Source organism: Lipophrys pholis (genome assembly GCF_963383615.2).
Source record: "Lipophrys pholis genome assembly, chromosome: 21".
Classification (NCBI taxonomy): domain Eukaryota; kingdom Metazoa; phylum Chordata; class Actinopteri; order Blenniiformes; family Blenniidae; genus Lipophrys; species Lipophrys pholis.
The window spans coordinates 5,645,431-5,780,430 of record NC_137649.1 but is presented as its reverse complement, the minus strand read 5'-3'; the positions used below and the strand labels follow the sequence as shown (position 1 = coordinate 5,780,430).

General features: G+C 42.1%; 6 protein-coding genes across 8 annotated transcripts in view; 1 reads left to right on the top strand and 5 right to left on the bottom strand.

Annotated features, from left to right (window-relative positions):
* Positions 1 to 14,039, bottom strand: part of slc35d3 (solute carrier family 35 member D3) — a 15,603-nt gene extending 1,564 nt beyond the window's left edge. The window contains exons 1-4 of the mRNA XM_080490331.1: positions 13,222 to 14,039; positions 9,287 to 9,497; positions 739 to 896; positions 1 to 658 (exon numbers count right to left, since the gene is read on the bottom strand). The exon at positions 1 to 658 is cut by the window's left edge and continues 1,564 nt beyond it. Coding sequence (XP_080346457.1) covers positions 1 to 658; positions 739 to 896; positions 9,287 to 9,497; positions 13,222 to 13,446 — 1,252 coding nt within the window. The 5' untranslated portion in view covers positions 13,447 to 14,039. The remainder of the gene's footprint in view (positions 659 to 738; positions 897 to 9,286; positions 9,498 to 13,221) is intronic.
* A 4,433-nt stretch (positions 14,040 to 18,472) lies between these two features.
* Positions 18,473 to 72,983, bottom strand: pex7 (peroxisomal biogenesis factor 7). Of its 2 annotated transcripts, none has more exons than XM_080491155.1 (11): positions 72,848 to 72,983; positions 71,796 to 71,962; positions 70,686 to 70,743; positions 70,407 to 70,557; positions 69,787 to 69,864; positions 69,590 to 69,698; positions 51,335 to 51,441; positions 50,716 to 50,829; positions 47,811 to 47,866; positions 34,104 to 34,203; positions 18,473 to 20,427 (listed from the first exon to the last, which is right to left on the bottom strand). In XM_080491155.1, the coding sequence occupies exons 2-11, from the start codon at positions 71,899 to 71,901 to the stop codon at positions 20,344 to 20,346; spliced, it is 963 nt and encodes a 320-aa protein (XP_080347281.1). In that variant the 5' UTR covers positions 71,902 to 71,962; positions 72,848 to 72,983; the 3' UTR covers positions 18,473 to 20,343. The 2 variants fall into 2 exon arrangements, with proteins under 2 accessions (XP_080347281.1, XP_080347280.1); XM_080491154.1 differs by having other exon boundaries at positions 72,861 to 72,983.
* A 1,226-nt stretch (positions 72,984 to 74,209) lies between these two features.
* On the bottom strand, positions 74,210 to 79,472 carry LOC308126799 (uncharacterized protein). The gene is made up of 3 exons (XM_080491425.1): positions 79,253 to 79,472; positions 75,674 to 75,949; positions 74,210 to 75,003 (listed from the first exon to the last, which is right to left on the bottom strand). Exons 1-3 carry the CDS (start codon positions 79,386 to 79,388, stop codon positions 74,372 to 74,374), a joined length of 1,044 nt encoding a protein of 347 aa, XP_080347551.1. The 5' UTR covers positions 79,389 to 79,472; the 3' UTR covers positions 74,210 to 74,371.
* Positions 79,473 to 106,760: 27,288 nt separating this feature from the next.
* hey2 (hes-related family bHLH transcription factor with YRPW motif 2) lies at positions 106,761 to 114,628 on the top strand (the record flags this gene model as incomplete). Its single annotated transcript, XM_080491495.1, has 5 exons — positions 106,761 to 106,846; positions 109,631 to 109,709; positions 109,800 to 109,883; positions 110,512 to 110,593; positions 112,394 to 114,628. The coding sequence occupies 5 exons, from the start codon at positions 106,761 to 106,763 to the stop codon at positions 113,083 to 113,085; spliced, it is 1,023 nt and encodes a 340-aa protein (XP_080347621.1). The 3' UTR covers positions 113,086 to 114,628.
* Positions 114,629 to 115,957: 1,329 nt separating this feature from the next.
* LOC308126633 (lactoylglutathione lyase-like) lies at positions 115,958 to 120,333 on the bottom strand. Its single transcript, XM_080491164.1, has 6 exons — positions 120,196 to 120,333; positions 119,681 to 119,763; positions 119,450 to 119,587; positions 118,513 to 118,580; positions 118,334 to 118,423; positions 115,958 to 117,728 (listed from the first exon to the last, which is right to left on the bottom strand). The coding sequence occupies exons 1-6, from the start codon at positions 120,262 to 120,264 to the stop codon at positions 117,586 to 117,588; spliced, it is 591 nt and encodes a 196-aa protein (XP_080347290.1). The 5' UTR covers positions 120,265 to 120,333; the 3' UTR covers positions 115,958 to 117,585.
* A 481-nt stretch (positions 120,334 to 120,814) lies between these two features.
* Positions 120,815 to 135,000, bottom strand: part of bub1 (BUB1 mitotic checkpoint serine/threonine kinase) — a 14,592-nt gene continuing 406 nt past the window's right edge. The window contains exons 3-24 of one of the 2 annotated variants that reach the window (XM_080491157.1): positions 134,529 to 134,670; positions 134,235 to 134,431; positions 132,822 to 132,862; positions 132,653 to 132,714; positions 132,524 to 132,573; positions 132,167 to 132,354; positions 131,981 to 132,081; positions 130,806 to 131,173; positions 129,308 to 129,354; positions 129,108 to 129,227; positions 128,918 to 129,022; positions 128,629 to 128,710; positions 128,318 to 128,411; positions 127,631 to 127,805; positions 126,831 to 126,897; positions 125,961 to 126,715; positions 125,538 to 125,638; positions 124,554 to 124,715; positions 124,313 to 124,470; positions 123,754 to 123,931; positions 122,890 to 122,996; positions 120,815 to 122,767 (exon numbers count right to left, since the gene is read on the bottom strand). In XM_080491157.1, the coding sequence (XP_080347283.1) occupies positions 122,569 to 122,767; positions 122,890 to 122,996; positions 123,754 to 123,931; positions 124,313 to 124,470; positions 124,554 to 124,715; positions 125,538 to 125,638; positions 125,961 to 126,715; positions 126,831 to 126,897; positions 127,631 to 127,805; positions 128,318 to 128,411; positions 128,629 to 128,710; positions 128,918 to 129,022; positions 129,108 to 129,227; positions 129,308 to 129,354; positions 130,806 to 131,173; positions 131,981 to 132,081; positions 132,167 to 132,354; positions 132,524 to 132,573; positions 132,653 to 132,714; positions 132,822 to 132,862; positions 134,235 to 134,431; positions 134,529 to 134,670 (3,499 nt within the window). In that variant the 3' untranslated portion in view covers positions 120,815 to 122,568. The remainder of the gene's footprint in view (positions 122,768 to 122,889; positions 122,997 to 123,753; positions 123,932 to 124,312; positions 124,471 to 124,553; positions 124,716 to 125,537; positions 125,639 to 125,960; positions 126,716 to 126,830; positions 126,898 to 127,630; positions 127,806 to 128,317; positions 128,412 to 128,628; positions 128,711 to 128,917; positions 129,023 to 129,107; positions 129,228 to 129,307; positions 129,355 to 130,805; positions 131,174 to 131,980; positions 132,082 to 132,166; positions 132,355 to 132,523; positions 132,574 to 132,652; positions 132,715 to 132,821; positions 132,863 to 134,234; positions 134,432 to 134,528; positions 134,671 to 135,000) is intronic. The other variant, XM_080491158.1, reaches the window with a different exon arrangement.

The following is a 135,000-nucleotide window of genomic DNA, read 5'->3' as shown; positions in this document are numbered from 1 at the left end:
AGCTGTCACTGGCCGACTGGCCAGCGGGGGCGCCCTCTTTGTGGAGGTGCTCCCTTTGCATCTCCATCGCCTCCTTTTCCGTCATGACGCAGGAATTCACTTCTCCCTCTACGTCTCCCTGCCCGCCGTCTCCCGTCCACAACCCACCGTTAGTCAATTTAGACGCCTCCAGATCCTCCCGCGTCTCTTCAGCCGACCGTCCATCGATCTCCGATAGTCCCGAATCGTTTCCGGCGCCGGGTCCGCTCCCGTTCAGCGGAGGCTTCTCCCGGTACGGCTCCCCGGGCAGCCCGCCGTCTTTTCCCGCCTCCTCCAGATCCTCGTACGTGCTCTTCTTCTTGGTCTCAAAGTACTTGACGACGCAGTAGGTTATAGAGCCGACGGTGTTCACCACCACCCCGCCGATGAACAGCCCCGTCGGCGCGACGTCGCTGAACGCCAGCATGCCCACCGTGATGGTGGCGATGCTCTTGACCACGCCCACAAAGCTGGTGGTGACGGCCGAGTTGATGTAGGTGCAGTGCAACGTGGTGAAGTTCATGGCGCAGCCGATGAAGATGCAGAGGACGAAGATGACGGTGATGTGGGGGTCCTTCCAGCCCTCGTACGACCACATGTTGATGGTGTCCATGGAGATGAGGGAGCACACGAGCAGCACCTGGACGGGGAGGAAACATCAAGTCAAAGCCCGAAACAGGTGAAAGAACCAAATACGAGGTGGAAGAACAGAGTCCAGACCGGTGTGGCCATGATGGCGATGGCGTACTGCGCTGTGAGCGGCCCGTACTCGCTGTCATGGCTGGTTTTCTGGATTATAACCAGGTAGGAGGCGTGGATGATCACCGCCAGGACACCAGTGACGTAACCGAAGGGATCGCCTGTGAGATCTCCCGCACCTGAAGGCGACATGAAAGAGGGAAGACGTCTGAGGAGCATTTTTCATGTAACTGTCACTCATGTTTGTACAGCTCTGCATTGATTCATCCAGAGTTTTTAAGATTTTTTTTCAGTTCTTGTCGACAACCTAAAGAAGAACCTCATGAATCTAAACTAATCTTCTTTAACTCAACTAAGCTGTTTGTTTGTGACTAGTCTCTTTAAACTACACTGGTCAAAACAGAGCAACTCTCCCTACAATATACTTGAATTTGTTACTTTGCACCCACTTTACAACCCTCTTTATGCCATCCATCCATCCATACATCCATACATCCATCCATCAAGATCTGAGGACTCTATCTAACATAGACTCTTTAAACTGAGCGCCCTTTTTTACAGCAGAACCAGAATCTGCCTGTTGGCTGGAGTCCGATTGAATAGTGCTCAGAATAAAACCATCTTGATTGTGTAAATGTCAATGTTATTTATTCTTTCCTTGGCGGGTGAATTTGCCTCCGAGTCGGCCGTAAAGCTCCAGAAAAATGATGGTGCCTTAAAATATGGATATGTTGATTTAAATCGGGTCCAAATCAAACCGAGATCCGTCATTTTAACGACAACTCAAACAGCAGCCGTGAAATCAGTCACATTAAAAATGTCCTCACGATGAAGACGGTGGCCGTCAATGAAACTCTGGCCGCTGCAGGATTTATGGCCATGGTAACTCACACATGGAAGACTTACATGCAGTAACTGGACAGAGAGCTTGATAGGTCATAACCTTCCAATTTTAGTCAAGTTTGTCTTGTAGAGGAAATTACTTCTAAAGTTGGATTATTCGAGGTCATCCATAACATTAAGACCATCTGTCTAAGGCTGTGTAGCTCATGACCTATCAAGGACTTCGGCACAGCCTCTCCCTTCTTTCCTTATCACCTACTTTGTTCGGTTATAATCAACTAAGGGTCACCTCATACATGCATGAGTGACTTTTGCAGCCCAATAAATTCCTTCCTATAAAAGTCTTTCATATCGACATGACTTGCTGATCCAAGAGATTTTCCAAATTAAATGATATCGATGCATTTGGTCGCTCAGGGACCTTCGGGGTCACGAGTGAAATCAGGATCATGTCCACATTAAAATGCATTATTAAGAGAATAGTTGCATTTGGTACTCGGTTCAAATGTGGTTAAACGACTCTTCTTTGCATTTCCATTTTTGTAAAGTATTTGTATTGGCCCATAGACCCCAGTTGCCAATGTTTGATATAGACTGATGGATGGACGTGTAAGACCATGACTGAATCAGACAATCCCCAAACCTGCAGCTGCAGTGGTCAATACTCATGGAAAGTGGAAGGAAAATCAGTGAATAGAGCCTTGTTTACGCAACATTTCAAGAGAAAATGCATTATTTTTGCATTTTCCTTTTCCAAAAGTTCCACATTTACACGGCCATGTTGTGAAAAGGTCTATATTGTCATTGTAACACAAAGTACGACATTGAAAGCTGTCATCTGATCTGTACATCCATTAAAAGCACTTTAAAACCCAATGTATATCATACATTAAAAAAAAAACACTAAAATCACTATATAAATCCCGTAAAACACTATAAGAACTCCTAAAAGCCCAGAGAAAAAGTATGGAAACACAAGTAAAAGCATGCATTCTGTCATTCTGGCATTGCACTGATCCCTTAGAAAACAAATTCAAATGTGTTTTTCTGTGTTCGGTTTGGTTAAGAACTGTTCTGAAATCTGGTTGTCTTAGTTTTTGATGCTCTGTATTTTCTGCCCGACGGCAGCAGTTTACATTGAGCACGACCAGGGTGTGTCTTGTCCTGAATGACCTTGTGCGCCTTATTTGAGGCTGTGCAGTTCTACCAGTGATCGGAGTTACTGGACCGAACAAATAAACAATGTGTCAGGAACACTGAAAACAATGCAGTTTTAATGGAAGGCCACGAGTTGGCGCTGTTGGTTGTTTATGTAATGAAACCAGACACACACGCAGCAGAGAACAATACGCTCTAAACAATAACAATGGGAGTACAGAGACATTTTAGTGGACAGACAACCAAGTTAGATTGTTATTACGGTGACTGTCAAAATAAAACTACCAAGTGCCAGGAGAATCTGGACTGGGAGTCATGACACTCTGGAGGAAACCATTTCCAACTGCAATGTAATGAGATGCTTGCTGCTCTATCGGAGGCTGCATACGATAGAATATGTCATATTTGAATCTGTTTAGTCGTTTCAGTGTGAAAAAGTATGTGATACTGCAAAGCTGCGTGCTTTTAGCTGACTCATCCTCCACACCGGCTCCCGACGAGAAGTTCCGAGGTCAGAGTTTGGCGTCTCTCGCTGCTGCAGACGGCGGAGAGCAAGCTCTCATCATCACAGCAGCTGTTTGCAGAATTTGCATATGTAAAAGCTTCAGTGTCATGGTATTTAATTCTGTGGGGAGTCGTTTTAATATTACCTGCTCAGATCAGTGATTTTAATCCAGCGATTTTTCACACCCTCCTTACCGAGCTGGAGAAAACAGCTTTTTTTTAAAAAATCCTATCAGGATCTATGTCCTCAGATTGAAAGTGTTTGTTTGTTTGTTTGTTTTTTTTTACTTCATCGTCTTCTGCATATCATCAACTCGCTGTGAAATCCTGCTTTTGTGCGAAAATGAAGTGTTTTTGCCAATCTGATGGAAACACGTTGTATTCGGCAAACCAGCGAAGGTGTAAAATTAAAATAAAATCAGGGGAGCTGCACCCAGTAAGCTTATTAATGTGCTTGATAGCCTCGGTGGAGGAACATTTAGTCGGATTGGAGCCACTGACAGCAGCAGAATTTTCTATCAGCACCTCCAGCTCGTAATGAGCCCATGAATATGTGGACGGTTAGCTCTGGATTACCGTGAAGCTCAAGAAAGACAAAAACGCCATGTTTCCCGAGCCGCATCCGAACTGTCTCTACAAAGACTTCAAGGCTACTTAAAGTCGATTACCTCTGGTAATTTCATTAAAACTGAAATCCAGACTATATTATGAAGTTAAATTACCGGAAACAGCAGGAAACAGATGATCCTCACCTCCACTGGAAAGCATCCAAATGGGAGCAAATAGGTTTTTCTTTGTCATCTCACTCACAAGCCACCTTTTTGAGCATTTAGAATACTGACAGAGCAGCATTATCGCAGATGATTAATCTGACAGACGCCTGGAAGATACAAATATTCCCTCTTTAACGGGAGAGGTGGCAATCATTATTATCAGACCCGGAATGATGAATCTGTCCATTAAACGTCTCGCTGGCCGTCCCACAATGGTGGTTTCCCACAAACTCTTGAGCAGGAACTAAATCATCTCGAGTATTTATTCCTCTATTTAGCTGTTTATGACTTCGGGATCATTAAACACAATAAAACTGTTAAATGTACTGCAGAGAAAGAAGATTGAAGAAATTAATGTCGTACTTAAAATCTTCCGAATGTTTGTTCTCGTAGTTTTATTGTGCTTCAACCCGACGCTGAAGGCAAAGGCAGGAATTTCATTTCATTCTCTGGGGCTTAATAAAGAAATTCCTTACAAAGACCAGTTTGATCCATTTTCCTGCCTGTGGATCAGTGGAAGTGCAGTGAGTTTCAGCAAACCATATTTGTAAAACAAGAGACATTAAATTCTGTCATTAACTTCTTCCTTTTTCGGGGATTAAAACACATAAACACAGAACCAGACGATTCATGATACACAGGGTTGTCAAGAACATTTGCGTTCAGGGGCCACATTCAATCCGATTTTATCTTGAGTGGGTCAGACCGGTAAACTAGTGCCATAATAACCTTTAAATTCAAATTCAAAAGTTTTTCTTAGTTGCGGGGCAGAGTAAATGGGATGAAAATGCCTACAATCTCAACATAAAGCCAATTTTGACGATAGATTCTGGTGCACAATACAGTGAAATGTCCAATAGACCTTCTCCTACAGCTGTTGCATTATGGGTATTTTTACAAACTCACCCTGACAGCATGGCTTTGAGGCCAGTTTGATAACAATGAGGTCACCAGGTTTCATGGCAGCATCACTGATATCTCAGCTGAGGTCTCAGTGTTCTGTTGTCTCTGATACTTTTATGGAATTTTTGGAGAAAAAAAAAATCTGTGTTTTCTTTGCGATTTAAATATTTTTCATTTTGTTTGGTGATTTTTGGCCGACAGGCCTCATGTTTGACTCCGGTGTTCTAAAGTCACATAACTTGTGTATGAGCGGCAGACGTGGCCACAGGCTGTAATTGGTAAATCCAGGGTTTCCTCATCAAAAGATTCAGATTGTGGAGTTTGTCAAAGTATAATGGAGAGTGATGACAATTCTCTTGCCTCACAGAGAGAAGGTTGTGGGTTCAAATCCAACTGGAGGTGTGTGTGTGGAGTTTGCTTGTGTGTGCATGTGTTTCCTCTGGCTTCTCTGGTTTCCTCCCACATTCCAAGAAAATCATAATAATAGTAATCCAAGTGTATTCTTTAGAAAAAGTCCTTCAAAGTCTTGAACGTGTCTCTTGTTTTAAGTGAACTTTTGTGGATTCTTTCAAGCGATTACTGAAACTGAAGCACTGATACTGAATGACACTGTGTATTTCACCAAGTTTCATGTGTGATCAGGTAACTGACACTTCCACTGATCCACAGGCAGGAACATGGACCAAAAAAAAAAGTGATGCACTTTACTGAAAAGGATCATTCTGTCTTTTTCCATAAAAGTGTAGTCTAAACCAGGAAATGCATATTGGACGAAAGCCACTACTTCCATTGATTTTTTATTTTAAGAGATTCGGACCATAAACATTTTTACTTGCCGTCAAGCAGTCACTTATCGTTAAAGGCAATATTCCTGAACATGTGACTCAATATAGTTTAATTGAATGAGGAAAAGAATGCTGTCATAAAGTAATTGAATCTCCAGCCTCTCGGCTCTGGTGTTTTCTTTTCCTCTGAAGTGAGTGACGACCTCCCGTCGAGACCTGAGGAGCTCCCTGAAGCCGTTTGGGAGGGAAGGTTGTGGACGCCCTACTCAGAGCCACTGAAAACGCAACTTTTTGAAAACGCTAGGACCCCGTCTCCATGGAAACAGGAGGAAAAGACATCTCTTCTGACACTGTGCTACTGTACATGTGCACCACGGCCTTAGTAAACACTTGTTCTGCACATGCTCAGTAGATTGACAATAAGAATAATGATTTCCTCCAGAGTGCCGTGACTCCCAGTCCATGTTCTCCTGGACTTGGTAGTTTTATTTTGACAGTCACTGAAATGATAATCCAACTTTATTGTCTGTCCACTAGAATGTATGAATTTTCACGTACACCCATTGTTAATGATTAAAGCATATTGTTCTCTGAGTGTGTCTGTGGTTTCATTACAAAATCAAACAACAGCACCTACTAGTGGCCGCACATGCTAACTGCATTGTTTTCCGATTGAAGTCACACATGTTCACATTCACACGTACGGGCAATTTCGACTCACCAATTTGTCTCAAGCACATGTTTTTAGACTGTGGGGGGAATTTGCGGTACCTTGAAAAAAAACCAAGGATCTTCTCAAACAAGAAAACTTTGCATCAAAATGTGTGAACTAGAACTCAGGACTTTGAGTCGAGGGGGTTAACCACTATTCCACAATGCTTCTGAACTTTGCAGTGTTTTTACCTGTTCTACGAACTCGTGCCGGAGCGTTCTTGTGTGTCATGATGTTTTTAATCATACTGAGAAAGAGCCAACGCAAGAACAAGGATAGTGGACGTGATGAACTCGAGGAAAGTCCTTCAATCCTCAAGCCTCTGTAATCTGTGTAATATGGTTGATAACAAGTTGCTGAAAAGTCTTTTCCCCTTCCCGACTCATTAGTCTTCTGCTCTGCAGGTGAAACCTGGTTCTCACCTTCATTACCTCCAGAATCCACTGCAGCAGCATCTGTTCCGGCTCATCAACCCAAGTCCCCAATAAACTTTAAACACATACAGGGATTTAGCTGCTTGTCCACTCAGCTGTTCCCATTCTTAAGATCGCATGGAGCCTGTCCTGCAGAACGTCCCCGGGCTCCCTGTCCCACACGTTTACTACCCACAATGCATTGCACAACCGCTCTGATCTCCTCCATCTGTACGCCTGTTCCCACTGCCTCTGCTGAGCTGATCCCCTCGCCTCCCTGCAGGACCGACCAGATGTCTTTTTGTTGCCCCCTTCCTTCCTGCGGCTGCATGGCGGTGTAGCGGTGTTTAGATACTTGCACATGAGCAAGAAGACCCCCAGTTCGAGTCTGGATTGGCGCTGTTTGTGTTGAGTTCTGGTTCTTTCTCTGGTTTCCTCACACAGTCCATAAACGTAAAGGGATTTCATGTATGAATATTCTTATATTACACTGATTTAACAGCGTCCAAAGCGCTTTTACGCTGTTAATCACATTCACCCACTCACACACCAAAGGTGGCGGCTGCCATGCAAAGCGCTCAGTGCATCCACCAGGTGCACTTTGAGGCTCGGTGTCTTGCTCAAGGACACTTCAACATGTGGACAGGGTGTGATTGGGAATTGAACCACCAGCCTGCGACCACACAGCCACCCACAAACATGCATTCAAGGCAAACTGATCCTCTGAGTGCGAAGTGCTGGATAATTGGATGGATGGACCTTCCTTCCCTCAAACTTTCTTCACAAACCCGTCATGTCCTAAACCGACTGGCTTTTCAGCTATGAGCTTGTTTGTTTGGTCATAAACACTTAGAAAATGTGCTATTTTTACGTGCTCCTCCGGTAGGTCGGACGTCTGCAACCTTAATGACCAAAAAAAGCCGTTTTTCCACCACATAAACTGGTTGATAAAACATGTTTAAGCTTTAAAACTAGGATACAGTTGCATAGTTGCGCTTTGTGTAAATTTCCTATAAGTTGTATCTACAATTTGAATCAATCTATATTTTGTAGCTGTCTTTAAATCGATGCTACCTTTGTAAGTATTTTCATTTCAGCTAATGGCTTAATAGTTTTATCTTCCGCTTCTCGAGTAGTAGGCTACTAGTAGTTTTCTTGTAGTAGTAATACTTCTGCACTACAAGCTATTTTTGAGCAATTTTCGTAACTTCAGCCAATTTGAGCTATTTTAACTTTTAAGATTTAAGATTTAAGATTTAAGAAGCTTGATTGTCATTGTGCAAATACAACGAAATTCCGTTTGTTGCATCACTAATAGCAGCAGCAGCATGTCACATTCACATTTAAATAAAGAAATAGTCTTTGGTAAGGTGCGGTATTATGCAGTTTTTTTCCTATTTTTGTCAAAACCTTTTTAGCTGCTGTTCCTCTTAGGTCCCGTTTAAACGACGTTTCAAGTGAAAATGTTTCGTTTTTCTGTTCCTGTTCCAGGAAAAAGTGTTGCCTTTTACGCAGCAACATTTAGAAAACAATATCTGTGGAGTGGCAGAAATACTGAAAATGATGTAGTTTTCATGTTGGACCACTAGTGGGTGCTGTTGTTTGTTTTTGTAATGAATCCAGACACATGTATGCAGAGAACAAAACGTTATAAACATTAACAATGAGAGAACACAGACATTTGTATGGACAGACGACCAAGTAGGATTGTTATTACAGTGACTGTCAAAATAAATCTACCAGGTCCCTGGAGAACATAGACTGGGAGTCATGACACTCTAAAAGAAATGTTGTTGTCTATTTACTATGGCTGTGGTGTGCATACGCACGAGCAGCATTTCAGAAAAGTTAGGAATTCTTCATTAAACATGAAGCTGCGGCTCATTGAGAAAGTTGTTTTCTCCTCCATTTCCTCAGAAAGTTAGAGAGTTTTCATAAAGATGCATTCCCAGTGGCTCCGAGCACCGTTGTCGTGTAAACATGGCCTTAGAAAAAAGATGTTTCTATTAGAAATATCTATTTTCACATAATTGTGTGAAAGCTTCAGGGAGCCACTCCAGAGAAGCTGAAGAGAGCCTTCTGTCTTAAGACAATTTAAAATCCAACCACACGAATGACCAAATCCCAAAATCCATAGAATGTCAGTTTATCAGCCCACTTGCCTCTTTTAGGACACTTATCGCTCTGCAACTTTATGCCACAGACACGAATTACAGATTGTTCGCTCAGATTGGACTCATCTGACTTCATACTAAAGTTCGACATCGGTTCATGGAAGCCATATTGATTTGAGTCAGACAGGAAGTCCCTACAAGGCTTGTTCACATTTACCTTCACACTTTTTACATCAGGCACCAACACACAGTTATTTTAGAAATGTGTTAAACATGCTGAATCTCATAGGCATAAAGAAGTTTGAGGGATATATTTAAATTATTAAGCCTTCATGTCAGATACTTAATTAATGATGATGTTTACCAGCCAGTGCGGCTCCTCCGGTGGTGATGACCACGGCGATGACCACGCCGATGGACGGCACGCCGTTCCTGAGCACGCACACGCCGATGCTGAGCGTGAAGAGCGGCAGGCAGCGCTTGAACACCACGTACATGGGCAGGCTGAGGCCGCGCAGGGACCACAGGGTGAGGGTGGACTGCAGCGTGGAGAGGATGCACACCGACGCAAACTCCTGCACGGACACAGAAACACGCCGTCATTTGATTCGTCCCTCAAAATGATGTCAAGTCAAAGCAAATCTCAACATGTAGAGTCGCCATCCCAACAGCCTTCAAACTGCTGCAGCACTTTTCGCCACATCAAGAAGAGAACAGGATGGAGTGGGTGGAGACACGTGTCAGGGCTGATGTGTGGCAGAACAATAGCAGCAAGGTTTACAAGACAATAGTAGGACCTGCTATGATGTTTGGTGACAGGAGGCTGAGCTGCGGGAGGAAAAGATGCTGAGATTCTCACTAGGAGGAAGCAGGATGTGCAGGATTGACAGATCGAGCTGGAGAGGTGGCGATGGTTTGGACGCGTGCTGAAGAGAGACGGTGGACATACTGGACAAAAGATGTTTCCAGGAGAGGAGGAAATCAGAGACTCATGAATGTCGTGATGGAGGACATGGAGATGGTTGGTGAAATAGCAGCGGACGCACAGAAGAAGAATGGGCTTTGAGAGAGATTTCAGCACAACGGAACAGCCACAGAGTTATAGGAAACTTCAACAAGATGCCAAATGAGCTGAGGGATGCAAAACAATCACAAAGAAACTTGTTGAATCCAAAGAGAAAAGCAACAAGCGAAGATAAAAAATAAAAAATGTAAAGGCACAAAGCAGTTTGAAACAAAGGAGGAGGGAACAAAAGTATATCACTGCAAGAAGGTATAAAATTAAAAATGCAAAGACAAAACCAAAGGACCGTAACAACATGTGAAATAATAAAAACGAACCTGCTGGATGGAAATAAAGACGCTACTGAAGTCCACAAAACAATGAGAGGGAAAGTCAAAATGACTTCATACACATGCAAAATGACCAATAAAGACTAAATAAAATCACATTTGAAAACCAGCTTGTGGAGTGTGTTCAAAACACAATATGCAGCAGGCTGCTTGATGAATTAGAAGCAACAGAAAAATTATAAATCAACTTAAAAGCAAAGAAACAGGCACAAAACCATTGCACATACTGCAGATGTCAAGCAACCTCAAAATAAAAACAGACCTAAGAGTAGGAAAGAAAGACTTAAACTGATTCCATTAAAAAAAAAAAAAAAAAAACCAGAGTAATGCCCCGTTTCCACTGGGTTTCAAGTGAAAACGCATATTTTTGTGTTTTTGTTTCAGAAAAGTTTCATGTTTATGCGACAATGTTTTGAAAACGACGTCTGTTTACATAGAAACAGCAGAAATGCTAAAAACAATGTAGTTTAATGTTGGGCCACTAGTGGGTGCTGTTGTTTTTTTTTGGAATAAAACCACACATAAATGGGCACAGAGAACAAAAATGCTATAAACATTAAGAATGGGAGCACGTGGACATTCTTGTAGACAGACGACCAAGTTGGATTATTATTACAGTGACTGTCAAAATAAAACTACCAAATCCCAGGAGAATCTGGACTGAGAGTCAAGATACTCTGGAGGAAACAGTGTTCTCATTGTCCAGCTACTCACACAGCGTACAGAGTAGCAACGTTTCCAAAAAGTTGTATTTTTTCAACATTTCCATGGAGTCAGAGCGTTTTTGAAAAGTTCCGCCTTTGGCAAACTTTTCAAAAAGCTGCGTTTTCAGAGGCTCCAAACCCCGTCGTCGTGTAAACGGACCCCCAAAACTAAAAAAAAAAAGTTTCTTCGCACTTGAAATCATTTTCATATACACACCTTTGGGGCAATTAGACTGCAGCTGTTTCACTGGATGTTTGGTTGATTGAACCGCCCACACAAACACTTGCACCCAATCAGAATACAGCTTCTCCTTTCTACCAATAAGACATTAGAGACATTAAAGAAATGCAGAATGAGACTTCCAGGTTGTTGTTTTTTTTTTATTGGGGCCGCAGTGATTTTGACAAACAGTCCTGCCAATACTGTTAATGATCCCATCAGTCAGTCAGCTGCTCGATCTGCGGCTCGCTCAATTATCCAGTCAGTCAATCAGTCAGTCAATCAGCCCATCATCCAGCCAGAAAACAGCAGGAGGAAGCCTCAGCTGTATTGTGGGGGAAGGGGGGGGGGGGGGGGGGGGTCATGGTACTCGTGCCAAAATAACTACTTTAAAGCACTCTTTCAATTAAAATCATTAACTATGGAGCCTCGTCAGGAGAAAAACTTTCAACAGTAATCTGAAATCTCAACTCTGACTACATTTGCTGCCCAATTTCACGACTGAAGAAAGAAAGAATATAACGTTAAAAAAAAACCATTAAATATGATATAGGTCACTTTTACTCTTATTCACCATGAAGTCTTCCAGTCTGGATCCATACAGAGTCTCAGCATCATTAATGCACTATTGTGTGCATGTGGTTTTTATTGTTACGTGGCTTTAAATGACGACGTCCCCTGAACCCTTCGACAACACGTGACCAGATTTCAACCAGAATTAAATGGCTGATGCCATTTCTGAAACTTGTGAAACTTTTGATAGGCACTGCACTTTTGCTTTGCACACAAACAACTTTGACTGCCTTTAGGGTTTTTTTTTTCTTTTCAACAATATAACATGTCATTTAATGGACTGTTTTTAACCCACAATACACTTTCACACCAACGTCATGTTGAACGGATCAGACAGGTAAAATAGTGCCATGATAACGTTTACATTAAAAAGTTTTTCTTTAGTGTGGTGCAGAATATAAGTGATGGAAATGTCTATACTTTCATAAAAAAACGGACCAATGCTGCCAGAAATTGCGACACGTTCAACATAAAGACAATTTTACTGAAACCTTCAGTTGCAAAATACAATGGAATGTCCAAAAATGCTAATGCTACTTTGCTATCTTTCATGGCAGCATCACTGACATCTCAGCTCAGGTCTCAGTGTTGTGTCGCTACTCTCAAGAAATCTGTTTAAAAATTCAATGTTTTCTTAGAATTTTGTACAATTTTGTTGGTCTGGCCGGATTGGAGCCTCTTGCAGACTGGTTTTGGCCCACGGGCTTTATGTTTGACACCCCTGCCTTCGGCTTAAGACTTCCTTATTTCCCTCAAAAGAGTTCAACCAAATATTTGAAAGGAAAAATTCAAATGTCGTCAGGTAGAAAGGTAAAAAAGTAAGTTCTATGTTATTGATACACAATGATTTTATTGTGCATCCATTTTTAAAAAATAAATTATTTCCCCATTTTTCAGTCAGCATGAGTATAGACCAGCTAAAAAAATATTTTTTAACAATAATCCTAATTGTTTCATAGTTTTGATTCAAAAAGGTTATTTTCAAATCAAAATAGAAAGCAGGTAAGAACTTGACTGTACTTTATATGAACCACTGAATTTCCAGTTCGTATTGTGCGGATTTACTCTGGATCCCATTTAAAACTTTCATTTTGGAACAGAAAAGCATGGCCATTACCGATGTGCCTTGATCACTTTTAAATGCATTTCAATCAGCAGATTTAGTATTTTCTGAATCTTTGCCAGGAAAGTGAAATGAAAAAGGTTGATCTGGAGATTACGCATGAGGAAGTGCAAGTCTTAACTTCAAATATGGGTCATGAGAAAAATTTATACAAAAACAGAGTAATGAAGCATACATACTTTTCCCAATAATCATGTAATATTTTCACTTTAAGAGCCTTCACTAGAACACGTGCCTATTTCAGTGTTGGAAAATATCAAGATTTCAAGAGAGAGAAAAAACACAGATTAGAACTACTGAATCTGTAATTTGTTCTTTCTGTGTACCTTGGAGAGCTGGACACTGAAGGGGGGGATGTTGACCTTCCCCAGCCTCCGGAGCGTCTCCAGCGTGAGCGCCGCGGTGCTGCTGGTCAGGAACTGGATGAGCGTCAGGAAGCCGAAGTGGTAGCTGGTGATGAGGAACTTCAGCAGGATGTTGAGGGATCCGGAGAACACGCCGTGCGCCACGGCCACGGTGATCCCCAGCAGGCGGGTCTTGAACACGTCCATGCTGAAGAAGGGACGGCGGGGTCAGGCTGAGGCTCGTGCTCCGGTGCGCACCGCACAATGCGCCGTTTGGGGGGGTTTTACGCACAGCCGCGACGCACTGCCGCCGTGAGGGAGACGCTGGGGGACGCGAGGCTGTGAGGAGCCCACCGTGACAAGCCCACTGTGCCGCGGAGAGGAATCTGCATTCAGGAGAATCTTTCTTTCTAATTAAAATCAATGCAAAAGTAGTGAGAGGAGATGCGAGGACGCGAATCTTCAGTTTCCTTTTTAGTTTAAACAGCAGCTCAGGATCATTCTTCTCTCCTCAAAGCTTCTAAAACACTTTCAAAGTCAGTCGTTTGTGGCTTTACTCCGCTCTCGGTCATATTTCAGAGGATCTGCACAAGTTTTGTTGTTTTTTTTTTTCCTCTGTGCGCTTCTGCACCTGCAAAAAGAATGAAAACTATATACATCAGTGGGGCGCAGGAGGAGGAGCAGTGGATCCCAGGATGGATGGACGGATGGAGGCTGCAGTGGAGGACAGGAGGAGCGGATGTGCAGGAGGTGTACAGTAGAGGGGAGCTCGTCCTCTGAGAGCGCAGCCGGTGAAATATGACATTTTGCCGCAGAGCCTCTTGGCACCGGGGGGGAGAGAGAGAGAGAGAGAGAGAGAGAGAGAGAGAGAGAGAGAGAGAGAGAGAGAGAGAGAGAGAGAGAGAGAGAGAGAGAGAGAGAGAGAGAAAAGGCAAAATGGACATATGTGAACAAAGTGAAAAAGAAAGAGAAATAAATGAATAAATGAAGAGATGAAGAGAAAAGGAGAGAGGGGTTGGGAGAGTGAGAGAGAAAGAGAAGAAAAAAAGAAGAGATAGAGATGAGGATAGAGGGAGTGAGGAAAATGGTGGCGAGAGAGAGACAGAGACAGAGAGAGAGAGATATACCTGAAGAGAGCGAGTGGATGATAGAGGAGTGGAAAGGCTCTATCTGCCTTTTCTTTGGAATCATTCATGTGATTCTGCAGAGTTGTGTGTTTGTTGTTTTGTTTTGTTTGTCTGATGATGTTTTGCAGCCCGTGCAGTTGTCACGTTTCGCTGCGTTTTGTTTTGCGTCTTGTTGTGGTTGTTTTCTATTTGACATTTTTCTTTCTGGTTTCAATTCAACTGAACTCAATTCATTGTTGTTTGCACAGAACCAAATCCATCCCAGTCATCTCGCCGCACTTCTGAGAAAACAACAAACAAACTCACACGAGCGAGTATATCAGACGGCGGAAAGGAAAAACTCCCTTTTAGCAGGAAGAAACCTGCAGAACCAGGTTCAGAAACGTTCTGCTGTTCGGTCAGAGGACGGAGAGCAACAGGTTTAGCTTCTGTAGGTGAATAAAAGCAAGACATCCACTGACTTCTGCAATCACAAAAAGACACAAGGACTGAGAGAGGAAAACAACCACAACAGATACAACAATGACTGTAAAGAAATGGAAAACTCAGAAAAACAAACAAAAAAGCCACAAAGTGTTTCTTAATAATAATAAATTCAAGCAAAAAGACACAAAACAACCACAACTAGCTGCATACCAATGGATAAAACCCTGAAAGTAACTATAAATAATGAAAAAATGATCATTAAATCACACTGCAGGTTGATGAAAAAGCAGGAAGAAATAAATAAACACCCACAAAAAATGTCAAAAAATAAATAAAACCACACAAACACTCCAAAAAGATAAACTTAAAAGAACTTTGAAATGCTTCTAATGAACACGGCAGGATGAAAGACAACTGCAGAGAGTAGTGAAATAACGGCACACAGAAGGACAATTACCTCAGAAAGGATCCACAAAAAAAACAAAAAAACACAATCAGATGAAAAATGACCACATAAAGACATGCAGAACCAAAACAACTACAAAAATATAGAACATAAAGACGTTTAACATCTTCAAAGACAGAATCACCATAAAGACAAGCAAACTAAATAAAAGGTTCAACCACAAGAAAACACAAAACAACTCAAAGGCGAAAAGAAACCAAGTTGGAATTCTGCGAGGGGACAAATGCAAAAGTAGATTTAAGGCCCCGTTTACATGACAACGTTGAAAATGCATCGTTTTTTGTGTCTTCGTTCCAGATTAGCTTCACCGTTACACGGTGTGTTTACACAGACGCAGTGGAGGAAACGTTGTTCTTGTTGTTCACCTACTGAGCGTGTGCAGAAGAACTACTTACTACGGCCGCGGTGTTTCAGAAAAGTCGCATTTTGCTCCGTTTCCACGGCGGCAAAGCCTCAGCGCTTTCAAAAAGTTCCAGCTTGGGAGCCGTTTTCAAACAGTTCCATTTTCAGTGGCTCCGGGGCCGCGTTGTCGTGTAAACGGGCGCCAAATGCGCAACACAAGTTTTGTGTTTTTTCACTTAAAAACACAAGAAATTGCAGAGATTATTCTGGAGCAGGTGGAGTGTCAGCGGCAGATTATTCAGTCTGTTAAGAGGAGCTCCTCCTCTTCTTCTCTGATTCTCAGTTTGTTCCAGTTTAAATCGTCTTCATCAGTGTGACGGAGGAAAGACGTCCGTGTTTAGAAAACCTCCACACACACACACACACACACACACACACACACACACACACACACACACACACACACACACACACACACACTGTTAAGCACGTTAACGAGATGAAGCGTTATTAATCTGCAGAGTTTTAACATTTGAATCATTAATCTTTAAAATGCCAGAAATAGAACCATGGTTATTTTCACAAGTGTTTCCAAACAGTGTAAATTCCCACAAAATAAATGAGAAAAGCATCCTGGAGGTCGATATACTTTGGTGATATTTTAAATGTTTCCTCACACGAGATGCACATTGTTTTTGACCTGTTTAATGAGCTGCGGCGGGTAAAAATAGAGGAATTTGATGAATTCGTGTTATTGGGATGAATGTACTGAGATGCAATCAGTCTGAAAAGATTAAAGGATGCAAACAACTATAAAGAAATAATAATAATAATAATAATAATAATAATAATAATAATAATAATAATAATAATAAACTCCTAAATAAATAAAGTTGCAACAAAAGGAAACGTTTGACTTCAGAAAGACACAAAATAACAACGCATGGATTCAAAAAGACATTAAATAAAGAAAGAAAGAACGACAACAACAAAGTAGGAGGTGAAGATCAGCAGCAGGTAAACAAGAAGAGACGAGCGACATCACCGGTTTGGAGATTCTTTAATATTATCGAGAATAAAAAAATCTTCTCTGCCTCAGAGGCCAAGAGCTCCTCTTGCAGTCTCGTGTCCTCATCAACAAACAACTGAAACGTACGATCGTCCAGATTGAACTTGGGGCAGTGCAAGGCCATCGGTCTGCGCTAAACAACTGACGGGAGTCGGTCAGACACTAGGCCACTGTGAATAAACACGTTTGGAGAATAAAAATCATTTTGGAGAGTTATTCTCAAATTATGAGTGAAATGTAAAATGCTGAACTGAAGATAAAGGATAAAACATGTCAGTTGCCCCCTTTCCCCCCTCACCCCACTGAAGGGAAAACTAATTACCCAAAGACAAGGCGCCATTTCGCTTGGGAGGGGCCTCGAGGGGGCCAATCAGATTACAGTACAGGCCCGGGTAGCCCCGCCCCTTCCTTTTGGCTAGTTGTGAAAACAGAAGCTGAAGAAACTTGGTCACCAGTTAACAGGGAAGCCAGTTGATCCGTAACACCAGTCTAAAAAAAAGTCCTTTTCTTGCAAATGCTTGAAAACTGAAAAGTTACCTAATTGTGCCAAGAGGGCAGTTTTGAGGAAGGTCCAGAGGAAGAGCTTATATTTGTCAATAAGATCCTGTTTACACCACAACGTTCCAAGTGGCAACGCCTCCTTTGTTTCAGAAAACTTTTTCAATTACGTGGTAAAGGCAGAGACGGCTGCAGTGGATCGGAGCGCCGCTGTCGTAGAAACGGATCCCCTGAACACGACAAAAGTTTGGAGGCTACACAACGTTGCAATGCGCACACACACACACACACACACACACACACACACACACACACACACACACACACACACACACACACACACACACACACACACACACACACACACACACACACACACACACACACACACACACCAGCTCAAAATGAAAATTCCTGCAGCCTCTGTTGATTAAAAAAAAAAAAAAAAAAAAAAGAAGAAATATCTGGATGTTTGCCAGCAGAAGACATCTGTGTATTTATATTTCTGTATGCCTCCTCCTCCTCTTCCTCCTCCTCCTTTTCCTCCTTATCAAAAACACAGAGACATCATCATCAGCCCTAACAAGCGTGGAAATGACTGGGACAATATTTTAATTGAAATATTTCATCGTGAAATCAGTTTCCAGGCCAAGAGGGAGGGGGACCCGGCCTTATCGAGCACAGGCCATTAGCTTCCAATTAACACGCAGCGACTGAAGGAGGAGACGCTCCAGTGTGGGCGGATTAGGACCAGGAGGAGGATTTAGACCAGGACCCTCCCTGCAGGGTGGACGGGAGGGGCATGCCGCCATTGTTACACTAACTATAGGTAATATAGATTAGGCCGAGTAATTTGACTCAGAATTACGTCTTTCCAAATGAATGTTCAGCACACAATAACTGGATGGACGAGTGCAATTAGCTGCCATCTCCGCTCGTGTGTCGTGCGTCAAGCGTGACCCTTCATTGAGTTTGTGTTGGTTCATAAACTGCAAAAGATAAATGATATTCACAGGTCTGCACGTCGGAAGGAAAAGTAGGGATGTAACAGCGTGAAGACGTGGGATTGAGGTATTATTATTAAACGAGAATTGATAAATATATACATTATATTTAGATTTCTATCATTTATTATTTGATATATTAAATTAGATAACTGGTGCATTTATTTTTATCTAATCTATACTTAAATACATACAATTTATTTTGACTAACCTACACGGATTCAAGTAATAAATGCGACATATATGTAGTTTAGTCTTTTTTCTATTCTTCGGGCATAAATCATGTCTTTTTTATTTTTTTCATATTTATTGTGAGGCTTTCAAATTAATGGTTTAAAAAAGTTTGAAAATATGTGAAGTTTTCTTTCTGTGGTTTTTATTACTGTAAAGAGATCGATAAAATTTTATTGTAATAATCATCTTAAACATAAAATCGAGGTGAATTTTAAACTGTTTTAAAAAAAAAAGGCAATTTATTTTTTAACTTCACTGAATTAAATTTTTTTTTTTTTAGCAAGAAAATCCTTTATTTTGAAGCAGGACTTTGTGCTCGGGGCTAAAACGAGAGTGCAGTGTTACAGTGATACTCGCTGCTTTTATTAAAGGCACTGCATCATCATCACCATCATCATCATCATCATCGACCAGTACATTCACACTGGTGACATTTAAAAACAACTAAAATTAGTCACAGCTGACATTTCCATTCAAGATGAAGTGAATGTCACAGAGATAACGGAGAAACACATCAAATCACATGAATGTTGGACTCACTGGGCATCACCTCAGACACACACACACACATACACTCACACACAAAAAAATAATTTAACTGATGAGATTGATGTCCTGAAGGCATCACAACTGAAATATCCAGCTCTCACACTGACTCCATTCATCGGTTCTTCCCATTTATGAGAATCTAACAGAACATCATACCAGGAAAATGGAAGATTCCAAACTTGGTCTGACCTTTGTCCTACAGAAACGCACACAAGCTGACTTTTATCGCTTCCTGGGAAACATGTGTTTGGGTTCTCAGGGCGCCACGTCGGAGGGCTGGAATCCTTTTAACGTTGAATAAAAAAGCTGCTGATCCTCGGGACTCAAGAGCAAATGAATATGTATGCTGTTTGTTCTCCGGGGTACTTTTTGGAGAGTGGATAGTAAAAATCGAACCAAAAGGAGCAGAAAAGAGCCAAAAATGTCTATTTTAATATCCAACTTCACCTATCAATGAGCTGAAAGATTTGCAAACTCAAGGTATTCTCAATTTAGAGTCAAAAACAAAAGAATCAAAGAGAACATGCAAATTCAACATGGTCCTAATTAACAGACCTAAAAGAAACATGTGGGGCTCTGAACCAATCATCTGACTCTCATCACATACAACCTCTGGATCATTTCATTTAGGCAGACGTAGAAGATGTAGACTCTGCAGAACATAAATGTCACCGAATACATTTGGTTGCTTTGGTCTGAGAAGTAGAATATTGAATCCAGGCTTGGTGTTGGACCCTTTCTAGGTGCTTTGCATGTCTTCCCTGTGCTACCTTGGGTTTTTCTGCCCAGAGTACTTAGACGTCCTCGCATTGGACGTTAATTGGTTAATTGGTGACCCTGAATTGCCCTTAGGCGTGAATGTGTGTGTGTGGTCTGTCTCTGTGTTCTGATTGGCTCCAGCGCCCTGCGACCCTACAGGAGATACAGGATATAAGCGGTCCAGAAGATTGACGGACCAATTCACACACTTACTGGTCGATGCTGAGCGCCATCAGGCAGGGCACTCAATCCACCCGTTGGGCACAATTTGAAGTTCATCGTCTTGCGCAAGGACACTCAGGCATATGGACAGGGGGCGATGGGGAATCAAACCTGCAACACTGATTGACTCTACCAATGGAGACAACGCTGCCCATAGAGGAGAAATGGTTGGATGGATGAAAGAGTGACCAAAAGAGCATTAGTGTGTCACGTTTCTTCAGTAGTATCAATAAAGTTATTGTGTCTTTATTTCCATTCTTCTTCATTAATTAAAGGTCAGTGGCTGAGCAGTGGAAGCTCTGCAGCAACCATCAACCATCCGTACTCCACAGTCGGAGGCGATCCGTCACGGCTTCAGAGGGACTGTGGGATCCTCGGAGGCGCAGCAGTGTGAGTTCCCATGTGTTTTCACGGCGTTGCACTGTGAGGTCCAGCGGTCAGACAGGCGGGCGTGTAGATCTTCACCGTCTCGTCCCAGGAACAGTCGACGACCTGCAGACGACACGGACACACAAGGAAAGCTTCATGGTCCATCTTCACATTACAGTGTAATACTGTTTTACAATAGCATGGGAACATGTATTATGCATTCTGCTTCAGTAAACTCAAGACAGAAAACCGAGCGACCTTCATTTGGCGTTTCTTTTTCTTCACTTTCATGCTTCAGTTCAGGCCAGGTTTTCTTTTTTTCAGAGGAAAAAAATGTAAATGTCCCACGTTATTCTGTGAGACCGCATTGAAAAACATGTTTTTCTTCATTTAAAATGATCGGCTCTCCTGGAGCCAGAGGATAGAGTCATTCATCTTCACCTTTTCCCGTAAAAGTTTGAGGGGATTCGTGCGTCACAAAGATGAACCCAGAGGAGTAAACCCCTGAACCACAACAGGTATTTATTTTTTAACTTTATCTTCCCTAGTGGGGTTCGCCGACTCAGACTGGGTGCTCTCAGCTGGAGGAGAACACGAAGTAAAAACGCACTCTGTGATCACGAAGAGAAGCGAGAATCACCACAACTAATCTGTTGTCTGCAGCGAGAGACCGAAAAGACGGGAAATCAGCCCATGGTGTCCTATCGGGATCGCTTGAACCAGTAGTTGTAGCTGAATTAGCTTTTATCCGCCTGTCAGGGATGAAGGCGCTCAGAGAAACGCTCCGCTGCTTGCAGGTTTCCTCTATAGAGTGAAATCTGTCTTTCTCCCACCAGCAACCACACATAAAGAAGATCCCCCTCATCCCTCCATTACCTCTAATCCATCCTGCTGCTTTCATCAGTATCCACTTATTTGACTTAAATGAAACCTTTAATCCAGTTCTTATTGATGCATTCATTTGGTCTGGATCAACAAATACACATGAAAAAACCCTCAAGTAATTCAGGTTGTGTGTTTCTGCGGTGCACTTGTGAGGGATCCGGCCTGTTTTCCACCGCAGATTGTTTTTGTGTCGCCAGCAGGGAACATTCAGTCCACATGTTGCTGAAAGCTTTTTTTTTGTTTTACCTCTAATTGCTGAGCGTTAAAGCTTCCCCACGAGCCACAATCAGTCCACGGACACAGAGGAAGACAAAGGTTTGCGTCAACGGCTCGGGGAAAAAAAAATAATGGGTTTGGGCTTCGGTTTGTTCTGGCAGACATACAAACGACCCCCAATAAGGAAGGGAAATGATCACGAGACGCACTCTGACGTCTGGAATTGATCTCTTAAGAGGTAAACTTCAGTTTACCCCGGCTGATTTCCATTGTAGGTACTTAATAAGGAAAATGATTCAGCCCGTGAAGTCGGATCCCGTCACCGCTGACAGGATTCGGTATCTAAACCATAACGTCAAGACCAGTGGTTCGCCAGTTATTTTCAAATTAGGTGGAAGTTTAAACTCCATATGGAATAGTAAATAGTTCACAAAGATAATGCTGATACCAATATAATGGGGAAGAAATTCAGAAAAACACCACATCCCTACATTTTATTAGTGAAAAATAAGTGTGAACATCGGCAAGTTCTGGCCAATTAACAATAATTCTCTAATCGCTACAACCGACCAATTAAATCGGCGGGCCGAATAAAGCTCTACAAGAATAAATCTTTAAAACATGCTTCCCATAAAAGGCATCACTTCTGCACCGAGAATAAACCAAAACACCAAAACAAGACCATCACCACTCATCGCAAATAATTTCCATCCAAAATTTGAGATGTTTACAAAAAAACTGAATTTGTAGAAATCAAACTCTGGGAATGTTTCTCTAACTGACGTGATCTTGGGAAACCTGCCGCAAGGCATTCTGGGATATCAAAGAGGGCGTAGCTGCAGCTCAGGCCCGAAAAACAAACATTTCAACGATTCAGCCCGAGAAAAAAAAGCCAGACTTTCTCAAAGAAAGAGTCATGAAGCCAAGAGGACAGTCGGAAATGTTGTGAAACTGACTGTTAATCGCTTAAATGCCGTTAAATGCTGGAGATACGAGAGACGAATCTCCTTCAGAAAGGTATTGACAAGGTATTTGAGATGTATATCAACAACTAAAACCGGCTCCTGAGGTGGTTTTAGTAAACAAAGAGAAGTACCTTTACTTAGATGGATTGATGATTAAAGTTTGACGGCACAAGGTGATAAAACCGATACATTAAGTTGAAAAAACGATGTAAAACCTCCCAGGTAAGGATGTTAAAATGAACCTTCCTGATCGTGTAGAAGTCAGGATTTGAGGTTGTGGCTGTTCCTGCAGTGGAGGCGAACGTCCAGCTGTATCTTTAATGGTTTGGGACGCCGCTATCAGCTGGACGGCACGCCTCTGTGCGAAATGACACGGTTCCTCTCTGTCATCTCTCCTGGCTGCAGAACACAAACCGGCTGATGAGTTTCCAGTTTCAAAGTGGTTCTGCTTCACTTTCAACCGTCCACTTCACAAGTGGCTCCGCATTTGATTAAACAGAGAAGAGAAGCTGCAGCCTGCTCAGCGAGGAGAGGAACTATTACATTGATGATTGATAAAAAAAAGTGACCATGGACACTCAACGGCATCCACCCAACCCTCAAACATCCAACTGGGGAAAGTAACTCCAGCTCATCCCGGCTCACTACGGGCACAAGTCGGGTAAATGTGAGCAGGAATCCAAGGCAAACTGGACTGAACAGCGGATTGCAGCGATGCTTACAGCCAACTAACCCCCAACTAACAGCGAAACTAGTTGGCCTGGACTCAGAAATAAAAAAACTGATGTAAAACTAAGAGATTCAAGGATAGCAATCTTTGTGCCGTGCCTCTTAAAGAGACAGGCACACAGAATTAATAGTATGAGGGTGAGTCTTTGAGTGAGACGATGGGTGCAAAAGGTTTTTGGCCCAAAAAGAAACACTGCTGCAGATCTACTTTCAGATAACCTCTCATTGTCTGAAGGAAATTCAGGTTATATATAAAAGATTTATAAAGGCATTAAATGTGTCAAGTTCAACTCACGTTGTTGAAAAAACATTGTAGATGTTGGTACTTAGAGGTTACCGTGCATTTCCTTTTACCATCTGTTTGACCAAAGAGACGGCCAGAAAGAGAAGCTCTCACCACCTTTGCAGGGTTGGAAAACCTCGCAGTGAGTTAATAACCTGGGCGTTCTCTTTGACTCTGAGCTGGATTTTTCCCCCCGCCCAAATTAAGAATATAACAAAACCGGATTTTATCACTTAAAGAACAGAGCCAGGGTGCGCTCGTTTCAGCCTCTGGCCAGCACGGAGGTGCTGATGCACGTTGTTTAGAGTCGTTTAGATTATTGCAATGCCCTGCTTTCTGGTCTTAACAAGGAAACCATCTGCAGCCTTCAGCCGCTCCAGAATTCAACAACACGAGTGACGATGACCAGAAGACGGGACATTACACCCGTTTTAGAATAACTGCATTGGCTTCCCGTGTGTTTCAGGATTGATTTTAAGATTTTATTATTAGTTTTTAAATGTCTTAATGGTCTTGGGTCATCTTGTCTTTCTGACCTGCTTTTACGATATGAGTCCTCGCAGCTCCTGAGGTCCTCTGGTGCCGACCTGTTAAGGGTTCCTAGTGTCAGGACCAGGAGCTATGGTGAGGCCTCATTCGTTTGTGGAACACCCTCCCGGAGGGCCTCAGGGCCGGAGGAGACTGTTGGTGTTTTTAAAAGCAGGCTCAAGACCCACCTATTTAATATCGCCTTTAATTAGTTGATTATTTGACTTTTATTGTTCTGATGTAGCCAATGTTTTAAGTCAATTTCTTTTATTTCATTTATCAATTCATTTTCTAAGCTGTTATTTATTTTACCCCAGTGTCTCCTCATGGGGGCGCTCCGCATCGGGAGTTGAGTCTGGTCTGCCTGTGGGGGGCTTCGTCCTGGGGGCCACTGACCGTGGTGTGGGCTCCTGACCGGCTGGGTCGGGGCGGTCCGCTGTGGCTCCGCTCGATGCAGATGGTGTTTTCTCTCCTGGCTCATCAGTCCCCGGCCATTCGGCGTGTCTTTGTGTTTTGTTATTAATGTCTGTAAAGCACTTTGTGCTCCAGAATGCATGAAAAATGCTATATAAATGATTTGATTTGACATGCCTATGCATAATTACTTCCTACATGAAAGTGAAACTGTATTTCTAGATGCATTTTTTGCTTTAATCTTGATTGATAATATCTTTTTGCATTTTCACACGGTTATTTCTTGCCCCTGGGCATTCATGGCATAAGCTAAGATTGAAGTTGTGCATAACAAACTGGAGTCACAAGGAATTTAAAAAGCTGAGTAGTCCTCAGGGTTCAAAGCATTTAAAAAAAAAAGAAAAGCAGCAGCTTGTCGTCCGGAAGGTACGGCAACCATACGAAGATGAAGTATTAATGGTGGAGACAGAGTCTGAGGTCATGCTGCTGTCTTCTATTTGCTTTTGTCGTGATGCTTCGCATTTTGATGACGTATGCGGCGGTGCGACTCTGGTGGCTGCTGTTGCCAGATTGGCTGTTTCCCCCCCCGACATGTTAAGGCCCGTTTCCAGTGTGCCTTACCCAGGTTTTCCACTGGAAGGCTCAGAAATCTGGCAACTTTTTAAAACAGCATTAAACTGTGAGAGCGCCGTTCACTAACACCAGAGTGAGCGCCGCTCACAGTCACGTCTTTGGTAAAAGAAAAATTATCCAGCCTGGCAAACTTATCGAGCTCATTTTTAGTTATCGTGCAATTAATTGATTTATTGATTATCGCGACAGGCCTATTGGTACCACATCTGATGTCTGCCGTGTTTGATAGTTCTTCCTATCAGCGCCACAGTTTTCTTCATCACACAGGGTCGCCCAAGCTTTTTTTTGTCAAACTACAGCAACAGTGCGATGACGAAGGCTGTTGCACCCGCCCTTCCCGTTCTGACACGGAGCCAAAAACACAAACACAGTCTGAAATAGTGAGGAGACTAGAAAAAATAAATCCTAATAGACTGAAGCACTTATACTTTAACGTCCAATTTGAATGTCTGAAACCTCCTCCTCCCTCCTCATCGTCAGGCATTCCCCTTTTGCCCGATTGAATCTTCGAATCAGTGCGCTAACAAGCCGAGCGGCCTTTCAGGACAATGAGTAAGCAAAGTTGTCGGGCGGTGACTCAGCCACCGAGAAGAGGAATGCCCTTCTTTAATTAACTTTAACTGCCAGTCGTAGCACAAAGGCTGCCAGGACTGCAGCAAAGCACGGAAAAAGTAGAGCGAGGGAGAGGAATGACGCGATCGCTAATGAAGAAAAAAGGCTACGAGACTTAAAGGAAAAGGTTCAAAGTCTGAGGGTTGTTTAATGTTTTGTCAAATGTCTTTTTGAAATTCAAGTCATAAGGAGAAGATGAGCGAATGAAGAAGAGGTAATTAAAAGACTAATAAGCTGGTGGCAGACTTGTCCTCTAAGAGGAAAGTCACATTTTACAACATCATCGCTGCTGAATTGTCGAGGTAACGGCGCTCTGAGTGAAGCTTTTCATCTGCGAGCGTCATGAAGGTGGTTTTTCGTTAACATGACAACAAATATCTTAATTTATGAAGTGAGTCCATTCATGAAGCCCGTAGCTAAACAACAGAGCAAAATAGTGTAACTTGGAACCTAAAAGTCTACTTCTAGCACCAACATGCAGATATGATTGTTGTACCTGAATGTGATGCGTGTCTTGTAATTGAAAATATATTATTTAGCTTTGACTTTGCTCTACATACACAACATCAGTCAGGGTTTACTGGGCTCTGACCACTTTCTAAAATCCCCTATGATGTAGCACCGAGACCCAATGCTGCATCTCAATGCCCTGTGTAAACAGATTACTGTTACTGCTCTGATAAAAAACATGGTCCCGAATACTAAAACTTTCACTGAAAAGTTTTTATACCAGGTGAAAACGCTGGGGCCCCGTCTCCATTACTATTTCAAGTGAAAACAGAAAACCTTTGTTAGGTTTTGGGGCGCCAACTCTGTGTCCATGTTAACAGGAGAAAACGCAACTTCTCTGAAACGCTGCTATTCCGCATGCGCACCACGGTCGTCGTAAATGGTTCTGCACATGTGTGAGTAAGATCGGAGGCCAAAATGATATTTGTATCTTATTCTTATCAAACTCTATAAATCAGATTAGGGTTGGGCGATACGGCCTAAAATCTAGATTGCAATATAATTTGGTAAGATATATCTATATAGTGAAAATCTCTTGGTTCTTGCAACGTAGTCTTTTTCTAATTGCATTTTTTTTAATATATATAAATATTTTCCTCTTCTTCATTGCCCAAGAAAAACACATTCCAACCCCAAACTGATCACTAAAGGGATCTGGACATTAATCATGTTTTGTTATAGCAGCGGAAACCGTGAGCGTGGCATTTACAAGACGGAAGTTTTATGCAACGACCGACCTACGGACCTGCGACTCTTTGTCACCATACATCCCAACATGATCTATCGCCTCATCCTGTCTCTTACCAACGCACACAATACCCACCCACAGGGCACAAAGGTTCCTGCAGCTTGGTTTGTGTGTTATTGGGTGTGTGAGTGTGTGAGTGTGCGCTCACGGAGCAAAGAGGGTGATCCATCAGACACTAGTGGCTACGCCTGGATAAGACCACACCAGTGAGTAAGGGAGGGAGATAGTAAATGGGAAGAAAAGGAAGTGATTAAAACCAAAACTGATTAAAAACAAGCAGTGATAAGAGTGGGTTAGCCCTACTATCAGTAAAATAAATTAAAACACAAGAGCAGAGAGAGTGCAAACGAGACAAAAAACTAGACGGAGGAAAAGGAGGTGGGAGGAGACATTTTGGAAAATCGAAGAAAATTGGGAGTGGTGGGATATCTCAGAGTGGGACGGATACTGTAGCGTTGAGGAGTTGTAGTAGATTAGCCTGATATCAGGATAACTGGACTGGGAGAGAGTGTTTATGGAAATGATGTGCGAGTTCATTTGGAGTTCTTGCGCTAAAATTTGATGCAGCACAACATCTTAAATCTCATATATTGTCACTGTGCAGTTTGACTCTCATTCCTCCTGATCTGCTGATCTCACCTATCTAAAAATCATTGGAAAGTCTGTATCAGCAATCCTATGTTGAATTACCAAGCAAAAGCCAGAAATATAATATTTTATTAATGATTTCTTGTGTTAAATGTACTCAAGCTTATATGTAAGAAACTGAAAATTTCTCAATAGGTTTTATGATTTCGCTCAGCACCATAGAAATGCTGACGTAAGGACCAACTGCGTTCGTGGCGACCTCTAGTGGATGTATTCCTTCTGACAGCAGTATGGTAGATGAGACTGAACCTTGAATGGAAAAAGAGTCTCTTGTATCGTGTTTTCCAGAAATCTCAACAAGCAGTATTTATTTTATATTTTCATATCTAATGCAATATTTTTGCATTTACATATAAAAACAAGGCTTCAAGTTTACAAGAAAAAGTTTTTGGTTCATTTTCTTACTAAAATACTCAAAGTTTCAAGATGTGAGGTCTTCAAACATCTACTTGAGAGAAAGGACAGACTCCATGCTGACCTCCAGTGGCCATATGACTTATGACAGCAGCAATGTAAGCAGTTGTTTTGAGTATTTCAGGCAGCTGAGAGGGAACTGAAGCCTGCATTTGATTTGTTATTTGAACAAAAGCAGTGGAAACTACAATGCTTTTCTGCTGCTGCAGTTAACACAATAAAACCTCTGAATGCGGCAGTTTTTCTCTCCGTATTCACTAAACACATTCAAAAAAAGATGCTGATTCTCAGAAAAAATAAAACAATATGTTGTAAATTCATCCGACCCATAGTTGTAAATCAGAGTTGGGACTGAGGGTGTCACATTACACAATACTATTATTGCACTCGTTTAGGTAGTAACTATTGTGAAATAGTTTCATTACTAAAGATTTGGCGAGCTTGTGACAGTTACTTTTGGATACAGAGCTGCTGTCTCTCTCTGAATGTTTTGCCCTTGACCTGACCGCTTCCCTCCAAGGAAGAAAAATGGCCAAGATGAGTATTACTGAGGCGGAGAAAGCTGAATTGTGACTTCTCGCAGAGACGCGGGATATTGCCGTCGCGTTTCCACTGAACAAAGAGCTGAGTCGGCCAGTCACAGTGATGAGGACTGAACTGTACATCACAGCTGTCAGAGACAAACACAAGCTGGAGCGAAGCTGTGCTCTGTTTGCCGATATGCTGACAAAACCCAACGAACGAGGACTGTAAATGTGGATACAACTAATTAAAAAAATTCACTTCCAGAAGTCCGTCCATCCGTCTTCAATCATCGTGAGAGGCTGCAGCTGATCCCGGCTGGCTGTGGGTACAACCGAGACGGATCGCCGGTCCATCACAGAGAGCCCACGCACGGCAACCAGAGGTCATAATTACCAAATGTTTCCATCATTAATCTAATTTATCTTAACAATGATGGAATAATTGGACAGCTCTGCGTCATTTCGATAAATCTGTTTACCGAGGGCGGCGCTTTTCATTGTTGCAAACAGACTCACTGATATTGTGGTAATTAAATCTGTCATGAACTGACTGGAGACGCAGGATTGTACCTGGCTTTGACCCGTCAACTGTCCGGAAAACAAACTGATGACAAATGTGTTTTATTATAATCTATATCTGTATTTTTATATTTATGAAGTTGAGAAAAATTAAACAATTGTCTGAGAGTTTAAGTGAAATGATCATTTCTGGAGAAAAAAAAGTAAAATGTTTTTGGTTGTCTGCTTTGTTTTTCTAACAAAGTATTTCCGGGTTCCCATTAGGTCTTTTCTGGGTCTTTTTTTTTTCCTTTTTCGAAGATAAAAAAAAACATTCAGGAACCATTTACACATCGTTTTCACATCTTGTCTGTTTACAAGGAAACGGCAGAAATGATTAAAACGATGTAGTTCAGCATGTAGGGCCACTAGTGGGTGCTGTTGGTTGTTATTGGAATGAAACCACACACATGCTAAAAGAAATATACGTTATATACATTAACAATGACGAGTACACCGACATTGGTATGGACAGACGATGAAGTTGGATTGTTATTACGGTGACTGTCAACTGTAAAACTATCAAGTCCCAGGAGAATCTGGACTGGGAGTAAAAACGCTGTTGTAGTCCACCTACTGAGCATGTGCAAACGAATTGTTTACTATGGCTGTGGTGCACATGCACAGTAGCAGCGCTTCCGCCGTCTATATGGAGACGGAGCCCAAGCATTTCCAAAAAGTTGCGTTTTCTCCCCGTTTCCATGGAGATGGATTTGTAGCATTTTCAAAAAGTTGCGTTTTCAGCTGCTCCGAGCACCGTTGTCGTGTAAACGGACACCCAAAAGACAGCAAAAGTTTTACGTTTTCACTAAACGTCATTCTCTCTTGCCATAAAGCACTGGATAATCTCCCCTGACAGTCTTCTAATAGTTTTTATGAACTTATTGTTATTGCAGAAAAAATGTCGGAACACTTTTGGACAGGCGTCCTCAAATCCGGGCCTCGAGAGCAGATGTCCACATTTTAGCTCTAGCCCAGCTTCAGCACGCCTCAATCTAATGTTGACGTCATCACCAAGCTTCTAAAAAAGCCCAGTAACGAGCCCCTTATTGAATTCAGGACACCGGCCCTCAAGACCCGGAATTGAATACCCCTGCTTTAGGAACTCAATCACACCTTTGAGTGAATTTAAAATCCATTTTACAACAGCCTACTATACACTTTACAGGAACCAACAAACACTTTTGGTGTGACCACAATATAACTGAAACCTAAAAATGAAGACAACATCCCAGCTCCGCTTGAAGACGAGAGCAATCCGAGATTTCAGACCTCTGCCAAGTGTCGACAAGGACACAGGGAAATGACATTCATTCATTTATTTAGTTTGGTGATCACGTGATTTCATTTCATACTTTGAGATAAGACACTATATTGCAAAATGAAAATGTTCTATTGTGACACTTATTTTGATCTGGATCACAACCAAAATCGAATGGGTTCTTCCTTTGATCAAAATGCTCCCGTGTACCCATTTTTATGAAGATCGGCTCATTGGTTTTTGAGAAATCTTGTTCACTGACAGACAGACAAATAAACGCGGATGATTTTATAGGCTGATGTAAAAAAAAAACTACCTCCAAATCAACTACAGCAGTTTTGCGAGACGTCCAGACATCTTCAACTAATGCTAACAGACAAAACAACGACAAAACAACTAGTTATAACTGCATTTATGAAAATCTGTAAGACTGGATGGATGGATGGATGGATGGATGGATGGATGGATGGATGGATGGATGGTCATATCTTTGATGTTGGACCCTGGATTTTCTCTGCGTTTATCTCCAGTGAAAAGAACTGAAATGAGTCCAGCTGACTCCCCGGAAGGTAGAGAATCAATCTGAAAGCTAATGGCACTGAGCACGGTCTACATTTAACGATCTTCAAACTCCCTTTGTTCTTTTAAGGTGCACGACCAGATTGAGACATGTAAATGCAAATTTGCTTAAAGTTATTTTAAGAGCTAAAACAAAGCAGAATTTTCCCTCAAGGACTTCCAAAATGACAAGGTGACAAAGTCGAGCTAATCCCTGCTGACTCAGCTGTTTTTGACAATAATTTACCAATCGGGGCAGCGAGCCTCGAGTTTCTAGTTTCTGACAGTACTTCCCACACAGTGACATCGGGCTGAACTCTGCGTTAGATCGCTTTCTCCGGAGAACCTCGTCAGTGCAGGACAGACCCCATCTACAACCCCACACGTGTCTAAATGAGCTGAAAACTGCATCTGACACTGTTGGCCTTTTCAATCCGCCGCTTCCTTACCGACACATCAGAGCGCGCGGCAGCCCGACAGCCCGCTGTTGGTGTGTGTGTCACTGTGTGTGAGGGTTAACCCGCTCATGTGGGGACAGATTGATGGATGGCCCCATTTCACCAGGTCCAGAAACCAGAGATACAGACTGGGTGTGGACTGACTGCGCCATTCCACACAAGGAAGGAGTGAAAGTAATGATCCAAAAATCTAAAACATGCACCCTCGAAGTAGGGATGCACCGATCTCATTTCCTTCCTATCCGATCCCGATACCTGAATTTGGATATCTGCCAATACCGATACTATTCCGATACCAGAGCTCTGTTTGCTTTAAAATTATTATTATCATTATTGTTGATTTTTTATGAGGCTGTAATAAACTCCTCTCAACAGGCAAGTATAAAATGTACTAATGTATGCATGTATTCTCTCAAAATGCACCTTGAGGTTAGTATCAGGTCAGAAAAGGAAGCAGTACAAACTATTTTTGTTCAATTTGGACAATGTGGGGGTCTGCGTGACGTCATCATCTTGTTCCGTCTTTAAAACCTCAGAATCACTTTATTAATCTCTGGGGAAATTATTTAGCAACGCAGCACAAACAGCATTTTCCCGGCTCTGACGCAGCACAAACAATTGGGACTATTTTCACTGAGTTTTTCAGCGATTCCACTATATTTTCTACCATTTACCCTCTGATTGACTTTAATAACGCTTCTAAACCAGTGAGGCTCATAGCAGCTGCAGCAAAGCTGCGACGTATTAAATAATTTCTTGTCTGACAAAGTTGAGCATTGTCTTAACGAGATGAAAGCTTCCTGCGGTTTAATCCTCATGGATTTATTTACAGAGTCCTGCATAAAAGATCAGGGCTCACAGTTTCACGGCAAGCTTCCTGATTACAGATCTCTTCTCCTGGAGCCTGAAATTATTGCAATTATCACCTCAGTGTTGTACGTCTGCGCCAAACTACCCGAGTCACAGCTCAGCCCGGTGTGTCTCCAATCAATACAAAAGTTAGTGGAGGAGAGTTTGCAAATGATTCATGGGAGCAGCCCACATCCTGAACTCTGCTGCTCACCTCACGAATGTGGCAGAAGTTACAAGGAAATACTCGACCAAACATTAATCTCCTGACTGCTGTGTTTACAATAAACAGAGCTTAATGGGAGGTCGATGGACGAGACTACCTGAGGCCAGTGGTGAGCATTTTAACTGGGTCACTGAAGCATAAAATTTGATTTTTAGAAATGTTAATTTGTTGTGGTGAATAAAGAGAAAACACGGGGCCTCCACAGACAACTCCAGCCTAATTCATACGTGACACGCAAATGATAGGTGAATGCTTGGCGTTGCTGCAAACCGTCTCTGTACAGCCTCCGAGTCCACGACATCTCCTCCACATTATTTAGGAAACACAAGCAAGAAAGTACGTGCAAACGCTTCAACACTTATCATGGTCTGTTACTTCACAGTATTCACCCCAAACATCAAGGGGGAAAAAAAGGGGGGGGGAACATATGAACGACCCGTGTTTGTCCTCTTAAATGAATGTGAGCAGAGACACACATTTAACTCTACAACCTAGGAAGGTTCCATTGTTGAAGTCGGGTTCACACTCATATAGTTTAAGGTCAAAGGGAACCACATCTCCCAAAGGAAAACCAACTTCAAGACAAAACCCGCTGCATATAGAAGAAGAAATAAGAACAAGAGTGTGTACATTATTGATCCGATGGAATTACTTCTACACTACCCATCCTATTCTTAGTTAACTGTAATGATACAGGCTCAGAGCAGCTATAACGTTTTACCTGGGGAGCAGCTGGGGTCAAAGGTCATGCTTCGGGACCTCTAAGTAGTGGGTTGGCTTTAACAACTTCAAGCCAACTCCTACATTTTGTTATTCTATTTTACCTTTATTTTACCAGAAAGAAATTGAGATTAAAAATCTTTTTGAAAAAGTGTCCTGGCCAAGACAAGCAGCAGTACATTAAGGTTCCAGACAAAGCAGGCGGATAAAACACGTCAAAAACATATAAGAAAAATGTCAATACATTAAAAACATGCAAACTTGCAAAAAAGACAAAAAAATAATATGTAAGTCGCCCATAAATTAAAATGAAGCCCATCTTTCAAAACATCCACAGACAGATGTGTCTGTCTCCGAGTCGCTAAGCAACTTTTTGTTGGTTCCAAGCAGATGGAGCCTTTTTTTCCCAGTTCAGTCGTGACTTTAGGAACAGACAATAAAAGGAGAGCCTGCGAGCAAAGATTATAGGAGTCTGTGTTTCTGTGACCGATGTAGGTCTGAAGGAAGGTTGGGAGCAGACCTAAAATACCCTTATAAATGAAAAACACTCCAGCGAATGAGTCTCCAAACACATAAAGAAGACCATCCAACACGAGTACACAGCAGACAATGATGTGTCAGACGTTTAAAATTGGCGGTGAACCTCAGAGCTCCATGGTTGACCGTATCCAGGGACGGTAAACTACGAGAGGAGGCGTGCATACACAAAACATCTCTATAATTCAGCACAGACATATGAGGAATGACACAGAATTTACTCACCCTTTTAAATCACACAGTCTAAAGATTTATCTATAATTCTTCTTGTATTAATACCAAACTCGATCATGAAAATTGAGTACTGAAAAGCTTTTGTCTGCTTGGTATAGATGACCTCTCACAGTCCACCTGCAATACCGCCACCGGCCACCAAGAGGCCACGCTTTGGGATCTACACTGTAAAGAGCCACGGCCACGGAGGGGGTCGTCGTCCACTCCTAATATCTCCTCCTATTGGTGGTCCATCCCCCATCTGGCGCTGAAGATGTGTCAAAACGAGCAACGCTCAACCCTAATTTACCTGATTAGGTATGTGTAGGTTGAAGTCCAGTCCGCAGACAAACTCTGTATGATGCTCCACGGTGTCCAGAAGAGGCTGATTTCGACTGTAATCCCAGAACCTAAACACAAACACAAACACACATTTTCTTACTTTTTTTCCACAATACTCTATTTTTCCACACTACGCACTTAAAAAAATGAAAAGAAAAGTTAAAAAAAGAACAGTTTGTTATCGAAACTCTGAATTGTTGCTGTCACATTCACTACTGTTTTCCACATCTGCTCTTTCACAATGAGGTGACATAGAAGCACTGAAAACGTGGCAACGCATCATATAAAATGATCAGTAGAACAGTTTTTAAATAAGAGTTGATGTGAATAACAGTAAGATTATGAAAGGGTTTAAAAAGGCAACATGCTCCCACAATGTGTATATTTAATATGAACAATATTGAAAAATAGTGTGGAGAGGATTCATGTGACTGAGGCCCTGTTTCCACGACAACATTTTGAAGCGCAAACGAAAATGTTTTGTTATGTTTTGGGTGTCGGTTCGGCTCTGAAAGTGGAACTTTTCAAAACAGTCCATCCCCATGGGAACGGGGCAGAATGCAACTTTTTGAAAACGCTACAACTCTGACTCCGTGGAAATGGGAACTGGTCCAACTCGGACTCCATCCATGTGGAAAATGCAACTTTTAGAAAACGCTGAGAAAGTGCTAAAAGAAAAACTTAACTGTTTGAAAACGCTATAACTCCAACTATATCGCCGTGGAAACGGTGGAAAACACAACTTTTTGAAAATGTTCTAACTCCAACTCCATCTCTGTGGAAATGGTGTATAACTCAACTTTTTGAAAATGCCACAACTCTGTTTCGATGGAAACGGGGGGAACTTTTGCACTTTTTGCAACTTTTCTGAAACACTGGTACTGTGTGCATGCGCAACACAGCAGTAGGAAATACTTGTTCTGCACATGCTCAGGAGACTGACAATAACAACGATGTTTCCTCCGGAGTGTCATGACTCCAGATTCTCCTGGGACTTGGTAGTTTTATTTTGACAGTCACCTTAATAACAATCCAACTTGGTTGTCTGTCCACTCCGATGTCCGTGAACTCACATTGTTAATGTTTATAGTGTCGTGTTCTCGGCTCTCATGTGTGTGTGTGTGGTTTCATTACAAAAAACAAGCAACAGCACCCACTCGTGGCCTAACATGAAAATTACATCATTTTCAATATTTCTGCTGTTTCCATTTAAACGGACATTATTTTCAAAACAATGTCATGTAAATGCGAAACTTTCCTGAAACAAAAAACCCCAAAATGATGCGTTTTCACTTGAAACATTGTCGTGCAAACGGAGACTGAAAGGAACAAGCTTCCCCATTCCCATCGTGCCTCCTCTCAAGTAATAGAGTTAAAAGATTACCGTCTTTGGATGTACCGTTATGATATCCATAAAATGTCAGAACTCATTGTGGAGTATCTGATGGGTGTGTGATTAACGAGAGGAGACTCATGTCTGCATATAACCACTAAAACGTTAACCGCTTCATTACACCCCTCACACAAATACAGATTGTGATTAGAGCATGAGGACTGCGAGTGAGAGCCGAGAGAGGAGAGACGTAAAAGGCATCAAGAGGACGGGATGCAGGAAAGACGGCAATCTGCAAAATGAGGTTATGAAAACTAAAGAAGGGAGAGAGAGAGAGAGAGAGAGAGAGAGAGAGAGAGAGAGAGAGAGAGAGAGAGAGAGAGAGAGAATAAAACACTGCCTCCAGACCTCAAGCAGCAGCGGCCAATCAGACTAATTGAAAGACTGTTTCTCTTCTTCGTCGTTGACGGACTGGCATTCGTGTGTGGGTGTGTGTGTGTGTGTGTGTGTGTGTGTGTGTGTGTGTGTGTGTGTGTGTGTGTGTGTGTGTGTGTGTATAGTCCTGACGCAGCAAGCCTCCCTCCAGACTCATCCACTTTGCAAATGTAATTAAATCATTTTCAGAGGGAACACTGCAGCTCCCATTGGGCTCCATTAGGTCCATATTAATACCACACACGCACACACACACACACACACACACACACACACACACACACACACACACACACACACACACACACACACACCAGAGGCCGAGCGTGAGGAGTGATTTACGCTAACAACTTGCTCACTCAATATATGATATCTCTCAATGCCCAGTTCTCCCTGGACGCCCATCGCTTAGTGTGTGTGTGTGTGTGTGTGTGTGTGTGTGTGTGTGTGTGTGTGTGTGTGTGTGTGTGTGTGTGTGTGTGTGTAAACTTTATTGCGGCAGTAAAGGCCAGTTCACTCCCAACGAGCAGAGCAGGTTTATTCCTGGACCGAACGTCAGCCCAGAGTTTTTCCTCGTAAACTCGGAAAAAAACAGAAAACGCGTCAATAAATTTGTATTGGGATGTTTTAGGAACGAGAGGATTTTCCAGAGTGAAGCCAAAAAGGCACCACAAAGCGAGAGATCGCAAATAAAGTAGTAGGGGCAGGATTGTTTACACACACACAAATAAAATCTAAATCACAGAGTGGCAGCAAAAAAAGAAGTGAGGTCAAACATATTAAACCACCAGTGACTGAGAAAGTTAAAGCAGACGACAAAAACTATAAGTAAAAAAAAACCCAACCAGCTGGGAATGTGTAAAAAAAAAACAAAGAAAAAAAAAAGCAACAAAAGCAACTCCAAAGAAACAGAAACAGTAAATATGATAAAACTTGTTTTACACATTGATGGTTGTTTTGAACCTGATTGCAGCAGATTTTTGTTTATTTTTACACATTTCTGCATCGCTTCCTGTCAATGGAGGTCAAATGATCATTTTTGTTGCACTTGTGACAATTTTCCTTTTTGCTCTATCCCTTCATGGTTTCTTCTCTTTTGCCTCTCTGTGGTTGTTTCTCGTCTTTGTTTTCATGGCCACAAAATTAGCACACGTTTTGTTGCATTCCTACAACATTTTGTTGTTTTCCTGTTCTCTTTGGTCAATTCTTATGGTTGCTGTTTTCACATGTTGGTTGTTTTGAAACCCCTTTGCGGTGTGATTTAGCCTCCTTTCTGATTCTTCTTTGACCAAAGTTTGTACCAAATTCTGTCTCTTTGTTGTTGTTTTGGGTCAACGTTTGTCCCTCAGTAGTGTCATTCAGGTAAGTTATTTTGTATATGTGGTATCTTTGTTTTAATTACTGGTTTAGTTAAGTCTTTGCAGTAGTTTGTTGTTTAAATCGTTGTGATTTCTTTCACCTCTTTGTCGCTATTTTGCCTTTTTTTGTGGATTCCCTTTGAATCTTTTTTGATCTCACTGATTCTGTGGCAACTTCTTCTCACAGTTACTGCACTTCTGAACATATTTACCAATCTTTCATTTTGTTAAGTATGCATAATCACAAAGACTGGGGTCTTTAAGTCTTTATGTGTTCACTCATTCATTCATCTCCTATAGTGCAGCGCAACATGTCTGAAACCTAATGAAGTGCAGCAGCAATAAAAAAAAAAAAATAAAAAAAAAAACTGGAATGGAATGAATGCATTACTGCCACAGAGAAGTCGGTCGGTGCACTAAGAGACGACCGTGATAATTCTGCTGCTCAGAGACGCCACAGCGTCTGACTGGCTTCATGGACCCAACAGCGGCAATGATTCACTGCCTGACTGCAGGATGAAGACGAAGACGAAGACGAAGATGAAGACGGAGAAGACGGAGACGGAGAAGAAGAAGAAGATGATGAAATGAAGACGGCGGCGAAGAAGAAGGGGAAGACGAAGAAGACGGAGACTAAGAAGAAGACAGAGATGAAGATGAAGAAGCAGTCAAAGAAGAAGACAAAGAAGACGAGACGAAGATGAAGAATAAGAAGAAGATGAAGACAAAGACGAAGAAGAAGCTGGAGAAGAAGAAGACGAAGACAAAGAAGATGGAGATGAAGAAGAATTAGAAGAAGACAAAGAAGTCGAAGTCGAAGAAGACGGAGACGAAGAAGAAGAAGAAGCTGGTGAAGAACATGAAGAAGATGGCGATGAAGAGGATGACGAAGAAGACAAAGACAAAGAAGACGGAGACGGAGAAGAATTAGAAGAAGATGAAGACGACAAAGACAAAGTCGACGGAGAAGGAGAAGAAGAAGAAGAAGAAGAAGAAGAAGAAGAAGACTCGAACATTTGCTCATGTGTATTTCACAGCTTGGCAGAGTTAACGTTGTCCTGTCGTCGTCCTCTCAGGACACGAAAGCACAACAAACACAAAGATTCACTGACACACTCTTGTGAGCGTTTCCTGCCGTGTGAAAGGTAAAAGCTGCGCAGACTGAAGCAGAAGCTGGATCTGCCTTAACGGGGGTATTTTCAACCAAAGCATGTGTCACATTCAGATTACAGGTTTAGTGTGTGTGTGTGTGTGTGTGTGTGTGTGTGTGTGTGTGTGTGTGTGTACCAGATGACTGTCCCAGCAAGACAAACACAGCGTGTTATTTGTACAAATGAGGCTCGCACTGTCTTTTGTCTGCAGTTTCCATGGTTGGTAATTATTTAGCTTCTTTTGTGTTTCCTTCTGTACAACCGTCCATTCACCTGTCAGCTCGGTGCATTACTATGAAACTCATTAAGTCACAGGACAGAGGCGGAAAAGAGAGGGCCGAAACAAGAGGCCCGGGAAAATAAGGGCGAGTGTACACAAAGCGTTTAAGATAAGAGGATGAAGAGAGAGAAGACGAGCAAAAACGAGGGCAGAAATGTAAAGCGGGCGATCTGATGTCACTCACGCTTTTAATTTCAACAGGAAATTAATCTCAAGAGTTTCACAAACACAGGAAGGAACATGTTATCTAAAACAAACATGTGTAGGTTGTATCAGTTTCCAAGCTAAAAATGAACGTTAAACTCACTCTGATAAAGATTAAAAACATTACATGCAAAGAGACAATGAAAACATTTAAGGTTAAAAAAAAAAAAAAAAAACACAAGAGGAAAGTTAATTGTCATAAATTTTGAATTCAAATGTGCCTATGGGCCAGAAACGGCCCGCCAGAGACGCCAATCCGGCCTGTGAGATTAAATTTTCCAGCTGTGAAAAATTATGACGTTAACTTTAATATATTTATTTGACCACCGGGGGCGCACTTCAGTCTGTATTATGTGGTGATCAGGATCATTACACATATGTAGAAAGTTCATTTTGAGTTTGACAAGTTATTCCAACCATGATATGAAAATGGCGACTATATTTAAAGATTGTCAATATAAAGCCAATTTTAATGAAACCTTCTGGTGCAAAATATGCTGAAATGTACAAAAAAAACAATTCTCCTCCTGTTGCATTATGGGTGTTTTTACAGACTCAATTGTATTAACTAGCTATTGTTAACACATAAAAATAATTTAATATTGGAGAAGGGGTGGGACTTGATAAGTCTACTTCTTCCTACCCCTTTTTCAGGTATAAGTGTATATGTTTAAAAATATAATTAGATATTTTGCATATATTCTCATAAGCTATAATTTAACTATTTATTATCGTCAAATGGTGCGTATATTTTTGGATACGTGTGTATGTGTATGTGTATGGTTATGTCTGTGAATGCACAAAATGTTTGAATGTCACATGCCTGAAATGAATGAATAAAAAAATAAATAAGAATGTTGGTGGTCTGACTGGATTGGAGCCTCCTGCAGGTGGGTTTTGGCCCACAGGCTTTAGAATTGAAGCCTCTGTGTTAGAATATCCAACTAATGGCAACTAAACCTGCTTCTTGGCTTCAACTGATCTATTGTTACAGACTAAGCCCTGAAAGTAAAGACTTGTTTATTTCCCTCTCATGTACAGTAACATACAAACAATATCATGGAAGGGACGTGTTGACTGACAGCGAAAAAAAAAAAAATAACTGAGATTAACAAACCAGAGGTGAAAACCGAAGAGCGGAAACACAGGATGACAACTGACTATCCGAAGTCTGCGTACACATGGACGTATATGTAATAGAAGGGAGTATTTGCATATGAGTGCGCTGCGTGTGCATTCATGTGTCGCTCTCCTTTGTGTGTGCAGGTGGATTAGACGGGTGTCGGAGCACACAGCGTGGCCCACATGCAGGTGTGTTTGCTCAGCAGGAGGTGTGACCGGCTCATTGCAGCAGCGACGCTCAGCTTTAGGATTTAATCGTCTGAATGACTGACAGACGCATTTCAGCATCCCCGTGAGGGAGAACACGTACTAAAAGCTCTCCAGTGGCAGATTTATTTTTGTTTTGTTTTGGACCACTGCTTTTCTTGGGAATCCTAGATTACCTGAAGCATTTTGTTAGTTACCTTGAAAATAAGTGAAATGATCAATAAATGTTCATTTCAGGACTTTTTTTCCTCTTTGAATGAGGAGAAAATTCAATGTTCGAAAACTATGAATTGTATGTTTTTCAACAGTAATCAATAAAATGTTGTCACACTTGTGTGAAAATCCTAAAACATCTAATAAAACATAATCATCTTCGTTCTCCACATGGCTTCAACACAAAAACAAACGTGCCATTCCAATGGAAAAATGCAGTCGTGCATGCAAACACACTATGTTGTTCCTTTCAAGCACTCGGAGGAGATCGAGGGCCCGTTTGCACAACTTTTTGAAAATGTCATCAATCTGTCTCTAGAAACAGGAGAAAACACAGTTCTACTGAGAACAGGATGTTTCTGTGTCTGTACCTTTAAATGCTAATGAGCTGTTTCTGTAATAGTATGGGATCTAATATGGGGCCCATAAAAATGTTGCTCAATCCTCCTTCCCCTAAACCAACATTACAACCCTTTAAATACATTTAAATAAAAATATATATATGAGTTTGAACCATGCAATCATAGTGTCTTCCCAACTGTTCAGCCCGATGAGTTGGAAACAGTCAGTAAGTTGTGGTTCTTGCCTCGACCACTTAATGAGATAACACATCAGACGAAGGTGAGCTATCTCAGCACTAATAAGTGGATTAAGGATTAACTCAGAGAATGAACACAGGTTGGGTTAATATAAGAAGACTGAGCAGATTGAGGATATTTATCGTCTGACGTTTTCAGATGAAACTCAGAGTCATCTGGGGAAATCTCAGCTTCACGTTTCACTTCAATTCATTTAAAGAGCAGCAAATTAAACATGTGCCAGTACTGAAGTCTACTCCTGAGCGTTAATAACCGTTACCTGACACAAGGCAACATTATCATGGTATGACAGTAGTTGATGTACAACAATCACTTTTGTAGCACTGATTTTGGTCTCTACCACTGAAGCAAGAGCTGTTTTATCAATCTAATAAAATGGTTTACCACCGTTCTGTCGCTCTCTGTTTCTTCAGATGGTTTTAACAAAGCTTTTGTGTCTACATGGCATTGTTTTGGAATCAATGTGCGTTTACATGGAAATGGTAGAAATGCTGAAAGCCATGGAGTTAACATGTAGGGCCACTAGTGGGTACTGTTGTTTTTTTAAATTTTATTTTATGGAACCACACACACACATGCTGCAGAGAATAATACACTATTAACATTTATAATGGGAGTACACAGACATGGACAGACGACCAGGTTGTATTGCTATCAACTATAAAACTACCAATAGGATACTTTGTTTTCAAGCGACAAATTAGTAGGGAAAGACGTTTATTGACTGCATCTGCAGTCTTCCTCAGATCATCATCTGATGTTTGATGACTTCTAATTTGTCACTTAAAAAGAAACGGTATCTTAATTTGAAATGACAAAACGAACATAATTCAGCTTTCAGTCCCGGGAGACTATGGACTGGGAGACATGACACTCTGGAGGCCGCCATGTTTGTTATTGTCCATCTACTGAGCATGTGCAGAAGAACTATTTACTACGGCCGTGGTGCACATGTGCCGTAGCAGCATTTCAGAAAAGCTGCGTTTTCCCCTGTTTCCATGGAGACGGAGTGTTTGGAAAAGTTCCAATTTGAAGGCCGAACGGACACAAAACGGAACGAAAGTTTTCCATTTTCCCATGAAAACGTCGTAGTGTGAGCGGAGCCTCAGTAACATGAATCTGCACCACGCTAAAAGAAACATGTTTGTTTCTGAGGACCGTGGTGCTCTTGAGCATGTGCAGCAGCAGCGTTTCAGACAAGTTGCATTTTGCCCTGTCATACAAGGAGAATCCATGGAGTCAAAGCCTTGGTTTTTTAAAAAGAAAAGCTGTGTTTTCAGTGAGTCTGAGCGCCATTGTCACGCAAACAAACACACAAAACACAGCCAAGGTTTTCCATTTTCACTTCAAAATGTTGCGTAACTGGGGCCTTCCGTCTTCTTGTTCTTCTTCTTCTTTGGAGAATTAACAGGTTCTGCAGAAAAAACTGCCACTGTTATGCACAGAAATGTCTCACATGTAAATAAAGGCATCCAGTATTTTCTGGACATAAATTATTGTTTATGTATTCGTCTCATGCTGGTAGTGATTTCAGCTTGTATGCCGCCTCAAGGGTTTCTTATTGAAAAACGTAAAAAAAAAAAATAATGGTGTTTGGTACATTTCTTATGTATTTCTGTGGAATATTGCTGCAGAGGATGTTTTCTTATTGGGTACAAGTTGGTGGTAACGGCCCAAGTGTGTGTGCGGGTGTGTGTGTGTGTGTCAGGGCAGCCTATAATAAAGTCAGTACTCAGCATAGAGTATTTTAGCCAATGAAAGCCAAGATCAATATAACAATAAAACACAAGGTTTGACACAGAGCCAGCTCTTACCACATTTATCTTTCAGCCTTCCTTCTTTCCCATCTCTACCCCCCCCCCCCCCCCCCTTCTTGTTTGACGTCTCTAAAGCATGCTTTCATGTCAGAGTCGTCTTTCTTCCAGCTCTCCACCAATCACTCTTTCATCTTTTGTTGGCTGTCCTGTGAGCTGCAGCTGGAGTTGAATCGAGTCATGTAAAGACATCCACTGAATCAAAATGATGGGACGAGCCATCGCTCAGACACAAACGACATGCACGCTGAAAGAGGAGCTGTTCATCCCTGCGGTACGTCTAGTTGCACGGCGATGATTGACTCACATCGAGGCAAAGTCACGTCGCAAAGAAAACCAATAAATCTGAGGAGTCGAGGATGGTAAACAACGATAACCACTTAAGTTGCAATGACTGGGAGTCATGACACTCTGGAAGAAAACGTTGTTCTTGGTTGTCCTTCAACTGAGCATGTGCAGATAAACTATTTGCTACGCCGTGGCGCGAAAGCGCAGTAGCTACGTTTCAGAAAGCTTGCGTTTACACAGACAGGGAGTCGGAGCGTTTTCAAAAAGTTGCGTTTTCATCCATTTCTACAGAGATGGAGTTTCGAAACCTTGGGAGGAGTTTTGCTTTTGAGAACTCAATATGCCTTATAAAGGGTTATTGTTCTCTTTCGGGTTCTTTTAAGTCATTTTTTTAAGAGTATTTTAAAAACACCCAGCCGTGCTTAAGAAAACACAGAAAAATTAGAAAGCACACAGAAAAAAATTCCAGTTAATGTCCGTCTCAGCTGTATAAATTAATGTTTGACCAGGAAACTATTACATAATTTTTTTTTTTTTTATGTATTAATGGATTTTTCAGATTTTTTTCACATTGTTTTTAATGCAGCATCTCATGATATATACCAACAAAAAAAAAAAAAACGGTTTGATTTTTGGCTTTCCTTGTCAGAAAAAATCGGAACTCCAGCCAATGCAACATTAAATTAGATAAATCATGCGCAAGAAACCCACAAGACGAGTCCAGAAGAGAAGCACAGCCTCTGTTCAATAGCCAATAAAACAAATGGCGTCCATTAGGTGTTTGGTGTGCATTGGGAATCCATTGCTGTCCTAATGGCATGTGCTATTAACTTAATTAAAATAAGTCTTCAATCAACGGTGCAATATGTGACTGACAGTTGGTTCTCTACACACATTAAAGAGAGAATCAATCAATCTCCTTTAGCAAATATAATACGTATTATGCAAACTGAAAATTAGCTTGTTATAAAATCTAAAAGAAAAGAAAATGTCAGAGAATTTTACTTTTACTTACAGCTGCACATCTATTATGGATCAATAATATTAAAAACATACATAAAATACAATACAATTACTGGATCATATTAAGGGAGATTTTTGACCAAAATTAATATGAATACTTTAAAATACAATAAAATTAAATGATTAAATACGAAAAGACAAACGGTCCTATTATGAATGACAGCAATACACAATATTGTGAAATAATGGAAATGACAGGATCAGAGTAATTATACAAAACTCTTATTTTGCAAAAATAAATTTCTTTAGAATAGGAATTATATTTTTGTGATTGAAAATTTAATTCCTATACTAAATAAAAGGAAAAAACATTTATTAAACATTAAAATTTTACCGAGCATATCCTTCATATAAAAGCTAATGAAATTAAATTAAGTTAGATTTAAAACAGGAAAATAATACAAAAAGAAACATTATGATGATTTGAATTAAATAGACTTAGAACCTTGAAAATGTCAATGTTTCATCAGACAAACTACAAAAATTTAGATATCCTTCATCATAGAACTAAAATGATATTTTTTTTGCCCTTAAAATGAGTAATCGTATGTCAAACCATGTATTGATAAACTTTCTGTTGACTCATTAAGGCCCCATTTATGCGATATTTATTCATCGTTTTTTTGTATTTTTGTTTCAGAAAAATTTCCCATTTACAGGGAAACGGCAGAAATGCTGAAAACGATGTAGTTTTCATGTTGGGCCACAACTGGGTGCTGTTGGTTGTTTTTGCAACGAAACCACACACACATGCGCACAGAGATGGTGAGTACGCAGACATTTCTATATAGACAGACCTGGAAGTTGGCTTGTTATTGTGGGGGATTGTAATTGCCCATGTGCAGAGGAACTATTCACTACGGCCGTGGCGTGCAGGCGCAGTAGCAGCGTTTCAGAAAAGTTAAACTTGTCCGTTTCCTAGATACAGACTCGAAGCATTTTAGACGGGTTGCATTTTTCCGGTTTCCATAGATACAGATTGAGAGCGATTTCACAAAATTGCTTTCACCCGTTTCCATGGAAACAGAGTAGCAGCGTTTCAGAAAAGTGGCATTTTTCCCTGAGATTTCCACGGAGATGGAGCATTTTCGAATAGTTCCATTTTGGGAGCGTTTTTCTTTGAAAATGTTGTGTAAAGAAAGATTAATGGATTCATGAACACAGATACTTTGAGCTTCCATCATTATGAATCTGCTTATCATTCATCTGAAGCCGCATTACCGACCGACCAACCGACCGACATGTTGAAGCCTGAATCTATCAGCAGTTTAACGGAGTTAATGTTAAATTGCAGGCTGCGGAAACTCGTAAAAACCAGCAGAGAGCGGGAGAAAAAAGACAGAGGGGCAGCATATCCTCACAAGAAACACTGAGGCAGTCGAGCTTGAAATTACACGTTTTATTAACTCAGCCTCCGCAGCTCAATAAAGGAACAGCCCCCCCGACACACACCCCCACCCTCAATGTTACACACCAGTTATCACACGTTATCGCTCAGTGTCCGAGCTCATTACCTCCCAGAGGATGACACCATCCGTCCACTTTGGTTGGTAATTGAAATTAAAAGAAGCAGCACGTCCGACGCTCCGGTGTTTCACCCTCCCGAAAAGTTGCACTCCGACACCAAACTTCAGATTTAGTTGTGTATGAAGGGAGAGGAGGCGTATTTCCAGAACAGCTCAGTGATTTTAATGTGGATCTTTTTACACAACCCGGCACTTAGGAATTGATGACTCCAAACTACATTTCAGACTTTTATTTAATCAGTTTAGCTCAGGAAAATTACAATTTATGTGTAAATATCATCTGTACTGTATTTTGTGATTACAAATCACATAGCTTCATTACTTGGATATTTCAAATGTTTAAAAGAAGTGCTCATAATTCACTTGTGCTGGTTTCTAAGAGTTTATAATGGGAGATAAGTTGAGACCTGCTGAGGGAATGACTGTGTACCAGCCATAAAACTTACAGAAAAGACACTAGAAATTTCCAATAAAGGTAACTTCAGTTTGTTTACTGTGGATTACAGTCTTTCAGTCAGAGTAGTGGCGATAACACAACACTGAGACCTGAAAGCTGGAACTTTGAGGATGAGTTTGTAAAAACCTAAAAATGATAGAGGTCAAGGTGTTTGTAACATTTCATTGTATTTTGTGTTTAATTAAGTGTTTTTCTGTGAAACATGTGTGGGGGGTGGACAGAACTGTACAGTATGTGGGTGGGTGAAGGCAGATCCTCTGTTTTTAACATATAAAGCACTTTGTGCTGCATTGTACTGTATGAAAAGTGGTCTTAAAATGAAGGTTGGTTGGTTAGTTAAAACAAAAAATACTACAGAACTAGAAAATTCCGGAGGAAGTTTTGCATGCCTGTATCACGGTGCTGGCTTCCTGTATACGTTATAGCACACGTTAGCATGTTAACATGCGGCTTCTTCTGCAGCAAAGACCAGTGTCTCTGCTGCCGATATTTACTGCCACCTACTGTTGAGGAGGGTAACTGCAACGTCCCCTGCTGCTGACTCAAAATGCATTCATTATACAAGCCTACTTTTCTACCCCACTGACCAAAAACTGGTGTCCAATTAGGGCGTCAGGGCTACATTTTGATGTATAATATGATAAGGTTAAGGGACAAATGTGGCCATAGCGACAAGAGAGAGAAGGGTTTCTTTTGTAACTCCACACCTTCTCCCACTCTCGCTCTACCCATTGACTTCCAATTTTAATTTCAAAAACATCTGAAAACGTTATCAAACTTAAAGGCTCACAGTTAACAAGTGGTCTGGAGATAGGATGAAGACACACATCTGTATAGAGGACAAGAGTCACAACGTTTTAAAAGTCTAATGAAATCTCAAACTGAAAGTATGGCCACGCCACCTGGCATTGAAAAGTGACCGTTTCACTCAATTTCCATCCGCTTTTTCGCAGTTTTTCACGATTTATTCGGAAACAGCGAGCCGAATCGTTAACAAAAGTCACGGCATACTATTCCCAAAGAAACGGTGCGGGACGAGTTACACGCCCGAAAAAACTGCCAAGAACAATAATAAGGAAATTAAACCCTGTCCCAGGAATAGTAATCTTTGCAACCTGCCACAGGCAAGCACCAGAAAAAAAACACAGGCAAGCAAAATGAGATAAAAAGGCAGTGTGGGTCGTCTTCAGCTGTCCTCAGCTCTTTTTGGAAAATCACTCCCAAGTTTGGGAGCAAAAACCTCAAAAGTAAAATCTCTTCTTGTTGAAATGAGTTTCAGCTGTTAGCCAAACAGCAGAAAGAAACATGTGACACTAGAACGGACACTCGGTAGAACGCTTACCTTCACCAACGCCATATTTATCACCATGGAAACCAATGCATTACAAGGTTATTTGCTCTACCACACCACTCCTTCCATCATTTGTCATGTTCGCTTGAATTCCTTCATGTTGCAATATTAATGACGTTGTATTGGTTCCTATTCTTTTGGTGCGACTTGAGTGAGCTGGCATGTGATTGGCTGAGAGTGGAGAAGGGGGCGGGGAGCGGAGTCAGCGCTGGGCTAGCAGACGGCTAACGGTAGTGTCATACAAATACACAAATACACGCGTACAAAAACACAAATTCGGTTAGCAAAGGTTGAAAAACGCGAGCTGATCTTACCTGACGCTGAAGTCGTACGAGCAGGACGCCAACACGGTCTGACTGAACGGAGAAAACTGGAAGGAAAGAATGAAAGAAAAATTACAAATAGAAAAAAAAAAAAGAGAGAGAGAGAGATCATGTTTTCTATTTGGTGAGGTTTCAATTCAATGTGTGACGTGAACTGGTTGAATTTCTTCTTTGAGTTCTAACTTATTGCATCGATTTCATTCGATCAAATAAGCACAACCCAATGATGTAATATGAACACGTTATGAAATTAAAATGTGTGACACAGTTGATGTGCTAGGAAATAGAGAAAACAAAAGACTGGACATTTTGGGCCACATTCAGAGGAGGAGGGGGCAAGTTTATGGAGGGAAATGGGAGGAATTCCATGTCCTCTGGTGAAGCTAATTACCATTAGAAATCATGGAAAGCATCTGCTTTCACACAAATTTAACAAAAAATAAAATAAAATAAGAGGACATCATCTCTTCTTTTATTCAAAAACCTGCATTTCTGTTTTAATCCTGGAAACACCACAATAAAACCTTTTCATCTGCCCAGTTTGAGCTTTTCATTAAAAGTCTCCTGCTTGAAGTGCCTGGTGAAAGACGTCCTCAGGCGGATTTCCCATAATTCAAAGTGGAAGGACCAATGCAGGCCGTTTGAAAAGAGTCAGCACAGATGCTGCAGCCACCGTCTGCAGAGAACTCTAAAAAAGAAATCTATTTATTTATTCATTTGTCCCTCTTCACCGCTTCCGACAGCTTCACCTTTTCTTACAAAACAGAATCCAACACATTTTCTCTTGAAAGCAGCTTTTTCTGTCGCCACTTCAATTTGCAAGACTTGAGCAGCTGTGATGATACGACCCAAACAGGAGCGCAGAGTCTACTCCTAATATCGATTCATAATCAAACTTTTTTGTTTTTGCTTTGAAAAACGGTTGTAAAGTTCATCTGACAGCCGGACGGCGAGTGTCTCAGCCTGTTTTTTTTTGTTTTTTTATCCCCTCCCCCCTCGCTGGTTTCTGCTCAGTCTAATCAGTCGATGAGGCGCGTTTGCAAACGCTGACCAGCAGTTTGTAGGGCGGCTCGTCGGGATCGATCGGTGACACCTGTCCTGGAAAAACCCAGATTGAGACGGCGAGCTGAAATCAGGGCCGCCTTACTCTGCGTGGTCGTGCGTAGGTGTATTACCCCCCTTTCGAGGACACGGACCAGTTTATTGTGAGGACACAACCTCAGCTGAGGGTTGGAATCGGGTGAAGCGTGATCTATAACACACACTGGAGCTGTTTTAGATATTTCAAGGTATCTCAATGTATTTTCACCTTAAATTCAGATAATCCATTCTATGACACAAATTTGAGGAAGTCAAAACATATTTAAGGTTTTAGGTTTGATGTATTTTGACCATACACTAACAAGTAAATCAAATATCTAACACATGTGCAAATCGTTTTAAATATTTCTACAGTATTTTCATGTATTCGGACCTTAATTTCATTAGAAAATTGAATATCTAATCTAAATGTTATAAACATTAGGATAGCGAGTGATGAAGATTTTTACAGTACGTGTGCGTGTGTGAGTGAGGAAGGACTCTGTTTGCTCGAGTGCCTGTTCAATGACGTCCCTGTGTGCGTGAAGTGACGTGTGTGGTGACTAATCTGTGTAACGCGGCTGGATTTGGGGACTCCTCTGCATCTGTCCGTTGTGTGCGTGCGTGCGTGCGTGCGTGCGTGCGTGCGTGCGTGCGTGCGTGCGTGCGTGGTATCATTAGGTCCATTTACGCAGGGCTTTTGATGCTGTCTGGTCTCACACCGTTGTGTTAGGACAGATTGTAGGAGTTTATCTCTGCTCTTCTGTCTTTGATAGTTCTCACTCTGAAAGCCCACTTGGGGCAAATATCAGTAATCACAAGGGGGACCCTGCGGTCAAAGAAAAGCTGGAAATGACACTTTCTCTGGAATATTTTTGAAGCTTTGTGAAAGCGGGTGTTTTTTGCGTGTCATGTTTTGGCAAATTCAAGATCAGGCAGGAGGCTTGCAGTCTTTCTTAGGCCAAGATTATATGTGAAAACACATTGATTTTGTGTTTTCTTTTCAGAAAAGAAAGATGTAATTATGCTGGGCCACTAGTGGGTAATGTCTGTGCTCGTGTGTGTGTGTGGTTTCATTATGAAAACAGAGAACAATACGCTATGGACATTAACAAAAGGAGTACACGAACATTCATATGAACAAACGATCCCAAGTTGGAATATTATTACGGTGACTCTGAATGAATGAATTTTATTTAGAACATGTATAAAAAAATATGCACTTATTTGTACATACAAAAGAAAGAAAAGGCAAAAAAATGAAAATAAACATTGAGCCAATACATAGCAAAACACTGCACATTGTTCGAAAAAGGAACAGTATATAGTTTTTTTACCAAGTCTCAGGAGAACATTGACTGGGAGTCATGACACTCTGGAGGAAAACATTGTTATTACTGTCCATCTACTGAGCATGTGCAGAAGAACTATTTACTATGGCCGTGGCGTCCATGCTCAGCAGCAGCATTTCAGAAAAGCTCAGTTTTCCCGTGTTTCCAAGGAAACGGTTTCGGAGCATATTCAAAAAGTTGCGTTTTCCGTGGAAAACGTTGCATAAACGGGGCCTTAGAGGCAATATGGGACCAGATGACTGAAGAAGATATCCATCAACTTTGTTCATGAGTGACAAGTTTTCCCTTTCTACTACTACCAATGCTGACTTATGAGAAATTGTTGCATTTTGTCTGTGTACCTCATTACATGCTTTAGTATGTAAATGTGCTATGATATGAATAATATGGAATTGATGCTGTAAAAATCTGATGCTCACAATCTATTTTCCATGGTGAATAATGAAATGCGTGTGTGTACGCACCTTGACTCGGCGGATGGCGTAAGTGTGTCCCAGCAGTCGATTGACGGGCTGCCGGACGTTCCTCAGGTCCCACACACAGACGCTGCAGTCCACAGAACCCGTGGCCACGATATTCTGCGGACGACAAGTTGCTTATTTTTGTTTTGAATTTAGAAGAGAATCTAATCTGTAAGAAAAACTTTGCTGTGGTGGCTGTTGTAACAAAGCAAATTGTTGTGGCAGAATGGTATTGTGCCAAGTGGTTTTGAACGAAAACGCCTTGGAGTTTCCTGTATTTTTATGTAAAAACATTTCATTACATGTTTGTGGCTCGCAATATAAAATAATCAAACTTTTTCCACTTGGATTTTGTATTATATCTTTTTGTTTTAAGTCCGGTATGTGCATCCAGTATGCCAAAATGAGTAAATAAGGGAATAAAAAAGACACGAATCATTCAAGTTAAACAGTCATTAATGTTGAAATATAGAGGTAAAAGCAAAAGTAGTTAAAAATAACAAAATGACCCCCTGACTCTAAAGACATAACACACATTCAAGCTATCAGAACAATTTTCGACAATTTTAAAACCAAAAAACTAAAAACACACACAGAAACAACCTGGATACATGTGTGGTACCTTGTCATATTTGCACCAATCACAGCTGAGGATCTCCGTCTTGTGCGCCGGGATGGCCAGCCGACACGCTGCGGCCTTCACGTCCCAGACCCTGAGCGTCCCGTCACCTGGGAGCAGTGAGACAGACGTGTTTACCCAGCATGCCCTGCTGTCTGGCACTTTAACAGCCCGTTCCAGGTTGTTTGATTAACAGAGCATCGACCCGCAGAGGTTCCTTCTTCCACTATTGATCCCGTCCGGGTCCATCGTGTGTCGGATCGAACCTGGGACATCACACTTTTTCCAACAACACGCAGTACTTAGAGCAGGAGTGTCGAGCAACACTGTGGTATAAATTACAACCGGCAGTGAAATCAACAGAGTGAAAGAGGCAGAGGCTGTGCGGAGGTGGTTGGCGGCAACGCATAGCCTTCGTATATTGTTTGCATTTGGAGTAAAATTTAAGCTTAATGACATTTAATAAGTACTCATATGAGAAACTTGTATTGGCAGCTAGTTACACTTTAGTACCTTGTTTCATGAAGTACCAAAATGTGCATTACAGTTAAAGATGGCGAAGTTTCTTCATACATTGTTTTCTAAATGTTGGTTACAAACTGAATCTTATGTTGTGCCGTTTCCGGGGTGGCTAAAGAGACGGATGGAAATGATTTGGACTGATGATGATGAAGTGAGGAAGCACAAGAGAGAAAGAGCGAAAGGGAAGAGGAGAGAAATGGCTGAAAAAATCTATAGAGGAGGAATCATAGGTGAAGGCAAAAGGAGAGTCAGAGAGAAGAAAGGAGGTTAATTGAGGGGAAGGTGGCTGCTTGGTGGTGGTGTCTCTTAATAAAGTCACATCTTCTGACTTTTCATAAAAGCATCAGAGTTTGTCTCACGATGTTGTGAGAACTTGAGGACAAATGGAGAAAGGAAGGAGAGTAATGTTTTGAGGGGGTTTGATCTTGTTTTAGAGGCTCAGGTAAAGCAGCAAGTACCTGTTTGGGTGGAACAAAATTTGATTTTTTGTAGGGAACCACCAATGTGAATGCTGAAAGAAACTCGATCCATGTAGTTTTGTTGCCATTTTGATTTGAAATGTTCATTAACCCTTTTTTTAATTGAGAAAATATGAACAAATCTTTTCCATAGATAATAATGTAACCATTCAAAATGTATTATATGTAAATAAAAATAAATAAATATGTGATGCCACGTCACAATTTTTTAACAAAATCTATATTTGCGGTTGCATTTCGACTGACGTTTTCATGTGAAAACAGAAAACTTTCATTCTGTTTTGGGCGTCCGTTCACACGACACTGAGCCACTAAAAATACAACTTTTTGAAAACAGTTCACAAGGTGGAACTTTTTGAAAACTATCCTACTTCGTCTCCGTGGAAACAAGCCAAAACACGTAACACTACTGTGCATGCGCATCATCTTTTAAAACATTGCCCTGCAAAAGTTAAACTTTTCTGAAAACAAAAACCTAAAAAATTCTGCATTTTCACTTGGAATTCAACACGCAGAAGAATGCTACAACATCCTTAAAGTTCCGACTGTATATAATGCTCTCGATGCTGACAGTACTGTACAGGAGAAAGGGAGTTCCGCCAAACGCCGGCATTTTGCAGATGAGCTCAGGTTTGGCGTCAACAGTCATTTCCTAAGTGTTGGAGGGAGAAATATATGCGTGTGGAGTGTGTTTCTGGGCAGAGGATTGAGGTTCTGCCAACACACTGCGACACTCGTCGGGCCGAACCTTCACACTCCTCCCTCTTCCTCCTCCTCCTCCTCCTCCTCCTCCTCATTCACTTCACAGCCAGCGAGTTTCTCCAACTCCGCAGGACGCTGAGGGTCCCTGCATGCCTCGCATGAACCGAGAGCACAGCAGCTCTTATGCAAATTTTTTTCCATATCAGAGTCATAAAGAAACTTCAGTGGAAATCGAGGGCACTGCAGAGGGACCTCTGAGTGCAGCGTCACCAGCTGACTCCCAATCAAAAAGCTTGACTGCAGAGATACCAGAAAGAGCTTTCATGGTTTCCGAACAGCAAATTCGGAGATTGTAATTAGTGTACATGAGGTCATTTGGCCAATAGAAATCACTTGAGTGCAATGTCCAGCAGAAATAACCTGAAAACAGGTTCTATCTCCACATCACCACCATTTTCATTATATGCCCTTTTCTCTCTGGCCACTGTGTTCTTTTCCCCACAGACAAAGTTTAGGCTGGAAATGTCACAATTCCGAGGCAGTAGAGGATATCCAGCAAATGGACTTAAAAGTAAAAAAAAAACAAAAAAAAAAAAAGTCCAATTCTGGACAAAGTGTGATCTCGGAGGCGATGTCCGTAACAGTAGTGTTCTGCTATAGAGTGCAGTGGAAGTTTTCTATTTTCATTTGAGCTTGCTGTGTAAACAGTACCCTAATATTTTAAAAAACACGAAGAGGTGAAAAATTTCTATTTTTGACACATCGATAAATTGTTCTCAGCACAACTCCATGTTGAGTTTCCCTTTCCTCCCTCCTCACTAACACAGGATTGATCTCAGGCCTGCTGTCGGGATTTTTTATTTTTTTTTGCTGTTGTTGCTTTTCCGTCGGGAAGCAGAAGTTGCATTTGCAGCATTTTGTTTCTGCAAAGCTCGGAGGTTTATTTAAATTTTATTATGCTGTTTGTGTGACCAGACCAAGAACGAGTAGGACAGATCAAAATAAACCGCTGGGGCTCCCATCTGGAAGCTGCAAACCTAAATAAATGTGCTTAATAGGATTATGTGAATTGGTTGAACAGAAAAATAAAGTGCCACCTGAAGCCCCAACATGAGGCTGGAAACTGGCCCAAAAAAAATTTTTTTTGGGGGGGGGGGGGGGGGGGGTGTGAACTTGTCGTCTGCACAAATTTGAATAATCAGCCTCCGACTGGTTGTTGCAGGGAAGAGATTAAAAGAGTAACATTGAGGGGGCTTCTCTTTCCCAGCTGACCAGCAGATTAATCCCCCCCACTTCTTGTACTTCCTCCCCTCTCGTCTCTCTCATTCACCATGTTTTCCATCCTCCCCTCGCCCTGCACCTCCTCTTTAATCCCAGCGATGGATGGAAGCCCTCCCTCGCAGCCTCCCGCAGACCCCAACCTCCTCCCGCGCTCCTCATCGATTCCTTCAAAACTGTTTTAACCCGTCCGGCCTGCCCCCTCCCCCCTCCCCCGTCCTCGTTCCTCATTTACACAACCTCAGACGTGTGAGGAACCTCCTCCGGCATCACGCAGCTGGAAACATGCCAGACGCGTGTCGCCGTTTACAGCGGCAGAGCAGCTTCTTTCTTGCAGCAGCAGCAAAGTGCGTGTGTGTGTGTGTGTGTGTGTGTGTGTGTGTGTGTGTGTGTGTGTGTGTGTGTGCGTGTGTGTTCTGCAGTGCATTAGTGGCTGACTTCTGTAAAAGGGTCTCGCTCTATTACACCTGGTATCTCTGCTGTATCAGCAGCTTCAGCTCCTGCCAGCATTTAAGCTTGCAAGTGATCTGTGACAAATTTAAAATTCTGCCATTGAGCAACAACACACACACACACACACACACACACACACACACACACACACACACACACACACACACACACACACACACACACACACACACACACACACACACACACACACACACACACACACACACACACACACACACACACACACACACACACACACACACACACACACAATGAATTAGTCAAAAAATCTTTGTTTTGCCTCACTGGTTCAACTCCAGGCTTTTTGCGATACATGCGACTCTCACCTGTAGTTGCCCTCTGATGAACTGGTGCCCCGTAAAGAGTGTAACCTGCCTGTCAACCATTGTCATTTGATGTTGACTACATTCTTCCACCACCCTACACTTGACATAACAATATAGTTTATATAACGATGTATTTCACGATATAAAATCCTAGGGATGCGCCGATACTGATACCGATACTGGTAGCGGGTATCAGGTCCGTATCATATCAGTCTACAGTACGCATAGGGAAGTGTGTGGATAATATGCCCTCTCCTATGTACTGTAGATGCACTCGTGTACTGGAGCCTTCAAGGCTGTTGATGGAACAAATTGATCAGTGGCAAAAAAAAGGGCTGATTTAGAAAGTAATAAACCTGAATGAAGAAAACAAATCATCAACAACAACAATGCCATTCGCTCAGATAGACTTCCTCCCGAAAAAAAAAAAGTCCAAACATTTCTGATGGTAAGCAAATATTGATGTTGTACTGCCGGAGTCTGGCAGGCTCTGTGAAGAAAACACTCCGCCGATCGTCTCATATTGATCAGTGCTGACTAATCGAGTGATACAATCATCGTCTACTTTGCCGCTCTGCCAGCAAGACCAGCAGTGATGTAGCTGCAGGCGAAAGTGCATTAAAGAGCTCCAGCTAAAAACTTTTGCGCCCCTAAACAAGTCAAAAAAAGTTTTAAGAATTAAGTATTTAGTTGTGCAAATCCCCCTCTTGTAATCATGACATGAAACAAATTGAGGTCAAATGTTTCTGAAATGAAAATAAGAACATGTAAAATAGCCATCCGGAGCTTTGTTACTGCCAGTGTGACGCACTTCTACTGATCTACATGCAGGAAAATGGACTGAACCATTGTGAGGAGGAACAAATAATTGTTCTTAAGTTAAAAACACATCATTTTGGAGATGTTTTTGGCAAAACTACCTTCAGTGCTGATCCAAAAAATTATTCAAGTGCCACCTAAAAACATCTGCACCCATAAAGAAATGGCTCATATTCAGCCAAAACGTGAAACCAGGTTCATATAAAGTATATTTCAGTATACAAAGAAAGTATTTAGTTGTGTGCACACATTGCTGGCATATTCAGGCCCCATTTACAAAACGTTTTCAAAGTAAAAACCTAAAACTTTGGGTGTCCGTTTAGATGACAACGTTGCTCAGAGCCACTGAAACATTTTGAAAAAATGTCTTCCCCGGAGGAACTTTTCGAAAACGCCCTAACGCCGTCTTTGTAGATTGTGGGGAAAGTGAAACTTTCCAAAAACACTCGGGCTCCGCCTCCATGTAGATGGTAGAAACGCTGCCCCTTCGCATCTGCACCATGACCGTAGTAAATATTTCTTCTGCACATGTGTGACAGTCGATGGACAATAACAACACTCCAGAGTGTCGTGACTCCCAGTGGACTTGGTAGTTTTATAGTTGAGAGTCCCCCTTCAATCCAACTTCATCGTCCGTATGAATGCGTTAACATTTATAGTGTATTGTTCTCTGGGTGTGTAGTTTCATCACAAAAACAATCAACAGCACCCACTAGTGGCCCAACATGAAAACTGCAGCGTTTCTCATAGTTTTCAAAACACTGCCGTGTAAACGAAAATGCAAAAACGATGGATCTTCACAGGAAACGTTGCCGTGCACACGGTGTCTCAGTCAGTGGAGTTGATTCTACACTTTATGGGACGAACCAAATTAATTCTGGTTCGTTTGTTTTCGCTGGGAAAAGTAGAATGTAATCAAAGTGACTAAAGTGAAAATGGACCAAACAATCGTTGAGCAGATAAGGGGGAGGGGTAAAAAAGAAACTGCTTTCAGTAGTCATCAATAAATACTTCTGACTTCCACCCCCTTCAAAAAATGGCAGATATTCCAGCAGCTGTTGAACATGGATCCTGAGCGAGTTGCCTCAGATAGAAAACAGGCCTCCTCATTCACAGTGCAGGGTCACATTAGTCCCTGCTGCTGATGGCACCTCTTGCAACTAATCTTACCCTTGTGGGAGGAATGCATTTTTCTCCTGATACGCCAATATTTTGCATTAAAAGAATACATTCATGTGGTTTCTATACGTTGCCCATGCTGAGCTGGATGTGATCACAGCAAGCGAGTGGGTGACTGCAGCGGAAAAATCCCTCGGGGTGGAAAAAAAAAAAACAATTATGAAAGCCAGAGAGCTGCATACACAAAGATTTACATGATTGTTGTTACTGGCTGGTGGCGGAGCCGAGATCAGCCACCTCCGGGGCTTATCGGTAACACCACGGCCACTGGTGCAGTATCGCAGGCCTGCAAACACACGGCTGGATCAGCGTCCCGCGTCAAGGCCGAGCTGGCAGAGCCGCCGCGTCGTGAAACACAAATTACACGCAGACCAAAGACGCCCGGCTTCTTCTATTCTGAGATTAGTTTTCAACGCAGCTGCTCACGCTAAATTCTCTGAATGGTTTAAAGCAGGGGAGTCGAACATAAGGCCCGTGGGCCAAAACCGGCCCGCAAAGAGGCGCCAATAACCGGCAAAACCACCAAGCAGAGGTTTCAAAAGAAAACTGATTTCATGACACATTTCTTAATGGTCGCGGACACAACACAAGACTGAGACCCGAGCTGAGATGTCGGTGATGCTGCCATGAAAACAAACTCACACTAGCCTCAAAGTCCGTTTCCTGGACTTTTCACTGTATTTTACAACAGAAGGTTTCTTTAAAATTGGCTTCATATTGAGATTGTAGTCGTTTTCAGGTAGTATTTGTTGGGGGGGAGTTTTTTTTTGGGGGGGGGGGGGGGGGGGGGGGGTATAGACATTTCCATCACGTATACTCTGTGTCACAACTAAGCAAATCTTTAACGTTTAAAATGAAAGGTTAGTATGATACTACTTTACCAGTCCGGCACACTCAAGATGAAATTAGACTGTATGGAGCCCCCGAACTAACATTTGTTTGACACCTCTGGTTTAATGAATAGAGGAAGATAAAGAAGAGATAGAAGGTGACAATATCCAGCAACGGGCTCACAAATACAAATATTCAACAAATTTCAAAATAGGACGAGTCAACTAGTGTAAAAAAAAAAAAAAAGGAAAATACTAATAAAACAGTACAAATTCAGCAGTGTATTCAGACCCAACAGGTTCCGTTGACTTTCTGAAGCCTTTGTCTTCAATAAAGTGGAGACCCTTGTTGATGAGACCATTTATCTTGGACTTTCTTCAGGTAAAATCAAGACACATATTCCCAGCAAACCTCTGGCTGTTTTCTACTCTGGAAAATGTCTCATTTCAGCATTTTCTCTCTCCTCATTTCTGTTAAAAGCGTCAAACACACGTGTGAGGTTTGAGAGGAAAATGTCACCATCGCTTCCCCGGAGGCCCTCGGTTACTTCCTATTAGAAAACGCCACCACACAAAAGTCGCTTCGTTGTCTCAGGGCAGTTCAAAAGTGACGTTGGAGTCCCGGTGGGTCTTAAAAGCTAGATGGATGGATGAACGACGATCAGATGCGAAAACGGCACAAGCTCGTGTGGAAAACTGCCGGCTTATCTCCACACGGAAGCCTCCCCTCTGGTGGCATTTAGCAGTGAGCACGAGAGGCGACTGCCACTTGTGACTTTGAAGCACGGGGAGAGTGAGAAAGCCGGAGATAGGAAGGAGAGGGGAAAAGAAAAAAAAAAAAGCAGGAGGGCAGATGGCGTTTCATTCTGATAAGCTTATCAGGGTTTCCCACGCTCCTCGCTGCTTCTCTTCCTCGCGTCCTCTCATGTTTCTCATCCTCGTCGCTGCTCGCTTGCCCCCCCGTTTGGCTCAGCGCCATGTGAGATTCCCACCTCCAGCGTCAGTGTGAGACGAGTGTGAGACAGTGACTTCTACTTGCTACAAATCCACTTTCCAGTCATCCACAAGCTCGTGTTTACGGCTCTGTTTGTCTTGATCTTCTATATCACTGTTCCTGTTGCTTTAAATTTGATGAAATTCCTCAATTTGGAAGCTCAGACTGCATTGAAGCTGGATCCAGATGTTATGAAGCCACAAACTCAAACTCTTAACTTTAATATGCGATTAACACAGGATAATATTGTCAAATATTGCGATAACAATTCGTGTTAAATAAGTGTTTGTGGTTTGAGATTTGTTTTTCAAACAACCAAATTCAAATCTGAATTTTCAGTTAATCGCACAATTTTGGTGAGCTATTCCAAATAAATTAGTTTTATTTCATTCTTAGCACTTTAAAATTCCAAATTATTGTATTTCAGTCTTTTGCAATATGTGTATTGAATGTGTAGATATCCCAGTGAATTCTTATTTTTGAGTAGAATATATGACTGACGACATAAACCAAAAAAAAAACTACTGACTTTTCAATGAGACTCATTAGTTTTTTGGGATGCTCCTCTACTGTATGAATGTACTGCAGGCGAGAGAAGCGGATCTGCTGTTCTGTGATTAAGTGTTTCCCCGACTTCGAAAGCCATTTTACTTAGCTTTGATGGAAAACCTCCTTCAAACTCTCAGGAATCACGAGTGCATAAAAGTAATTGGTGTTTGAACCTAAAGAAGCTTCAAATCACATTCAGGACTTTCTGTGCTTTTTTTTTTTCATGTTGCACTGTTGTTGTTTTTTCCTTCGTGTATAAATGGGAAACTTTTTCTGTGGTCACTGGAGAACCGAAAACTAATCATGAGGTGGGTTTTTTTTTTGTTTTTAATCTCATGAGACCATTTTCTGCCAAATTTCAGCCACACTTGTACTAACTTTTCATTATGCCAATAAAGAAAAGCTTTGAATAGAAGCAATTTCATGATGAACCAATGAAACGGCAATTTCCCAGACGAATCCTCCGATCAGTGGTTGGCAAACAGTTTATCTCAGGATGGAACCAGGATGCCCAAAATTCATTCATTCATTTGTTGTAAAAAGTCAATCTTATTGCTCTCGGTTCCATCCGACCACCACATTTGCGAAAAGAACCCAGAAACTTTGGCTCACATGGAAAAGTTTCAAGTGAAAATGCATCTTTTTTTTGAAGAAAGTTTCCGTTTAGCACTGCAAAGTTTTCAAAACAATGATATCCGTTTACACGAAAATGGCAAAAACACTAAAAAAAAAAGTGTAGTTTTCACACAGGGTCACTAGTGGGTGCTGTTGCTTGTTTTTGTGACGAAATCACCCGCACGCATGCAGAGATATATACGCTATAAACATTAACAATGGGAGTACACACACATTCGTATGGACAGACGACTAAGTTGGATTGTTATTGCTGGTGACCGGCAAATATAAAAATCACCAAGTCAACTGGGAGACACGGCACTCCATTTTTGTTATTGTCCACCGACTCACACATGCGCAGAAGAACTATTTACTACGACTGTGGTGCACACGCACAGTCGCAGAGTTTCTGCCGTCTACACAGAGATAGAGTCTGAGTATTTTCAAAAAGTTATGTTGTCCCCCGTTTCCATGCAGAGTGTTTTCCAAAAGGTCCACGTATTCAAAAACTTGCGTTTTCAGCGCATACCGGGTCCCTTTGTCATGTAAAACGAACAACCAAAACACAACGCAAGCTTTCCGTTTTCACTACAAAACACTGTAAACACAGCCTCCGTCTTAAAGAAAGTATTTTAGCGTCCTTGATAATGTAGAAATTCAAAACAATGGAAGCAATTTCATTTATATTATGTATTTTCACCACAGCCTCAAAGAACCTGCAATGCTCGGTGTTCGTGCAGCAGATTCAGATTAGTCTCAGCCATTGGTTCAAAGTGGGCACCATCTTGTTCCATCACCTCACACAGCAGGCCCGCTGGACTCTGATTGCTTCCTACAAATGGAACTGTTTAATCGCCATCTCCAATGTGAACCGGAGCCTCTTCACCGCTGTTAAACGGCGACATTTCAGCCTGTGTGTTGTGTTCGTGGAGTTGTGCAAAGACAGTTTGAGTCAGGATGAAGGGCGACTGTTGTGTTGAGCCCTCAAGTATGGTGGCCCAGAGGGGTCATGTCGATGCAAGAAGAGTGTGGAAGGGACAACAACAGTGTAAATGACAAAATGAAAATGCTAAATACAACAATTTGACAACAAGACAAATACAAGAGCAACGTCACGAATGCAAAAGCCACAACAGAAATAGACAAAAGTAGCATCACAAAAACAAAAACTGCACAAATACAAACAGCCCAACACAAAATCAAAGGAAATAATGGGAATACAAAAAAGCCCAAAACAAAAAAGTACAAAAGGCACAACACAAATACAAAAAGCCACAAACTGAAAGTAAAAGCCACAACAAAAAATACACAAATACATAAACAAAAAACACACAAAAACCACAACATAAATACACAAAGCCACAATAAAATCCCCCAAAAAGTCAAAGCACAACACAAAAGTCATTAAATGAATACACAAAAGCCACAACGCAATAAAAAAAGTCACAACACAAATACACATGCCACAACAGAAATGCAAACGGTAAAACAGGAATTTGAAAGCCACAACATAAACACACAAAATGAACACACTAAAGCCACAACATAAACACAAAACCTACAAAATGAACACACTAAAGCCACAACATAAACACAAAACCTACAAAATGAACACACTAAAGCCACAACATAAACACAAAACCTACAAAATGAACACACTAAAGCCACAACAGAAATTGAAATAATCACAGCACAAATACAAAAGGCAGAACAAAAATACAGACGTCACACTACCAAATACACAGACGTTAGAACACAAATACAAAACCCACAACAAAAGCCATAAATAATAAAAATAAATTAATTTAAGACTCAACCACAAAGATTTTCACCGTCCACTCATACCGTTATGTTTCCAAGTAACTGGCTTCTAAATGTTCACAAAGAGACATGGAGATGATGCCACTCTGCACATATCGTGTTTTCATACATTCATCATGGCAGGAACAGTTAAAGCAGAAACAGCAATGATAACTCGGTTCCACTTTAGTGTCCCAGTGAGCCTTCTAAGTGCTGACAGAGAACACGAGACGGACTAAACTAGAAAGGGACGCAACAATTAACCCCTGAGGCCCCGATCATTAACGATCCGGCACTTATCTGCAGTTTGAAGATATCCATTAAAACCCTCCAGCTCCATCACTGTTCGAGGCCGTGAGCGATAATATCACGGACATATCTATTTCAATCATTTCTACACATCTGAGGCCCCGTGAGAACGGAAACTCTTTGTTGGATTTCGGGGGTCCCTTTTACACGACAATGGTGTTCGGAGCCACTGAAATCGCAACTTCTTGAAAACGTCTCCATGAAAAAAAGGGGAAAACCTTTCTGAAACGCTGCCACTGTGCATGCCAACCGCAGCCGTGGATAATAGTTCGTCCGAGGAGATGGACATTAACGGCAACGGCGGTGTTCAAAGTGTCATGACTCCAAATGCCCCTGCATCCTCCCTTTTTGAACCCATAAGAACAAGAAGAAAATTCGGCAGTGACGTCAGCCAGCTGCCGAAAATAAAGCTTTTTCGGCAGGACTGTCCATACTCCCGATAAGAAGCTGCCGAACTCGCAGGCCACGCCCCCTCGCAGCAGCCACACGTCTGTGATGCGGCGTTTAAATTTTTCAACTGCACAGTTTATTTCTGGCCTCCAGTGCTTTCAGAAATACATTTCTCTGAAGTGTTTCAGCAATAAAACAGAGAGTTGTTGGTCCGGTATTAACTGCAGGAGCTGACAGCTGTTCGTGATGCGTTCAGGTGCATCATGTAAAAGCCTGCACTCCGACATTTTAACGAGCTGCGGCGCTCGTACCGTTGTAATGTTACGAGCTAAATATGATTAAAATATGACTTATAGTCATGAGCGAACTGGAACACGCATGCGCAGCACACGGCAGAGCAGAAGGTTCGGCCATGCGGCACCCGAAGAGTTCGGCAGGACCCCGCACTGCCGAACCTTCGTCTTGTTCTTAAGGGGTATGAAGGGGCCTTTAGAAGGCGACGGTATGTTGTACTGATGTACAAATTGCATTTATGCTCCTGAGTGCAGTGATAATCCTGCTCCAGAAGCTGCTGCTGCAGAACCTCCTCTGAATTGGTTCCTCAGCGCTGGCCGTCATTACACGGTAACAGTTCCTCTGCTTTTCTCCAGTCCTTCAGAAGTTTCTCACGTACTCTGAACTCTTTCTGACTTCTGCGTTTCTGCTGCACATTTGATCGTTTTTACTTTAAATTCTGACCTGTAGAATCTACAATGTAATTGATTTTCATTGCTGAAGTGAAACAAGCTGTGCTGCAGCGACTCATCACGGTTTACTGACTCAGAAAAGAAAAATAAACAACGTGTGGTTATCACAGGATGCTCGCCTCTCCTCTCCTATCGATCACCGGCCGTCTTCTCATTACTGCTCGGACCGAGCCTGCAGCGGCGCTCTGATGCCTGACCCTCCATCAACACCGTCCCCATAGAGAGAGGCCTTCCTCTGTGTGAGTGCACCGTCACCTCGACAGGCACTTTAAAAACCTCAGATTGTGTGAGAAAGAGTGAGAGCGCGTGATGGAAGGTGGGTTGTTGTGAGAAAACAGTCCTCCTGATTCATCTTCATTCCCTTTCGTCACATGTCCATAAACTGTGTTTGCTCTCCGACTTGTGTGTATTCACCAGGATGTTGGTGAGAACCCATTCAGATACACGAGATTGTAAAAGACTACATAGGAAATGTTTATAATGTCGGGCCACTAGAGGGTGCTGTTGTTTGCTTTTGTAATGAAACCACACACGCGTGTAGAGAAAAAATAAGCAACAATGGAAATTTGAACAGACCAAGGTGGTTTGCTATTACGGAAGAACCACAACTATAAAACTTCTAAAACCCAAAGGCTATTATTTAAATTAAGAATTAATTTTTTTATGAGAACTTGATGTCATATTTTGGGTTGCAAATGTTTCACGGTATAATTATATAGTGGTAAAGTGTTTCCGCTAAAAACTATGGAATATGTGCCGTAACATATTAATTAACAGTATATAATGTGTTCATTGGCATATGTTGGAAAGTCTAACAATAGAAAATATAACTTTCTGTGATGCAATGAGATGCAAACTTTAAATGTCATCGTGTTCATATGAGTTCTCTGTACAAGGTTCAACCTGCTGCCGGTTGTCAGTCGTGACTGGAAGTAGAGGAGGAGTTACAGTTCAGGTTAGGCCAAAATAAACTTTCCCCAGGGACAAAAACACCGACTCACACTGAGGTGGACAGCAACAGGATGGTGTCTGCAGTGTGTGTGTGTGTGTGTGTGTGTGTGTGTACACACACTGGGCCTCTGCCTCTGGCTGCTATCAATTATTTAACCAGACTCTACCAGCGACCATGGAACAAACACAAACACACATAATTAACTGAGGTGAGTGTGTGTGTGTTCGTGGAAAGCCTGACAGACTGTGATGTTTGAAATCTAACTCTTATAAGTCCAAACCAGTCCACACACACACACACACACACACACACACACACACACACACGCACGCACACGCACACACAGAATTTGGCACTGCTTGCATATTTGTTATGTAAGAAAATATATATTTCTTTTAAATCGTTTCTGCTCTGCAATGACTTTAAAAATATACAAGTACATAAATACCACGGTGTTTCGTCTTTTTTAGTTTAATGAATTTTGTCCTATTGTTCGTTATTCTATACAAAGGTGATATTATGTTGTTACTAATGAGAGTCGTCTGTTATTTGAGCTGCTGAAACAAACTAATTTCCTGTAAAGGATCATTACAGTTCTTTTCTACTTAATTCTATTCTAGATGCTGAATAAGTCATCAGCTCAGGTGCACTGGACACATTTTCACCACAGTGTCAATGCCAAACAGGGTAACAAATACAGTCGCCTATAGTCAGGGTTCTCCTGCGTTTTCAACTAAAGCTGACCTTTTCCCACTTTTGTGGACTTTATCGTTCACTCTGACTTTCCACAAACAGAAGTTCACTTCTGATTGTTCACGTCTGATCTGCCACTTGACAAGATTGCAGGAGGTTTTAGCCGAGGTGAAACAAAGTCCGACTGGGCCTCCGGGGAGTAGAGGGGGGGGGGGGGGGGGGGGGGGGGGGGGGGGGATGGGTTGGAGAGGCTAAATAGAACAAGGCAAACGGCGCTCAGCCTAACTACCTGGACCTGGAGATAGATTGGCAGATACACTAAGAGGCAGATTTGTTCTGGGGTCGTATCACTTCTGGTCAGCCTGGAGCAGCTCCAGACCTGAAACCCTCAGGCTGCTGCAACAAGCAGCACCTTAAATAAAACCGTTCAGCGGGAGCAGCTCTTCCTACGCTTCACAGATTAGTAGTTTGGAAGACTTTACTTTACTTTACAACAACTAAAGACTGACTCATGAGCCCGAGACTGTCTGCATGCGCCAATCAAGTGTGATGAGGCGTCGTGGAATTAAAAACAGCTAAATGCAGTGACGGAAACACTAACGTGTGTCTCATTAATGCACTTTAATAAAGAATGTGAAGTACTTTAGCACTCTGACATGTTAAATCGATGCTGCTGTGGTACTTTCTCACGTGTGAAATCAATTACATCAAGACGTTAAACCGTCAGATATTCTAATAATAAAAGTATTCACTCATTTCTACTCGGATCTGAACCAACACGTGGGGAAGTAAGTGATTAACTCACCCACTAACCAGCAAACTAACGACTAGATCAGGAAGTAATAGACCCACTCAGTAAATAAGTAACTAATTAAATAGATCAACACGTTAGTAATCGAGTCACTGATTGAGAAGGTAAATGAATAAATCAGTAAATAAATAAGCAAATAACTAAATTAGTAAGTTTGTTAGTAAATAAGGAAATCGCGAAGTAAATGAATACTTTATTTTTTTATCAGTAAATCAGTAACTAAATAAGTAAGGAAATAAGTAAATAAGTATATCACTAAGAAAGTAAATAAGTAAATCAGTCAGTAAATACAAAAATATGTAGATCAGTAACTGTCCAAACAAGTATATGAATAAGTAAATAAGTCAACCAGTCAATCAGCAAATAAGTAAATACATAAGTAAATCCGTAAGACGGTAAATTGATAAATTCATAGGTAAGTAACTATATAATTAAATAAGTAAGTAAATAGGTAAATATGTAAATTAAAACTACACAAATAAAGTTAATGAATAATTGAATCAGTAATAAAATAAGTACCTTCCAAAGTACGTGAGTCACTTTCAGGCGAGGCTCATTTTCTCATTAGATTTGACTTGTTGAGCAGAAAACAAAAGGAAAGACTGAACATGTGACCCAAAGTGTTTAAACCCTCCTGACGAGCAGTGGACAACACGCAGTGGACAGCACGCAGTGGAAAACACGCAGTGGAAAACACGCAGTGGACAGCACGCAGTGGAAAACACGCAGTGGACAGCACGCAGCGTTTGTCCTGATGGATCTTTGGGTCTCAGACCAGGCGGAGGCTCAGCTGCAGCGCCGAGAGTCCAGAGTCACACTTATCTGATCTGAGGAGCTCCGGAACGCCGCAGCACTCAAGTCCTGCTGGGAAACGGCGCCGCTTTCAAATCAACCTTTATTTATACTGTCGGGACGACGACGGGCCATTTGCTTTGGGCCGTTTATGTTTCCCATGTAAGTCAAAGTGAGAAAGCCAATCAGTCAATCAGTAAACAAGTAAGGTAGCCCGGGAGTAATAAGTAAGTACATCAGCAAAAAAGTAAATCAGTGAGCAAGTAAATCAGTAAATAAATAAGTAAACAGGCAAATCAGTAAGTGAATTAGTAAATAGATAAGCAAGTAAATAACTAAGTAAACTAGTATATCAGTAAGTAAATCTGTAAGTGAAGAACTAAGTAAGAAAGTAAGTCGGTCCTGCCGGTAAAGGACGTTCAGATTCACCTTTATTTAGATGTCAGGACGACGACACACGAGAGCTTTGACTTGTTAATGTCTCTGATAGAAATGTTCAATCTGTTGCTGTAGATTTCAAGTGACGTCGCTTGTATTCAACATCAACACATTTGCATTGAAACGGCGTGAAAAAATACCTCCTGAAAACATTTGCAATACATTATGTACAAAAAAACTTTTTTTTATTCAGTTATTAGGTTTAACTCCTTGAAACTATTCAGGTAAAGTTTTTCTCCCTGAGTAATCATAACAGTCCAATAACTTGATGTACTGGGTGAGCGGTGGTTCAAATTGTACACTCACGGTGAGGATGTCGCTGGTTCAAGTCTGCCCGGGCAGAAGGAACCAGGAAGTTACCAAATATGGTCACAAGCAGAGTAAAGGGTTTGCAGGAATCAGCGACATTAAATATTTGACTCAATCAGAATTTTCCATTAATTAAGTCACTTGCAAGTTATTTTTGTCTTTGTCTTTCTATCTTTAATTTGTCATCTATATATACATATTTGATTGTATTTTTTTCTGTTTACTTGTTCTGGAATTCATTTATTTGCACGTATTAACTGCAGCCACTTATATAACATATAAAGGATTGCTTTGCAATTTTAGTGCAATTTTCTTATAAATATAGATCATTCTCTTAATTATGGCTGTATTTTACATTTTAATTACAAGTTATTGGGTTTATTGCCTTTAAAATGGAGCAATTTACGACAACATTATTTGCTACAGGGTTCACACTGCCAGAACCAGAACTGCCCCCCCGAGGGCAACAGGAGCTTAACGTCTTCCCGGCTTATAAAAATCTGATCGGAGATTTCCGCTCGCTCTCGCAAACCAATTAACCTAAAGTCGTTAGGCGAGTTGTTGGCAGTGCGCTCCACAAACCGAAGACAGCTGCCTGCCGCTGAGCCCGTCCAGCCACAATCTGATCGGCTCCGCCCCCCCCCCCCCCCCCCCACCGATAAAGTTAGAAAACATAAAGAGGCAGAGGAGACGATTCCAGCGCTCCCTCTGGGTTCAAACTCTCTACATTGTCTTGTGAATTATTTATTTTGATGTAATCCTCAATGGAGCGAGGTGCGAGCAGGTGGTTTGTATTTCTGGAAGTTAAATATGTTGAAGCTGAGATGTCATAAAGGCAAACACTTTCTCCTTCCAAATAACAGTGCTCTTTCTCTTGCCCCCTGATTTACACCTGCGGTGCATCCGTAGTGCCCACGAGCGGCTTTACATTGTTTTTCAGTCATTTTCCTTTTTAAGTTTCTGACTTAAAAGTTTGATTGAAATAATTTGGGCTGTTGACAAGTCAACATTACCTCAATTTGCGCATCCCAAAATTTTTTGTGCGCTGTTTTACAAAACTATTCACAAACTTGCAGTAGAAAGGGAATAAAACTGAGAATTTATTATTGACGTTTCAATAACTTTGAACATGAAAGTTCGCTTTCGCCCAAGTTTCCCTGTTTACAACCTGAACAGTAGTAAAGTTGCATACAGTATGGTCACCTGAGGCTTGAATTAAAGATTTTAAACTGTAACTCGCACAGATTGAAGCAACACTGCAACACCGCCCCCTTGTGGCATAAGCACGTCAGCACACTGCAGAGGTCCGCAGCCTGCGGCTGTGGCTCCCCGGCCCCTCCGTGGTGGGGCCACGTGGTTTTCACAGAATCACATTAATTGAATAAACTCTCTTTAGTAGATTTCACTTTATTCAAAATTTTGTTTAAATAAAATATTTAACTAAAACATGTGTCACTTCGACTTTACCTGCAGGACATTTTTTAGTTTCCCACCTGAAACTTTAGAAATGTGACTATAAACAAATCAAATGGAGGAAAATAAGGCTGCACAAGATTTCATTCTTCTATGGGAGTGTTGATTTGGCCTGTTTGTGCTTCTTATACTATAGTTTTATCTATAAAACCATTTTTATTCGTTGGCTTTTAACGCCTCTCGAAACTCTGCTCCTGTTTTTAATGTTGACTTTTTATTGTTGCTTCTTTGTTTTGCACTCTTTGGGGGTATTATGACTATGTCTATTTATGTGCAGCGCTTTGGTTCAGCTGTAGTTGTTTTAAAGTGCTTTAAAATAAAGTTGAGTTGAATTTGTCTTGTTTTGTTGGGAGGTTTGTGTTTTTCTCCTGTATTCTACTTATTGTGCCTAGTTTGACATTGTTTCGTGTTCATGTAGCCTCGTGGACAGTCACTGCTATCAACTGATTTACTTGTATGTGTATGTGACAAATAAAAAATAATCTAAATTCTTCTAAAATCTAATTTTAAAGTGGACCCTTACATGTTACACCCTTTTTTAATCATTAGATTTCACTTGCCATGAGAGTTTAGTGGTTTTTTTTGGCTGTAACAACTGAAAACATGGATGCAATGTTTGTTTTGTAAAGTTTTTTCTTCATAATTGCAAAATAAATTACAATCTTGCTTTAAAAGTCACAATTTAAGTAAAATTTTAATCAGCAGGAGCATCTCTTTGGACAGTGAAATACTTCAAAATGTGAACGAGACCACATCTGAAGAGCAAGTGAGGGCTCACCTGAGGCAGAAGCAAAGCATCCTGGGATATGTGGAGACCAGATGGTGCTGTAGACGACTCCTTCGTGACCTCTGAGCGTGGCCAGCGACTTGCCGAGGGTCGGGTCCCACTGGAGGCGGAGACAAACCAGGAGACTCTGTTCAGACGCGAAGGAACCGAACACGACGGGTAAAAAAGACGACAGGAGGAGGTCTGACCACTTTGGCGGTTTGATCCCACGATCCAGAGACGATGAGGTTTTCCCCTCGGGTCTGACTCCAGTCCACCGCGTACACCTGCACCACAACGAGTCCGTTCAGTTCAATCAGACTGGATTCGACAGGCGGGGTCATGACGAGACACAACGTGAGAGGAAACGAGGTCAAAACAGGGCGTGAAGAGAGGCAGTGAATAATAAAGAGCATTTAATTTAGAACAAATCAAACTGAAGTAGATTCCTTTTAAGGCGACAAGTGAGCAAAATGATGAGAAATAAAAAATCAAACAACTGAATAAAATAAATATGAAATTACATTTTTTTTTTAAATACTTAAACAAATACTGAACACATTAGATGAAAGATAGAAATTGTAAAAATTATCTAAATATTTCTTTTGAAATACAAAAACTGTCAATCAGAAGAAAGAACAACATGATAAAATAACTAATGACAGTAAAAAAAGAAATTAATTAAATCTAAAACACGACTATTTAATTGAACTATTATTTGTGTGTGTGTGTGTGTGTGTGTGTGTGTGTGTGTGTGTGTGTGCGTGCGTGCGTGCGTGCGTGCGTGCGTGCGTGCGTGCGTGCGTGCGTGCGTGTGTGTGCGCGCGACCTCCTGCGTGTGCTCCTTGGCCGTCCTCAGCGGAGCGTCCTGATTGGCCGTGTCCCACAGCTGCAGGCTGCCGTCGCCGCCGCCGCTCACCAGCGCGTGCTCGTTGACTTCGCTCCACGCCACGTCGAACAGCCCGTCGCCCCACTGCCAGCTGACGAACACCAACGCGAGAGAAGGATTCAAAACTCACGACACACATTGTTTGAGAAGACTCAAACATTTTACTAAAAAAAAAAAAAAGGGTACATGAGTTGTTGAATCTAGACGTAAGACGTTTACCTTCTCACCAGCTCGACGCCGGTCTCCGTCTGATCGAGCACCAGCAGCGTGCCGCAGCCTGCACACACACACGCACGCGCACACACACACACACACACACACGCACACACACACACACAGGAAGAGTTCCTCATGAAACTCCTTCACTCTGATTGGTTAAGCCGAGGATCAAAGAAAGCTGCTCCTCAACATTTCTGATGATGTTTCCACGGTGGCCCGGAGGAGTCCACACGAGGACAAAGCTACCATCACCAAAGTTAAAAGGCACAACAAATGCTCACTGAAGCTCAGGACATTTTGCTTTTTTCGGTGGAATTTATGGAAACTTTTAAAAATTCCATCTCACAGTGATATTACGTCGTCATTGCTTTTAAGTGGAAGCGTTCAACGATGAGTTCCTCTCCTCAAACCATTGATGAAGGAGAAACCAACAACAATGGAGAAAGGTAAACCACAACAAACAACTTCAATGTCTCGGTAACTTGTCATGTGACTTTGAGCATCGATCCCAGCTTGACGAGGACGTCTGCTGAGGCGTCACTCTTCCAGAAGAGGCTCAGGTCACTGAGGCTCTGGGTTCAGCGTTACGAGCTTCTCCACACCGACTCAGCTGATCCCAAAGGTTTTCTATTGAACTCAGGTCTGGAGAAAGAGCAGGTCCTTCCATTTAATGTGAATTAAAGGCAGTGTCAATCCATGGGGAGCAGTTTGGGGTTCAGTGTGGACTAGAGTCAAAAAGACAAAGTCCACTTCTTAGTGTTCCTGTGACTCTTCTAGTCCCTCTGGATTCGACCTGCTGATGACGCTCTGAGCTCAGCGGACTCTTCCATCTGAGAACAGCTTCACTGTTGACTCACGATGTCAAAATGTGAACAGCATGAAGAGGAGAACTGCTTAATACTAAGTGAACCTGGACGTTTATTCAAGGATCAAATGCCTGTTGTGAATTTTGCTGTGAACCTTCTTGTTAGAGGAAGAAAAGCTACAGAACACATTTTCAGAAGTCGTGCGTCGTGCTGAGCCGTCTGAGCCACCGTAGTTTTGACCTCTCCTCATGTCTCTTCCGTCTGAAGGAAGGAAAATGCTCCAAACCTGAGGCCGGTCACTGACCTGTTATCCCGTAGTACTGCGAGGCCGCGCAGGCGAATCTGTTCGGTAGGAACGGGGAAACTTCCACGGCATAACCGTGACGGGCCGGACTGCGAAAAACCTTCATCGTGGTCAACTGCGGCAGCGCCTGCAGCCCGTCTCTTCTGATTCCTCAAGACAGGAGAGTCCTAAAGTAGCAGGGATCACAAAAACAGAACATTTGTTTTAAATATCGCGTTCAGCTTCCACATTAGTTTCATTCAGATTAGGAATCAAGGAACTGGAGCTTACACCAGCGTGTTCATCAGTTTTTAAGCGGTACTGGAACTCCATAGGGGAAGATCACGCTTTTTTATCGAGCTTTAAAACAATGATTTAAACCAGATTAAATAAATGTCAGTTCAGTAGTTTTGTTATTCCGGAAACAGACAGAAAAGCTCTACAGCAGAGGTGCTAAACACATTTTAGTTCAAGTTCCACATACAGGCCAATTTCATCTTGAGTGGGCCAGACGGGTAAAATAGTGCCAATATAACCTTTGGATTGAAACTTACAAGTTTTTCTTTGCTGCTAACCTGAACCAAGCTTCACTACTTTCTCTTTAGTAGTTTGTAATATGAATTTGGTATTTTCTGGCAATTATGTGGCAGAAAATATGCGTACAATACCAAAAATTCAACAAATCTGAAAGTTTTTAAACAATTTTTACACTCCAGTTCTAACCAGGCTGAATTAATAGGAGGTTTATTTTTACTCCAATCTGATAATTGTGTTTCTTAAGAAATCTTGACACTCTTTCTGTATTCTTAGCCCAAATGTAAAAGGTCTGGAATGTCTGAAATCACTTTTGACTCATTTCACAGATTTAATCATTGAGCAAAAAATGTAAGCTATTAAAAGTATACAAATCCCCCATATGTATTGAACTGGAAGATTAAATAGATATTCAGACATCATGGTAACGATCATATAGCAGAGTTCAACGTTAAAGGTGAAAACAAAATTACCAATAGCAATATTCCATTGAAAGGAGTTAAAAAGCGACGATTACAGGAAGCAGAAAGTCAATTTACCAGTGTCACGTACCTTTCGATTGTCAAAAGACGCAGGAAGAGTGTTTATAAATCCACAAAGTGAGAAATTTATCCGAAGAAGTCTCTTCCGTCTGCTCACGCTGTTTTCATATCATTTCACTTCCGTGTTTTGATCAGCTGACGCAGGAACCCGGATGTTAAGTCAATATGGCGTGTGGCCGCGAGATGGCAGTGTTTCTATGAAAAATGATTCACTGTGTACAAAGAGGAATAAAGAGTGGTTTATTTTGATCGTTTCTTAGAACTTTCTTTCTGTTTTCTTGCCGTTTAGTTGTTCTAACATATGACAAGAAAAAAAGAGTATTGTGCTAATGAGAAATTTCCCTCCCTAACCAACAGATGTGGCAGCAAGGTGAGGCGGTCTATCCATCCTGTTAGGGGGTCAGTGTCTTGCTCAAAGACACTTGGACAAATGGTCAGGAGATATGGAATCGAACCATTATCAGATTGAGAGATGACTGCTCATTCATTCATTTTCTTCCGCTTATCCGTTTCCAGGTCGCGGGAGTGACAGTCTGAGCACTGTCACCCAGATCACAATGCACCATTTAAGAACCTTCCTGCAGGTGGTGAGCCCACGGGAAGGTGGGACACGAACCCACTACCCTGAGATTGTGAGTCTCATGCTCTACCAACTAAGCTAGCCGGCGGACTAGAGATGACTACTTTACCTGCATATTACCAATAATTTGTTTGTGCCGTTATCAACTTACTGTGTAAACAAACATTTTTCCATCTGTTTAATACACAACTTTTAGAGCTAAAGATTAAATTCTCAATTTATTCAGGGGTTCATCAATAAATTCATCCAGTCGTGTACAATGAAAGATAACAAATATGTTATGAATTGTTCCACTGGGTGTTTTCCAGGTTTTCGGGAAATTCATGATACCAATTTCAAAATGAAACTTTCAAATGCGTTGACGTTTTCAATAATTTCTTATTTTATCTTTGTGATATCTTCAGATGAAAACTGAGTTTGGATGACATGTAGAATTCTACCTTTATTTACATTTTACAGATTTCCCCAACTTTTCTGGAAATGGTCATGCATGTGATGGAACGTCGGCCAACATCCAGATTATAGAGCATCTTCCTCCCACTAACTGATTCTGATGATTAACAGCATAAATTTCCCTCTGTATAGTTTCTTTATAGGTATATTAGATTATTAGACATAAAACACAATTCTTAATATCTAACAAGTGACTGTGCCTAAACTTTTTTATAATAGCTTATTAAAATGTAATCGTTCTCCGACTCATAAATCCAGTGTGTATTGTGTATATCTGGTCCTGTTCACCTCCTTTTCTCCATCAAAAGTATCAGAACAAGTAATTTCAGCACCAGGATGTTTGTTTTTTATTAAAAACTGCACAAAAAGAAGTAAGCACACAATATTCTCCAGGTATGACCTAAAATATGTCCCAGCGTCTTCTAGGTTGAAACTCTTCAGTCTTTCGTAGAAATGTCATAAAAACATATGAAATGTTGTAGGAGGGGTTAAAAACTCGCACTGCCGAACTCGGCCTCGTGCAGGAGCTGCTGCATCTTGGTCCGGAGCCACGACTGCTTCTCGGGCGCGAGCCGCCTCATGGCGGGGGCCAGGCTGAGCAGGAACAGCGTCACATCGTCCCTCTGCTCCACGCTCTGGGCGTCCCGCGCCTCCGCCCGCCGCAGGAACTCCTCCAGCAGCGCCTCTACGCCCCTCCTCTTCGCCCAGCTGGGCCGGGTCGGGGAGTCCGCGCGGCGCTCCGCCTCCATCACCTCCTCCACCTCATCGCCGTCCTCCTCCTCCTCCTCCTCCTCATCCGACAGGACCACCTGCTTCGTCTCCTCCTGCTGCTCCATCTTCAGCCGTAGCGAGTTCCATGATGACGATGAGGGCGGCTGCTGGCCGGAGGGGTGGGAGGAGGCTAACGACGAGGCCAGCGAGGTGACGGAGTGCAGCACGGTCTCCAGCAGGTCCTTCATGTTGCCGTGCTGCTGCGGGCTCTCGTCGGCGGGGGCGCTGTCGTCGGAGTTCACCTCCAGCTTCGCCTCTTTCAGTCTGAACATGTCCAAGTGCACCGAGGACGGCCGCTTCCTGTGGATGGAGTCGGAGGACGTTGTGGTGGCGTCTGCCACAGCGAAGCCTGAAAGACACCAAGGACGTTCACATTTTCAGCTTTTATTTCATAACAGCTATTTTTCCATTTTCACTTGAAAACATTGTCTGGTGAACTTAAAGAGGTCATATTATGGAAAATGTACTTTCTATTACTATTCTTCCAACAGTAATAATCGTCCTCATACCTGGAATGACGACCCAGGAGTGAAGACAGTCTGTCCTCTCTCTCCCTGGCTTGTTTCAGGTTTTAAAAAGTGTGTTGCTCCAACCAGCCAATCAGAAATCAAACCCTATACAGTGTCATCGGGGGTTTAACCAATCCCAATCCCAATCATCCCTTTGACTCCTCCCACAATAAGGCACCTCTGCTCTGGCACATGGCACCACGAAATTAAGCATTTCCTCCTCTTCCTAAGACGGGCATGTGTGGGCGGAGCCAGTCCAGCTCACACAGACACAGCAGATTCTGAATGCAGCTCCCATGAGCCAATATTCAAATGGCTTGAAATCAAGGAAAATCTGGATTTCGGGCAAATAAACTTTGAATACAACTTTTTAGGACCAACGAGACTCATGAGAAAGTGTAGGAAAACTGTATAATATGACCCCTTTAATTAAATTCTTGACTTTGTCTTCGTCCCCCCCTCTGCATTCATCTTTTTTCTAAAGCCAGATATTCGGCGCCGTTGATTCACCGTAGCTCTCGTCGTCGTCGCTCCTCGTCTCCGTGGTCGTGCTGCAGCCCACCAGCTCGGCGGCGTGCAGGTGGGAGGGCTGCGGGTCCAGCGCCCAGCCGTTGGTGCCGGCCGCCCGGGCGTCGATGAACGGATTGAGGAAGGACAGGATGGACGAGTATCTCCAGGGGCGGTAGTTGAGGAGCCCGATCCCGCTCTCTCGCCGCTCCTTCTCCCGCTGCCGCTCCCGCCGGTGCTGGTCTCTGAGCGTCTTCCACTTCCTCCTGCACTCCGACTCTGAGCGGACACCAAACGCAATGAAGTTCTTCAGGTCATTCAAATAGATTTGATAGATTTATTCAGAGTTATGTGCCACCCTGTGCCCCCTCTCCGAGGTCGTCTCCCTCCTCTCCATCCGTTTCATTCTGTTTGGTTGCTATACTGACAATTTACATTTTCTATTGATTTTCCTGGCTGAGTCCTGGCTCATTGTTAGATTATGATCTCTTTATAGATCGATAGACAAGTAGCAGACAATGAAGAAAAGTAGAGAGAGCTCGGGAAAGTGTGTGAGGGAGAGCAATAGAAACAGATTAGAAATGTATTGAGATACAAAAGGAGGTTAAGAAAGACAAAATGTTCTCATCTAATTGAAATGTGCAGAACCTCTTACTGTTAGAATTAAAAAAAAAACAATTGTATTTACATAGAAAACTCAATATGTCACCAATGAAAATGAAATAAGACAATAATGTCACTGAAACTGATCACAGACGTAAAACAATCCAAAGAAAACAAGTGAAAGGCATAAATCACCTTCAAGAATCATTAAAACCTTAATAAGATTCAATCAATCACACAGGCGGGAGAATAATGATCAATATAGGATATAGAAACGTTCAAAAAGAAGAAAACGAGACCCAAACTAGACGAAATAACCAAAGTCATGAACCTGAGATGCAAAATGAAGTGAACACAACTAATAGAGAATACAGAAAGCAGACGTGCTAAACCTGCACGTGTGGAAAATATACAGCGAGAGACTCAAACAGGACGAGAGCGTTGATGAAAAGACATTTCCTGTAAACCTTCTGCAAGAAACAACCACCAGAAATGCTCAAAACTCGGGATGCAACGATACCACTTTATTCTAAAATGAGTAGTGTACGAGTACTTGCATTTGAGTACTCACCGATACCGATACTTAGGCCAAGACACACATTTATTTGCAGAAAACTAACTGGCAAATAAATACAACAAGTGTTCATCTCGGAAACTGAAAACCATGTCCTGCTTTCCACCGACTGTGAGGCGAGGGAGTTAAACCCCCGAAGCTGAGGACAGTAGAAGTTGGTCTCCCTTTCGTCTTCCGACCACGGTCTGGAGACCGGAGCAGGAAGGGTTAACACTTTGTCATAAACTGAGAACTAACATTGAACAAAAGTACTTTCAATAAAACTTTGTCAGAAACTGCAGGGCTTCTTCTACATATGGGGCTCTTCCACCAAAAACAACCAGGTTCTAGTTCAGGGCCGGTTCTTAAATGAGCACCGCCAAAGAACCGGTTCTTTTTCCACCGTTAACGGAGCCCAGTGAGAGCCACGTCATTGCGTCACAACAAAAAGTGATACGTCACTGATTTCACCAATTTAGCACCGACAGCGCCTCATACAGGAACGAGGAGACGGACTGTATTCATGAAAAAATAAATAACGGGTGAATTAATTTGGGGCGGATTCTTCAACAATTGGGCATTACATTATGAATTTCTGCTTCTTTCACTTTATTTCTGGACGTGTCTGAATCAAATGCTTCAACATGGAGGAATGGAGGTGTAGAATGATAGAACGCAGCTGTACAGCCGTTTCCAATGACAACCTACGTAAACACACTGATTAAAGTTCTATTTCACATGACGCCATTAAAAAGCTCATTTTATGGCTAAAAAACCAAAGCTGTAATTAATGTGGTTTGTTTTTTAGTTGCTGATGAACCAAAAGTGTTGCTTCATTATAAAGAAGTTCTGTGGGTAGAAAATAATAATGGAGCGTCTCGTAGCGAAGAGCAACGCAGCCTCATGCAGACCTCAGCCTGCGGTCATAACGCCATACAAGACCTGGAAGTGACGTTAGTTTCAATGTTGTTACGATGAAAAGCGTGAAAAAATGACAATGAAAAACTGCTTCTAAATGATATATCCGACGCCGCTCACTGACAGCAGAGGAGCTCGGCACCTCGAGAGCCACGGCTCTGTACGACGCGCTGCTGTAAAGTGGTATCGGTGGCAGTTTTAAGAGTACGAGTACAAGTACACTTGCCTGATATCGAACCAATACCCGATACTGGTATCGGTGCATCCCTACTCAAAACCAAAAGATGAGGCCGTAAAACAGAAAGGATGGCCGAAGGAGAACGGGAAACTACCCAACGAGATATCGAGTAACCACAACAACAGACAGGAAGCATCAAAAACAAAACTGGAAAAAACCCACATGGTCGTTAAAACAGCCCAACTCAAGGCCAGAAACTACCACAACACACAGAACCATCAAAAAGAGGCACAAAGTGAGAGAGAAAGGAACTTAGAGAGACAAAACAACAAAAAACGAAGGCCCTGTTTATACGTTTCAAGTGATAACACATTGTTGTTATTGTCCATCTACCAGCACATGTGCAGAAAAATGAATTACTACATACCTAGTGCACATGTGCAGTACTTCAGAAAACTTGCGTTTTCCCCCATTTCCATGGAGACGGAATCTGAGTCTTTAACGACTCCAAAAACCATCGCAGTATAAAGACATCCACAAAACGTAACCAAACCATGTTTTCACTTGAAACGTTGTGTAAACAAAGGCCTTAATAAAAATAATAACAATAATAATATTAACAAATCAAGACCGATTAAACACAAAATAGTGGTGCATCTATAAACTGGAAAATACACAAAACTAACAAACTAACCCATAAAGTTATAGAGAGAGACGTTTTTAATAAGAAATAAAAGATACATAACCAGATAAAACACGGAAAATCAAAAAATACACATATGGATACACAAATGGATTTATGGATGGATGCAAAACAACCTTATAGAGACACAATAACAAAGTGAAAGTAAAGCACCACAACGAACAACACGATAAAACTGAGACATAAACCAATTCAACACAAGTTAGGCCACAAAAGTAACTAGTATAGAGGAAAGAAAAGCCACTAAAGACATAAAGTGACACAGAGTGATGCAAAACATGCGCAACATTGAAACGAGCGCTCAGTTCAGTCTGCTGGGGGTTAGTGTTGGGGTTGTGGGGGGGTAAATGCATGTTTGTGATGTTGTTTCACAATGTGCTTGAGCAAGTCAACGATCCAACCAGAAAGTGGAACCAATGAGCTCCATGGAGGAAGGCACAGGCCACCGGGGAAGATATCAAGGGACGGACTGTTTTGATCTTTTCTCTTTGTTGATAAAATGTTGGGAAATATATATTTATACAAATGTTTCTCAATACCTCCTCCATGTGAGTGAGTCGGGTCAGCTCCCGGTGGTTCCTCACGCGACAGTTCAGTATTTGTTCAGTTAAAAGCGGAGGCACTCACCGGGGACTCCCACCAGCTCCGCCACCTGCCTCCACGCGTCGCTGCGCATGTTCAGGTCCCGGTAGGTCAGCGAGTTGGAGTCGTACAGGCTCGGGAAGCCGGACACAGCCATGATGAGTTTATACTCCATGTTCATTGCTGTTTCAGTCCCGGAGCTGAAGCATCTGCCGCCTCACGGCAGAGAGCGGAGAGACCACAGGGGACAACACAGAGAGCTGGGGGGACTTCCGGTTCCGGTGCGTCATAACTCATTTGCATAAACTGAACTAATCCCACTCTCTTCTTTTTGTTTTAACGTTTGCTTTATTAAACATTTATTTAAAAAAAAAAGTGATTCTCATGAAGCTTCAATATGCATTTTGTACAATATTTAATGCAACCTGTTTATGATACTTTATTCATCAATAGTTACCTAGTTTATGAGGTAAACTTTAGCTGGAAAAACCCATATTTAGAACAAAGCTCACTTCTATATTTTAGAAAAAAAGACATACAAACACACAGGTAATCATGTGTTCACATCTGTGTGGAGTTTGCATGTTCGCCTTGTTTTTTTCCTTTCAAGAAAAGAAAATGACCTTTGGGCTTCTCTGCTGAAAATATACCAATATTTAGGGACGCCGGCTGACGCTTCAGATGAGCTCTGCTTAGTTCAGGAGAACAACAATACTCACTCAAGTATGTGCACATACATTAATGCACACATGTATGCAGATGTAATAAGTTGTTTTGAAGAAGCTGCTGATGCAAAGAGTCGACGCCAGCATCTCCTTGACATATCCTGATCTGTGTAGGCACTTGTGACTTCTTGAGTTGTTGTTTTTTTGCTTGTTTTTGTTTTAATGGAGCAGAGGTGCAGATGAATTTACATACCTCTCCTGTGTATGCAGTCAGCTGCAAAGACACAGAGAGCAGCAGGAGGCTTGTTGAAGGGGAAGCGCAGCAGTGGGGTTGCAAAAAGAGGCGAAAAAGAAAAGAAAAAAGTGTCTGTGACGAAACATCCAGGATGATTCTGGCACTTCCTGTTGTTTCTGTCAGCACACAAGGTTGAATGAACTGTTGGTTACCTGATTTTCAAATCTCTCTGAGTCTCATCGACCTACAGTAACTTTGAATAGTGACTGATGTAAGTGTGACTATGATCCACTAGGGGGCAACAAAGTCTCAAACTCAGATGTGATTGGACTATGGCTCCTTGGCATGCTGGCTGTTCTCTTTGTAAAATATGTACATGATTCATTCGACGAGATGGACTGTTACATTAAAAAAAAGACTATAGTAGAAGTAAAAGTACTGATTCAACTTTCTCAATCAGAAGGGTGACCTACTCTCATATGTGCAACACATACGATGCAATATTTACAACATGCAATAATTCAAATTCCTCTTAAAAAACACACTCAAGTGCTGCCAGATGGACATTCCCTGTTTTTATCTTTTTTTGTTTCTTTTTTTGTTTTGTTTGTTTGTGTTTTTTTTACACTACCAATGCTCTTTCTCACTTCCTTTCGTGTTTTTATTTCGCACTGAATGGGACGGTACATAATTTTGTTGTTCTTTTAGCACGATGACAAAAAAGGTTCTGATTCTGATTAAAAGTAAAAATTTAAAAAGCACAGGTTCTGAAATGTAATCTAATACAAAAGCAAAAATGACTCTGCATGTTATTAGTATTGAGACGGAAGCTTTATCCTTGACAATGACACAGATCTTAATTCAACTTCTCTGGTTGACCGGCCCGTCAGGATGTCACTGGGAAATTCTCAATAAAAAAGGAAATGATAGATATTATTGGCTTTATTTCATATATAATGGAAACATTTTTCTCATTATTGGCCAATATTACATTATTGTCACCTCGCAAAATGTGTGTTTCACAGTGGAAATAAAAGATGTTTAGTGACTACTTATTCTAATAATACTTATAATTTCATACTGAATTCGAAATTTAGAAAAATGTTTTTCTTACTGAGCAAATCTCGAGTCGCTTTAAGTCTCGGCCGTCGATAGCGCTGCTAATTTTAGTCTCTACTGGTGACACATCAGGTTTAGTCTTGACCTTAAGTCTTAATTGGGTTTGAATCACAGATGCAATATTAAAAGCTTAAAAACCTGCCAAGTCAAGTAACATGTTTGTGATGACGATCTGTGGTTATTAATGAAAATATAATGAATGTATTGAAACCACACCCACACACACACACACACACACACACACACACACACACACACATTTTGGGTGTCCTGTCAACGGACACTTAGAAAACAACAAAAACTTTCCATTTTCACTTGTAAACAACGTGCAACGGTGCTTGAAAGCAGATCCACTATTAATTTACATTGAGTTGCGATGGTTCGGGTATCTAATTCGGATGCCCTCTGCTCACTTCCCATGAGGTTTCCCAGGAACCAGGACAAATCCAGAGGTCAATCCATGACCCTATGTAGAGATTCCATCTCTGCATCATCAGTCCATATACAAGGAAAGGGCCGCAAATTGTGTTTTCCTTGTTGAAGCTTTGTTTTCAGTTTCTGTGGTATTCATTCAGGATGTTCAGTTATCTATTTGTTCAGACATACAGCTTCAATATATTCGTCCTTACTTGAAAAGCTTTCACATTCATGAGAAGAAAAAAAAAAAAAAGCCCAACGCCTTTATTTTCTGAGGCATCTGCAATGAGTTGGGGGAAACCCCTGTCGGTTTCCCAGACTGTTTACAGGCCTAAATGAAGCTGCTGGGGGGGGGGGGGGGGGGGGGGGGGGTTAAAGGCTGCAAAAGTCTAAAAATAGAGTCTTTAGAGGGCAGAGAGGAAAAGTGGGAAGCAGCAGGAAATCCTTAAAAAAAAACAACACAAAAACTGGAGATGTCGGGTGAGTAACTTCACTGTGAGCTGGAGAGAAGTGAGGTAGAAAACTCCTGCAGAGATGAAAGAAAAATTCACAGTTTCCGAGTTTCCGAGTTACCACTTGCTATAATGTACAAGAGACACCCCAATTGTTGGTATAGCGTCTTGAAAACAGGGGGAGTACAAAGACGTGCATGTCGTCTTTCTGCCGCTTCAGACGACAGTACATTGACTTATATTCATTTCCTGGAGATTTACAGACAGTCTACATCTTTGAAGATGTAATAATTGAGCATGAAAAGGAGGCAAATCCTCACATCTGTGAGTCTGTGAACACAACATGAGTAAGACTGGCACGCACACACCAGATATGCAGACAGAGTCCCAGACGAGGCTGAGAAATGGGTCACCGCCAGGCAGAGGAGATAAAATTACACACTCCCCTCTCGACTTGGACCCAGACACAGAGACCTCCCTCTCCTGGGCTGTTTGTTACATTTAACTTTGGTTTATAGCGTCACTCCGACGGTCTGCTTTAACATTCTGAAGCTGTTTGCACTTGATTTCAAATCTGAATGGACGCCACAGTGAATAATCAGTGTTGGTCCTGCTTTCAACGAAATCACAGAGGTGATTCTGTAAAGGTTTAGACCTTGATGTTCATTCTGTAGTAAAATAGTAGTCAAATGTTTTTGTTTGGATTTTCAGTTTAGGTATTACGTTACATATTGATTCTACCACCATAAAAATCCACATTTTGCACCAGGTTGTTGCAAAAGAAAGCTTAAAATCTTTTAAACATCTGTTTATATTTGCGAAAGAACGTTTTAAAACTTCAAATGTCAATAAAACTGGAAGAATTAATGATGCTGCAAAGTTTTGACAATAATTATTCTAGTTTAAATTACCCACTCTGCAGTAGTGATATGCATTGTGTGAAAATTAGCAACGGATTTCCATCAATACTTCCATTTTCTTTCAAATTTCCTAAAAATTGAAGACGATTTGAATGTATCACAGTGGGAAATCCTAAGTTACTTGCAGCAAACTGGAAAGAGAAGGATAATAAACACATGCAAAGACCCTAGAAATTAATATTAGAAATGACAGTGGTCAGCTACAGACACATTACCGCCAGAGGAGCAACGTTAAAGTAATGACTGACTTCATGAGGCATCGGTCACGTCACAATTCTGCAGATAAATGACAAATCATTCACATGACTGCGTGTGGTGTGAAAAAGAGATTTCTTTCAGCCCTGAGGGGTAATTAGACGTCAAAGTGCACACAGAAGACACAAACCGTGACACACAGAGGCACATGACACACACACACACACACACACACACACACACACACACACACAGTCAGGTGCCCTGTGGAGATTAACAGGAAGGAACGCCAGGAATGCCGGGAACGTCGGGAATGTGCCAGGTGACAGTTTACAGTGGACGTATGACAGCGTCAACACGACTGTACGTCAGTGTCAAACACTAAACAGAGACATCAGGAGGGTGACAGCATGGACGGGGGAAAAAGCTGGACTTTAACAGTGACGCCAAAAAAAAAAAGGGGTTAGGTTTCTATGGTCACTGTCCTCACTTTAACCCTTTGTCCTCCAGGAAACACGGTGAGAAAAAAAAATCTGTATATTTGATAGTTTCTGTATTTCCTTTCTTTTCCAAATCTTTTTATTGACAGTTTCCAACAATCCTCCCCAGGTGGGGTAGAGACACGTACACATGTTAAACTCTTAGGTTTTGACTGATTGATCCATCTGTTGCGACCTGGAAATATTACAGCAAATTATTATTGGTTATTTTGTATTAACAGACATATTGGCTTCATTTGTAAATGTGCTATGTTTCTTTAATAACCTAATTTTAAATTGTTAGTAAATATATTCGTTTGACTGCGACAGCACGACACTAATATGTTTTACGGCAGTTGAAAGTTGTTTGTGGATAAAGTTGCCAAACGAAGAAAAGAGAGCCTTTTTGGGAGTGCAACACATCCACCCAGGGGAGGCAGGGGCATTAAGTTGCGTAGCCACTGACTGAGTAGCAGCGAGTTTCTGTATTTTCTAACAAATTTAGACGCCGCAACCAAAAAGCAGTCCCGAAACTAGTCAATAAACGTAACCAAAACCAGTATACAGAATAGTCAAGAAGAGTCTAGAAACTAAACTGAACATCTGTTGAGAAAGAATTTCAAAATTGGCCCAAAAACCATCTAAAACCAGTCCAACAAACTAGTCTTGAAGTAGTAAAGAATCTGAACTAACCCCAGTATACAGGATAGCCAAGCTGTAGTCTAGAAACTAAACTAAACACCTGCCCCAAAAGAATTTCAATATTTGCCCAACAATCGTATAAAACCAATCCAAAAACTTAAACTAGAAAAGAAACAGAGTCAAAGGGAGCATATAAAATAGTCAGAATACAAATTAAACTGAACACACGTCGAGAAATAAGTTGAAAACTGGCCTAGGAATGGTCTAAAACCGGTTCAAATAACGTATCTGGAACCACTTCAGAGAAGAGACCGAAACCCTGTCCAGACATGACTCTAAAATCAGTCCAGAAACTAGACGTAAACCAGCAAAGACACTGAACACTTGTTTTACAGGTACACAAGATAGTCAAGAACCACTCTAGAAATTAACTAAGCAAACGTCTAGGAATTTGCTGAAAACCGTCTAAACACATAGAGTCTGAAAGAAACTGAACTAAACCTCTGTATGGGAAGAAGTTCAAAATTCATTCATTCATTCATTTTCTTCCGCTTATCCATTTCCGGGTCACAGGGGTGACAGTCTGAGCACTGTCACCCAGATCACATTGCACCTATTAAGAACCTTCCTGCAGGTGGTGAGCCCACGGGAAGGTGACGCCCGGCGTGGGACACGAACCCACTACCCCTGAGATTGTGAGTCTCATGCTCTACCAACTGAGCTAGCCGGGGGACTGAAGTTCAAAATTGTGCCAAAAATTCTAAAAGCAGTCCAGAACCTGATCTAGAATCACTTCAGACAAGAGACTGAGACGACTCCAAGAACAGTCCTTTAACTAGACTAAAACAGGTCAGAAACGTCAGAGCCAGCAGAAAGATTCATGTAGGAATTTCCAGAATAAGTCAAAAACCAGCCCAATAACTAGTCTAGAAACAATCAAAAAATCTGATTAGAACCCATCAGCATTGATATAAATATTAATCTGTGTTTGTCTCATCTTGTATGGTAACAACATGGCTTTGACTAAAAAGGTGAAGAATATAATTTTACCCATAATGAAGGTTAAACATCAGTAAAGAGAGGGCCCAGGAGGTTTCCCTGATGAATGCCTCTGGTAACTGAAAGCCAACTAAGACTAACTTGTTCTCCCCCAAACAGCCTCATGTGGTCAAATGGCTCGTAGGATCCAGGATTAGATGTGATCGTGTCTGGACTTCAGTGAAGAAACAAGCGACTGCTTGAAATAAAACAGTGAGCCGGAGCGTGTTTGAATCTCAGCCTGAGAATCTGACTTCAGGGAACCAAACCAAACAATCGGTGTCGTGCTGCTCGCCTCTTGAGTCAACAAACACAGCAACAGCCACACACACACACACACAGCCACACACACACACACACACACACACACACACACACACACACACACACACACACACACACACACACACACGCACACACACACTTGGGCTGCCGTGCCCGCTTCCTCGCATTCTGCGTCGTGAGCTGCAGCTCGCCCTGCGTTCCACATCTCTGATTAATTACCACTAAATCACCAGCAGTCACGACACCACGGGCAGCCTTTTTTTTTTCAGAGTCCTTCACTCTCTTCCTCCTTTTCTCCTACTTCCCTCCTTCTTCTGTGGTATTTCTGATGGCCCTCTCCTCCTCCTCCTCCTCCTCCTCCTCCTCCCATTGTTTTGGTATAAACTGGAGGATGCTGTCAAGTTAAGAGCATTATTGGATCAATTCAGCTGGAATGACAGCCTTATAAATGGCTGACGAAAAGCTGCTTGGTGGGTTGCGGCTCAGGTGTGCACGCCTTGCGTCCATGTTCATGGACACGTGCCTGCTTGTGTGTGTTGCATGGCTTTAATACCGAAAAATGAAATCAGCGTGTGCAGTCAGTTTTCCCCTTCAGTCACAGAGCACAAGAGGAAGGGTGTGTGGCTGCTTTTGTAAATGCATTAGAAATTGAAATTGAACATAGTCCGAGCAATGACAACGCATCTGAGACCTCCACCTGCGCCACCCGGAAAGGCACCATCGTGGGGGAGGGGCTGTCCTCGGCCTTGCCCTGCCTCACCTCCTCCTCCACCACCATGGTGCAGCCGCCTCCTCCGGCCGTGCTCTCCTTCAGAGACCACACGCTCTGCCCGGCCGACTCCGGCTGGGAAGTGTACACCAGCCCCGAGCGGCCCCCCCCCCACAGGCCCCCCCGACCTCAGCCAGACCCCAGAGCGAGCTCTTTGAGATCCTGGAAGATCCAGACCCCCTTGCCAGCCCTGCACGAGACCGCAGTCAGACCTGCGACGTTCCCATGAGCCCCGAGTGCCCCCTCAACCCTGACTGGATGTCCATGAGAAGCCCCGAGTGCCCGGCCGGGTTTGACCTGGATGCCTTCGTCAGCCCCCATCGCCCCAGCAGAGCTGACGCCAATTCCCTCGACGGCCTAGACATTGCCATGAGTCCGGAGCAGCCGCGGCACTGTGCCGACGTGCCCATGAGCCCGCAGCCAATCAGCGAGGCAGACGAATCCATGACGAGTCCCGGGAGAGAGCCCAGGTCGGACGCATCCGCAGTGCTGCAGCTGGTGTCGGACCCCTGGAACAACCAGCTGGTCGCCCACCAACTGTCCACACTCACCCCGCCCCTGACCTCCCACCCCCACTGCTACACCTGGCAGTGTGACATCCCCAACATCACACCCAAGACCAGCATCAGCACGGGTGAGCTGGAGACAAGTTCTACCACTAAGACCCCGTTTTACTCCACAATATTTAGCGTTTTTGATTTTAGAAAAGTTTCACATTTACACGGCAACATTTTGAAAATGAGGTCTGTTTACACGGAAACGGCAGAAAGGCTGAAAATTATGCAGTTTTCATTCCAGGCCACAGGGTGGTGCTGTTAGCTGTTTTTGTAATGATACCACACACAATGCGTGTAGAGAACAATGTGCTAAAACAACTTATTTCTGCGGGTCATTATAAGTGCAGTGAGTTTAAAGTGTGTGTGTGTGTGTGTGTGTGTGTGTGTGTGTGTGTGTGTGTGTGTGTGTGTGTGTGTGTGTGTGTGTGTGTGTGTGTGTGTGTGTGTGTGTGTGGTGTGTGTGTTGCAATTGCCTTCAACGACAAAGAGCAGCAGTCCAGAAAATTGGGTTTTTATCACTGTGAACTCTTCAGATATCAAATCTGAAATGGTTTGTTCAAGCAGCTACTTGGGGGGGGGGGGGGGGGGGGGGGGGGGGTTCAGGAAGATGATTTGAACATTTCAGTACAGTTGCTCCCAAAGGTAAAAAAAACGAAAATGAAAAAACAAGCACATTTCACAGAAATTTGTATTTTTTTCAATGAATTTCTTGCAAAAATACTACATAAAAAAAATACTGCTGCAAAACGTACAGAAAAAAGTTTTTTTTCTTTGGGTAAAAATTTGACATTGCAACTCCTGCAAAATATTCAGAGCGAGAAAAGTCACATCTTTAAATGTTTCTGCTAAAATGCTGCAACATTGATGAAAAGTTCAGTTGGAGAAGACATTCTGTGTGTGGTTAGTTGCTGCAAAATTTAGAGAGAGCAAACAGAAAAGGATATTTATTTTTAATTATTATTATTATTTATTTTTTTTTTTTTATCGTCGAAGAAATCTTTCTTGTTTCGGTTCATTTGTGCAGAAATTCTCCATGTTGAGAATAAGAAGAAGGATATCTATGAAGAGATTCTGAGCTTTTTATTTTTTTTATTAAAGCTACTTGAATTTTTCTAGAAAGAAAACAAGAAGAGTAGTTTTCATTTCTCATAGTGAAGATACTTCAGCTGCTTCAAAGTTTACAGAAAGAGGAAAAATCAAGCAACATGGCAGAAGTATTGAGTGTTTCTGTAAATATACAGAAATGGAACAAAAAAACACTTTACAGAATAATTTTAGATCATCATCTATAAAAATGTACACAAATATACCAGAAAGAGTTTAGAGTTTTGGAGTACTTCAACACAGTATTGAAAAATGCACAGAAAATAATAAGAAAAAGTAACATTTTTAAAAAGTTTGGAGGGTTTCAGTTCATCAGCTGCAAGATTTTTATGGAAAAAAATGGTGAATTATCATTTTCAAATAACTTTAACTCAGTCCACTGCTGCGTAGTAACAGTTATGAGAGAAAACTTGAACGATTCCGGTGAAAGTCTGAGAGTTTAGTGCAGCTGTTTTAAAATATATAAGTAAAATTTTGACTGTGTCACTTAACCCGGCCTGTGACGTAGAAGAAGAACTCGTCAGAAGGTAAACCGAGGCAGCCAAGCCCAAAGACAGACCATAATATTAAAAATATGATGTAAAAACAATGCAGCTAATAGTGTAGCTTACTGATTAAATACACTGTGTGTGTGTGTGTGTGTGTGTGTGTGTGTGTGTGTGTGTGTGTGTGTGTGTGTGTGTGTGTGTGTGTGTGTGTGTGTGTGTGTGTGTGTGTGTGTGTGTGTGTGTGTGTGTGTGCATTGATACTACTGTACCCACATTTGTCTTGGCGTGGTGCATATATTTTGTGTCTGGGTGCGTGCGTGTGTGTGTGTGTGTGTGTGTGTGTGTGTGTGTGTGTGTGTGTGGTGTGTGTGTGTGTGTGTGTGTGTGTGTGTGTGTGTGTGTGTGACGGGGAGTGACAGGCGTAGGCTCTGCTACAATAAGAGCCTGTGTGTCTGCAGCAGGGGGCAGGAAGCACCCAGCGGGGCAGAAAGAGGGCAGAGAGGGGCACGGAGTCAGGTCAAACACCCTGGGAGAGCCAGCCTGGGAAGAACCATGGGAAAACTAGGGGAGGAGGAGGAGGAGGGGGGGGGGGGAAGAGGAATCATCAGTTCCCCTAAATTTCTGAAGCCATTAGATGCACCGTTGTGTAAGAAAGATGCATAACTATCTGAAAAACACGTTTTAGTTCTAAAGAGCTTCATGTTGTCCTGAAAGAAACGTGAGTTCTCTGAGTTATGAAAAATTAAAAAAATATATTAAGAATTAACTGCACGGATAAAGTCACCTAGTGGTGAGCGGTCACTGCGGAGGGTTGTGTTTTTTGTAAAAACTCAATGTGCATACAGGATTATTCACATATTTCAACTGAAGGTGGATTTTGTCACCCTGGCTTGAAGGTACCATCACTTTAGACCCTGCAGCTGAAAGCCGGTCGGTTCTTTCTGTTGGTTTAAGGCTTGATGAAGTAAAATGAACGAGATATAAATATAGATACTTGTACACACTTGTATCCAAATGTGCATATATACAGTATATGTATATACAAACGTACATAGGTAGGTGGATATCAATGTAAACACACACGGATGGATGGATGGATGGATGGATGGATGGATGGATGGATGGAGGATTTTACTTACTGTATAATGTGTGTGTGTGTGTGTGTGTGTGTGTGTGTGTGTGTGTGTGTGTGTGTGTGTGTGTGTGTGTGTGTGTGTGTGTGTGTGTGTGTGTGTGTGTGTGTGTGTGTGTGTGTGGAGGGAGGGGGCAGACACACACATACACTTACACATACACACATATGTAATGAACACAGGCCTTCGGCACACTTTTCACTTCGTTCTTTCTTTCTTTTTCTTTCCTTCGATTGGTACGAAGACTGCAATCGTAAAACACAGGGAACAAAATACTAATTACACTGTTGACAACTTATTGTTGTGCATCGTTTGACAAGTTCAGACGTTTGTATCCAGGGTTTGCTGCATCCACCCTCCACCCCGACCTCCTCCTGTTTAACCCTGCAGAGCTTCATTCATTCATTTCACCAATCAAACAGGAGGCAGCAGTAACATGAACACATGAAGCGTTTTAATTCCACTCCTGGTAAAGGTAGAAATGATATGAGGACGGTCCGCTGCTTGCGGCTGCTTGCGGCTGCTTGCGGCTGAATCGAGGAGATAATCTTGGGTAAGCCTCCTCCAGAGGCTCGACCGGATCAGGTCTGAGGGCGACTATCGTGATGTGTGATCTCTGATGACCGGTCCCACTGGTAAACTTCAGCAACACAATGACCGCCTCTCAGCAGCCAACAAAGAATAACACTCTTTCACAGCAGGAACACACAATTATCCTTTTCTCTCTCCATCCAGCGTGCTCACTGCCTCAAACGCTCCACGTCTTCCTTTCTTTCATCGGTCAGGATGTTAATTCACTTAAAAGTACGGCTTCTCTGCACACAAAGAAATCCCCTTCAGTCTCTCTGCGAGTGTTAAACACCATCAAAGCTCGTCTCATGATCTGTATTTATAGAAATGTATGGGAAAGGAAGCGATGGGACTTTTAAGGCTGTAAAAGACAAATTTTGTGTGCTTGGTGCCCCGCAGTCCTTCCTCAAGGCGCCTTTAACCGACAGCAACCAGAAAGAACCACTAATCACCAAATCCTAATGAGTCAACAAAATTGATCTCCATCACATCACAAGTTTTTCCTGTCTATAAAAGTGTGTCGTGAAAGAAAAGAGCGGAAAAGGTTTCCCATTAAAGGATCACGAGAGGAGACAAAAACGATTCCCGGTAATCTGTATATCGACAATTCTTGAAAAAAAACAAAAAAAAACTGCCTTACAGTCCAGGAAACACAGTAACGTGACCTTTTACAACAGATGTAACAGGTTCCTAAAAAACTTTAGTATCTGTGATCACAAATCACAACATAGCGAATTATGAGATAAAACTGGTTTTGACAAGACTGTTGCGCGTCGAATATGAAAGATTTAGTCTCTCTGTTATTTCGGCGCCGTTTACACGGCAAGGTTGAAACGGTTTAGAGGTTTAAAGTGTAAACAGAAAACTTTAGTTACATTTTGGGTGCCATGACAACGGTGCTCTGAGCCACTGACAGTGATACCAAATAAAATCTGATTAAATGCCGTGTGCCTGCCGCCCGCTGCTGTCGTGTCCCCTCCTCCGTTTTGTGTTTTTCAAAAAAAAAAAAAAAAGAACCTTCCGCTTCAACTGGACAGTTATTCGCAGTTTTTTTTGTAATTTTTGCAGAAACACTTTGTTCAAAAAAAATCATAGCACACTATTACCAAATCTTCTGCAGGTTTTGATGTGCTTTTTGTGTCCCAGGTCCTGTTTTCACAAACATCCCACCTGCTTTGACCGGAAAAATGTTCACAGTTTTCCGTGTTATTTGCAAAAAACGGTTTGCTAATGCAAAAAACGGTTTGCTAAACCTTTAACATAAGTCATAACGCACTGCTCCTGAATTTATGCACATTTGTATGTGATTCCACATGCAGGAGGAGTTACATGCCAAACATCTGGTCAAAGAAAAAGATAATGCCGAAACATAAACAGGCGCCGAGGATGGAAATTTTTTTGCGCCTTCCCTCTGAAAGAAGCAGACATACAGATATATACTTTAAAATTCAAAGGGGAAGGGTTGCCTGACCATGTCTGGCCTCCAGTTCATTTTGTGCAGGGGATGCTTGTCCACCTCGGTCTGGTCTGCAGGACACATCCAGTAATGTTTCTGAGGCCACCATGTTCTTGTAGTGGCAGAATCGATCATAACACCAGTGGTTGAATGCAACAGAACTACATTTGTCGACTGTGTTTCTTTTACGAGTGTGAAAAGCCCCGAGTCAGCCATCTGAAACGTGACACAAAGCGGAAACAGTTGTCCAAATCATACATCAAAGAAGTGTCACATCCACCAGCCACTGATACGGTTTGGACTTGTAACAGAAACTCCTCATGGTGGATGTCAAGAACCATTTTCCTTCAAGGTTCTTTCTTTGAATCACACTGACGTTCCGTTCAGATTTGATTACGCTATCTGAGGGGTTGATGACGGGCTCCAGAAAAACATCAGCTGAGAGTCGAACAGCTCGTGTGGTTGTTGCAGATTCGGTTCAGTCGACGTCTCCGACTCCACGTCTGATTTCAAAAGTTTTACAAGTTCTCCTTTATGGGAAATTGGAAGAGAAGTAAATGCCTCCACAGCAGCTATTGGAAGTAAGACGAGAGACTCGGGTTTCTCTACAAGTCTAAAAGTATGTGGTGACGTTGAATAGTCCATATGTGTGAATGTGAGTGTTTGCCCATTGTGATGGACTGGTGACGTGTTCAGGGTGTTTCCTGCCTCCACTAATCCTCTGCTGTGATCAGTTACTGCATTTCAGAAACCCCAGTTCACTGGAGCAGTTTTAGGCCCCGTTTCCATGACAACCTTTCATGTGAAAACACATGTTGCCATTTTGGAAACGATGTCCGTTTACACAGAAATGAGAGACTGAGTGTTTTAAAAAGTTCCACCTCGGGAGCGTTTTTTCAAAAGCTTTTATTTTCACTGGCTCCAAGCACCGTTGTCATGTAAACTTTACGAAAGATTGCCGTTTTCACTTTAACGTGTAAACAGGGCCTTATTCGGATCAATACAGTATATTTGAATCAATTGTGCACTGATAACATGCTTTTAATTTGAAAATCTATCCCCAGTTGAACGTAAGCTCATGTTTATTTTGTTTTTTTGTCCTCCTCTGATTCCAAAGATGCATTTTTCCTCCCAATTGCTCCGCAGCCACTCAGACGTCTCTGACATCTTAGTAAATACTTTCATTCCTTTTATTTTTGATTGTTGTGAACTTTTACACTTTTTTTTTTGCAAGTCACATTTGTTGATGTTCAGTATTTTGAATTGTCGCTAAAATGTGATCTACAAAGTAAGTTGTGTTGTCTGTACATTAGAAACACATTTCCACATCATTCTGGTCATTCACACCACTAATAATCAAACAAATCAGAGAAAGAGGAGGTGAAAAAGAAATGTGTTTTTATGTGATTATTATAGTTTGGTTCATTTAAGTTGATTTTTAGCATTTTTACTTGAATGGATTTCAAAATGTTTGCTGATTATCCATCAACCTACACGCATTTGTAATCAATAACACTCTGATAATACTGGTGCTCTTTAATATATCTTCTGCTCAGACTTCAAACTATTGCTTTAATTACCATAAAGAGGATTAATGTTGACATAAAACATGAAGTGTTGCTCTGGTCCTTGTTTCTAAGAATCTGACTTCTGGTCACATTAAAATATTATTGAAGCGGAGGGGACTTTCCCAGCAGCCACACACACACACACACACACACACACACACACACACACACACACACACACACACACACACAAAGTGCTGGGAGAGCTGGGGGAGTCGGGGATCAGCTGACCATGTGTGTGTGAGTCGTTCGTGGACATGAGCGAGTAGGTCTTTCCCACACCCACTTTCTCTCTTTAGAAAGTGCCACAAATGTCAACACACACACACATACATACAGTCGCGCGCGCACACACACACACACACACACACACATGCATACACACAGGCTGCGGCCCCCATCGGAGGAACGTGTGAGGTCGGGGGGCCACAATGAGCCGGGTCACGTTCCTGAAGAGGCGAATGTCTGCTGCAGGCAGCAGAACCAGGCGGGTGTGCAGATTTATTCTGAGCTGCATTAAAGTTCTCGTGTTTCTCTGCATATTTAACAACATATTCAGACAGAGAAACATGCAAGTGTATCCAAGTTCAATGAGATCAGTGTTGGAGGAGTAGCATGGCTATAAAACTTAATGACCGGACATGAGTCAAGGAAGGAAATACACTAAGACACCAGATAAACTGCACTGATCTCAACCTTTTTTTAACCTGATTTCTTAATTTTGTTTTCGTTTTTTTTAAACATTCCCATTTTGAAATTTGTCTTAATATTATATGTTGTTTTTTTTTTTTTAAATAGTTAGCCATCTTTTTAATTTGGCAACACTGCCGAGATATGGTTGATTTTCATCAAACTTGTCCGTGGTTGGCTCTTTAAATAACATGTGATGTTTGTGCTTTACCTTCGGACCTGGATGTCGCTTTTTTTCCTTGCAAATGACAACCAACATTGCCAGATAGGAAGTGGCTTTTTTAATGTAAGGCTACTACTTCTGGAAGAAGTAAAATAGTAACCTCCTCTCATGTAGTTAGTCGCTTCTTCTTAATCTCATCAACACATAAATCCATTTCTTAACATTACAGAGCTTTTTGCTCCCGTTAACTGGTGTGACAACAGTTAAATTTAGAACAGGCTAAATCGAAGGAGACAACTCAAGTTAAATTTTTCTACTTTCATTTTACAGTAATCAGCCACTAAAAACTAGACTAAACCCTTTCCAAGCCACGGGGGCTTATCGGGCCGGCGCTTATCTCTGGTTTCTGTAGTGCTAAGTGGGTGGGAGTTTATAACTTCCCCTGGATGAGACACTGGTCCGTCACAAGTTAGTCCCCAGCATTTGCTGGTACTCATTTATACAGCTGAGTAGACTGGAGCAAAGTGCCTTGCTCAGAGAGACAACACAGTAGGAATGGCCAAGCTGGCCAGGGATTGAACCGGGTTTCGAGTCAAACACGTTAACCACACGGCCACTGTGTCCCAGAATCAGCCAGTAAGTTTTTTTAAAAATCGCACATTGGTCATGAAGTATTTTATCCAACAGGGGTTTTTGAAAACTATGCAATACTGGCGTGTACAATACGATATGGCGGACTGGCAACCTGTTCTACGCACTGTCAGCTGGGATTTAACGCCTGTGACCCTAACTGTGATAAAGTAGTATCAAAAATTCACTTTTACTTGACTTACCTAACGTCGTGAGCCCGAAACATGTATAACATGTATAACATGTATAAAAAGCGACGTGTGAGGGTTTTTTTAAGTTACAGTCTAATTGACGGAATTTGACTTGTTTCACTCTCCTTCGATCAATAAATAAAGTCCGATGTGTTGTTCGTCATCTTCACCACCTGTCACCGAAGAAAAAAAAAAGCCCTCTCCTGATGTCAGCATGTGTCTGAGGAGATGTCTGTAGTGACAGGCGATCTGTTCTCTCAGACGTCCTGTTCAGCATTAGTCTCACCTCAGGAGGCTCGAACACTTCTATCAGATCACACACACACACACACACACACACACACACACACACACACACACACACACACACACACACACACACACACACACACACACACACACACATTCTCACCACGTATAACACCACACACACCTTTACACCCAGACACACACACACACACACTGCTGCTCATAGCTGTGATGGTTGGAGAGTGATGTACGCTGGCGGCACCTTTGCCAGATAAATCAGGCCTTTAAGACAGATCCGGAAAAAACGTTCAGCGCGTCCTTGGGACTTGACCTGATTCAGGCTTTGCACAGTGGCTGTGGAGCGTCGCTTAATCGACAAACAATGGCCGGCCTTTCACATAGAGAAGAGGAGAAAGTGACGGTGTCGCGTAAACTCTCTCAACTGTAAACAGCAGATTTACGTTCACATACAAAGTACAGGCTACAGTCTTGTTTTGTAAACCGGAATATCCTGCCGCTAATGCCGAGTTTACACCGTTTTGCAGGGAGACTGTCTGAGTGCTCCTGAAAACATAAAGAAACGTAAAGGAAAGGTTAAACTGAGACTTTAAAAATGATGCCAACAAACTTGTAAACCCTGATAAGAAAATGGGCTGAAACTTCCAATCACAGCATAAGAGCAAACCGTCAACCATGGGTCAGCGTGTCCCAAGAACAAGAGCAATCAGACACATGAGCTCCAAACGGCTGAATCATCTCAGCTGAAAAGGTCTGAAGAAGTAGAAAATGCTGAGTCACTGTTAGAAATGGGCTGCCGGTTTCCAGTTAGATTGCCATGGAGATGAATGAGCCAACAAAGAGAACATCAGACCAGAGAGAAGGGCTTAAACAACCTTTATTTATTGAAAAACAATGGGATTTAGACGAGTATCAGACACTTCTCCTCAGACTACTGATGAAATGTAATGTGTCTATGATGGTAGATATTTGAGATACGCGTTGAGAAAATCACCTTCCATTTCTATTTTTCATTACAAAGTCCCCCCTCAGAAAAAGTGGCAGTTGGTAGAAAGTGAGATGGGAGCACTCTGCAATCACAACCAACTGCTGAGAAAACCATGATACCTTCTGACAATGTGTCATCATGCATTTTTAGCGGTGGACTAATTAGTCAAGTTCATGTTTGTATAGGTTTGAAGGAGGGAGAAAAGTTTCTTCCATTTTGCAAAGTTGAAAAAATAAGAAGCTGAAACATTGAAATGTGAAAAGGAAGGGACTGATCAGGTTATATGGAAGAGAGAGCAGTAGGTAGGTAGGTAGGTAGGTAGGTAGGGATATGGAACAGAGAGCAGTAGGTAGGTAGGTAGGTAGGTAGGTAGGTAGGTAGGTAGGTAGGTAGGTAGGTAGATAGGTATGTAGGTAGGTAGGTAGGTAGGTAGGTAGGTAGGTAGGTGGGGATATGGAACAGAGAGCAGTAGGTAGGTAGGTAGGTAGGTAGGTATATGGAACAGAGAGCAGTAGGTAGGTAGATAGGTAGGTAGGTAGGTAGGTAGGTAGATAGGTAGGTAGGTAGGTAGGTAGGTAGGTAGGTAGGTAGGTAGGTAGGTAGGTAGGTAGGTAGGTAGGTGGGGATATGGAACAGAGAGCAGTAGGTAGGTAGGTAGGTAGGTAGGTAGGTAGGTAGGTAGGTAGGTAGGTAGGTAGGTAGGGATATGGAACAGAGAGCAGTAGGTAGGTAGATAGGTAGGTAGGTAGGTAGGTAGGTAGGTAGGTAGGTAGGTGGGTAGGTGGGTAGGTAGGTAGGTAGGTAGGTAGGTAGGGATATGGAACGGAGGGCAGTAGGTAGGTAGGTAGATGATTGGTTGATTGATCAGCGGTAAGAAAGGAGGTAGTGAGGAAATAAGGTATGGACATGGCATAATAGCAACATCGCTTTGAAAATATTAAGATACATTTTTTAAGATTTGATTTCTTTTGCACTTTTTGGTTGCTTTCTCATGATTAGAAACATTCATGGTCAGTTTGACCTCAGCCTCCACTGCTGGGTGTGTGTGTGTGTGTGTGTGTGTGTGTGTGTGTGTGTGTGTGTGTGTGTGTGTGTGTGTGTGTGTGTGTGTGTGTGTGTGTGTGTGTGTGTGTGCTGGTGATGACAGGCTCTGGTTTTCTGGGTGCGATGGCGGTGGTGCGGCTGACGACAGGTATTTCCCACGATCTGGTCTTCAACATTCACATCTCTCTCACATTCGCTGCATATCCCAAAGGGTTCCTTTCAGCTCTGAAGTGTGTGCCGACGTGTTTGGAGATTAGAGGTTTAAGACTCTCCAGCACCTTCACCACTGCTTTGAACTCCTCATCTTCTTCTGCCTCCTCGACCTCAAAAATGATGGACTACACGACCCACAAGGCTTCTTTTCAGTACAATGATCAATAAAACGAGGCGAACGAGCAACAATGAAGCCGTGACTGTCGTTACGTGAACATTTTGCACTTTGAATGTATTTACCCAATTTATCAAATTAAAGTTATGAAACATTTTGTCTGGCATCACAATTGATGAGAAAATCTCCATCTTTACCTCCTTTTGAAGTGAAAAACTTTCTTGCGAACCTGCATTCAAACCCCTTTTCTTAACAGTGGTCTGGCTTCAGCGGATTTTCTTCGGTATCTGCTCCAGATAAGAAGACGACTTTAACTTAACCTTTAATTCGAGGAGAGATTTGAGGTCAAGTGAGAGCTTAAACGGTACCAGGCCATCGATAACCTTCAGGGTTTGTCTCTGTGAGGCCCTCTACACACTTACAGCAGTCTGAAATATCAGCATTTCCATTGACAAAAGTCAAATTCATAATGTGTCCATATGAAGTTTTTCTATATCTATCTCTTTACCACTGATTCAAAATCAAGGAAAACAGAATTCAAATAAAAACTTTCTTAGAAAAACTTACAACCGCTTCCGAAATACCTTTTAACCAACGCACAGGTTAGACACAAATTACAAACACATATAAATTCATCAAATAAAGATTTGAACCCACCACATAAATCCTCGTTCCCGCCTCAATCAAACTTCTTTGAAACCACAGAACTCGACCGAAATGTCTTTGCAGAGACACAAAACCGTCACACAAATCATTCAAATCATCCTAAGAACATTACAAATACCACACAGGTCCATAAAGATAATAATAAAGTGATTCCAACACTAAAAAGACAATAAAGTAACACCAAAGACCTTCAATACCTTCATAAACATGTGCAAAACCATCACAGACAGACTGCATGAAACTAGCATCAACAGATTCAAAACTATTACAAACAGAATTAAATCTATCACATAAAAATTTAAAACAGCCTCAAAGATCTTCAAAGAACTTCAGAAGTTCATAAATAGGCTCAAAGTAACTATTAAGAAACCTGAGGCCACGGGAAAGAAAACTAAAATGAGGAAAACTCAGAGTAAGGTCCCGTTTATACAACATTTTCAAGTGAAAATAAAAAGCTTCCGTTAACAGTACTCGGAGCCAGTGACGAGGAAACTTTTAGAAAATGCCATGACTCTGTCTCGGTGGAAAACAACGTTTTGAAAACGCTTCTACCGTGCATGTGCAAAAAGGATGGCGTAACTAGTTGTTCTGCAACTGGGACTTGGTAGTTTTATTTTGACAGTCACCCGTAATAACAATCCAACTTTTACTCGCCGTCGTTAATGTCTATAGCGTATTGTTCTCTGCACCGCACGTGTGGTTTCATTACAAAATGTCATCATTTCTGCCATTTCCATGCAAACGGACGTCGTTTTCAAAACTGCCGAGTGAGCGCGAAACTTTCCTCAAACAAAAACACAAAACCGAAAGTGTTTTCTCTTGAATCATTGTCGTGTAAACGGGGCCACAGATTTACAGCTTGCAGACAAAAACTTAAAACTTTCATTCAGAAAAAGGCAGACCCTCACGGACACTAAAAACACCACGTACATTATAAAACTACGACCAAATTACATTAATAAACCTCACAAGCTGATCCAAGAGACCACAACATAAAACTTAAATTACTGAAAGGAACTGCAACGAGAAGACTTAACTCACTATTGCACGAATATTCACAATCACGCCAATAAGATTCACAACAAAAGAAAATCTGGACAACAGTGTCGAGCCCTTTGAAGGTGACAATAACGCCATAATAAAATCTTTCTTCTCCGCGACGCGTCCTGATAGGAAACTGGGGTCCGTTGACAGGAAGGAAGTGGAGTAGCTCTGCACCTGCAGGCTGGTAGTCGGACGCTCCCAGAGGGACACGTCTGCAGGTTTCCTTCACCGCAACAATGGTCTATTATATCTGGAACAACAGACATTCATGTAGTCTGTGAGAGTGCATTAAAGGCCCATAATAAACTTCTGTCCAGTGCCTCTCTCACAGGCACACACTGAACTCCTTCACGGGGGAAAACGAGGCACTTTGGGTGATTTTAGAGCATTTAAAGTTCACTCATTGACATAGTTGAGTCATGTCATTGTCAGAGGGGTCGGATTTTACATTCCACAGCAGAGCTCCTCAACCTTTTCTGCACCGCAGACGGTTTTGAGCAACATAATCTTCCCACGACGCGTCAGGACGGCAATGAAAATATCTTATTGAGACTTGAAAAACGGACGGAGTTATGCATCAGAGAGAAGCGCTGACGAAAGTGAAGCGTTTTTTGAAATAAAACTCAATGCAGACTGACAGAAACTTAAATGAGCATTTTCAAAATAAAACTCTTTGTCTTTGTGGCATGGGAACAAATGATCTACAGACGGGTTCTGGTCCAAGGCCCGGTTTTGCAACTTATTTTCATCTAATTAAAAGTTTAAATTGAATAACACACTGCTGTTGAACATGCTATACACGTAGTTTTGAAAGAAATATCACAACACCTAAGTTTTTATTTCCAACACACTGCGTTGCCATCATTTCTATCACCCGTGCACAGAGCGTCTGTCCGACACTGTCTGGATAATCCAGGTACTGGATGTCAAATGGTTAGTTGCTTTAATGTGGCATGTGGTTGTTTACACCAATTATTATTATTTTGTGCTACTTAATTCTTGCTTGAATTTTATTTTGGAATTTCCAGAGATTTTAGGGACAATACTGTATTACCAATGTATTAAAGAAATGTTTAATAAACATGTTATAACAATCAAAGTTTTCTTTTTTTTATACTCACAATGTGTAAATTGCTATATTAATGAAATAATGGGGAAATAATTGATGATCAAAAAAAGAATCGTCAGATTAATAATGGTTTTGCCCAGCCCAACATGGATGGCAGATCTTCACTTTTTGTCTGACATGAAAAGTGATCTTGGCTTGAAAAAGGGTGGTGACCACTGTTCTACAGCATATCAGTTAGGTGAAGTCAAAGTTGATTGAATTCAAGTTACACTGAGTTATTTCAAACTCTGCTGAGTTAAGTTCAGCTAAGCAAAGCTTAGTGGATTGACATTAACTGAAGGGAATGGAGGTGAAGCCAAATGAAGTTCCATTGAAGTACCAGCGCATCAGGTCATGTACCACAATATTATATCACGTGACAAGACATCCCGTCACTTTAAGTCTCATCACATTACGTCGGTCATTTCTCGTCACACCACATCAATTAATAAGTTGAGTGAAGGTAAAGGAACTCAAGTTAATTCAAGTTAAGTCAAATCAATTGAAGTTAGTTGAAGTCAAGTCGAGTTATACAAATTAAAACTACCTCACGTTACATCACGAGAGAAGACGTGACAAGACGTGACGTGATGTCAAGACTTGGGCAAGTAGGGTTGATTTAAGTTACGTTATTTTAACTGAGGCTGAAACATTTCCACTTGTCAAACCAAATCAAACAAGCAATCATCTCATAATCAGTTTTTTTAAACAGATTAAGATTAATCTGATTCAAAATTTTAACTCAATTAACCAACTGCAGAATGACTCTTTGTCCAAGAAGACTTATAAAACAAAGTTTTTTGTTGACATGAACTGTTAAGTCTTTAGTCTGTTTGCTCATGCAAAATGAAACGTGATTAATATAGATTAAAGATAAATGATTATCCCCCGGCTAGCTCAGTTGGTAGAGCATGAGACTCACAATCTCAGGGTAGTGGATTCGTGTCCCACGCCGGGCGCCACCTTCCCGTGGGCTCACCACCTGCAGGAAGGTTCTTAAATGGTGCATTGTGATCTGGGTGACAGTGCTCAAACTGTCACCCCCGCGACCTGGAAACGGATAAGCGGAAGAAAATTAATGAATAAATGATATTTGATTGTGTTTAATCTAAATAAATCCATAGCGGCCCTGTGATTAATCTGATGAAACATTGTAATCGTTTGACAGCTCTAGTTTTTATTAACATGGCGAGGAAGGTCCATATATGTTAAAGATATATATTAAAGAAAAAGCCTTATGTATAGTGATCATGGCGAATTATGACTTGACGAAATGTCAAAAACACGAGTGAGTGTGTGTGTGTGTGTGTGTGTGTGTGTGTGTGTGTGTGTGTGTGTGTGTGTGTGTGTGTGTGTGTGTGTGTGTGTGTGTGTGTGTGTGTGTGCGGGTCATGCTATACGTCCTGTGGGAACAAGGGGTCAAGTGGTGTGAGCGCCGAGGCGTCGTAGCGACGGACAGGCGGCGAACACCGTCTCACAGAGAATAATACACCACTTCCTCCCATTCTCTTTGCCCACACACACACACACACACACACACACACACACACATCCAGCTTCCAGTTTTGTTCTCTTGTTCCAAAAGGATTTCCGACTTGCGGCCCGCCGCTCCGGTTCGGCACTCCCTGAGATATTACCCCGCGCACACACACACACACACACACACACACACACACACACACACACACACACACACACACACACACACACACACACACACACACACAGATATCCCTCTCTCCACACTCAGTGTTTCCTGCTATAGGATGGCCCTGCTTGTCCTCTGTGACCTCCGACACCAATAAACCTCAGATATCGTCAACACTCACACAAACACACACTGGCCACTGCAAAGACACTAACAACCACCACGAACAGACGCAGAACTATCTCCAATCGAGTTAGAATCACATCCGACAAACTCAAAACCATGACAGACACTCAAAAACACTGTCCAAGACACTGAAAATGCCACAGAGAAACCAATACAATAGACTTCTGTCATTGATCTAATACAAAGACACACAAAACCAATGGAAACCACCAAAAACTAATGAAAAACAAAACCCACCGCAAGATATGGAAAAGAAATCGAACCACATCAGAAAGACACTCAAACATTCATGGTAACTGCGACAAGTGGAAATACCACAGTTGTGTTTTGGCCTGGAAAACCACCAAGAACAAATCTAAAAGTACCAGGTGCTGAATTAAAACCACAAAAAAATGATCCTAAAGAGTTCCAAAACTATCACGAAGAGATGGAAAAACTTCATGTCCTGATTCAAAAACACTGCGACTCCTTCGTCAAATTACTGAAAGGAATACAAAAGCAATGGGAGCTATACTACAAAGACTCAAGACCAAAATGACACAAAACCATTTCAAACCAATTCAAACCGAAGAGTTTAGAACCCATTGGACAAATCAACCGGCACCCCCCACAAAGAGATGGCACACAAGTTTGTGTTGGCTCAAAATGACTATAAACATGCATGAAACATCAACAAAGGAAACAAAACCACCACCAAGCAACGAGAAACCACAACAAAAAGACTCAAATCTATTACTAATACAAGCAAAACAACCGCCGAGAGATTTTCTTCACACACACTATCAAATGTCGGCACACAAAACCAATGGAAACCACATCTGAGAGATTGAAATCCATGAGACAAACCAATGGGACTCGCCCGAGGAAACTGAAGACAAACAAAGATCAGACCACACAAAGACCCTCACAATCAGTGAAAAAAACCAACGTAAAACCACCAGGTGCTGATTTAAAACTACCCAAACTCATTTAAAATAATCTGAAATAAAGTGAGAAGTATCACAAAGAGGCAAAATCACCATAAAAAGAAAACAGATTAAAAGAACACATCACGCTCAGACGATTTGAGACAAAGACAAAGTAAAACGCACGCAAATAAAAATCAAAATGAACACAAAACTGATTCAAAACCAACATTAGATCACGGAAAACACATTAAAAAAAAATTAAACTCCATCAGGTCCTAAATTACTACGAACCGTCACAAGGGGATGCATCACAAAAACAGACTCCACAAAACAGACCAACAACACAGGACACAAAACCACTTTGGACCGATGATAAACACCACAAACAGACGGAATGGACGATGGAAACCACCCCAGAGACATGGAGCACAACTGTGTGCTGACTCAATCCATAACAGACAGACTTTAAAACACCAACAAAGAGACACAAAACCTCAAAAAGCTTAAAAAAAAACCACCATAATGGAACTCAAAACCAAAGAAATTCATACAAAAAAAAACCCTCAAGGGTATTACAATTAGATACTAAACCACAACTAAAACCATTTGCAAAGTTGTTTTTCAGTGGATTATCATGAGTAAACCATTAGTTAAATATTTCTGAAAAAGTTATATATTTTATCCAACTTTGGAGAGACTAAACAGGCGGTTGGTTTGGTGTGACTCGGGAGCATTTATTCTGCGCTTCACTCGTGAAACATGAGTGAAGGACTAAGTGATCCCAGGAGGAGATGAAACAGTAGAGGCCTGTTTCCTCCCTCATGAGCTCCACCTGAGTAGCTAGAGCCGAAAATGTTCCCGTTTTAATGAAGTGCTAATCGTGCGGCCGGCCCCACCGTTGTATTACGATGATAATCCGAGACTCTGGTGTATTTTAGTGAACCGCACAGAAAAGAGAGGAGCGGGGCCGTCCAATGAGAAGGTGCTGACAAGTCTCAATGAGGTCGTCAGCCGGAAGAAAGAGCGGCATAATTGTGGGAAGGTGTGTGTGTGTGTGTGTGTGTGCGTGCGTGCGTGCGCGTGTGTGTGTGTGTGTGTGCGTCTCTTCTTGTAAGGACCAGGTTGCATTTTGGATCACACAAGGACCCCTCTTCAAAATAAAGTACTGTTTTCTGAGTTGTTATTTAGTCTCAGATTAAAATAAATAAATGAAAAAACCAACATAATAAGAGGCATGAACTTGGACAAGGCAGCTCACTAAATGAATGGGGGGGGGGGGGGTTCACCTGCAAATTAAAAATGTGAAGCCATTGGGAAAAAAAAGTATTACTAAATGAGGGAACTGGACATTGGCAGTGTATCACAAAATATCAGGAACAAGATATTTTAGAAAAATAACACGTAGTAAAAAGTGATAAGTGGTAAAAAGGACCAACAAAAAATTGCTGAAATGCGATATAAGATGGATAAAACCAAAAACAATATTTAAAGCTACATATTACAAAAAAGCCACAAAAAAGGAAAACTGCAGTAAAAAAAACCTCCAATAAAAGAGATAAAATAAGATGAGGCACAAGATTATCAAAAAGACCAAGTTAGGCACAAACGACACTATAGACACCTAAAACCAAACAAATAGGCAAACAAACATAAAAAAAAACCATGCAAAGTAAAACAAAGTCCACTTAAATCATCAGGAAATTTACACACAGGACCAAATAAAAATAGGATCAGAAAACACACGCAGTACTACGAGAAAAGCCACCAACACAAAAAACTATCAGAATGAATGTAAAGTGACTCTGAGCCCCCACATTGACAGTGTGTGTGTGGGTGTGTGTGTGGTGTGTGTGTGTGTGTGTGTGTGTGTGTGTGTGTGTGTGTGTGTGTGTGTGTGTGTGTGTGTGTGTGTGTGTGTGTGTGTGTGTGTGTGTGTGTGTGTGTGTGTGTGTGTGTGTGTGTCAGTACATTATAATTCCAGCATTAAGTCGTATCTCTACAAGATTAGCAGGTATTAAAAGACAGACGTTGTGTGTGTGTGTGTGTGTGTGTGTGTGTGTGTGTGTGTGTGTGTGTGTGTGTGTGTGTGTGTGTGTGTGTGTGTGTGTGTGTGTGTGTGTGTGTGTGTGTGTGTGTGTGTCCCCTCTCACACGATGATTGGGTTTCAGTTTCAGTGAACACAGCCAGGAGCTGTGGGAAAGTCTGACACACAGACCCACACCAGCCTTTTTCTCAATGCAGTCACTCATTTCTCCATAATGAGCTGATAGAGGTGCAGCACATCGCTGGATGTAACGGCCGGATCCGCTGAAAACAATTCAAATATCCAAGACCACAAAGAGAGTTTAAAGTGGTCAAAAGTGGCCAAAACCACCAATAGAGCGTAATATTGTCAAAACTGGCCAAAGCCACAAAAACAGTTTTAATTGGCCAAAAGGATCTGAAAAAGAAAAGAATAAAATTGCAGATGTTAATATTTATTAGTGCAAATTTCTGGGATACAGCATACAGAAAATGCAAGGATATGTTAATAAACAATACTACTGTAGTGTTCTGGGGGTCTGATTACATGACAGCCTTAATTGCCCAGAGCCACGGAAAACGCAACATTCTGAAAACGGCTTCCAAGGTCAGAATAGCCGAGTTGAAGAACCTGAGGAGAGCAAAAAAATACATAAATCTTGGGGGTAAATACTTCAGTACTTTGGTGTTATAGTTTCTAATAACCTCTTATAATATACCGATGTGTCCTCCTTCCACACCTTCTCCCTCAACCAGTCAGTATCAGGTGTGTGTGTGTGTGTGTGTGTGTGTGTGTGTGTGTGTGTGTGTGTGTGTGTGTGTGTGTGTGTGTGTGTGTGTGTGTGTGTGTGTGGGGAGGGGGGGGTCTGCGAATGCACGCGTGTTGGTGCACGTGCACGGCTCCCAGGCTCCGTGGGAAAGCTCCAACCGCAGAGGAGGAGGAGGAGGAGGAGGAGGAGGAGGAGGAGAAGGAGGAGACACACCAGTCCACTCTGCAGCCGGCGGACGAGCCACCTGTCCCGGACTGATTCCCAGCCGCTCACTGCTGGAAACAAACTCTCGGAGAAAGTTTTATTGGGAATTTTTTATGGACTTCAGACCGGAAATTGCGCAAAGTGTTTGATTTGATCTTTGTTTGCTGATGTTGGGGAAACTTCTCAACTTGTTCATGCACGACATAAATCCTGGAATTAAATGTAAACCTGACAGATTTCATCAAAGGAACAACGTTTTTGTTTTCTGGGAAAGGAACCAGAAACTCTGTCAGCGCTTGGAATAAAGAAATATCCTCAAAAATATTTCTTACAACGCATCTGCATTACTATAACGTTTATTTTTAGATTTTTTATTTTATTTTTTTAATATTGCTGTGGTGCACCTGTACTTCCACGTCATTAGATAGAAGTTTTGAGATCAACCATCGAGAACAAGTCAGAGGAATCAAATATAAGGACTGTTTTGTGTAGAGTCTTGTTGGGGTGGAAGCTGATTTGTCTTTTATTCATTCATACTTGACCCTCCACTCCTCCACGTCTCCCCCCGGGGACGCGCAGCAGTCCTGCCCGCCGTGCATGCACCATGAAGCGGCCGTGTGAGGACAGCAGCTCGGCGGAAAGCGACATGGAGGAGACCATCGATGTGGGCAGTGAGAACATCTATTTAGGGTGAGATATCCTGAATAAAAAACCTTAATACTATTTAAACATAAAATAATGGTGTAGATACTTTTTGATACTTAGTGAAAAAGATGGTCAATTTCCATGCGTTTTGTGGTAAAATGCTTACCAACTATTTTCTAAAACCTTTAAATGTTAACTGACACGAGCTATTTTGCTTTTCTTGGGGTTTTTTTATTTAAATTTTTAAAAACCAGGGCTATTCCTTTTTCAAGTTTTCCCCAAAACATATTTTTTAAAAGCATTAAACCTCGAATAAAGTCTAAAAAACAATTCATCTGAGGACATTTGAATGACATGTTTACAAAAGTCGGAAAAATAGTCTCATGCACCTGAAAATCACATGTTAAAATATTTTGTTATCTCAGAAATTAAAAAAAAAAATTTTTTTTAAGCCAAATGACACACCAAAACATATTGTTTAAAATGTTTTGGGGGCTAAAGTTTAATTTTAAAAAAAGGTTTTCTTTGACTGTTTTACACTTTGTTTGGTTTGGCCGGATTGGAGCCTCTCGGAGGCGGGTTTTGGCCCACGGGCCTTATGTTGGACACCCCTGATCTTGAGCCTCTCACCTGTATATGTGTCTTCTCAATAAGGATCTAAACTTCAGGATTAAACTTGGACGGAGGGAAAACTAACACTTCCTGTAGTCCTTAAACTACACCATGTTGGTAGATACAATCAAACAGTGTAGCTCCTCAGCTGAGGAATTTTGTGGGGAAAAAAGTCTCTTTGCCCAGCTTTCAGGCAGAAAAGCCTTTTAAAAACATTTCCCAAAGCTTTTCTGGCAGTAAACCTCCGAGGCGAGCTTTTCTCTCATGAGCTACAACTTCCGGGCAAATTTAGCAAATTCTGTGGTCACGGCTGTTGGTTCGCATGTGGACGTCGGCACGAATCCTCGAGGATGAAGACATTTAGTCTCCTGATTTAAATATTACTATCAGAGAATAATTAGCCTCCAGTTGAAAGAATTAGGTGGTTTCCAGCATCAAGGTCACATAAGGATCCTTGAAAGCATCACTGGAGCATTCCCAGAGTCATTACTTATGGATAAACAAACAAATGTGCACTCTATTTTTCTCTAATCTAGCCTAAACCATAAGAAGACTACGTATTCACAGCTTTTCTGCAGATATCAGAAGCAACTTGTGTGTCTGAGAGAGAAACCGGTGGAATGGGGCCGAGCAGGGGGATTGGTCCACCACGGCGTGCTTTAAGAGATGTAAAGTGTCGCTAAATGTCGAGTTTCAGCTCGAGTTACCTGCGAATAAAGACCTTTTGGGCATCGGACCGATCAAACACACAGCCTGCAGGACAAACTGGCCAAAGGGAAGACAAGATCTTCCTTTAGTACTGCTTTAGGGACAGCAGCGGACTAAGACCTTACTTACACGACGACGTTTCACGCGAAAACCTGTTTGTGTTTTAATTTCAGAGGTTTTGTGATTACACGGCAACGTTTTGGAAACGTCTGTTCACACGGAAAAAAATGTAGTTAACATGTTGGGCCAATAGTGGGTGCTGTTGTTTGTTTTTGTAATGAAGCCACACACGATACTCTATGAACATTAACAATGGGAGTACACGGACATTCGTATGGACAGACGATGAAGTTGGATTGCTATTTCGGGTGACTCCCAACGATAAAACGACTAAATTCCAGGAGAATATGGACAGGAAGTAATGACACTGCTCGTTTTGTCTGTCTTCTCGGGCACATGCAGGAGAGCTATTCACTATGGTCATGGTGCGCAGTCGCACCGTTTCAGAGGTTCAACCTTGGGAGCCATTTTCAAAAAGTTGTATTTTCAGTGGTCCCGAGCGCCGTTGTCATGTCAACGAACAACCAAAATTCAACAAAAGTTTTCAGTTTTCACTCAAAACGTTGTCCTAGAAAGAGGTTAATCGCGCTCATGCACACCATTAATTTATGAAGAAGAAGAAGGATATCAAACAGAAATTGTTAATGAAGAGCACACAGTGCAAAGGCGTGTTGCCATGGTAACAAATCTCTTTTGTTCTTTTGTTACAACGTAACGTTGTAGCCTCTTTATGTTTACTCTATGATCCTGTCACTGAAACAAAGAAAGGAATTTTTTGTCTGGACATTCATTTAATCGTATCACACTGTATTAATGCTACATTGAGGTAACACCTAATAAACACAAGTCATTGAAAATAATATTCTGTACATAGTAGGAAAGAACAATAATGATATTACAGTACCCACAAGTCTAAATAAACTTTGAAGTGATTATATTTCAATACAAATAAATGTAATTCTTTGGAAAAGTTATTTTATGGTGGGTTAGGGTAAGGGTTATGTGTTACTGCTATTGAATTGCACTGTTTTATGAAATATGTACTGTTTTATGAATAACTATAAACCTCGTATTTAGAAAAGTCATGGTAGCTACAGTTGGTCAATGAATATTCACCTGCTTCGATGGAAAAAAGTATGAATTACTATTAAAACCCAAGAGAATACTGTAATAACACAGTAATCGTTTTTTAAAAAGATTATTCAAAAGTCTGAAACCACGCAAGTAAAGTGACTTTCAGTTTCACATATTGAATATAAAATACATCAACAATTCTTTGTCCAATTTGTGCTTTTTGTGAAGAACTGTTGAAATAAATTGTAGCTACAGGAGGCATTCAGGGTCCACAGTGGTGTAGTGGTTAGTGGTTAACTTGGTATCCCTTATGCCTGAAGGCTCCATGTTTTCCCTGTGCGTTTGTGTTGTTTTAACCTTCAGTTTGTCTCACAGGCACATGAAGGCGTCCTTCATCAGATGCGGCTCTCCGACCGCGACCACACAAGTGATGGCCAGGAAGAAGCGCCGAGGGGTAAAGTCTTCCTCTGATAAAGGAGCTTTGGCGCTGGTGTTATGTCTGAACACTTACAAGTAGACTTTGTTATTTCCTTTTCTCTGTCAGATTATTGAGAAGAGACGCCGGGACAGAATCAACCACAGTCTGCTGGAGCTCCGGAGACTGGTACCGACAGCGTTCGAGAAGCAGGTGAACCCCCCCCCCCATAAAAGACAAAGAAATTTAATGAAATTAAATATGTTATTATTAATACCATTGTGTTATTTATATTATATATGAATTTTAATACAGTAGAGTTTTGTAACTATTTTAAGTGCTTGTGCTTTAATTCAGTTTTATTGAATTTTATGAGAAATTTTATCCTTTTTCCACTCAAATTGAGACAGCAGGGTTTGTTTAATTGAATTTTATTTGATTTAATAAATCTATTTACTCGAGACAACAAGAGAGGTTTCTTTTTAAATATTAAAAAAAATATACATATAAACTAAAATAAGCTTATTGGTGATTTATGTGTCCCGAAATAGATACAACTTTTACAAAATGTTTGTTTCTTTAAAAGATAAGCCGTGTGATTCTACAGTGTGGTGTAAAAAACAAACAAACAGTGAGACAAGTATTGCACCCTGAGGCACTCCAAAAGCAAAGATAATAGTCATCGACACACTTCACTGATATGTGATAGAAGCTGGTAAATGTTAAAATACCCAAAACATTGAGTCAGTATTATTTTTATCTAACGGCATGATTTATTATTATAGAAATAAGAATATATTGAATTTTGACCGTTTTATTTTTTAAATGTAATGTGTTTCAGGGTTCAGCGAAACTGGAGAAGGCAGAAATCCTCCAGATGACTGTGGACCATCTGAAGATGCTTCAGGCTACCGGTGGGAAAGGTAACCAGAAAATACTGCTACTACTGATCAACACGAGTCTTGTCGGGCCGTGTTCACCGGTAAAGTGGCGAAGTTCCAATTCCCTAGTCACGGGGGCCTAGTGGGTGAATCACTTCTGAATGCCACCAAACTGGGAACTTCCCACTGAGAATGTGTTAAGTCTGGAATTATAAATCAGACTTCGAGGTGAATCGACGAGGCCAGATGTCAACAGTTGTCTCAGTTTTGTAAATGCATTATCGCTGGTAAGCCTACACGTAATACCTTGTGATTACATTCCTGAGCAGTCTGCATAATTCATTGGGACGCGCCCACCAGAAACCAAGTGTAGTTTGCAGCTTGGAACAGACGGAAAACCCTCCCTGTTCTCGGAGTCGTCTGGATAGGCAGCATGCATCGCTATTGGGTGACAGAATTCCACTCAAATATTTCTCCTGGAATGCAGCCATTAAGATTCATCTAGTGACTATGGTTTCTTTTTATGTTGTGGGATAAAAGATTCCTGTGTTAGACTGATTCAGGTCAGAGTTATGTTTGTGTTGGTTGGTGGTTCAGTTTAGGTCAGATCAGGTGCACAGAACGTGATTGGAAGTGGGCGCAATTTCCTCTAAAGTGCTGGAATCTGGCCTGTGAGTGTGTGATCGAGGGAGGTGGAGAGTCCACGAGAAAAACGCCGCAGGGATGAAAGCACCACTTGACCCTGAGGGACGCCGTTTGCTTTCATAAAGCGGGGCGGGACGGGCGAGGGCAGTGAGAGGGACTACACTTTGGGACTGTCAGCGTTATAGAGAAGAAGCAAACATCCAAACATGCGTCTTTGCAGTCACTCACAGTTTGTGGGTGATTAAAAAACAAAGTCCGACTTCCAACAGCACTTCTCTAATAAAGTCTAGATTTACTAACATTTACCAAACTATCATCTGCATACGTGGAAACTCATTTCTTACAGGCAGCAGACACTGAGTGCGCCGATACGACGAAGAAAGACAAGACGAAGCGCTTAAACGTCTACGCCATACTGTTCTCTGCATTCGTTGGTTATTGTATTGCTAAAAGACAGCACCGACTAGTGGCCTGACACGCAAACTACATCAATTTCAGTGCTTCTGGCAATAGTTTTTCAAAATGTCGCCGTCTGAATGCAAAATGTTTCTGAAGTAAAAAAAAACAAATTCGGTCAACTGCTGTTTATGTGTAAACAGGTCCGTGTAAACACGTGTGTTTCAAAGATTGTCGTGCGTCTCCTACATCGGTGTGGTTGATAATCAGTTCTTCCAGTAGAGGGCAGTGTACGCTGGTTTCATGTGGGGTTTCTAATCCAAGCATCAATGAAACCGGTTAAAATCTGCTAAAATAAGTATTTATTATTATAGTAGTATTTAAAATTTGGTCTGAGAGGATCATCTGTTGCTTTATCTGTTCCACTTTTCGATTGAACCCTTTTCTAAACAGTTGACTCGTGTAGCCACTTTATACGAAATGTCGCAGGTTTGCTTGTATCAGTGCAACACATTCATAAAGTCTTTTTACTCGAAGGAATCGTTATTTTAATTGTCAGCCAAGTTACATCATCGTCTTTGTCTCTTTCGCTGGTCGCGAATGGCCCATACTGCACAAGGCTGCCCCCACAGGTCATCAGCGGTATTGCTCTGCTCCCATAGAAAAACTCCCTTGAAACGCACGAATTGAACGCAGCAGAGGGACAGAAGGCTTTGTCTGTATAACACCAAGTGTCTTTGGGCTTTTTGAAGTCCTTTTAAGAGTTGATTCATCTCCGTCGCTCTTTCCTTCTGCTCGCAGGTTATTTCGACGCTCATGCTGTTGCGCTGGACTTCCTGTCTCTGGGCTTCAGGGAGTGTCTGACGGAGGTTTCCCGCTACCTGAGCGCCGTGGAGGGGATGGACTCTGGAGAGCTGCTGCGCTCCCGCCTCCTCTCGCACCTCGCCTCCTGTGCCTCCCAACGCGACGCCGCCGCCCTCACGGCCGCCTCCCACACGCCACACCACCACCACGTCCTCCTCCACCAGCAGCAGCAGCCTCCCCCCCTGCCTCACCCGTTCCACGCTCATCACTGGGCGGCCGCCGTGGCCGCGCTGCGTCCTCTACCCTACGGACCGCTGATGGACGCCGGAGGAGGAAGTGGAGCCCCCCAGCACGCTATGGTCGCCTCCTCTTCCTTTTCCTCCCCTGCAGAGTCAGCCTCCTCCTCACCTTCCTCCTCCTCCTCCTCTTCCTCCTCCTCTTCATCTCTCGTGCTGCCCTGCAACCCCACTCCTCTGTCTGCCTCCTTGCTTTCCCTCTCGGCGTCGTTTCCCCTCGCCCTCCATGGAGGCTTCCCCATCCTCCATCCCTCCGCCTTCACCTCCGCCCCTGCCACCAACAGCCCCGCCATCTCCTCCACCACCTCTTCCTCCTCCTCGTCTTCCTCGCAGACTCCTCACAGCAGCAGCAGACCCTACAGGCCGTGGGGAACGGAGGTCGGAGCTTTCTGACCGCGCCGTTTCTCGCCAACCTACTGACAACCTGGAAAAACACTTTTACCATCAATAAACTTTTTTTCTTTTTGCGAACACTTCACCTAAACAAACACTGGGATCACGTTGTTGCTCTCATTAGAAGCCCGTTTCAACAATGTAAAGCTGCGCTAATGGAGCTCAAAATGAGAACAAATCACGTTCAAATCCAAGTTCATCGCAACAGAAACCTGAGATCATCGTCAACTTTCATTGCTCAAAGATTCAAATGTTCTCCACCTCAGCTAGCGCACGCTAACAGTTAGCGAACTCACATTTTCTTTTGCTAACAATGAAACGACACAACAGAGCAAGGCTTTGGTTTATGTAAGATTACAACTAAATACTGACGAGTTAGCTCCACGTTGGTAGTCGTCATTCAACGTGTAAACAGGCCACGGGAAGCGCTTCAAAGAGAAACAGCAGAAAGATCCACGGTTCTTTTCAGTACAACAGTTTGATGTTGACAGCAACTGTAGACATTCATCAACCTTCTTTGCTCCACGAGACAATAAGTTGCAGTAAAAGTTTAATCATCCATCTTTGCCAGAAACATAAAGACGGAGGAACTCCATCAAAACGTGTCAAAGGTATGTCATAAAAAGAAAGAGAAGAGAAGAAAGCAATATGAAGTAGTAAAATCAACAAATGTTAGGAAACTACGGTACCACAGCAAGCTGATGCTAGGCTAGGCTAGCGGTAATGGTGAACGCTCTGTGGAAAAAGAGGAAAATGCAACTTTTTGAAAACGCCCTGTCTCTGTCTCTTGTGCTGTTTGAATACCTCACTTTAAACTCGACGGTGACGTGTGCATTTATTAAAAAAAAAAAAATAAATACTGAAAAGTTCATTATTTGTTGTTTTTTTTTAAGCTGTAAGTACATCTTTTACATTTCAATTTGTGATTATCTGGCACCTAGTTAAAAAAAATACCAAAAACCTCAGATTTACCGAATATATTCCAATATATCAAGATACTTTGCTTTTGAATTTCATGAATTAATAGTTAAATTATTGAAAAGAAAGGAAAAACGGGCTTTAAATATGGACGTTTATGTGTCATAAAGAAGCTTTGCTGTTAAATTGTGTCTAAGTCAACAAATTAAATTATGAGAAAAGTGAACTTTTTCATTGTATTGTAACTTTATGGTGATAATTCATACATAAGAAGGACTGTGGATGTTTGGCTGCGTAGATCAGTGATACAAATATAACCAAAGACTACCGCTTATCAGAAACTCAAAACATAGGGTGATATTTTATCCTTATTTAACAATTTAATGACACACTTTTTGAAGTGAGACAGCTGCTGAGGTGGGAATGAACTAAATAACATGTTAAATAAATGTTGTCTTTTTTTATGTGTGTTTTACGTGCAAATCGTCACTGAAATGATCTGTGATGTTGTGTCTTCCTCTAACAGACTAACTAGTGTTGCTGCTGTTATGAAGAAAATGCAGCTGCTTGAGTTTTTCCTTGATGTTTACTGAATCGTCCATTTATGTGTGATAAAAATCAGTTTTGTGCCTTTTTTGTCCATTTTGAGTTTCATTTCTGGTGGATGTCATTGGTTTTGAGCTTTTTTCTGATATTTTTCTGCCTGTTTTTATGAATTAGATGAAACTAAACGTTTCAAATCAAATCTAATCAAACTTTATTTATACAGCACTTTTCATACAAAAGGTTGCAGCACAAAGTGCTTCACACGTTCAGCTCAGATTTAATTCATTTTAAAGTATCTAAGCAGTTACACACGTTTACATTGTGTCTTTGCATCTATATCGATGTTTTCTGCTTTTTATGTTACTCTTTTCTTCATTTTGAAACTACTTATTTTCAGATTTTTACACCTTAATGAGGTCATTTCCACCTTTGTTGCAGTTTTGTGAATTTTACGCATCCAATTTAAATATTTTATTGTCTCTTAGGTTCCTTTCTAGACCATCTTGTGTTACTTTTATGTTTCTATTAGATGATTTGGGGCTACCTTGGTTTATTTAAGCTGGTAGTATCGTGTATCATAGAATCGTGGTCACTTTGAAACTGTCATTGAGGAAATTTGATGGTTTTCTATCCTTATTTGCACTTATCGTAGTTTAAACAGTGTTTGATGATTTCTCACTTTCTTGTAGGTTTGTCGTGGTTTTGTGTTATTTTGTAGTAAATTCAATCTCCTTTTTAGTATTTTGTGCCATTTATTGACAATCTTTGACTTATTTTCTGATCATTTTGTTCATCTTACAGTAGGCTTTGAATCTTTTTTTCTTATAGTTTGTGTGGTTTCAAAACTCCTTGTGATTTTTGCAGTATTTCTTCTTATTCTAATTACACTATGATGATTTTATAGACATTACATGTGTAGATCAGTAGTACTTTCGGTATTTATAGATGTCTTTTGGTGTTTTTGTGCCTAGCATGTGGATTTTATGCTTTTTTTTTTTTTTTAAGGCTTAGTGCCTTTTTCTGGTATTTTTGTGGTTGTTGCTTTGTTTTTCTTTATGACTCTTTTGTTCTCTTTTGACTTTCTTTTGCACATTTTTTCATCTATGCTTAATTTTTTTGGCCAACTTTGATCTTCTTATTTCTGTTATGTTGGACTCAAGACAGCAGGTGTTCATTTTATTGAAGCGTAAAAACCCAAAACACCCAAAATTCCAAAAACACAAAACCCTCAGGCTCACCGGAGACTAACAGTGGGACACTGGAAAGCAAGCCACACGGCGACACAGACAAACCGACAAAACAATTAAAACCACAGCCACCAGGTGAGGACAATCACACTCAGGGATCAGCAATCAGACACGGAGAGCAAAAAGTAAAAGAGGATGAAACAAGAAACAGAGTCAGAATCGCAATGTGAACCATTTTTCATTATTTGAGGATTGTGTCCTCATTAGTGAAAACAGATGGTTGGTTTTTATATCCGGGTTGTCGTTCTGTTATTCATGACAATTTTAGGCTCCGTGTACATGACGATATGTAGTCTCTTTATGTTGCACTGTGCTTTGAAACTTTTATTTTCTTGGCTTTGTGCGTCTTTTGTTGTTTTTCTGCACTTTTTTTGCAAACTTTCACTACTTTTTGGTCATTTTCTCATGCTGTTTTATTGGTTTTGATTCTTATTCTTTTAGTTAAAAACTGTTTTTTCACACTGCAAAACTAGAAGTTCACACACATACACACACACACACACACCGTGTTAATCCACTCCTCTTCGCTGTGCGCCTCGGTCTGATTTACAGGGTGAACTCAGTGGTGTTAAATCCTGGCGGGCAGAAAGCGGCGTCACTTCCAGCTGAATGGAGGATCAGAGGCTGACAGGCCTGGGAAAGGCCCCGCCGGCCCTCAATCTGCACACACGGTTCTCACGCCGGGACGCCGCTTTGAAGTGTCCCACGGTAAATTAGGTGGCATGAGCCGGCCGGAGCTGGGACACACAGAAACAGACAAAGACAACAAGAGGTGGACACACTCGGCTCGGATCCAGACACACACAGTCAAACAAGACAGAGACGGAGACTCTCAGACAAACCGGGGAAAAGCTTTTCTCAGCGCCTTAAATCACTGATGTCAACACTGATCTGAATGGTTCCTGTTTTTATTTTATCTTCAAGGATTGTTTCACTGTCTCCTGAGCAACTTGGTCCCCGTCTACACAACGTTTCAAGTGAAAACGGATCATTTTTGCATTTTAGTCAAGTTTCTCATTTGCACAGAAATGGCAGAAACGCTGAAAGTGATGTAGTTTTAATATTGGGCCACTAGTGGGTGCTGTTGTTTGTTTTTGTCAGGAGCCTGAACATTTTCAAAAAGTTGTTTTTCCCCCACGTTTACATAGACTCCGAGCATTTTCAAAAAGTTGCACCGAGGGAGCCGTTTTCATAAAGTTGTGCTGAAAACACAACTTTATGAAAACGGCTCCCTCGGGTTCCAACCGTGTACACAGAACCCCAATGAAAGTTTAGTTTTCACATTAAGACGTCGTGTAAATGGGGCCTCAAATGATTGGCTAACCTCTTCAGAAGCAACAAACTGTTTCTGTCCCCTGGTTTAGGTTTGTTGAAGCGTTTCAACATCTGGCATTTGCTTGGCAGTGATCATTTAGGAAAGGGTTTGAGCATTCATGGTCCTAAATTCTTGAAAAACTGCATGTTTTATATGCAGCCCTTCTTGGATACACCTGATTTAAAGAACATAACATCACCAAACTCTGCAGAAATGCTGATAAAAAAGAAAATACACAAAAATAATCTTACAAAAGATGTCAAGTTGTCTCCATCAGTACATCTTTCTTTCAAATATATGGGAAACAGCAACTATAAAGACAGAAAAAAAAAAAGCCATAGACTGAAAGGAAACTTGAATTTCTTCACTAATTTTTAATAGAAAATGTTCAAATCTGCAGGTCCAGACAAACATGACATGAAAAAGTTTCTGTCAGGACGTGAAAATCAGTCGTCTTGTGTTTTAGTCGCCTCCTCAAACCGTCACTTTACCACAAAAAACATCCTCCTGTGTGTCTCTGCTCTGCGGGACCATCAAGGACACCATGTTGGATGGACTTAAGATCTCAATCCAGTAACCATCAGGGTCTTGAATGAAAGCCAGGTCCTTCATTTTACCTGTGAGGCGGACAGCAGGACCAGAAATAACAATATTTCTGTAAACACAATATCATACTTCATAGATATTTCATGAAAAACGCACCAGTTATTCAAAATCAGCACAAAGAGGCTAAACATGAGCAGAAGCTCAGAGAGCTCTGATTTTAATCATTTTTGGGGCGGCATGGCTTATGGCTTGCAGGTTCGATTCCCATCTCCACCTGTCTACACGCCAAAGTGTCCTTGAGCAAAGACACTGAACCCCAAACTGCTCCCATTGGAGTGACAATGCCTTGCATGGCTGCAGCCTCCAATGGTGTGTGAACGAATGGGTGAATGTGATGAACTATGTAAAGCACTTCGGGGCTGCGCAGATGAAAAGCGCTTTATAAGTGAAGTCCATTTACCATTTAATAAAGAGTGGGCGGTGAGCGCCCTCTGCAGGTGGATACCTGAACTGCAGACTTATAAAGAGTACAGATGTGTAAAGGCATTCATTTGACTATTTTCCCCAAGTAAACACACACTTTACACATTCAATGCATGAATGTCTCTTTTTGAATGGTTTAGGGACTCTTGAGGTCATTTTGTCACAAATTAACAGTTTTTAAAGATAAACCCACCTGAGTCTGGCTTCTTGACAAATGTCACCCCTTGTTGCTCAAACAGTTTGCAGGCGGCCTCGAGGTCGGGGACGGCGATCCCAATATGACCTGGAACAGGAGAGGACGGCAGGTTACACACGAAACACACAGGAGTGAAATCTACCAATATTTCAGTCGAAAATACAAAAGCTTCTCACCAAATCCTCGCGGTTCAGCGTTGCCGTTGTTGTACGACAGGTTTTTATCTTTCTCCGAGCCCCAGTTACTGTCAGACGAGATACAGCTGCACGTTAGAGAGGTTCGTCTACAATGACAGTAGTTTTGTTCCTCTTTGTAGACATTTAGCATCATTGTGGGGGATTTGTGCATCTTTTTAAACCATTTATGTCCTTCTTTACATTTAGCATCTTTTAAAAGTATTGTAGTCCCTATTTGCTGACATTTTGCATTTTGTTAAGCCATTTTTGTCCCTCTTAGCAGACATTTTGCATCTTTCAAAATAATTTTGCCCCTTTGCTGATACTATGCATCTTTTTAAAAGGGGTCATATTATGTAAAATCCACATTCTCAAGGTTTTCCAGCAGTACTAATCGTCCCCATACCTGGAATAACGCCCCAGAAGTGAAGACAGTCTCCCTCTCCCTGGCTTGTTTCAGTTTTTAGAAAGTGTGTTGCTCCAACCAGCCAATCAGAAATCAAACCCTATATAGTGTCATCAGGGGTTTAGCCAATCCCAATCAAGGTAGGCTCCTCCCTTTGACCCTCCCACAATTAGGCAGCGCTGCTCTGGCACATGGCACCACGAGAGGAAGTACTTCCTCCTCTTCCCAAGATGGGCATGTGTGGGCGGAGCCAGTCCAGCTCACACAGACACAGCAGATTGTGAATGCAGCTCCTATGATCCAATATTCAAATGGAGGAAAATCAAGGAAAAGCTGGATTTGGGGAAAATAAACTTGTAAAACAATGTTTTTGGACCAAGACCATGTGAAAGTGTATAATATGACTCCTTTAAAGCATTTTTGTCACCATTTCCAGACATTTAGCATCTTTTACAAGTATTTTTGCAGTCGTTTCACATCTTTCTGCAATTGTTCAGTGTTTCTCAGAAGTTTAGTGTATCTCGTACATACTGCGTGAGCTCGACGGTGGCCCGGCGAGAGAAGGTCCACGCCGTCCTCTCCTTGACGTCCTTGGGGATATCGCTCTTCTCCTCGTAGCCCAGGAAGTAGTTGGTGAAGCGCATGGAGAAGTCGATCTTCTGCAGCAGCCTGGAAGCAGCAGAGGAGGAAGCAGCGATCAGAGGGAGGGAGGAGAGGAAGGAGGCAGAGTTCAGGGGGGCTGGGATCAGACCCGGGACTCACGTCATGCCCAGGACTCCCGTGTAGAAGGCCAGAGACTTCGCCGGGTCTTTGACTCTGAGCATGGTCTGCTGCATCATGAAGTCCTGCACACACAGAAACACACACTCCATCTTTAATGATGCACAAGTCACAGCCGATAACACTTAGAGTTAGAGGATAAGAAGGGTTTTGATATTTATTTATTTATATGGGTATATATATTAAACATTTATTTTACCTTCTGTCAATTTGTTTATTTTCTGTCCTTTTGCAGTCTTTTTGCTCATTGTTGTGATGGTTTTCCATCTATCTGTGCTCATTTCATGTCTTAAAGTGAGTTCTATAAACTCTGTCCTGTGCAGACTTCATCCGGATTCAAAGTCAGTTTTTATTTCCTCAGCATGTTGTGCCTGAAGGCATCTGCAGGGCTGCAGTTATTGCAACAGGTATGACTGCATTCAGAGAGAGAGAGAGAGAGACACAGACAGACAGAGAGAGAGAAATCAAGACAGACAGACAGACAGACACACACACACCTTGGTGATGGGGTCCCCCTCCTTGCAGGTGGCAGCCACGGTCTCCTCTGTCAGTCCTCGGCCCGCCATGGTCCGACCGCTGCCTCCAACACGACGCCTGCTGCCTTCAAGTGCAGCTCGGATAGAACCACCCTCAGGTGAGACGCCTTCAGGTGAGTCAGGTACTGTCTTCAAGAAAACTCCAGGATTAACATATCTAGCTGTGAATTTATGCTTAAAAAGAAGAGTATTATATAATTAAGAGACAAAATGATAAAGACTCAATGCCACATGGGGAAAGTCATTTAGCCTCTTTGCATATTTTTTTATAATATTAAAATGTAATTTTGTGCGTCTTGAAAAAAAATCTAAATTAATTAAATCAAATGTATTACTCATAAGGAGTTTACACATTCACAGGAAAAATCACATTTGTTAAAATTATATTGAGCAAATAACTTCCTGATCACAAAATGTATTTTCTTTTTGAATTGAAAAGTTGTAGAAATTAGATTTAATTCAAACAATTTCTTAATTTATCAAGAGTTTTTGTTGTTGTTGTTGTTGCTGTTGTCTGAGCGGACACCCCTCAAAACGTTTTTTTTTTTTTTTTTGAGTATCAAGCAGTTTTGAAAACTAAAGTTTTAAAAGGTTTTTAATATTCCCGACCGTCCTTGAACGCATCAGCTGAGCTCTCAGGTCAGGAGGAAACTCTCAGATGTTTTTGAAAGTTAAATCCTTCACATGTTCCATTTCGTCTGCTCAAAACATACATTTTCAAAAATAATGCTGTCTTTTTGTTTTGAAAATAGACCAAAAGAAGAGAAGTTAAAGGATTTAGCGCAGGAGGAGGAGTGAGAGGAGGTGTAGGAGGAGGAAGAGGAGGAGGAAGGTGAAGCTCCCAGGCAGGTAAAGCGGCAGGTCTGGACAGGTTTTAGGTAACACAACACACCCTACAGTTTTCAGAGCCTCTAATCCCACTGGCAGTCAACACAACACCAAGCAGCCCGCTTGTGGCAGGGAAAGGCCTCCAAACTCACAGAAAGCACAATAAACTACTTAAAAAAACAAGAAAAATGCTCACTGATGGGAAAGGAAGGACCAAACCCATTGATACAAATGTATTTTGGTATTAATTGTTAAAACACATTAAACTCACTGCGAATACGATCAAGTTCAATTTACAGAACTTCAAACAAATCAGGCCGTTTGTGGCAAAGAACTCAGCAAAGATGTTTCTACACTCTATGATATTCACACACACAGATTACTGTATTACATCCTGGTCACTCACTGGAGAAACAACACGTAGAAACCCTTTTCAAAAAGTCCATAAAAATTCTGGATCAAGAGCCTTGATCATATCATCACTGTAATATTCTTGAAAAGTACAAAATGATCAATTTACAAAATGTTATAAATGTTAAAAAAACTGTTGCCTTGCCTACAAAGCATTTTTTATTGACCTGCTTCAGGACTACGGTTGTAAATGAGCAGTTTTGCTATAATCTGGCACATTTACAACTTGTATATGAGTGTTCGTCAATGTGTGTTGTCCCGATTCAAATAAACGAATAATTCCAAACAGTTGTGCTTTAATTTCTTATTTTCACTTCTGTACCTATTCAATGATCAGCCCATTTTCCGATTGCGCATGAACGCACCACCAGTTCGGAATCCCCATTTTTAAACTGGTAAATTGAGTGTGTTGATGTTTTTGTACTTAATATATGCCGGACTGTTGAAGTCAAATTTTATTTTCAGAGCTTTCTTGAGTTTTCTACTCACAAGTAGGAACTTTCCCACTTTCCCCAGTTGCAGTTTGGGAAATTCCCAGTTTTAGTTTGGAACTTTGCCTCTTTATATTTATATAACTTTTGAATTAATCTGGTGATTAGGTGATAGGAAAACCGTTGGTGCGTTAATGTAGGACAAAACTTAAAATTTCATGTTGGGAAGCCCCCACCCCAATTTTATGGACAAAGCTGCCGCACAGAAACAGGAACATTCCCACTTCCAAATTGCTCTTGAACACATAAGGACTTTTATCTCATAATTATAACACAAACGACTGTAGTTTATAACTTCCTACTTGATTATGATAAATATAATAATGTCGACGCAGGGGGAAATTAAAGATATCGGATAGGAACTTCCCATTTTAAACACATATGCAAAGCCCTTTAATCCGACACACGGGATGGACCTGTGACAAAAATACCGTGTAGCCACATTAGCTCAGACCAAAGAAGTTGGACATTTATTAAGCATTTAACATAAAATCAAAAAACAATAATAAAATAAAACCAAATTTTTTTCACAAGTTCCATTTTTGTAAGCAGTTTCTTTGGAACTCGATTCCGTCACATTGAAGACGTGTGAAATGTTGGCGGGTCAGCGGCGCTGTGGCTTGGGGCTCTCCAGCAGCTTCACCAGCAGGCGGCTCTTCAGCGAGTGCAGCTTGGTGCCGTAGTCCTGCCGCAGGACCGCCGTCAGCTGGCGGCGGAGGCGTGGCAGGCAGGGCGGGGCGCCGCAGTGCGGCACGTTCAGCAGCGTGCGGAAGAAGTCCTGCCACAGCTCGCTGTGGGGTTTCCTACGGAATCAGGCGGAGAGCCGGTTAGCACCGAGCGGGACTCGGACCGTTCCAACAGCATAGACACACTAATGAGTGGGGGGGGGGGGGGGGGGGGGGGGGGGGGGGGGGTCACGCTTCACCTTCTGAACACGCCGTTTGTCTTCCACACGCCGCCGTCGTTCACCACCTGCATGTACGTCCCAAACAGCATGCAATGGACTGTCGCTGCCACTCCAAAGTAGTCGGTCTGTGAACAGGAGAGGACACTTTAAATACGTCTCTGTGACGAGGAGCCGGCGTCTTGCACACATGGAAGGTTTTCCTGCTCCGACACACCAGACTCAGAGAGGCTTCATGACAAACTATTGAGACTCCCAGTCCCAGTTTACACGACATTGCTTCATGTGAAAAGGCACAGAATGCTTTGCCGTTTCAAAGTGTTGTGTTTTCAATGACTCGGAGCAGCAGTTGTGTAAGCCGGCGCCCAGCATGCAACACAAGTTTTGCGTTTTCACTTGACAACAGCGTGTAAGCTGGAAATCTGGCAACAAACAAGAGCAGGATCTTAACGCGATTATTTTTACATCATCAGCTTGAACTGTACGCGAACACGTCACGTCTTTTCCAAAGCTATTTTTGTCTATTAAAAAATAAAACGGACAATATTTCACTTTATGTGTAATTACTCTAGAAATGTGTCGAGGGTCCAGTCTTTCTACACCTGTGATTGAGGCGTTACCACTTTTGTGCACTGGGTGGCAGTAACATCACATCCTGTTGAATTTTCAGTTGTTGGCGTCAAATTCTGCAGTTCTAACAAAGTGACTCACCGCACCACCTTGTGTTACAAAGTGGCATTACATTAGATTGAGTTTGGCAGAATTCTCTGCGACTCTGACGATAGCTCAGTTTGGGATCATTTAGTTTACGGAGTGAGCCTTCAACGGCCTCCTGACTCCAGCGTCGAGAGCGAATCTTTGTTGAAGCCCTTCTTCGTTCCTCACCTGGTAGTTCCACGGTTTTCCAGAGAGCATCTCCGTGCACTGGAAGCCTGACGTCAGACACTTGGCGGTGAAAGCAGTGCCTTGTGGGAAAAGGTCCATGTCGATGCTCTGGCCGAGGTCGATGAGCACCAGGCCGTGGTCGCAGTCTTCCGGCTCGAAGCTGGTGTTCTTCACGATTCTGGGGAAAAAACAGCAGCATGGAAACGGCTTGTTTGTAGTTTATGTGACTTGTGACAAAGTAGGCAGAGGCTGATTAGATTGCAAAAGATTTGCCTAAATAATCCAGAAAATCTTTCCTCAACAAACAACTGTGCTGACTGTACTGTGATACTAGAATATTTTTATGTTATTGCGCAAGTCTGAGAGTCTTTAATGTGTTAATTTACATTAATTAATTATTATATGAAGTGTGGGGAGAAAATAAGGCATTAAATGGTGTTTTATTTTCATGGGTCGTTTCTCAGTAGAACTGAAAAGTGTGCATTTTTTGAAACCATTAAGAGCGTCTACAACATCGTTTGCTGGAAGCGTGGATAAGCTCACAGCCTGGGGTTGGTACCTGGCTCCGAGCAGGAAGTTGTCGGGTTTGATGTCGGCGTGGACGATGTGGACGCTGTGCAGCTGCTCCACCATGTGGAGGATGCAGGCGGCGAAGTACATGACCAGAGGCTGAGGCATCACTTTGTCACTCAGGGCTTTGTAGATGTTCACCGTGTTCTGAAAGCACCGCGACGGAAAATTAAGCTCGCCGCCGCTTCTTTAACCAGAGAGCACGAGAAGCGTCCGCCGAGGACACGTACCAGCAGCGTGCCGAAGTCGTGCAGCTCTCCCAGCATCATGCTGCCGTTGTGGAAGAGGTGAGCGGAGTGGAGGACGCTGAAGAGGCGACGCACGTCGGGCTTCAGCCGAGCGTCCAGCTGGCTGTTGATGTAAAACTCCCAGGGATTGGCCGGTTTCTGAACCTGCAGGAGAAACGGACACGGACTGAATGTGAGGAAGACAAAATGATCACGACCCAGTTCATAGTCGGCGCCGGAGGGTGGCGGGGGATTTTTAAGTGGTTTATTTAGATTTTTTTTATGTGTGAACATTATACTTCATGTGTACAGTTAAATAATAAATACACCAACAAAACATGTTTTTATTTATTGACTAAAAAGCAGTGTGGTTTGATTCAGCCAATCGGCGCAGCGCGTGCATCAACCTTTGAACTTTCCACTTCCTGTTACTGAGAGCACATTTTTCCTGGTGACTGCGTAACTTACTTATAGCGATGAAACACGGGGCGCTCTTTGCAAAGAATGTGACAGAATCGTTGATGTCTTCGCTCTCAACCACAACAACCGAGGTATCGTTTTATTAGGACACCCTATGGTGAGGGCAGGATTATTGCCTGTTTGGTGGTTGGGATCTGAATTCATCTCCAGACCGGTTTATTAAAGTCACTAGATCCATTGAACCACATATTTTTCTTTCAGTGGGAGTTGCGGTGACTGGCAGCAGGAGTTTGTGGTCAAAATGAAAACCTGCTTGGGTGCTTTGCTTATTGCTGCTGTTGAGGCTCCATCAGTGACATAATAGTGTTAACGTTTACATTGAGTGGCGTGTTTAAGTGGCAGCTCATAAAACTTTCATCTTTATCACTTTGGCTGAATATCTTGTGGCCTTTTTAAAAGGTCTGAATATTGTTAGTCACTTTTCTCCCAGAATATACATTTTTCTCTATCATCAGTACTGAAATGGATAAATGAAAAACTGATGATGGGTTTATGTCTTGATCTCACCTTTAAAATCATGTTCTCGCTGGTCCTGGGGTCGGTCACCTGGTAGACTGTTGCGAAGGCGCCTTGTCCGACAATGCTTTGGATTCGGAGGGATTCCTCTCCTGTCGCGACACACACACACACACACACACACGGACACACACTTTAAACTCACTGCACTTATAATGACCCGCAGAAATAAGTTGTTTTAGCACATTGTTCTCTACACGCATTGTGTGTGGTATCATTACAAAAACAGCTAACAGCACCACCCTGTGGCCTGGAATGAAAACTGCATAATTTTCAGCCTTTCTGCCGTTTCCGTGTAAACAGACCTCATTTTCAAAATGTTGCCGTGTAAATGTGAAACTTTTCTAAAATCAAAAACGCTAAGTATTGTGGAGTAAAACGGGGTCTTAGTGGTAGAACTTGTCTCCAGCTCACCCGTGCTGATGCTGGTCTTGGGTGTGATGTTGGGGATGTCACACTGCCAGGTGTAGCAGTGGGGGTGGGAGGTGAGGGGCGGGGTGAGTGTGGACAGTTGGTGGGCGACCAGCTGGTTGTTCCAGGGGTCCGACACCAGCTGCAGCACTGCGGATGCGTCCGACCTGGGCTCTCTCCCGGGACTCGTCATGGATTCGTCTGCCTCGCTGATTGGCTGCGGGCTCATGGGCACGTCGGCACAGTGCCGCGGCTGCTCCGGACTCATGGCAATGTCTAGGCCGTCGAGGGAATTGGCGTCAGCTCTGCTGGGGCGATGGGGGCTGACGAAGGCATCCAGGTCAAACCCGGCCGGGCACTCGGGGCTTCTCATGGACATCCAGTCAGGGTTGAGGGGGCACTCGGGGCTCATGGGAACGTCGCAGGTCTGACTGCGGTCTCGTGCAGGGCTGGCAAGGGGGTCTGGATCTTCCAGGATCTCAAAGAGCTCGCTCTGGGGTCTGGCTGAGGTCGGGGGGGCCTGTGGGGGGGGCCGCTCGGGGCTGGTGTACACTTCCCAGCCGGAGTCGGCCGGGCAGAGCGTGTGGTCTCTGAAGGAGAGCACGGCCGGAGGAGGCGGCTGCACCATGGTGGTGGAGGAGGAGGTGAGGCAGGGCAAGGCCGAGGACAGCCCCTCCCCCACGATGGTGCCTTGCCGGGTGGCGCAGGTGGAGGTCTCAGATGCGTTGTCATTGCTCGGACTATGTTCAATGATCGGGCTGAAAGCAGGGAACAAAGCAGGGGGGCAACTTTAATACTCCCGAGGACCAAGTGGAATACTGCCAGCAGGAAGACACACACAGACTTGCTCGCACACAGGCTCGGGTTTGATACCTGAGTTTTTTTGACTGGCGTCTGACGAAAGCCTCGTCCTCGGCGTCGTTCCCGTCACAGTTGTTTTCTGAGGGCAGAATGATGAACAGAGTGAGTGATGAACGAGTGAAATCAGAAAGAAAAGTCAGATTCTGCATCAAGTCTGCAGAGCTAAGAACATTTCCACAGCTGAGCAACTTCTCAACTACAAGACCTTGAAATCCGGAGTTTCAAACTCACATACAGCCCAGTATCATCTTGAGCGGGCCAGACTTGTAAAATGGTCCCATAATGACCTTTAAATTTAAACTTTAAAATCTTCCTTTTTTTGTGTAGTTGAGTATACGTTTTGAAAGTTTTGAGAAAGTCTACGTGTCTTTGCAAAATGTTCCACAATGACTACAATCTCAACATAAAGCCAAAGTTAATTTAGTGAAATGTCAAAAAAATAAAAATCCCTTTAGCTGCTGCCTTTTTTACAAACTCACCCTGCCGACATGGCTTTGAAGCTTATGCAAGTCTGCAGGGAATTAAAAAGCTATTTTTGAGTTTTGTCCGCGACGCTTCACAAAGTTGTATTACAAAATAAAAATCCATATTTTCTTTTAAAGACTTTCGGTCGTTTGACTGGATTGGCGCCTCTTGTGAGCCGGTTTTGGCCCACGGGCCTTATGTTTGCTTTAAATACTAAATGTGAGGTTTGTGAATTAAAATGAGTTCCTCTTTGCTTGATACTTCCTGGGAATGTTTGAAAAGTTCAACTTGCTGAGCTCGGTCAGGAGGAACGGACTATATTTTACAGTCTTTCGCAGCTGCGTCACCTTCGTCCCGGTAAATGGCGCCTGAAGAGCTCTTGTTTGTGAACGGAGTGGAGACACAATGGGCCAGAATGGCAAAGTCTGTGGTGCTGTTGGGACAGGCGGCCAGCGAGTGGAGGGAGTTGTAGCGAACGCCCCACATGGTGCTCTCGTCCGGCATCAGGTCCGGAGGCGCATCCTGACATTTAAAAACAAAACAAAAAAACAACACATTTAAAATGATAAGACACTCTCATTATAGTTACTAGTTATTTAAATAAAAGAGGAGTTGCATTAAGAGTTATTATGAATAAAATGTAACTAGTTACTTTTTATTTTCTCCTAAAGTTAGCGCCTCTTTAAAGAAACAAACTAAAGATAATGACATGAATCAGCAACCAAACAGCCGAGGAAAAACTACCAAGTTGAAGACAAACACGAATGTTACTGTCAGGAGGACTGAGGTAGTTCGGGATCAATGAGCTTCTCTTACTCCAGTAAACTGCTCGAAATCAAAGTTGAGCTTGCAGACAGAAAGAGAAGCTCATTTTTATTCAAGCATACACTGATGATTCAGACTAATGCTAACGTTAACGTTAGACATTGCTGCCATGTTGCTGACATTACAGCGTTAGTTGAGAAACAACGAGGCATTTTCACTCAAGTTCAGCAGCCTGATGAGAAAAACAGAAGCCGACTGGTTGTACTCACGACGGGTTTGTCCGGCTTCGACGCCGTGATGTCACACAGAGCTCGGGCTGGTTTAGGTTGCTCTTCTGCAGAAGGAGCGGCAGCACTGGACACACTAAGAGCAGAACACTGCTTGTCAGGTTCACAATGACCAGTCATCACCGCCATGTGAGAAGAACACTCGTCTCATGGGAGTTAGATTTTAGCCTCACAGTTGATGTGTCGCATTTGGCAAAGCTAAAGTTTTGACCTTACGCAACAGTAGGCAGGTGGTCATAATGCTCTGGCTGATCAATGCGAGTGACTTCTGGTGACCCGGACGACTTATTTACCTGCCGTTTTCTTTGTTGTTGTCGTCCTGGAAGATGGTGAATGCAGCTTTAGCAGGGGGCCACGCTGCTGCAGAGACACTTTCTACAATTTGTAGAAGACAGAAGGAAAAGTTTTATTACTACAATCAATCATGTACTCACGTTATCAGGATGTGGCCGTTTAGAAAAAAAGGAAAATGTGTTGGCTTCATTGCAATGAGTAGCTATTGATTGGCTCTTTCACTCCCAACTGGATTGCAGCCTAGTAGCTGGAAACAGAGTCTGGTGTCTCTGCTGAGTGTATATTTACCATTTCCAACATCAAACTCCTCCCTCTGCATAGTGTGCAGCACAGACGAGCGGTTGAAGGGTTCTTCTAGAAAGGTGGGAGCCTGAAACATGTCCATGATCACACCTGGACGGAGATCGGGTGACAGTGTGAGTGACAGTATCGCCAACACCATCTATATGGTTCCCCGATGGGGACGCGTGGTGCTCACCCAGGGCTTCCCGGGTGTTGACGGTGGGCGAGGGCAGCACCCGTGAAGGCGTCGCCTGGACGAAGCCCAGGGAAGTGTTTGGAGTGAGGTGGGAAAGGTTGGCTGTGCCTCCATGTGACGCTGAGAGGGGACACAGGCGGGAGGTGGGACGGTGTTCAGGAAGTGACATCACAGAGCGAACACGTGAACTAAACACTCACACTTACCATCCAGTTGCTCATCGGCTTCCTGTGGCTGACCGACTGTCCTGAGAGGAGGGACACAAGATTAGAAGGCAGCTGTCGCAGAATACACAGCAAAAAATAAACAATATAAATAAATAATGATAATAATAAACTCCGATCTGCCTCTCAAGTTAATCAAAAGCCATCATTTAAATCAGGGGTGTCAGACATAAGGCCCGTGGGCCAAAGCGTGCCCACAAGAGGCTGCAATCCAGCCCGACAAGCCACCGAGCAAATTGTAAGGATTTCCAAGAAAACAATAAAAAAAAACAAAAAAACATTTTAAACACAGCTTTCTTGATAGGAACAATATAAAACACAACACTGAGACCCAAGCTGAGATATTAGTGATGCTGCCCTGAAAGCAAGCAAACTCGCTATTCTGTCAGGTTGAGTTTGTAAAAAAAATTTTAAATAAAAAATGCACGCTAAATCCAGTGAAATGTAACAATTATAGCTGTTGTTGTACAATCAAATTAAGGACGTGTTTAAAACAGTAAACATGATAAAATAATAAAATAGACGCAAAAATACGATTTTTTCATTAAAATGTTGAATAACAACAAAAAAAATGTTTTTTGTTGTATTTAAATTCATGAATCAAAATCATCTTTCAGAATATATTCAGTGAATACAATTTGTCAATTTGTGTTTTTTCTCCCCCACCAACTGCATACAAGAATCAACAAAGACATTCAAATGAAGAGGTCAAGAAATCAACTCCTATATTTACATATTTTCTACACCACGGGTGTCAAACTCATTTGATCTCAAGTTAGCTGGACCAGTAAACAATGGCATTATGATCCTTGAACTCTAATAATATGTCCTCGTTTTAGTGTAACAAAGTATAAGTATTAAGAAAAGCATCATTATTGAACTACCATTTTTACAACAGAATCATTTTATAACACACGACAACCCTGAAATTTTGAGTAAAAGAACTGTAATTTCAACAGTATCATGCCTCAATTCACTGTGTGCTTTACGACTTACAGATCAGAGTGGATTTTTATGACACTAGTTACATCTTCAAAGGCATAAAGCATTTGGCCACATGTAACTGGAACTCAAAAATATAGCAGGCTAGTTTACATTATGATCAAAACATTTCTACCTCTGTGTATTGATCCTGATCACCTTCACTGATTCGCCACATAATGCAGAGTACAGTGCACCCCCTGGTGGTTAAATGAATACATTGCAGTTAATGTCATAATTTCTCAGCTGGCAAATTTCATCTCGTGGGCCGGATTGAAATCCGTATTGAGCCGTACATTTGATACCCCTCGTCTACACAGCCATCTTTATATGTCCCCGTCTCGAGCCCAATGTGCATCAGTTAACGTCTATATCTTTATTTTAATATTTATTGGCTCAGATCAAGCACACTGTGAATGAACAAAGATCTCAAGTTGTGGGTGAAATCTCAATCTAAAAGAGTAAGAAAAAGCAAAAAAGAATTCTCACTCACTGGTGTGAGACGTTGTTGTCCTCTGGTTGACAGTTTGTGACACCCGGAGGCAAAAAATTCCCGCTGGGAGCAGAAAAGCAGTCCGGGGAGAAGAGCTCCGGCTCCTCGGTGGCCGCAGACATCGCTACAGGCAAATCGTCCATCCCGTCGGCCAACATAGAGGCATGATGGGACAGCTCGGACCTGGGAGGAGCTGGTGAAGTCGGTTGAGGATCGGCGGCGGCGGCGCACTCCTGGATGAAGGTGGGCTCGGTGAGCAGTCTCAGACCGATGGAGCGGCGGCTGCTCGGTCGAGGACGCTGAGAGGACTGCTGGGAAGGATTCAGGCTTGAAGTCGTCTCAACCGCAGAGACGGGCTGTGGCAAAGACTGATATGACACAAGCAGCGTGTAAATAGAGCGAACTCAAACACGGACACATTTTCTCCAAAGTAAGGCGATGTCTTGTATAATCTTAGCAGTCTAGTCATGTAATATCACTCCACTTAGCAATGGCAACTGAGAGGGGGCGGGGCTTAGCCAAAGGTCAATGCCTTCTGGGATTGTACAAAGACGTAGGAAGAAACAGCTCTTTTCTTCTTAAACTTTCCCAAAACACAGTTTATTTCTGACATCTCCAAATAACATGAGAATGCATGAAGCCTGCATTCTTTTGTTGTGCATGTAATTGCTTGCTTTTGTATTTTGGTCGGTATGAAAGAAGCGAATCAGATTGTTCCAGGAGCATTCCCTCCAAATTGTTGAGATGGAGGTTTGCCCGGTGCGTTTCCCACACACTGGACCAATCTTCATCTGTCACTGTCTGCAAACGTCCACACTGCATGTGACTGGGGTTTTTCCCAATTTATTAATTCATCGACATAGTCAATTAGATTTAATAAACCCGAGTTTGACTGCAAGTTTCAAGGTATTTGAAGATGTTGGGATGTTATCCTGATTGTCATCTATGTTCTCAAGCTAAATCAGTAAAGTGAGCCAAGAATAATAAGTTCTTCTCGTAGCTTTAGTTTACACAGAAGAAACTTGGTATGGAAGTTTAGATTGCTGTTTCATGATAATTCTCTATTTTATTTTTTTTAAGAAGTAGTAGTAGTAGTGGTAGGTATTATTATTAGTAGTAAATATGATCAGCAGCATTCATTTCTTGTTTGTCAGCAAAGGACATGAGTAACTCACCCTCTGTGCCGAGGTCTGACTGGCTGAAACTTTCCAGTCTGGTGTTATACTGTTCAGGCTCTGGACAGAGTTTTGCTTTCCACTGTTTGACGTGTCGGCGACTGAAAGCAAAACAAAAAACACCTTTTATCAGGATTTTCCTCCCCCTAAAAAAACCTACAGATTTAAAGGCCGAGGGTGACTCACTGCTTTTCCTCCGCTCCTCCTCCTGCTGCTGCTCCCGGAGCTTTTGGAAGTATTTGGCAGCTCGGACCTCCTCGATGCAGAACTCGGATCCTTCGCAGTGGAGCTCGTCTGCAAGGTACTCCGACACGACCTGAACACTGGAGCCCTGGTTGGAGCGGACCGTCCCAGACGTCTCAGAGCGGGACACTCTGCGCACACAAAGGCGGAGACTTACTCGCCGTGAGCCCAGAAGAGCAACAGACACGACAACAGGCTTGGTACGCAACGTTTTTTAAAAAACAGCTCGCAAGATGGAACTTTTTGAAATGACTCCATCTCCGTGGCGAACCTGACAGAAGTGAGCCACTTTCCACTTACGTTAAGGTCATTCTACTGGCTGGTGGTTTGGAGGGACAATCCACCGACGCCTGGAAGAAAGTACACAAAGTTTCAGCAGATTTTAAAAGCAGACCTTGGAGTCGTTTATGATTTTTATGATGGACACACCTTGTTTTGAGCTACAGGCTGATTGGTCAGATTCAAGTTTTGAAGTGGATTTCGACTTCCAGCTATTAAAAAAAAAAGAAAAGAAAAGAAAGAATAAATACATCTCATGCTTTACATTGATAAAAGCAAAAAAATGTAATTACAAGAAAACATGTTAAATGCTTCTTACCTGGTATCGACTCCTTGCCTGTCGTTCTTGTTTGAAACTGCCTGCAGAGGAAAGTTTTTGTCAGATAAATGTTGTTCACCTCCCTTTAATAGAAGTTGCCAGGGACAAACTCAAACTATAGATTGTCTAACTGTGGGGCAAAGGCAATAACTTCTGTATCGCCATGTTTCCCCAAGAGAGCAATACAATCGTTTCATTTGTTTGACTCTTAAGTGACTTTGACCGGTCAAGTGTGCGCGCTACATTCAAACACAGTCAGCGGAGACTGGCCTCAACACCAGGCGACCACGTGTCATCCCCACATGCGATAAAAACACCCATTCAAGTCTTTTAATTCCTAGTACTTCAGGTATGCCTCAGGGTTCTGTCCTGGTGACCCTACTCTTCTTCAGCTTCCTCCATCTGGACAGCAATATCTTTCACTATTTTAAGGATCAATTTCCACTTTACCTTTCACTCCCACCCTCTTCCTTCAACACCTGCCTGGAAAGAAAGTTGATATCACAACTGACAGCTTCCCAATGTCGTCCTCCCCTGGGCGTCATCCCAGACAGCTCAGTATCACATCTAAATTACATTAAGGCCCCATTTACTTGACAACGTTTCAAGTGAAAACACATTCACAAAAGTTTTGCTTTTACACAGCAAAGATTTGAATATAATGTCCATTTACGCGGAAAAAAGCAGAAACACTAAAAACAATGTAGTGAGCATGCCAGCCATGAGTTGGTGCTGTTGGGGGTTGTTTTTGTCATGACACCACCCACACGTGCGCAGAGAACAATAAAGCATAAACATTAATAATTACAAGTATACAGACAATCGCATGGCCAGACAGCCAAGTTGGATTGTTATTACGGTGACTGTCAACTATAAAACTACTAAGTCCCACAGAACTATGGACTGGGTTGGTCATGATACTCTGGAGGCAAACCTTGTCGTTATTGTCCATCTACGTGCGTATGTGCAGAAGAACTAGTTATTACGGTCATGGTATTAGCAGCATTTTTAAATCGCTGCGTGTTCTCCCGATGCCAATGGCTGCAAGCAGCATTGTCGTGTAAAGAGACACCAAAAACGGAACGAAAGTTTTGCGTTTTCACTTGGGCCTAATTGTCTCAGCCCCTCCCTCTTCCTTCACACCACTTCTATCCATGTCCACTAAATACCACCATCTTCGACATTTAATATTATACTTCACTACTCTTAAATCTCCCTAACAAATCCTTTTAGCAGTTTTAAAAAATCTGGAATCCAGCTGCTCACATCGTCACCAAAACCTGCTGAATGCAACACAGAACTCCAAGTTCTTCTTAATGCATTAAAGGCTCTCTGCCTCCTCCACCTCATGCTGCCCACTCTGTGAAAACATCGTTTCCAATATATTATCCTTCTGTGTGTCTGTGCCCTCACCTGTATTCCTGGAGGACCGTGTCCGCTGGCTGGGCTTGGTTCTCCAGGGCTTTCTGGTACACCGCGTCAGCCTGTTCACTCATTCCTCTCTGTTCATACTGCTGTGCCCAGGCCACGTAGAGGGCAGCGGTCCGAGTCCCAATGCCCAGACTGAAGATGTGGCTGTACAGCGAGACTGGGTCGGAGTAATGACCCGCCTGGAAGACCGATGTCGGGAAACTCTCATTAGCTGATAACAAGACCAACTCTCATCGTGTCACTTTCACAGAACGAAACGATAGAAGTCACACTTACGCATCTGATGCAGTAGTTCACGTATCTGATGTCGTTGGCGTATTGCTCAGTATTTAAAAATCTCTGCACCAGAGTGTCAAACACCACCGACATCTCACTGCACCCTTCTGCAGGCAATCTCTGCTCCAGGTGCTGCACAAACCTAAACAATTACACAGGCCAATCAAAACCCTGTCAGCTCTGGTTCAAGCATAGTAGGCACAGGAATGTAAATGAAGGAAAAACAGAACAGAGACTGTGATAAACTGTCATAAAGTTCACTTGCAGGGTTCAAGCAAAACAAAAAATAAGTAAGAAATTAACCTTGTCTAACCTGAAAAGTCAAAGGTTTCAAAAGAAAGATAACAAAAGAATCCACTTCTATGTGTCTTGAAATTAGTGCGTTTGTGAACCTCCTGTTGAGTTTTTGTGTCATATTAAATTAAGATTTTGAGAAGTTGCTAGAATCTACATCCCCAGCGATCAAACGATT

Excerpts from the sequence above, each read along its gene's own strand:
- pex7 (XM_080491155.1), bottom strand. The coding sequence starts at position 71,901 with ATGAAGGTTTTTCGCAGTCCGGCCCGTCACGGTTATGCCGTGGAAGTT. Across the intron at positions 51,442-69,589 it reads ATGCTTTGCTTCTGCCTCAG|GTGACGGGACGCTCAGGGTC; the intron begins GTGAGCCCTCAC and ends CACTGCTCCCAG. Across the intron at positions 20,428-34,103 it reads ACCTACACATACCTAATCAG|GTCGTCGACTGTTCCTGGGA; the intron begins GTAAATTAGGGT and ends TGTCGTCTGCAG.
- LOC308126799 (XM_080491425.1), bottom strand. The coding sequence starts at position 79,388 with ATGAACATGGAGTATAAACTCATCATGGCTGTGTCCGGCTTCCCGAGC. Across the intron at positions 75,950-79,252 it reads GGAGCTGGTGGGAGTCCCCG|AGTCGGAGTGCAGGAGGAAG; the intron begins GTGAGTGCCTCC and ends GTGTCCGCTCAG. Across the intron at positions 75,004-75,673 it reads CGACGACGACGAGAGCTACG|GCTTCGCTGTGGCAGACGCC; the intron begins GTGAATCAACGG and ends GGTGTCTTTCAG.
- LOC308126633 (XM_080491164.1), bottom strand. The coding sequence starts at position 120,264 with ATGGCGGGCCGAGGACTGACAGAGGAGACCGTGGCTGCCACCTGCAAG. Across the intron at positions 119,588-119,680 it reads ACGGGAGTCCTGGGCATGAC|GCTGCTGCAGAAGATCGACT; the intron begins GTGAGTCCCGGG and ends TGCTGCTTCCAG. Across the intron at positions 117,729-118,333 it reads TGTCAAGAAGCCAGACTCAG|GTAAAATGAAGGACCTGGCT; the intron begins GTGGGTTTATCT and ends TCCGCCTCACAG.